This window comes from Dasypus novemcinctus, chromosome X (assembly GCF_030445035.2).
Source record: "Dasypus novemcinctus isolate mDasNov1 chromosome X, mDasNov1.1.hap2, whole genome shotgun sequence".
NCBI classification, from domain to species: domain Eukaryota; kingdom Metazoa; phylum Chordata; class Mammalia; order Cingulata; family Dasypodidae; genus Dasypus; species Dasypus novemcinctus.
In genome coordinates, this window is record NC_080704.1 from 53,910,933 (window position 1) to 54,055,111 (window position 144,179).

General features: G+C 38.3%; 1 protein-coding gene, 1 long non-coding RNA gene, 1 other non-coding gene and 1 pseudogene across 5 annotated transcripts; 1 reads left to right on the forward strand and 3 right to left on the reverse strand.

Annotated features, from left to right (window-relative positions):
* Nucleotides 1-9,355: 9,355 nt before the first annotated feature.
* On the reverse strand, nucleotides 9,356-11,402 carry LOC139438182 (uncharacterized). The gene is made up of 2 exons (XR_011647995.1): nucleotides 11,160-11,402; nucleotides 9,356-10,106 (listed from the first exon to the last, which is right to left on the reverse strand). It is a non-coding gene; the product is annotated as an uncharacterized lncRNA (long non-coding RNA).
* Nucleotides 11,403-15,348: 3,946 nt separating this feature from the next.
* On the reverse strand, nucleotides 15,349-60,850 carry ZNF674 (zinc finger protein 674). 3 transcript variants are annotated; one of them, XM_004483953.4, is made up of 5 exons: nucleotides 60,736-60,844; nucleotides 58,341-58,385; nucleotides 51,022-51,148; nucleotides 50,613-50,705; nucleotides 16,235-18,354 (listed from the first exon to the last, which is right to left on the reverse strand). In XM_004483953.4, exons 2-5 carry the CDS (start codon nucleotides 58,353-58,355, stop codon nucleotides 16,880-16,882), a joined length of 1,710 nt encoding a protein of 569 aa, XP_004484010.2. In that variant the 5' UTR covers nucleotides 58,356-58,385; nucleotides 60,736-60,844; the 3' UTR covers nucleotides 16,235-16,879. The 3 variants fall into 3 exon arrangements, 2 of the variants coding, with proteins under 2 accessions (XP_071069381.1, XP_004484010.2); XM_071213280.1 differs by lacking the exon at nucleotides 51,022-51,148 and having other exon boundaries at nucleotides 15,349-18,354; nucleotides 60,736-60,850; XR_011647988.1 differs by lacking the exons at nucleotides 16,235-18,354; nucleotides 50,613-50,705; nucleotides 51,022-51,148 and adding an exon at nucleotides 57,462-57,592 and having other exon boundaries at nucleotides 60,736-60,824.
* A 68,437-nt stretch (nucleotides 60,851-129,287) lies between these two features.
* On the forward strand, nucleotides 129,288-129,391 carry LOC111762043 (small nucleolar RNA U13). Its single transcript, XR_002795259.2, has one exon. It is a non-coding gene; the product is annotated as a small nucleolar RNA U13 (small nucleolar RNA).
* Nucleotides 129,392-143,891: 14,500 nt separating this feature from the next.
* Nucleotides 143,892-144,179, reverse strand: part of LOC101439929 (cofilin-2-like) — a 538-nt pseudogene continuing 250 nt past the window's right edge.

Here is a 144,179-nt window from a genome sequence, read left to right on the forward strand (position 1 = left end):
ATTGCGTTCGGTTTTTCTTTTGTTTTGCTCTTTTGTTTTTTTTTAGGAGGCACCAGGAACCAAACCTGGGACCTCCTATGAGGAGGGCACTCAACCTCATGAGCCACATCCACTCTAACAGTCTTTTTTTTTTTTACAGAGCAACATCTTTTGTATTAGACACAAAATTCCTCAACACAACTATATATATCAAATTGATTTAGCTACACACACACACACACACACACACACATATAAAGAGTTAATACATCTAAATCGAAGAGGTGGCTAGAAGGCTGATTCAACATTAGAAAAGTAGTCAATGTAATACAATGATGACATAGTCTTTTGATGTACAAAAGTTTTTAATTTGGGGATGATGTCATTTATCTCTTTTTGTTGTTGTTGCTTGCGCTTTGTTGTAAAGTACAAGAAACTATTACCTAACACAAGATCCTGAAGATGCTTCCCTATATTTTCTTGTGGGGATTTTATAGTCCTGTTTTTTATATTTAGGTCTTTGATCAATTTTAATTTTTGTATATGGTGTGAGATATTGGTCCTCTTTCAATCTTTTGCATATGGATATCCAAATGGATATGCACCATTTTTTGAAGATACTGTTTTTCCCAATTAAGTGGACTTGGCAGCCTTGTACAAAATCAACTGGCCATACATGTAAGGGTCTATTTCTGAACTCTTAATTCTATTCCTTTGCTCAATATGTCTATACCTGGGCCAACACCATGCTCTTTTGACCACTATATCTATGTAATATGCTTTAAAGTCAGGAAGTGTGAGTCCTCCACGTCATTCTTCTTTTTCAAGATGTTTTTGCCTATTCAAGGCCTCTATCTTTCCATATAAGTTTGACAACTGTTTTTTCCATTTATGAAAAGAAGGCTTTTGGAATTTTGACTGGGATTGGGTTGAATCTATAAATCATTTTGGGTAGAATTGACATCTTAAGAATATTTTGTCTTCCAATCCAGGAACATGAAATGGCCTTCTATTTATTCATTGATCCTTTTAGCAATGTTTTGTAGTTTCCTGTGTACAAGTCCTCTAAATCTTTGGTTAAATTTATCACTATAATATTTTATTCTTTTGATTGTTATTGTAAGAATTTTTTAAATTTTCCTCCTCAGATTGCTCATTATTAGTGTATGGAAATACTACTGATTTTTATTATTGATCTTGTACCCTACCACTCTGTTGAATTTGTTCATTAGCTCTAGTAGCTTTGTTGCTTTTTTTTTTTTTTTTTTAGCTTTCGTTATATAGGATCACATCATCTGCAAATAGTGAATGTTTTACCTCTTCCTTTCCAATCTGGATACTGTTTATTTCTTTTTCTTGTCTAACTGTTCTGACTAGAACTTCCAATACAATGTTGAATAACAGTGGTGACTGTGGGCATCCCTGTCTTGTTCCAGATATTACAGGGAAAACTTTCAGTCTTCCAACAAGCTTTTTGTTAGCTGTGGGTTTTTCATGTATGCCCTTTATGATGTTGATTAAGTTTCCCTCCATTCCTTTTCTAAATGTTTATTAACAAGAAAGGATACTGGATTTTGTCAATTGCCTGTTCTGCACCAATGGAGATGATCATGCAGTTTTTCCCCCCTTTGTTTTGTTAATGTGGTATATTACATTAATTGATTTTCTTATGTTGAACCTCCCTTGCATACCTCATATAAAACCCACTTTATCATGGTATATAATTCTTTTAATGTACTATTGGATTCAATTTGCAAGTATTTTGTTTGAGGATTTTTGCAACTATATTCATATGGGAAATTGATCTGTAATTTTCTTTTCTTGTAATATCTTTACCTGTTTTGGGGATTAGGGTGATGTTAGCCTCATAGAATGAGTTGGATAGTGTTCCCTCCTACACTTTGAAGGGAGAAATTCAGCAATAAAATTAGGGAATTACAATACCCTACTGTCAAAGTTGATAGAACACTAGGTTGAAAATCAATAAGGATAAAGAAGACTTAAAAAAAATACTATAAAACAAGACCTAACAAACATCAATAGAACACTCTAGCCAACAATAGCAGAATACATATTCTTTTCAAGTACACATGAAAGTAGACCATATCCTAAGCCATGAAACAGCCTTTTTAGATTTAGAAGGCTTTAAATCATACAAAGTATTATCTATGACCACAGCAGAATAAAATTAGAGATGGAAAACAAAGAAACTTGAAAATTCACAAACATGTAGAAATTATAGAAAATACTACTAAATAACCAAATGGGTTAAATATGAACTCGCAAAGGAAATTAGAAACCCTTCTTGAGCTGCACGAGAATCTTGTCATAACTTATAGAACTGTGTGGGAGAGAGTGTAAACTACAATGTAAGAGGTGATCCACACTTAGTGGCAATGCTCCAAAATGTGTTTACCAATTGTAACAAATGTACCACACTAATGAAGGATATTGTTAATGTGGGAAAATGTGGGAGGGGCTGGGAGCAGGGCATATGGGAATCCCCTATACTATTTATGTAATATTTATGTAATGTAAATATCTTTTTAAAAAATTAAAAACCATATTAAAAAATACAAGATACTTACATATGAGATGCAAATAAAGCAATGTTTAATGGAAATTCATAGCTATAAACTCCTGTATTTTTTTAAAAAATATCTCAAATTAAAAATCTAGCTTTTTACCTTAGGAAACTAGAAAAATAAGCACAAACTAAACCTAAAGCAAGAAGAAGGAAGTAAATAATACATTTTAGAGAAAAATTAATGAAATAGATAATATGAAAGAATAGAGAAATCATCGAAATCAATATTGCTTCTTTGAAAAAGAACAACAATGTTGACAAACCTTTATTCAAATTGACAAAAAAAGAGAAATAAGTCTCAAATTACTAATATCAGGAATGAAAGTGGGGTGATTTCTACAGACCTTACAGAAAGTAAAAAAATTATAAGAGAATACTAGGAACAATTATAAACCAAAAAATTAGATAACCTAGATGAAAGATGAAAGGGAAAATCCCTAGAAACATACAACCTACCAAAACTACCTCAAAAGAAATAGAAAATCTGAATATACATATCTGAATATAACCAATAAAGGGATTGAAACAGTAAATCACAAACCTTCCAACAAAGCAAAGCCTAGGACCAGGTGGCTTCACTGGTGAATTCTAGTAAATGCTTAAAAAATTACCACCAATCTTACACAAATTCTTACAAAACACAGAAGAGGGAAAATTTCCTAATGCACTCCATGGGCCAGCATTACCAAAGACAAAGGCATCACAAGGAAAGAAAACTGCAGACTGATATCCCTTATGAATATATATGTGCAAAAATCCTCAGCAAAATACTAGTGATTCAAATCTAGCAACATTTAAAAAGGATTGTACACCATGGTCAAGTGGGATTTATCCCAGGAATGCATGGATAGTTCCATATAAGAAAATCAATCAATTCAATATATCATATTAATAGAATAATGGACCAAAACCACATGACAATCTTAATAGATGCAGAAAAAATATTTGACAAAATTCAAAACCCTTTCATAATTAAAACACTCAACAACTAGGAAGAGAAGGGAACTTTCTCAAAGGTATCTTTACAAAACCACAGCTAACACCATACTAAATAGTGAAAGACTGAAAGCTTTTCCCCTATAATTAGTAATGAAGAGAAGGATGTCTACTCTCACCACTTCAAGTGGTACTGGAAGTTCTAGGCAGGACAATCAGGCAAGAAAAAGATTTTTAAAAAGGCAAACTGATTGGAAAGGAAGAAGTAAAACTATCTCTATTTGCTGATAAAATTATCTTTTATATAAAAAAGAAACCTTAAAAATCCACAAAAGGACGATTAGAGCTAATAAATGAATTCGGAAAAGTTGTGGGTTCATAATCAACAGACAAAAAACAGTAGTATTTCTCTATCTAGCAAGGAACAATCCAAAAACAAAATTAAATCAAAGAAATATAAGACTTGTACACTGAAAACTACAAAATTTTGAAAGAAATTAAAGATGACCTAAGCAAACAAGAAGACATCCCACGATCGTGAATTGGAAGACTTAATATTAAGATGGCAATACCCCCTACACTGATCTACAGATTCAATACAATCCTTATCAAAATCCCAACTGCTGGTTTTTGTTTTGTTTTGTTTTTCTTTGCAAATATGAACTAGCTGATACTAAAATTCATATGGAAATATAAGGAACCTGAAGAGCCAAACCAATCTTGCAAAATATTTGCAAAAACAAAGTTGGTGGACTCACCTGCTTCATTTCAAAGTTGCTACAAAGCTGCAGTAATCAAAACAGCATGATGCTGGCATAAGGATAAACATATAGATCAATGGAATAGAACTGAGATTCCAGAAATAAACCCATACAACTATCGTCAATTGATTTTTGACAAGGATGCTAAGGCCGTTTAATGGGGGAAAGAATAGCCTTTTCAACAAATGGTACTGGGATAATTGGATATTCACATACAAATAAATTAATTTGGACCCTTACCTCACATCATATATAAAATGGATTAATTAAAAATGGAGTAAACACCTAAATATAAGAGCTAAAATTACAAAACTCATTGAAGAAAACAGAGGTGGAAGTCTTCATGACCTTATATCAGGCACTGGTCACTTAAATATGACACCAAAAACAAGCAACAAAAGAAGAGAAAAATATGACTTCATTTAAATTAAAAGCTTTTGTGTGTCAAAGGCACTATTAAGAATTTGAAGACAATCCCTAGATTGGAAGAAAATATTTGCAAATCATATATCTGATAAGAGTAGTGTCCAGAATATGTAAAGGTAGAAGGAAAATGATACCAGATGGAAATTTAGATCAACCAAAGGAATGCAGTGAGCCATAAATTGTATATATGTAGATAAATATTAAAGACTTTTGTTAACTCATTTTTAAAAGGTATTGTTGGTCTAAAGCAAATTCAATAACAATGAATTGTGGTGCTTTTAAAATTTAAAGAATAAAGGATGACAAAAATAGTGCAAAGGGTGGGAAAGTGAAAGTATTGTTTCAAGGTTCTTATATGTAAAGTGATAAAATATTCTGTGAAGTTAGACTTGATAAGCTAAAGATGTATATTTTAAACTGTATCTACCACTTAAAAAGTAAAACAAAGAGGTAAAGCTAATGAGCCAATAATGAATATGAAATTAAAGTCTGAAAACACTCAGTGCAAAAGAAGGCAGGAAAAGTGGGGAAAAGCCACGAAACTATTTGGAACAAATGAAAAACAAAGAGCAAGGTGGTAGGTCTAAATCCAACTTATATTGATAATTACACTAATATTTAAATGGTCCAAATACTCCAATTAAAAGGCAGCAATAATCAGACTGGCATGAAAAAGAATTATATGCTGTCCACAAGAAATGCACTTTATATACAAAGACACAGCTTAAAATTAAAGGATGATAAAAAGTTATACAATGGAAGCAATAATCACGAAAAACTTGAATGACTATGTCCACATTAGACAAATAGTTCAGAAAAAAAATGATTACCAGAGATAGAGGGGCATTTCATAATGATAAAGGGATAAGTTCAGTAAGACTGAAAAATCCCATACATGTATGCTCCCAGGAATAGAACTTGAACATAGATGAAGAAATCTGACAGAACTGAAAGAATTTAGACAAGTCCTCTTAGAGATTTCAACTCTCATCTCTCACTAACTGAAGAGGGTTAGGGTCCTCTTCCTCTACCCACAAAGACCCCATAACTGCTTTAGCCACTATCACAGCTGCAGCCTGAGTGCCAGTCACATAATGGCTGGTTGTCTCCATGCCCGCTTGTTCCTCCCAACTAATTTTTGAGGTCAGCATTTCCCTGATACCAAAATAAGACCAAGAAATTACAAGAAAACTACAGGCTAATGGCCCTCATGAATATTGATGTAAACACTCTTTTAAAAAATATTTTTTATTTATTTCTGCCCCCTTCCCTTGTTGTTTGCACTTACTGTCTACTCTCTGTTCATTGTGTGCTTTCTGCGTCTGCTCATTCTCCTTTTTTAGGAGGCACTGGGAACTGAACCCAGGACTTCCTATGTGGGCAGGAGGTGCCCAATTGCTTGAGCCACATCCGCTTCCTACTTGCTGTGTCTCTCACTGTGTCTCCTTGTTGTGTTTCATTGTTGTATCATCTTGTTGCATCAGCTTGCTGTCTTGCTTCTCTTTAGGAGGCGCCAAGAACTGAACCCAGGACCTCCTGTGTGGTAGGTAGGCACTCAACTGCCTGAGCCATATCCGCTTCCCAGAGTAAACACTCTTAACACAGTATTAGTAAATTGAGTCCAGTAATATATGAAAATAAATGCAAGGTAGATTTAACATGCAGAACTTAATTTAACTAAATACATTACAGATAAAAGAGAAAAAAACATATGATCACCTCAATGGTTGCAGGAAAATCATTTGGCAAAATTCAATAAACATTCATGAAAATAACAATAAAGCCTCAGTAAATTAGAAATAGAAGGGAACTTCCTTAGTCTGATAAAGGATATCTAACCAAAAGCCATAGCTAACATCATATGAAATGGTGAAAGCCTAAACATTTTACTACAAAATCACTAAATCTTTCCCAGGCTGTTCTGAGTCTGCTGATGAGCCTAGCAATCATAGGAGTTAAACTGACGGGCAGTCAAAAAGTGTGCATTACAATTTTTAAAAAGGCAAGAATGAAAGAACAGGGGTCTGGAGGCAATTGCTCCAGTAAAAAGTAAGGATCCCTTGCTTAGTTCCCGGACTTGAGCCAATTTTCAGATCCAGAATCCATTGACTGAAGAGACACCCATGTCCCTCAAAGCAAGGACTCTACAACATTGTAGTTAGCACGTTATAATATTTATCCTAGTCCTTTCCTAAAGAAGCTTAGGGCCATTTTTTCAGGTGACTGTACACTAGGAAAAGGGGAATACCCAGATATTTTTAAGACTATTGGACATAGCTTTCTGAGTTAAAATCGATATCCAGATACCCAAAGCTCCATCATGACCCTCCTGTCAGAGTAGGGGCTTACTGGATCCAGGTAAAAGAGTCCTTGCTAAAATCTGGTTCACAGTGGCCCATTGCATCTGCAGACCTATCCAGTGGTCATTTCCCCAGCCTACATAACTAGAACTAACATCCATCCACATTGTGTCCTTGGCCTATGTAGTATGAGCTTTCATAGTGGGGAAAGCCAAATGGAAACCTCTGTCTTCCCCCATTGACCAAGATGGTAAATTAAAAACAATATTGCATCACAAGACAATGGTAGAGATTAGTGCCACCGTTAAAGGCATAAAGAATGCAGGTAGTTGTGGTACCTACCATATTTCTGTTTAAATAATTATTCAGGCCCCTGCAGAAACCAGTTCGTTCCTGGAGAATTCCTGTAGACTACCACAAGTTCGACCACATGAAGCTTAATCTCACAAAGGAGAAAGTACAGCAACTTGTGGGTCTTTGTGGAATCTAAAAATACTGCTCTGGCCCATATCCCAGATGAAACAGAAGGCTGCCAGCTTTGAGTGGAACCTAGAGCAGGAAAAGCTCTGTAGCAAGTCTAGGCTGTAGTGCAAGCTGTCTTGTTGCTCAGACCATATGATCTGGGTAGGCCTGTGGTGTTGTCAGTGTCAGTGGTGGAAGAAAATGCAGAATGAGAATCAGGTCCCTGGAATTTTGGAGCAAGGCCATGGGATCTGCAATAGAGAATCACAATACTCTTGAGAAACTGCTCCTAGCATGCTAATGGATCATGAAAGGCCCCATAAACCTCATTTTGTCAAGCTGCTTAAGTCCATTTACTGAACTACAAAACTGCCAATTTTTAGTGTGGCCCAAAGCAAGAATACACTTTGAAATAGGTCTGGTTTGCCACACACACTCTCTCGGACCATATGACCTAGCACATCACATGTTGCTTGAAGTGTCTTTGGCAGGTAAGAATGATGTATGGAGCCTTTGGAAGGTCCCCATATGTGAATCAGAGCACAGCCCATTAAGGTTTCGGAACAATAAATATCATCTTCTGAAGATATCTTTCCTTTGGAGAAAAAGTTTCTAGCTTGCTGTTGACCCTATTTCAGTCTCCTGGCTTTGTCCTTTCCCTTTGAGTACTAGCCCTCAAAGATAATAACTACCCAGAATTCTAACAACAGAGAAAAGGGGGATAGATTAGATATTATGTTTAAAACTCTAGAAAAACAATCAAAAGGGGAAAATGGCAATTAGAAATTCCAGGGAAATAAAAATTAACCAAAAAGAAATTATTGGAAATGATTCACATTTTATTATTTTCTTCATTTTATCATATAATTCCTTGACCATATTATTCACAAAGCCCATGATTTATAATTCCTTATCTGTGGGCCTTCTTCTACTGTCCACATTTTTCTTAGTTCTGACTCTGGATATGCCTGGCAATGATTGATTGAATGCCACTAGGTATGAGAAACTCTAGAACATCTAGATGAGTTTTAGTTTCTCACAGGCAATTATAGAAGGAACAGATTACCTTAATCCAGTTAGCTAGCAAGCTAATTCCAGATGGAGTATCAATCATTTTAAGACCTGGTCTATTTTTACTTCCCGTTAATTCCTAGGTAAAGTCCTTCAGAGATTCCAACTGAAAGCCTGTGGTATTTACCAGGGCCCATTGCTGCTGGTGGGATCTGAACTCCAAGTCTGATCTCTGGCATATAATTCTGCTGAAAGCTCTGCCTAGTACCTCAGATATTTGGCTGCTATATCTCTCCAAATTTATCCCATGCCATGTACCAAATCAATGAACTCCTTGAGAGGAAAAGCAGCTCAGATCTTTGGGATTATTTTGCTTTACCTTTCTTGTCTCCAGGATCTTGCCACTCAAGTCCTGGCTACCTTAGCTGCTCAGGGATACCTCAGGTCCTAGAAGCTACCTACAGTTCCTTGCCACACAGAGATTCCTCAACATGGCTGTTTACTCATCAGACCAGCAAGGAAAATCTCTCTCCAACCTGCTAAAGTGGAGTCTTATATAATGTAACATAGTCATGGGAGTGAAATCCCATCACTTTTGTTATGATCTACTGGCTAGAAGTCACAGGTTCTACCTGCATTTGAGGGTATTATAAGAGGCACAAATCATTGGGGGTTATCTTAGAGTGTATACGCCACATCTGATGATAACAAGAGAGTAATAAGAGAGGGAATGAGAGCATTCAGTAACACAAATATCATAGTGAAGAGTTTTCTATTTGGTGTCAGAAGTCAGTTTTGTCTCTTGTGGTACCTTTGACCATTCACCTCATTTCTCCTTATCTGTAAAATGTGTTAGCTGCTAATTTATGTCACAGGATTTGGTGATGATAGAGTAAAAAGTATGGAGATACTTTTATTTTTTATCAGAAAATCACATACAGATATTATTGAAATCACAGGATATCCATTCTCAAAGATGCAAAATATATAATCACCATAACAACCACATGGAAAAGTAATAAGGAATATGTATATATATGTGAAAATGGGGTCATCTTTAACAAGAGGATAATGTGATATATTAAAGACAAGGCTGAATGGGAACACAGATGAGAAGACAGAATCATCAAAGTATGTAAAAGTTTACTTTAAATAATACATATTTTATTGGTAGTTCCTGGACACTACATTCAAAAATGAATTTAAAAATAATCAACAATTCCAACACCCAAAATGTTAATATACTTAACTTGGTATATTTCCTTCCTAGCTTTTTGCTCTATGTGTCAATCTACACATACACATACACACACATGCCTAAATCACATACAACTATAATATAAATATGTATACATATTTTTTACTAATCATAATATTGCCTATATTCCCACCACCTCAAGTCACTGTTATCATGTCATATCAAAATCATATCCTTCCTCTACCTTTTATAATGCAAATCAGTCTGTTTTAGTGTTTTTTACTTAACAGCTTACCATGAACATTATAGAAAAGAGAATTCTTAGTTGATGCATATTATTCCATCTTATTGATAGCTCAATTTTAAATCAATCACCTACCATTGGCTATTCAATTTTCTTCTAATGTTTCCAGTATTTTAAGTATACTGCTGTTATGGGCGATATTCTGGAAATTGAAAAAAAAACCAACTCATTGTCTTACCATGTAATGATTACTCTTTCTTATCTTAAAAGACAGAACAGTAAGTTATAACCGTTGTTCCTAAGCAAGGCATGTTGAAGTGGCTTTTCTGTAAGAAGTTTTCATTTTTGCACTGAAGATGGGTAAATAGTACATATAAGCTCACCTGTTTGAGCTCCTTTGCTTCAGGGAGGCTGCTGTTTCATCTTCTGCCACCCTATTTTTTTTTTCCCTATTCACATCATATTTACTTAACGTAATGTACAGAGTCTGAGACAATAGCTTTCAAACAAGGTGACATTTGTGCTTACATTGTGGTGCATACTTTAGGATACACAGTTTTTTACATTCTTAGTTATCCTATGTTTTACATTATGGTTTACATTATCAGTCTGTCATCTCCTATATGTTATGCTGTAATATTACATGTTTTATATCCATCCTTGTGTATTCTCACGAAACTCCTCTCTTACCCCCCATTTACCTTGGTTACACACATTTAACGTCCATTTTCCCTTCCACCTTGGTGCCCACAGTGACAGCCAGCCTCCGTTTCCCGAGGAGCCACTTCCAGATATAGATGGAATAGTGTTCAGGGTCTAACTTGCTCAACTGCCCCAATGCCCTGGGAGCCACCCTTTCTTTCGAGGGATACAGTTCCCTCTATTTGATGGCATTAGTCCTCCCCAGGATGTGGGTCCACCCCCACTCTCACTACTTGGGTTTCTACCCCATGGTGTCACCCACTCTGGCAGAATGAGCATTTAGACATTCCCCAGGAGCCCGTCCTGCATCAGACCCTCCCCTCCGGGTGTTCTAAACAGGTAACCCTCTTTATTATATTTTGATATGATTTTCTCGGCATTTTACTCTCCACCAACACCTGACCCTCTCCTGTGTTCGTATGCTACCCCTCCCTCCCCCCACTTTTGGGCAAAGTTACCCATCCGCCCATCCCCAGCCTCCCTCAAACCCACAAAGCCCCAACCAAAGGCAACCCCTGCCCCCCTTTTATCTCTTCTTTGTGTTCATACTTACCACCATCTCGTCTTAAATTCCACCCCTGTAGACATCGGCTCACATCCTTCCTCCACCCTCTGATTTCCTGTAAGCCTATCGTTCAGTCTCTTGCTATCTAGGGCAGCTTGGTTATTTCAAATCATTGAGGTCATGTAGTATTTGTCCTTTAATGTCTGGGTTGCTTCACTCAACATAAGGTTCTCAAGATTCATCCATGTTATCACATGTGTTTGTAGTGTGTTTGTTCTTACAGCCGAGTAGTATTCCATTGTGTGTATATACCACATTTTATTGATCCACTCATCTGTTGATGGGCATTTGGGTTGATTCCAACTTTTGGCAATAGTGAACAATGCTGCTATGAACATTGGTGTACATATATCGGTTTGCATCCTTGTTTTCAGTTCTGCTGGGTATATACCCAGCAGTGGTATTGCTGGGTCATATGGCAAATCTATGGCTAGTTTTTTGAGAAACCGCCATACTGTCCTCCAGAATGGTTGGATCCTTCTGCATTCCCACCAGCAGTGGATGAGTGTTCCCCTTTCTTCACATCCTCTCCAGCACTTGTATTCTTCTGTTTTTTTCATAGCTGCCAATCTTATGGGTGTAAGATGGTATCTCATTGTGGTTTTGATTTGCATTTCCCTGATAGCTAGAGATTTGGAACATTTTTTCATGTGCTTTTTTGCCATTTGTATTTCTTCTTTGGAGAAGTGTCTGTTTAAGTCTTTTTCCCATTTTTTAAATGGGTTGTTTATCTTTTTATTTTCAAGATATAGGAGTTCTTTATATATGCAAGTTATAAGTTTCTTATCAAATATATGGTTGCCAAATATTTTCTCCCACTGTGTGGGCTCCCTTTTTACTTTCTTGACAAACTCCTTTGAGGTGCAGAAGGCTTTAATTTTGAGGAGGTCCCATTTATCTATTAGTTCTTTTGCTGCTCGTGCTTTTGGTGAGATATTCATAAATCCATTTCCTATTACAAGGTCCTGGAGATGTTTCCCTACACTGCTTTCTAAGGTTTTTATGGTCTTGGCTCTTATATTTAGGTCTTTGATCCATCTTGAGTTGATCTTTGTATAAGGTGTGAGATGGTAATCCTCTTTCATTCTTCTACATATGGCTATCCAGTTCTCCAGACACCATTTGTTGAATAGGCCACTCTCTCCCAGTTGAGAGGGTTTGGTGGCTTTATCGAATATTATGTGGCTATATATGTGAGGTTCTATATCAGAGCTTTCAATTTGATTCCATTGGTCTATGTGTCTCTCCTTATGCCAATACCATGCTGTTTTCACCACCGTAGCTTTGTAGTATGTTTTGAAGTCAGGTAGTGTGATTCCTCCAATTTCGTTTTTCTTTTTCAGTATGTCTTTGGCTATTCGGGGTCTCTTTCCTTTCCAAATAAATTTCATAGTTAGTTTTTCTAGTTCCTTAAAGAAGGCTGTGTTGATTTTTATTGGGATTGCATTGAATGTGTAGATCAGTTTTGGTAAGATAGACATCTTAATAATGTTCAGTCTTCCTATCCATGAACAAGGAATAGTCTTCCATTTATTTAGGTCTTCTTTGATTTCCTTGAACAATCTTGTATAGTTCTTGGTGTATAAGTTCTTTACTTCTTTAGTTAAATTTATTCCTAAGTATTTGATTTTTTTATTTACTATTGTGAATGGTATTTGTTTCTTGATTTCCTCCTGATCTTGCTCATTATTGGTGTACAGAAATGCTACTGATTTTTGCGCATTGATCTTATAACCTGCAACTTTACTAAACTCATTTATGAGTTCTAGAATCTTTGTTGTAGATCTCTCAGGGTTTTCTATGTATAGGATCATGTCATCTGCAAATAATGACATTTTGACTTCTTCCTTTCCAATTTGAATGCCTTTTATTTCTGGCTCTTGCCTCAGTGCTCGAGCAAGTACTTCTAAGACAATGTTAAATAGGAGTGGAGACAGTGGGCATCCTTGTCTTGTTCCTGAGTTTAGACGGAAGGAGTCTAGAATTTCTCCATTGTACACAATATTGGCTTTAGGTTTTTCATATATACTCTTTATCATGTTCAAAAAATTTCCTTGTATTCCAATCTTTTGGAGTGTTTTTATCAAGAAAGGGTGCTGTATTTTGTCAAATGCTTTTTCTGCATCAATAGATATAATCATGTGATTTTTTTCCTTCAATCTGTTTATATGGTGTATTACGTTGATTGATTTTCTTATGTTGAACCATCCTTGCATACCTGGGATGAATCCCGCTTGGTCGTGGTGTATAATTCGTTTAATGTGTTGTTGAATACGATTAGCAAGTATTTTGTTAAGTATTTTTGTGTCTAGGTTCATTAGAGAAATTGGTCTGTAATTTTCCTTTCTTGTGATGTCTTTGTTTGGCTTTGGTACTAGGGTAATGTTGGCATCATAGAAGGAGTTGGGTAATGTTCTTTCTGTTTCGATTTTTTGGAATAGCTTCAGCAGGATTGGTGTCAGTTCTTTCCGGAATGTTTTGTAGAATTCACCTGTGAAGCCATCTGGCCCTGGGCTCTTCTTAGTTGGGAGATTTTTAATAACTGATTCTATCTCTCTGCTTGTGATTGGTTTGTTAAGATCATCAATTTCTTCTTTTGTCAATATGGGCTGCTTATGTGTTTCTAGGAATTTGTCCATTTCCTCTAGATTGTCATTTTTGTTGGAATATAGTTTTTCAAAATATCCTCTTATGATAGTCTTTATTTCTGTGGGGTCAGTGGTGATATCGCCTTTCTCATTTCTTATTTTGTGTATTTGCATCTTCTCTCTTTTTTTCTTTGTTAGTGTCACTAAAGGTTTGTCAATTTTGTTAATCTTCTCAAAAAACCAGCTCTTGGTCTTGTTTATCTGTTCAAGTGCTTTCTTATTTTCTATTTCATTTAGTTCTGCTCTTATCTTTGTTATTTCCTTCCTTCTTCTTCCTGTTGGGTTACTTTGTTGTTGTTTTTCTAATTCCTTCAAATGTGCTGTTTGTTCTTCACTTTTTGCTTTCTTCTTTTTTGATATATGAATTTATGGCTATAAACTTCCCTCTCAGTACTGCTTTTGCTGCATCCCATAAATTTTGGTATGTTGTTATCATTATCATTTGTTTCAAGGTAGTCATTGATTTCTTTTGAGATTTCCTCTTTGACCCACTGTTTTTCTAAGAGTGTGCTGTTTAATTTCCAAATCGTGGTGTGAAATCTGGGCTTCTGTCCCTTGCAAATCTCCAGCTTGACTCCACTGTGGTCAGAGATAATGTTTTGTATGATTTCAATCTTTCTGAATTCGTTCAGCCTTTCTTTGTGGCCTAGCATATGATCTACCTTGGAGAATGATCCATGTGCGCTTGAGAAAAATGTATATCCTGCTGTGTTTGGGTGTAGCGATCTATATATGTCTATTAGATCCAGCTCCTCTAATATACTGTTCAGATGTTTTGTTTCTTTGGTGATTCTCTTTTGAGATGTTCTGTCCAGAGTTGATAGTGGTGTATTAAAATCCCCCACTATAATTGTAGATGTATCTATTGTTTCACTTAGTTTTTCCAGCGTTTGCCTGACATATTTAGAGGCACCCTTGTTAGGGGCATAAATATTTATGATTGTTCGATCTTCTTGACAGATTTTCCCTTTCACTAAAATGTAGTATCCTTCTTTGTCTCTCACAATTGTTTCACATTTAAAGTCTATTTTGTCTGATATTAATATAGCTACTCCTGCCTTTTTTTGGTTATTATTAGCTTGTATGATTGTTTTCCAGCCATTCACTTTCAATCTCCATGCGTCTCTGGGTCTAAGATGTGTCTCTTGTAGACAGCATACGGATGGGTCATATTTCCTTATCCAATGTCCCAGTCTGAATCTTTTGATAGGTGAGTTTAATCCGTTGACATTCAGTGTTATTACTATCAAGGAATTATTTGTGTTAGCCATATTTTGATTGGATTGGTGTTTGTCATATTTTGTTTGTATATATTTTTTTTGTCTTTTTTGTTGTTGTTGTTGGTCTTATACTCTCCTCCAACTGTGCCTTTCCTGTTTTTTCCTTTCTTCCTGCAGAACTCCCTTTAGAATTTCTTGAAGGGGAGGTTTCTTGTTGGTATACTCTTTCAGTTTCTGTTTGCGAATATTTTGAACTCTCCATCATGTTTGAATGCTAGTTTAGCTGGATAGAGTATTCTTGGTTGGAAATTTTTTTCCTTTAGTACCTTGACTATATCATACCACTGCCTTCTTGCCTCCATGGTTTCAGATGAGAAATCAGCACTTAATCTAATTGAGCTTCCCTTGTATGTGATGGTTTTCTTTTCTCTTGCTGCTTTTAGGATTTTCTCTTTGTCTTGAGCATTGGATAATTTGACCAGTATATGTCTTGGGGTGGGCCTGTTGGGGTTTATGACTTGTGGAGTGCGCTGTGCTTCTTGGATATGTACATCTGTCTCTTTCAGTAGATTTGGGAAGTTTTCATTCATTATTTCCTGCAACACTCCTTCTGACCCCTTTCCCTTCTCTTCACCTTCTGGAATGCCTATAATACGTATGTTTGAGCATTTTGCATTGTCATTCAGGTCCCTAAGTCCTAATTGGATTTTTTCTATCTTCTTATTGACCCCTTCTACTATCTGTTTGATTTCTGATGTACTATCTTCCACATCACTAATTCTCTGCTCTGTCTCTTCTAGTCTGCTGATATTTGCTGCAAGTGTATTTTTGATTTCTTGAACTGTGGTGTTCATTCCCATCATATCTGTTATGTTTTTTCGTATGTCTGCAATTTCCCCTCCAAGTGATGTCTTCATGTTGTTAACCTCTTTCATTACTTCGTCAAATTTGTCAGTGATAAATGTTCTGAGATCTTTCATTGCTTGTGCCAAGTTTTGCTCCCCTTCGTGATTATTGGTTTGTTGATTGGATTCAGCCATGTTTTCCTGATTACTGGTTTGTTTTGTAGATTTTTGTTGCTTTCTGGTCATCTCTTTATCTTGACGGATTTAATCAGTTCCTTAGCTTCTTTGTCTGCTCTTGGAGGTTAATTAGCTGTTATTTTTGCATAGGTATTATATCTTCTCTTTGTCACTTTTTTCTTCTTATTCTAGTTTCTTGTTGTTGGTTAAGTTCACGCAAAGGCAAGTTCACTCAGCGACCATCTTGCCTCCTCCCCTCTGCCACCCTATTTAAGGAAGCATTTTTTCTATTTAAGGAATAATGTGGGAGTTTGCCCCAGCAAGGATTGATATATTTTGCATATACTGTTCTCCTTTCAAAAACTTCACTCTCCTTGAGTGACAATACCTTAACTTTATAATTGAGTGCTTGTTCACATTTTTCTGCAGCCTTTTCCACAAAACATTTGGTATAGAATCTGGAACATGATTCCCCTCATAATTTCTAACATGGTTTTATTAACTCATTAAATTTTTCATCAGCATACTTTTTTAGACGTCATTTAAATTCTTTCTAACAGCATTCCCACATCTGTACACCTAACAGTTTTGTCCCTTTGGGAATTCTTTGATATACAATTCTTTACTCATGGGTGAAGAATTTATATTTATTGAATGCTTCAGGAATTACACTTTGTGCCTTTTATGATGTTAAATAAAATTAAACAAACACATGAAGCATTTCTGACATTCTTTAGATTCACAGGTTACTTAATACAATGAGGTATAACTACTGGTGAAATTATTCCACTCTCAAGTATCAAGTATATTCACAGATTTTATCTTCTGCATAATTTCTCTTGATGTTTAATAAGAGTTGACTTTCCACTGAAGGCTTTCCCACATTCCCTGCATTCATAAGGTTTTTCTCCTGTATGAGTTCTGTGATGTACAATGAGAGTTGATTTCACACTGAAGGCTTTTCCACATTCACTGCATTCATAGGGTTTTTCCCCTGTATGAATCCTCTGATGTTTAATGAGGGTTGACTTCCTACTGAAGGCTTTCCCACAGTCACTACATTCATAGGGTCTCTCTCCTGTATGAATTCTCTGATGTTTAATCAGTGGTGACTTCTCACTGAAGGCTTTCCCACATTCATTGCATTTGTAGGGTTTCTCTCCTGTGTGAGTTCTTTGATGTACAATAAGCGTTGACTTCTCACCAAAAGCTTTCCCACATCTTCTGCATTCATAGGGCTTCTCTCCTGTGTGAGTTCTATAATGTACAGAGAGATGTGATTTTCCACTGAAAGTCTTCCCACATATGTTACATTCATAAGGTTTCTCTCCTGTGTGAATTCTCTGATGCAAAGAGAGGTGTGATTTTCCTCTGAAACATTTCCCACATATACTGCACTCATAAGATTTCTCTTTTGTATGAATTCTCTGATGTTTAATAGGGGTGGGCTTCTCACCAATGACTTTCCCATGTTTATTGCACTCAGGTTTCTCACCTGTACGAGTCCTTTGATATATAAGACTGGGCTTACCACATTTGGAACCTTTATAAAATGCTTTTCTAATGTGTATTTTTTCATGTCGAATAAGGTGATATGAACTCTTAAAGGCTTTTGCACATTCACTGCATTCAAATGGTTTCTCTCCTGTATGAGTTCGCCAATGTTTAATTAGAGTTGATTTCTGGATAAAGGTTTTCCCACAATCACTGCATTCATAGGGCTTCTCCCCTGTGTGAGTTCTCTGGTGTGCAATGAGGGTTGACTTCTGAGTGAAGGCTTTTGCACATTGACAGCATTCATAAGGTCTCTCGCCAGTGTGAGTTCTCTGATGTACAACAAGGTTTGCTTTCTGGATAAACACTTTTCCACATTCAGTACATTCAAAGAGTTTCTCCACAGTTTGAATTTGCTGACTTTTATTAAGGGTTTGCTTATGGTGGAGGGCTTTTCCATGTTGATTGGGTTCAAATAATTGTTCTCCAGACTGAGCTTTATCAAGATTAGAATGGAAGTACAATTTCCAATGTGTCTCATGTTCATCAGCTTTCTTTCTTACACAGCTTCTCTTCTGACTAAGAAAGTTTAAATTATGTTTTGAACACCTTCCCCATGAATGATATTTAGGGAGTCTTTGTCCTATAGAAACAAAGTCTGTGCTCAGATAAATGAATTTTCTGTATTCTTGACCACTTTCATCCTTCAGTGTTTTCCTGTCCATGGATGCAACTTGCCGCAGAGGATTGCCTTGGCTGCCCTTGTAGTTATCTATTTGATCATCAGCTTGCCAGAATTCTAGAAAAAATACAATAAATCATCATAGTCATAAAAATGTCCACTATAATGTTATGGGATAAAATGAATTCATAAATGTCTTGCTTTGAGCTCCTAACAATATGACTGGGCTGATATGGATGGACCTTCCCCATGTCCTACCACTGCCATCTCCCCTGACTGCAAATACAGAGAAATGCTGGCCCAAATTTAACAAAAAATAATTTAATATGCACCCAAGCTCAAAACTGGGAGAAGAAATTTATCAGTTGTCAAAAATGAAATGGGAATTTACAATGATGGGCTGAAGAGAAACTAAAGTTATGAGGCTTTGCAGGCAGAATCCAGACCACAAGGTATTAAATGTTCAGGAAACTGGAATTTAATTTATGCCTAAAGCTAGAATCAAAAGGGGCTTCTATGGACTGGACAGACTCCCTGTTGGTCAAGGAAATTGGCAAGAAGGATGTTATATATAAGAAATCAAAAGCCTAGTCCTATATCTCAATCCAAACGATTACAACCGTAGTACAGAGCCCACATGCTGAAAAATTAACACAAAATTCATGTAAAAATTGGTTGTGTTTCATAGGTTCTTAGCAGTGGCAAACTTTCCAAACAGCTATATTGTGATGTTTTTATAGCTCAGGGCACAAAGAACTTCTTTGGAAAACCAGCTCTCTCTGGAGATGAGTTCACAGTAAAAAATGATAAATCTCACAAGGAAATGAAAGAGAATCAGCACATACATTTAAAGATACTCTCCTTCCTAACTGTAGCTAATAGAAAAATGTGGATTTTATACAAAATAAACACAAGAATAAAAAAGCTATAAATAAGGGGTTGAACATTAGATGAGTCACAGACGAAGACAGATTCAATGAGTTAGATGACAGATTTTGGAAAATCACTCAGAACATAGCATAGAGATATAAAGAAGCACAAATATAAGACAAATACAGATAAAATCAAAGTTCTAATGTAGAGTTTATTGAAAGAAGAGAAAAAAAAAGCAGCTGAGCACTGTGCTAAGAAAATGGTTAATATAGAATCTCTGACACTGCTACAATGACAATGGCATGCTTGCAAGGTTGGCCTTTGGCTAATATTTGGGAATTTGGATTTTGGGAGGGTTCCCACCATTCTCTAACTGATAAGGGTGGTTTATTGTGCCTAGATTGCTTGTACAAACAATGTGATATATGCTGAACACCTGCTTTCCTTCTGGGAGGTATAGAGTTTTGGTACATGCAAAGCAGAGGTTGCCTATATGACTAGCCTCCAATAAAAACCTTGGGCTCTGAATCTCTAATGGGGCTTCCCTGGGCAGAAACATCACATACATGTTGCTGCATTTTTGTTGGCAGAAAGAGTGCTCTGAGTGACCCTTCCCTAGAGGGAGTGAGCATGAGGAAATGTGCACATGGATTCCTCCAGATTCCACCTATGTCTTTTTCCCTTATGCTCAGGTTGTTGTATCCTTACTACATCATTGTAACAAATCATAGCTATGAAAATAACTATATGCTGAATCCCATGAGTTCTAGCAAATCTCCAAAGGTGGGGGTGATCTCGGGGACCCCTGACCTAGGCAATATGTGAAGACAATCACTGAGAGTTTTCTATAAATGAAGAAAGGGATGCATCCCACCATTGAATGGCCAGAGTCCTGACTGGTAAATAAAATAAAATGTGTCCCCAGACAGAGTTCAGTGAAACCACAATACGTTAAAATCAGAAAGAAAATCTTGCAAGCTACCATGGAAAAGATTAGAAAATAGTATCTTCAAAGTCCTGAGAGCAGTTGTGATCTTAGAATTCTATTCCAGATAAATTATGGTAAAGAAAGAAGACAACATATAGACATTTTTGGACAAGAAAGAGATTTTACCACACACAAGGCCTGGCTAAGAATAATGCTTGGTACTTGAATTATTCAGAAGGCTAATGACCAAAGGGGAAAAGGTGGGAATAAAGAAAATTTTCAGATAAATGCAGGAAAAAGGTAAAAGGAAGTAATGAAAAAGTAGGATATATAGAAAATACAATAAAGGAAAAAAATACAAATACATTAATAGTCACAATAAGTAGATATTAACCCCTTTAATTAAAGGCCAAATCCTATTAAATTGCATTTTAAAAAACGAGCTCTTTGGTTTACAAAAGAATAATCAGAGCAAAATGAGAGAGAAATGTTGGAAATAAAATTATGGAAAGAGATATACCTTGCAATTAACAGTCAAAAGATAAATTGGTAAAACAATGCTTATATTATACAAAACCAAATGATTTTGATGACAAATGCAAATAAGGACAGAATATGAGAATATTATAAGGCAATTTCACTTACATAGATGCAAAACTCCTAAATAGATGAGACAAAATGACTTCATTTGTGAGGGATAAAAGGTAACACATCTAGTAATGTTCAAAATGTGCATATCCTACTAACTATTCCACTTAAAGTTATAGCATAGAGAATTCTGGCAAATGAGAACCAGGGTACATGCACAAGAATGGCGACAAAATATTAGAAAAAAACAAATGCCCACCAGTAGAAGTATGGATAAATGAACTATGATACTCACATGTTAGAATGCTATATAGCAGTTTAAATGAATGAACTACATCTAATGTAATAGCATAGGTAAAGCTCAAAGACAATGTGGCTATTCTATCCAAAGTATAGAAGCTATGTACAGTGGAGGAAGCATAAACAGATGGAGAGGTATGGAATTTTATTTCTTTGTTTATTATTATTAATATTGAAATAATGAAAATGCTCTAATAATGATTGAAGTGATGAATGCACAACTATGTGATTATAGCAAATACCATTGCTTGTACACCTTGGAGGAATTGTATGCTTTATTAATATGCATCAATAAAATTGATTTTTAAAAAAGATAATGTGAATAAAGAAAGCAGATGCTGAAAAACTCCTATAATTAGAGAGCATCAATTGGGTAATTTTACAAAAAGAATATTATACTGATTATAGATACAATTATATATAGTAAATGTATAAAAATATGCATTAGAAGGACACTCACCAAATTCATGCTCTTCTTTGCCTGGGGAGGAAATAAAGGGAACAAGACTCAGGAGGGGGAAGGGGGAGTTCAAAGTATTTGTAAACCTCTATTTCTTTTATAAAAAACAACAACCAAATGAGAAAATGTCAACATTTGCTAATTCTAAGAGGTAAGTACAAAGGTACTTGTTATATGATTATGATTCTCTATACTTTCCTGCAGTTTTAAAAGAAATGTATTGAGGTGGAACTTCTGGAATGGGAATGAGGATACCTGTAAATCTTCTCCCCCAATAAAAAAGCAAAATTATCAAAATCATTCAGGACTTTGTAAATTAAACAAAGGCATACAACAAATTAAAATCAAGACAAATCACTGAATCACAGAAAGAAAAGCCATTAAGAACAACTTGGTGCTATTCACATCCTGCTCCACCTGTCGCACAAGAGCTGTGAAAACTGGCAACCTCACAGCCACCAGAGGGGGGCGAACCTGTCATGGAGCGCCACCCAAACCTTATCCCCAGAGCACTGTCACTATTTGACCTAACTTGGAACTCAGTAACAAGAAAAGAAAGGACTCTACGTGGTAACTTAACTCCACACAAATAAATAAAGAATACCAGTAAAGGTAATGTTCACCAGAGTTATCATAGCAAGCCTGCAGCTGTTAGCTTTAGAAGGGCTTGGTTGCAGGGTTGGCTCCCGGCTGAAAGTCTGGGAACTTCGCTTTTGGAATGTTTCTCATGTTGGTAAGACTATTTTGCCTGCTGGAGCACTAACCACCTGTTTTCCTTTTGGAAGTCTATATGCCTGGCCCACAGAGGTTGTTAATAGATTTTCTGGCTTCATATGTCTATTCTGAGTGGGGGTCAATTTGGAATCTCTAACTGACAAGGTGAAAAGGGCTTTTAAAAAAAAGCCTTGCTTGCCACATGAACTTGAAATGCAGCTGCCTATTCCTGCAGCATCTTGGCTTTGCAAGAGAAGGGGAAAACTGCTGGAGTTTATATCCTACCAAGTGTTCAGCAATACTGGTGAAAAAATCCATATCAAGGCCCATGGAGAAATGTCAGAGGACATGAGATAGTGAAAAAATCTTACAAGTTTACAAAGAGAAAAAAACTCAGGTTGCAGATAAAGTATCAATAATCAGAATAGCTTCAGAGTTCTCAAAATGAACACTGGTAATCAGAATAAAATGTAGTGGCAGTTATGCTTAAAAGTCTAAGGGAAAGACATCTCCATCCTAGAACTAGAACTCTACCCCATACCAAACTCTCCACCTAGGATGAAAATATAAGAGATACTTTTAGACATCAAAAATTTCAAAAAAGTTAGCTCCCATGGACCTGCATCCTTTCTTAAGAAAGTATTGAAGAACATGTTCTAATGAAATGAGGAAGAAAAGATGGTATAAAGAAAACAGGGAATCCATTAATGAAGAAAGTAAAGGGAATCCCCAGAATGACAGCAAAAGGAGATATCAGGATAACAACTGTACAAGAAGGAACAAGGAGAATCCACCCAGATGGGGACAGGCCAGAAGACTTCAGACCAACTCAGGGATATGAAATTGACTTGGCCCAATGGATGGGGCGTCTGCCTACCACATGGGAGGTACGCAGTTCAAACCCCAGGCCTCCTTGACCCGTGTGGAGCTGGCCCATGCGCAGTGCTGATGTGCACAAGGAGTGCCGTGCCACACAGGGGTGTCCCCCGCGTAGGGGAGCCCCACGCGCAAGGAGTGCGCCCCATAAGGAGAGCCGCCCGCGCGAAAGAAAGTGCAGCCTGCCCAAGAATGGCGCCACAAACACGGAGAGCTGCCACAAGATGATGCAACAAAAAGAAACACAGATTCCCAGTGCCGCTGATAAGGATAGAAGCGGTCACAGAAGAATGCACAGTGAATGGACACAGAGAGCAGACACCTGGGGGGGGGGGAAGGGGAGAGAAATAAATAAAAATAAAAAATAAAATAAAATAAAATTTAAAAAGCTGAACTGGTGGCAAGAATATAAAGAAATAATCAAATAAAAGAAACCAAATAATTATTAACCAAAGAAAACAAAAATTATATAGGAAAGGTAAATTAATCATAGATTACTACATGGTACGGTTGTGTACAGTGTTTATATAATTATTATATTTTAACCAATAGAACTAAAGGAAGCCAAATTTATGGTATAATCATATTGGACATATGGAGTAACAAGAAGTCTCTGTATATGTGTGTGCGTGGCATGGGTGGGGGGTGGCAGTGAAGTGAGCTAAATCCTAATCTTCCATAACAGGAAATTTTAAATAATTTTTATAAGAAATATGGAAGTTACAGAGAATAGTGATATAAAAATACACCCGTGTTTCCAACGCTCATTAAAAAGCAAATTACACATGGTGGCTGATGGGTATGGGGAAAGGCAGGAAGAGATGAGAGGTGGAGGCGTCTTTGGGACATGGAGCTGCCCTGGATGGTGCCTCAGAGGTAATCACCGGACATTGTAAATCCTCACAGGGCCCACTGGATGGAATGGAGGAGAGTATGGGCCATGATGTGGACCATTGACTATGAGGTGCAGAGGTGCCCAAAGATGTACTTACCAAATCCAATGGATGTGTCATGATGATGGGAATGAGTGTTGCTGGGGGGTGGGGGGGTGGGGTTGAATGGGACCTCACATATATATTTTTAATGTAATATTATTACAAAGTCAATTAAAAAAAAAAGAAAAAAAAAAAAAGAAAATTACTGTTACCACTGAATCTCTTCATTTACCCATTTCATTCCCTTTCTTCTCAGGTAATCACTATCGTGAATTTCGTGTTTATCATGCCTTTGACTTTCTTTATAATTTTATCATGTTTTTTTTTTTTTTTTTACTCTTTAAACCTCAAACATGATTTACTTTGACAAAAATCAAATCAATTTTTTAAATCAAAAGGAAATACTGGCTTAGGTCAGTAAATCTGAAATCTCAGATGAAATATAACTATCTGAAAAAATGATGATTGATAAATTAAGAAAAAAAACATGAATAAGCCAATAATTATTTTAAAAATTGACTCCAAAGTCAAAAGTCTTGCCCTGAAAAAAAAAGAGCACCATATCCAGATGGTTTTGCAGGTGATTGTTATCAAACTCTCAAGAAAAGGTAAACTTCATTCAATATAGTTTTAGAAACTGGGAAAAGAAGTAAAGGTATCCTGTCTATCTATGCCGTGAGTACAACCTTGCACACCAGAATAAGAGGACAGTACAAGAAAAGAAAATCAAAGCTCTATCTCACTTCTGAACACTAATGCAAAACTCTTAACGACTAGTAAAAGGAACTCAATTAATTCGAAACAATAAAATGCTTCACAACTAAGTACAGTTTAGCACAGGACCACAAGAACAGCCCAACCTAAGAAAATCTATTAATATAATTTACCATGTTAATAGACTAAAGGAGAAAAAAATATTTTCTCAATAGATGCAGAAGTACTTGAGAAAATTCAACATTCACTCATGATTTTAAAAAGTCTTAGCACTGATATGACCTAAGCATATTGAACAGACCTACAGAGCTAGAGTCTGTAAGACAGGTTATCTGGAGACAGAAAGGGAGTAGAGGGTGGTGAGCCGATGCACAATTATGGGCAAAACCCATAGTAAGGTGCAAGGAGATAGCTTGGCATTGGAGGGGGGTGATGGTACAGGGGTGTGAGTGGGGTCAATGGTGCTAGAATGTGAGGGTGAGCAGGGTGGGGGAGTTGGGTTGAACTATCCATGGAACCAGAGGGAGGGCTAGAGAAGGAACAGGTGAACTCTGGGGATTTGTAGGTCTGTGGTTTGAAACTACGATGGTAAGAATGTTCTTTTGGCAAATATGGCAGGGAAGGGTCACAGGTGCAGGGCATCTGTGGTGGGGGGAAATGTGGGAAAAGGTGCACCTGGGGCATGCTTCTGTGGAATAAGAACGTGTTCATCTTGTCACAGGGTATCATCTCAGTGGGTGGAGACCCACAAAATAAATAAAAATATATTAAACCCCCCTCCTGGGGAGTCCTGCTACATTCTCAAATAGAGGGGCAAGAATCTCTCTAGTACATAGGTAGGTGCCTAATAAAAGAAAGCAGACCAGTATGCCAAACCCTTAGAATTAATGCATGTAACTATTAACTTTATTCTTCAAAACTTGAAACTTAGTGGTTGACATAGGTTCTGAGGAAAGGGAGAGGGAAGGACGGGTAGAACATAGGGCATGTTGGGGGCACTGGAATTGCCCTGCCTGATCTTGCATTGATAGATACAGGCCATTATACATTTTGTCAGAAACTCTAAAAGTGTACGGTGCAAAATGTAAAACAGAGTGTAAACCATTTACCATGGTTAGAAGCAATGCTTTGATATTTGTTCATCAATTTTAACAAATGTACCATACTCATGTAGGATGTTACTGGTAAGGGAGGATGGGGGGGGGGCGAGAATATGGGAATCCCCTACATTTTCTATGGGACTTTTCTCTAACCTAAAGCCTCTTGGAAAATAAAGTGAAAAAAAAAAAAAAAGACCCTGCGGGAACTTACAGAAGAAATTGTTGTCAATATACATAAAAGATAACATATTTTATGATGATGAAAGTCAAAATGCAAAATTTTTTTAAAAATTATTTTTTACTTTATTATTATTTTTTTGGCTTTGTTTTTGGAGAGGTTTTGGATTGCAGAATGATTGCAACTGTGGCAGGGGAAGATTACAGGTGCAGGGTGTTGGTGGTAGAGGGATGTGTGGGGAGGGCTGCACCTGGGGCATGCCTCTATGGAATATGAATGTGTTTATGTGGTCATGGGGTGTTGTCTTGGTGGGTAAAGACCCACACAATAACTGATGGAGTACTGCATTCCAATCCTGGGGAGTCCTGCTACATTCTTAATAGAGTGGCAAATATCTCTAGAGTACATGGAAAGTGCCTAGTGAGGGAGTATGCGAAAATAGCTTGAATTTGAATGTGGGAACCTAGCTTCAAGTTGAAACTTTTCCATAACGCAGATAAGAAGTGTGGGCTTAGGAACACCGTCTGGTCAGCACGAAAACTGCATGTGGAGACGTTTGAACTTTGTTATGGCCTGCTCCCTAGCATTGCCGGTGCTACAGCTTTAATAACAAACAGCCTTGAAAATAAACATAGGTAAGTACTGCTTTGTAATTTCTAATAAATACGATGTGGAAACTAGAGTCCAGGCTCTCTTTTGTCTTTCTTTCTGTCCTTTTATTTCTTCAGTTCTGCGTCACCTTCCCTTTGTGCAAACCTGTTGCTGAGCTGGTCTCTGCAACTGGTGCCCGAACAGGGACTCGAGGGGAAGAAGGATCGCTCCAGTGAAACTAAAGGTGTTGTCATGGCGCAGAGCCCCGAGTGGTTTAGAAGGCCTTCCAAGTCCTCAGTGAGTAAGGACACTCTCGGGTACTTTAGCAGGGTTATGATGGGAAATGGAGACAGTTCACCCGTATGTCTGTCTCCTAAAACAGCTCCTCAAGGCAAGAGAACCTGAGGCCAGTGAGTCTAGTATTTTAGAAATCTTACAGATTATAGAAAAATATTGCTCATGGTTCCCAGTAATAGGAAGTTTAGAATTAGGAGATTAGGGAAGAGCAGAAAAAAGAGTTAAAAAATTACATGTACAAGGTGTTTTGCTCCCTCTTACTATTTGGCCCACTTGGACTATTATTAAATCTGTTTTGATATTAAATCTAAAGTTTTGCCTTTAGCTCCTTCATTAATTGACTTTATTTTTTTTCCAAAGTCTACTCAATTTATTCATTTTTTAAAAGATATTACATTAAAAAAATATGAGGTCCCCATTCACCCCCACCGCCCCCACCCCACCACTCCTCCCACAGTAACACTCTCCCCCATCATCATGACACATCCATTGTGTCTGATGAGTACTTCTCCAGGCATCGCTGCACCCCATGTCCCGTGTTCCACACCATAGCCCACACTCTCCCACGTTCCATCCAGTGGGCCATGGGAGGACATATAACGTCCGGCAATTGTCCCTAGAGCACCACCCAGGACAACTCCAAGTCCCGAGAATGCCTCCACATCTCATCTCTTCCTCCCATTCCCCGCACCCAGCAGCCACCATGGCCACTTTTTCCACACCAATGCCACATTTTCTCGATTATTAACCACAATAGTTCATGAATAGATTATCATTAAGTCCACTCTAATCCTTACTGTATTCCTCCTTCCTGTGGACCTTGGCTTGGTTGTGTCCATTTCACATCTATGTCAAGAGGGGGTTTAGATTCCACATGGGTTCATTAATTGACTTTAGAACGTCACTTTCCCCTCCGCTGACTCCTCCTCCCTCTCCCATACCCAGAGAAACTCAGCCAAAGTTGTCAGCTTTATAACAGGGCATCTTGCAGGCTAGAATAGAGGGAAATAACGTGGAGCTGCTTGTGTAAGGAAAGGTTAACTCACAAATACGATGTCCCGTACAGGCAAAATTGCTAAATAAGGCCCTGGTTAGTGAAATCATGCTTGTAAGAAAATTCTCTGTTAAAGCGTTGACTAAGATAGGAAGCGGACTTGGCCCAGTGGTTAGGGCATCCGTCTACCACATGGGAGGTCCGCAGTTCAAACCCCGGGGCCTCCTTGACCCGTGTGCAGCTGGCCCATGTGCAGGGCTGATGCACGCAAGGAGTGCTGTGCCACGCAGGGGTGTCCCCCGCATAGGGGAGCCCCACGCGTGAGGAATGCACCCCATGAGAGCCGCCCAGCGTGAAAGTGCAGCCTGCCCAGGAATGGTGCTGCTCACATGGAGAGCTGACACAGCAAGATGATGCAACAAAAAGAAACACAGATTCCCGTGCGACTGACGACAACAGAAGCAGACAAAGAAGAACACATAGCAAATAGACACAGAGAACAGACAACCGGGGCAGGGGGTGGGGGAGGGAATAAATAAATTAATAAATCTTTTTTAAAAAAAGTTGTTGACTAAGATAAAGAAAATATTCTGACAGCAACTGTGCAAACCCCCTGCTGCCTACATGATAATGTGGCTGTGGGCTAGTGGGGGCTAATAGAAATTAAACCTCTGGAAGAGGAGGAAAATATGGCAACATTGGCATTCTGTTTTGTTTCCATGCTCATTCTGATGGGGCTTATTTAGCCAAATTAATAAAATTAGTACAAAATTTTTATTAAGTTGTTAAAAGGAATTTTCGGTTTTGAATCAATAGCTTATCCCTGAACTTCATGTCTCAGTGTAGTCTTCAAGAGTAGTAACCCAAAAAAATGTGTGTTAACTGTCTGTCTAAACTTTTAAATAAGAGCTTAACTGTATTTATGCTGCTCAAGTTATCCTAACTGGTTGCTGATTATTAATAAAAGTGTTTCCAAGAACAAGCTTGCATGTTACAGGTAACATAGATTCCAAAAGAAATCTTAAGAGCAGTAAAATCTAAGATGTGAAGTGATGGAGAACTTAAAAACAGCTATACCAGAAAAGTAACAATTATGAGTCACATTGTAAACTTTATGTTTCTGTTGGTGTGTTGTAATTGTTTTATGTTTGTCTATTTGTTCAATGTCAGTGTATATTTTGATATCTCCAGATGGTGATATAAATTAATAAATAAAAATGTCTAAAAGAGCTCTATTCAAATGGTCAGAAATTAAATAAGCACTTATATTAATACATAAGTTTAAATGTTAATAAGAGCTCTAAAAATTGTAAATCTTGATTAACAAAATTACTATAAATCTCTTCATAAATTGAAATGAATAGTTTCCTTTTCTTCACAGGATAAAATGAAGGATGTAAAACTTAAATGAATATTAAAGAAGGTAAAATGTGAGAGTGAAATTTAATGTTTGTTCAAAAAAATGTGTTCTATCCTAAAATAAGATGGCTAGTTTTCATAAAATCAAAATGGAAATATGCAGGACGGACTTGAATACATGTGGCAAGTTGTAGAAGGTATTGTGGTAACTTTAAGTAAGGGAATGTGTTCTCTGAAGATGAAATTTGTCTTAAAATAATATAATTATAATCTATATGGTTATAAATAATTAGAAGAAGTTTATGGAAGCATTATTTGAATTAAACTGTTTACATGGCTAATTCCAAGAAGCCATTATTAAACAGAAACTGAACTGATAATAACAAAAAGTAATTTTATAACAGGAAAAGCTGTTGACAGCTAGCCTCCCCTGCCAACTTGTTTCTAAAGACTTCCTAGTATTGCATGCTAGTAGGTATTTAAAATAAAGTTATTTTTGCATATAACCAAACTAAATTATTATTTTAAAAAGTTTGTTTAGTATTAGTGGTAATTGTATGTTGTAAGAAGTTTGCTTGGAGACAGTTTCCAAAATCATTTTGGTAACTTATGTATGTAGGATGTATAGAATGTGTTTTTATTATTAAAGAAACAGAAAATAATTTTGTCCTAAGATAAAATGATTAATTATTTAAAAGGAGTAAAATGTGGAACAAACCTGAATGAATACTGAAAGTGCAGGTTTGTGGAAAAGGAATTTTTATGGTTAAAGTTGAGTAAGATTTGATGGGTCTATCAAGTTTTAAAAGCTTTAGTATCAAATAGTATACTGATGCAAAGTTAAAATTTTGTTCTTTTTCTGTTAGTGTGACAAAATGTCTCAAGTCTTTGGTCTGTTTTAGTAAAAATTTATAAAAAGTTTTCCTCCTGAATAATCAGTATACAAAAAAAAGTCTGTTTTATCAAAATAGCTTCTTGTACTTTAACCTTATCGTTTCCTTGTTTTTTTAAGAAGTCTCATCACTTTTAAAGGAACATAATGTTCAAACCTGCTTTCTCAAAGTCAGATCCTGAAAAGTATCTTTTTATTTCAAACTATTGCAAAAATTTGTTCTTTTACCTTGAAAGAATTAAAGTAATAAAATAGTTAAGTTCCTTTAATATGAATGCAAAGTGTTTACAAGTGTTATAAAAGTAAAAGGATTCTTTAACTATCTATTAATTAAAGTTGTATGAATGAAAAGTTCATATGAATACTTAAAGGGTGTATAAAATTCCTGGATATTTACCAATGTTTCAGCATAATATTAGACAAAAATACAATGTTGTTAATCATGGTTGTAATTATTTAATAGTATGTATCACAGAAACAATCTCTTACCGTAAATTAAAGTAACACCATTGTAGTATGCAGCAGTCCAAAATATTGCTAGTTTGTTGCAAGAAATTCATATCCAACTGTGTCACTATCACTTTGTTTTAAAACTTGCTAAGACTTTCTTTAGTATTTCTTTAGGCAAGTCAAACCAGCCTGCATTCCCCAACCAGTAGAACTCAACAATGGACTTTTGCAGTGCTTCCCCAAAGCTGTGAGCATAGCCCAACCATCTGCCCTAGCCTGAAGGCAAAAAATCTGGCTGCATAGAAGACATCTGTGGCTGAAACCCTACTGATGACATTATGTTAACCAGTAATCCTTTTTTCAGAATTAAAAAAAAATCAGAGACAACAGTATCTTATCTTAAAAGCCTGAAATAAGCAAACAATTGGAACAGGCTGCAAGGTCCCAGCTGCTCTATCAAATTCTTAAATGTTGTTTGGTTGGGTAAGACAAAACTATACCCTCTGCTGTAATTGATAAAGTACAATGTTTTCTCATGTTAATGTAGTTTGTAATATTGTTGGAATAGTAAAAATCTTTCAGCCCTCACTTAGCTCAAATATTAAAACCATTATATGTGTTAACTGGGAAAGGTCCTTCCTGGGAGTAAGAAGACCTCCAGCAGGCTGCTTTAAAAAATTTTTAAAAAGGAGGGAGAAGGTGGACATTGACTTAGCCTGTGGATTGGATGTGGCCAGCACCCATATAGGTTTTGGGTGGGGTTTGTGGCAAAGGCAGCATTCTAAACAAGTACCCCTTGGGCTTTAGTCTTAATTCTGGGAAGGGGCCAAAAGTACAATATAAAAAAGCCATTGTGTGCAGCACAGGAAGCCCTGCTGAAAGTGAAAGGCTTAACCCAATAGTGTCTGGTCACTCTGAAGACTGCCATCCCTATCTAGGGGTGGACTGCAAATACTAAAAACAAGACAGAAATGATGGACTATTGTGACTCACCCTCTTGGGGGAGAGATCTGTGGAAGAACATCTGGGAAGCCTGCCAGCAGTGACAGGTAACTGTCTGACATGTCCCTGCCCACTCCTCTAACACCCCTTTCAGGACTGTTGAGGCAGATGCCTTCGTGAACATCCAGAGCCATACCGTTGAGACCTGAGAAGAAGGAGAGTGGCTCCACCAGAAAGGTGAACGTCTTGAGTACCAAACCCTGCGGTGCCTAGCCCAGCAGTTCCAGCTGCCTGTTACTTGCCAACAGCTCATGAACTTCACGCATGAGTGTCCTTCATGCTCACTCCAGTGACTGTGACATCAGACCCCTCCTGCTCTTGCAAGGGGCAAGGTATGCTTTCACTGCTACAGACACTGCATCGGGACTCTTATAACAAGACAGCTACTATTTTCTGATTATAAAATGAATCCTCACAACAATGGACTAAAGTTTAAATTCAACACTGAATTGTGGCTCCAGGTCCAGCGAAGATGCTAAGAGCAGGAACAATGAAAGCACTGACATTATGAGATAAACTTCTAGTTGCCCCACAGCCCAAAATGGGGGAGTAACAATAATTTGTCACTGCCTATGCCTCAAACTATACAAAATGGGGAAAATAGAGGTCATTTTTTATCAAGTACTGGCCTATATTGATGTGGGCTATGGGTAAGAGGCTCTTCACCTCTTTGTAGATAACCTAAGCTGTCTGTGACTTGTTGGTGTGGGACGGTAAGAGGCTGTAGTCCTGCCCTTGGTGACCATGGCAACGACTCCAGTCTCAGGAAACAGTTGAGCAATGCAAACTCTATAAACTGTAAATATTCAAGGAAAATGCAAACCAAATGTGCTAAAAGCTTATCTAGAATGTATAAGGTCCATGCTAAAAGCTTACCTAGGATGTGGATGATATATGTTAATTCAAGCCTATTGAGCACTGAAACAAAGAACAATTTGACCCTTCCTCTCTGTATAAAAGGAACTCAAAATTCTTGTTCAGGGCTCTGGTTTGAAACAGAAAGCTCCAGAGTCCGGCCGGCCATCAATAAATCATTTTTCCTTCTCAAAATCATTCCTGAGTCCTGGCCTTTCTATATGCAAATAATTGAACCTCTCTCAACTTCTACAAAAATATAGCCTTGCTGGTTGGGAATCTTAAGCCCACGAGAAATGAAAATCTATTCATTAAATGTCTGCTAGTTGGAAGTCTTATTGTTTGTTGTTGTATAATCTACTGCCATTAATAGATTACGTATAAAATGCAGTTTTGAGCTTGACAGAAGAATTACAAACTACAAATATATGCTTATGCCTACAATGTGATTGGAATATATCTAGTTTTTGTGTGACCCCCTATGTATACAATAGCAATGATATTCCTTAGAAATCAGTGAAACATCATTTGCGTGGTCATAAAAACAATTTAAGCTTAGATATTTCTCAATTACAAGCCCAAATAACAAGCATTCAACATGCTCATTTGCAATTGCTTCCTGCCTCACAAACTATGACAGGAATTGTGGGTGAATTAAGATCCTTCAACCATATGATATGGATAAAGAGTTGGGAAGAGGGTCTTCTAAAAGGTATATTAATTATCTGTTCCTGTCTGTTTTGTATATATTTAGTCCTCAGATGCACGCTAAAAACCCTCCAGGATATGAAGCAGCAAGAAATCGCCAAATCTGCCTTCAAAGCTTTGCAAAAACAAAAAAGGGGGAGATGTGGGAAAATAGTTTGAATTTGAATGTGGGAACCTGGCTTCAAGTTGAAACTTTTCCATAACGCAGATAAGAAGCGTGGGCTTAGGAACACTGGCCTTGACTAGACGGAACACTGTCTGATCAGCACGATAATTGTTTGCATGTGGAGACGTTTGAACTTTGTTATGGCCTGCTCCCTAGCATTACCGGTGCTACAGCTTTAATAACAAACAGCCTTGAAAATAAACATAGATAAGTACTGCTTTGCAATTTCTAATAAATACAATGTGGAAACTAGAGTCCAGGCTCTCAGTTCCAGAAGCTGTTGAGTCCCCTGATCCCATCTTTATTTTCTCTCTTGTGTCTTTCTTTCTGTCCTTTAATTTCTTCAGTTCTGCGTCACCTTCCCTTCATGCAAACCTATTGCTGAGCTGATCTCAGCAAGGGAGGACAGACCAATATGCCAGGCCCTTGATAATGATGTACTTATGAACTTGTTCTTGTGAAACTGAAATTTAACCTAGTATTATATAGCCTAAGAGTTTCCTCTTGAAAGTCTCCTTGTTGCTCAAATGTGGCCTCTAAGCCAAATTCATCACATAAACTCTTGACCTTCTCCCCATAGTGAGACATGACTCACAGATATGAGCCTCTCTGGCACCAAGCGATTATTACCAAGCACCAAATAGTGATGCATTTCAAAAAAGACCTAGACCAAAAGGGGGAAATATTAAATATAAATGAATTTTTATGGCTAAGAGATTTCAATGTGAGTCGAGAAGTCATTCCAGAGGTTATGCTTATGCATGTCTTAGCAGGATCTCACTCACAGTGCCTTAGGGAGGGGTGCTCCTGAGGGTTCTAGAGTCATCTAGACACTATAGGCAGGGCAAAGGACCCCAGGAAATTGACCCCCCATTGGTGGCCCTTACCGTGAAATATAATGATAACCTATCTACCCAATGTATCAGAATTATACTCATTTATAATTTTCTTCCACATGGTTTTTCTGCCCCTTTTATTTGAACCCATAATTAGCACTATGTTCATTAAATATATAGAGACTTAAATCTTCTGGCTGTTCATGTGCCAGTTGAGCCCTGAATCTCAGCAGAATTGCAGTCAACACGTACTCTCCAGTTCATCGGACTCACCCAGGACAACTAACAAAGGGATGATGATGGACAACACCCATGCAAAAAACCCAGAGAATACTTACAACTGCAAGCAAGACAATTCCATCCATCTGCCCCATGGAATCTAAGCCCCTCTCAATTGGAAGCAGAGTGGGTATCATCATCCCCAAATTCTCAAGACTGAAGAATGAACAAACATAAGGTGGGAATGCAACTATGGACTAAAGTAGACTTATTATTATAACATTGATAAAAAGACACTGGTCATCAGAGGATCTGAGGGGAGGGAGAGGGAAGAATAAGCGTAACATGGGGCATTTCTGTGATCACTGCATGATATTGCAATGACAGATACAAACCATTATATATTTTGTCAAAACTTATAAAATTGTGCGGTGCAAAGTGTAAACCATAATGTAAACGACAGACCATGCTTAGTAGCAGTGCTTCAGTAGGTGTTCATCATTTTTAACAAATGTACCACACTAACTGTAGCAGTTTGAGAATTTTTGTGAATTCCCAAAAAGAAAGATTATGTTTGCAAACTGGTCTGTTCCTTTGGGTGTGATATCCTTTGTTTGTATTAAATTCAAAGGTTTTACATTTACTTAATAAAATCAATTTAGGGCCTTTGCTTTGACCATGACAGTAGGGTATGACTCAGGGTTGAGTCCCCATCCCTCTGGTGGGCTGATAGAAACAGACAGTCACTCAAAAAGACACAGGAAGAGAGAGCTCCACAGACACAGATGAGGAAAGAACTTGGTCATTTCAGTCCTGCCATGTGACAGAAAGGAGAAGGCTCAAACAGCTAAAGTCCCAGGAAGAGAGATGAGCCATTTACCTGATAGCCCAAAGCTGAGATTGGGAAGAAGCTGGGCTCACGGACCCTCAAGAGGAAGAGGAAGCCCTGAGAGACAAGCCCTATGCCAGCCTGCAGCTAAGGGAAAGGAAGCCCAAAGGGGAAGGCTGAATCCTTGCAGAGATCGCCTACCATCTTGCTTCAACACGTGGCAACTGACTTCAGTGGGAAAGCAGCCTTGAGTTGGATTCTTTAGGGCCTTGTAACTGTAAGCTTTACCCTAAATAAATATCCTTTATAAAAGCCAACTGATTTCTGGTACTTTGTATCAGCACCCCTTTTAATGCACTAATGAAAGATGTTGTTAATGGCGAAAGTGTGGGAGGGGGAGGAGATGAGGTATATGGGAATCCCCTATATTTTTGATATAATATTTATATAATCTAAAGTTTCTTTAAACATGAAGAAAAAAATGTAAAAAAAAGTCTTAGCAAACTAGGAATACAAATGGAGCTTTTGATGAAATGTATCTTACTACAGTAAATATCATACTTAATGGTAAACCTTTTAGTAGTTATTGCACTTCTCTGTGCCTCAATTTTCTTATCTGTAAAATGGGGATAACACTATAGTCTACTTTATAGATCTGATGGAAGGATTAAACTATTTAAAATATGCAAAGTATAAAAGAAGAGTGGATTTGTGGCACAGAGCAAGCACTCAAATATTACCTATCGTTATGTTACTATCATCACCCTCATATTTCCACTAAACTCAGGAACAAACAAGCAACTCACTGTCACTGCACTTGTTAAAAATTGTACTACAGGTCCTGTCTCATACAATGAGAGAAGACAAAGAAATAAAATGTATAATTGGCAAGGAAAGGACAAAATTATCTTTATGAAGATAACTGTTTACATAGAAAACCAGAAACCAAGAGAATCCAAAAATTGTTAGTTACATAAAAGCATTCAGAAATGTTCCTGTACATAAGATGAATACATAAATATCACTAGCATTCTCATACACTACTATTCACTATTTTGGAAGTGTAATATGAAAAAAGACTCCAATTGTGATTAGTAAGGGAAGAAACTGTAGTAGTGATGTGGAGAGGGTGGCCACGGTGGCTGATGCTGGTTGGGAGAGGGAAGAAGAGATATGGTGTGGGGGCATTTTCAGGATTTGGAGTTGTCCTAGGTGGTGCTGCAGGGACGGATGCTGGACGTTGTGTGTCCTGTCGTGGCCTGCCGGGTGGACTGGGGGAGAGTGTGGACTACAATGTGGACCACTGTCCATGTGCTACAGCAGTGCTCCAGAATGTATTCACCGGGTGCAGTGGATGTGCCACAATGATGGAAGAGTTTGTTGATGTGGGAGGGGTGGCGTGGGTGGAGTGGAGGATATATGGGGACCTCATATTTTTTGAATGTAATATTTAAAAGAAAATAAAGAAGAGGGAAAAAACTATAACTGTCCAGAGCCTACACCCACGATTTTACAAATAAAATCCAGAACTGTCTAGAAAAGGAAACTTGATTCCAACTAAAGTAACACTTGGAGTTTCCAAGCTTGCATTCACCAAAGAAACTCCACCTGTTCCACTCAGGCTAGACAACTGTGTCTTAACATCCTCCCTGTTCAGAATTCAGATATCCTTTCTGCCAAAGCCCTAACTCTTGCTTTTGAAAAAGCATTTTCCAAATTTTCCACACCATTTAAAGTTCCGTTGTTCTCCAAAACTTCTAAATCTGCTCTCTTCATTACAGTAGCCACTAACCACATGTGGCTATTTAAATTAAAATTAAGTAAAATTAAATAATTTTAAAAGTTCAGTTTCTCTGTTGCACCAAGCTCATTTCAAGTGTTCAAGGGTAATCGGACATCTTTCAAAGTTCTGAAAGAAAAAAAGTAAACTCAGAAAACTCTATCCAGTGAAAATATATTTTAAAAATGAAGAAGTGAAGGAAAACTAAGAGATTTTGTGGCCAGCAGGCTTGTTCTAAAAGAAATGCTGTAGGTATTTCTTCAGGGTGAAGGGAAACAGTATCAGAAGGAAACACAGAACTTCAGGAATAAATAAAGTAACAAATGGCAAAATATCTGAGTAAATATAATAGGTTTTCTCCTTTTGAATTCTTTAAAATATATATGAGAGTTGTAAACAAAAATTCTAACATTGTCTGGGGGGGAGGTTATTATAGATGCAACATTACTATAATATAAAGGAGTGAAGGTAAAGGGACCTGTATGGCTATAAACCTTCAATATATTACTTGAAGTGTTAAAATATAACTCTAAGTAGTGTGAAAGATTAAGTATGTTTATTGTAATCCCTAGAGAAACTATTAAATTAAAAAAATAGGAAATACTAAAAGTAAATAGATAAGTTGAACTGGAATATTTAAATTGCAATTGCACTCCTAGAAACTTATACCAAAGAAAATTTATGTTCACATAAAAACCTGTACATAAATATCTATAGCATCTTTATCCATAGTGGCAAAAACTGAACACAACCTAGATGTCCTTCAACATGTGAATGTTTAAATAAACTATGGTACATTCATACCATGAATATTACTTAGGAATAAAAAGAAACAAACTATTGACACACCCGGATGCATTTCCAGAGAATGGTGAATGAGAAGAACCAATCATAGAAGGTTATATACTATATAATCCCATTTATATAACATCCTTCAAATGACAAAAATATTGAAATGCAAACAAACTGCACAGTTGCCAGGGGCTAAGAAAGGGGTGAGGATGGGAGAAAGGAGGGTAGATTTTAAAAAGGGCAATATGAGGGATCATTGTGGGGATGAAAATGGTCTGTATCTTGACTGCATCCATATCAACATCCTGGTTGTGATGATTTTATAAGATGTTACCATTGGGGGAAACTGAGGAAAGGATATACAAGATCACTCCATATTATTTCTTACAAGTGCATGTGAATTTACAATTAACTCAAAATTAAAAATTTGATTAAAAAAATGTCAGTACTCCAAAGTGGAATGGGTGAGCAGAACAGCAACCAAAAAGAGAGAGAGAGAGAGGGAGAGAGAAACAGAAAACAAATAAATGGTACAAAAACAATAATCAACAATTATTAAAATCAACAGTATCAATAAGTATCAAGTATAAATGGCCTAAACACACCAATTAAAAGAAATATTGTCAGATAAGAGTAAAAATACAAGACCCAACTCTATGGCTGTCTAGAAGAAAACCATGTTGAATATAAAGAATCTCTATTTAGCAAGCGACACAAGAAAGACAGTAAAAAGACAATCTGATACCGGGACACAATACTTGCAATAAACCTTTAGTGTATACACTATTTAAATACTGTTATGAATAAAAGGAAAGCAAATACCACAAAAGAAAATGGGTAGAAGACTTAAATAGGCTTTCAGAAAATGAGACACAAATTCTCTATAAAGACATGAAATGATGATCAACTTCATTACTAATCATAGAAATAAGTTTCAATCACAAAAAGATACTATCACCCACCTGCCAAAATGGCAAGAAATAAATAAGCATGACAACACTAAATGAAGGGAAAGGAGCAAAGGAAAGTCTAAACCATTGTTGGTGGAACTGTAAATTGGTTCAAAAACTTTACAAACCGACAACCACCACAAAACTGAGCTACCACAACCTAGTTATATGCACTAGAAAAGCTCTTGCAGAAAACATTTCCAGCAAGTATATAAAATAATGGTAAATTAACAATGTCTATAATAGCCTTAAACTGGAAAACAAAATCCATCAAGAAAAGAACAGATTGGCTTTAACCATGGAATATTCATAGAATAGAATATCATCCCGCAATGAAAGTGAACAAATTACATCTACAAATTTCAACACGGCTGAATCTCACAACTCTAATATTGAAAAAAAGAAACACATCACAAAATACTAAATACAGAATGATTCAATTTTTATAAAGTTCCAATAATACATTGCTTGGGGATACATATATAGATGGCAAAGCTGTAACAAAATCATAGAAATAATTATCCCCAAATTCAGGATGAAGGTTAAATCCAGGAGAGAGGTAGGAGGATGCAATCTGAGAGGAGCACAGTTCTTTTTCTCAACCTGAGTGGTGATTACTCTGATGTTAGCTATATAATTTTTTTTTAAAACTGTATGCATAGGGAAGCAGATGTGACTTAATCAATTGGGTTCCTGTCTAAAATATGAGAGGCCCTGGGTTCGCTACCCAAGTCCTCCTTGTGAAGGCAGGCTCACCTGCACCTGCAGAGAGCTGACGGTCCTCACCCACAGAGACCTGGCACAGCAAGATGACACAACAAAGGGAGATGAGCAGACAAAGAAGAATGCACAGCAAATGGACACAGAGAGCAGACAGCAAGTAAGTGGCAAGGGGGGAGGATAAATAAATAAAATAAATCTTAAAAAAAAAGTACGTATATGTTCTAAATGCTCTTCTGTCTGTACTATAATTTTGATATGGAATACAAATAATAAAAATACCCCCAAAACATCAAAGAAATAGAAAAAAAAATAGGAGAAAAGCAAAGTAATTTTTTGAAAAGGTTTTTTTGAAAAACTCAATAAAAGTGATTAATCTCTAGAAGACTGATCAAGAAAAGAGAGCTGTCACACATTATCAATACCAGGAATACAATAGAGAATACTACAGATCCTACTAACATTAAAAGGATAATAAGGAAATATTATGAAACAACTTTATGTCAAAAGTTGGATAGTATCAATGAAAAAGATAAATTTCTGCAAAGCCACAAACTGCCAAAGCTCACTTAGGAAGAAATGAGTCATCTAAATATCCAGAGAACTATTAAAAATTGAATTCATGGTTCAAAACCTACTCACCAAGAAAACTCTAAGGCAAGACGGTCTCATTGGTATAGTTTACAAAACACTTAAGAAAGAAACAATGCTATTCTTATGCAAATGTTGTCAGACAAAAGGAGAGGGGGAAATGTGCCCTAACTCATTTTATGAGGCCAGGATAATACTGATGCCAAAAACATACAAAAATAGCATGAAAAAAGAAAGCTACAGATGATTATGCCACATAAACGTAGATGCAAAAAAATTTAACATATAAGCAATATGAATATTAGGGATCTAGCAATATACAAAAAGAAGCAGTAAATGATGATCAAATAGGGTTTATCCTAGAAATAAAAGGCTGGTTCAGTATGAGCAAATCAATGTAATCTATCATATTAACAGTCTAAAGGAGGAAACAGTCACACCAAATTAATGCAGAGAAAGCATTTGCCACATCGGATATCCATTAATGATCAAACTCTAAGAAAACCAGGAATAGAAGGAAACCTCCTAAATTCATCAAGCCATAGATTAAAAACACTAAAGGTAACATTACACTTAATGGTGAGAGAATAAATACTTAACTCCTAAAATCAGGAACAAGATAAGGGTGTATGCTCTCACCACTCCTATTCAAACATTTTACAGAATATCCTAACCAGTACAAAAAGGCAGGAGAAAGAAGTAAAAGGTACCTGGTTTAGAAAGGAAGATATAATACTGTCCTTATCATAAGTACATGATGATTTACATAGAAAACCCCAAGCTCCTAGAACTAATAAGTGAGCCCAGAAAGTCGGGAATGTCCCAGGATACCAGGTCAATATAAAAAATCAATTACACTTCTATGAACTACCAATGACCCATGGGAAATCAAAACACAAAAAATACCATTTACAATATCTTACAAGAACATAAAACAGGGATAAATTAAGTATGTATATGAATGGTGCTTTCAAAATGACAAACTATTACTGACAAATTTTAAAAGACTAAAATAAACGGAGAGATATATTATGCTCATGAATCAGAAGGCTCAAATTGTTAATACATCAATGATCCACAGAATCAATGTAATCCCTAACAAAATCCCTGCAAGCATTTTTGTGGAAACCGATAAGCTGATCCAAACATGTATGTGAATATACAAAGAACCTAGAATAGCCAAAACAAAAAGGAAGCAAAAAGCTGGAAGATACACACTGCCTCTTTTAACACTTAATATAAGGCTATAGTAACTTAAAAAGTGTAGTAGTCACATACTGACCAACACATACATGTTCAAGTGATTTTCAACAAGAATGCCAAGGCAAATTCACTGGAGAAAGGATACTTTTCTAAAATGTGGCTTTTCTAAATATTGTTGGAACAAATAGATAGGCTGTGTTAAAAAAAAAAAAACAGTTGACCCTTACTTACACCAGATACAAATATTATACATATATAATATGCTATAGACCTAAATATAAGAGCTTAAATCACAAATCTTCTGGAAGAAAATACAGGAGGAAATCTTTTTGTTATCCTGGATTAGATAGAGATTGGTTTGATAGGATACAAAACGCATGAATCATTTTTTAAAAAACTGATAAATTAGCCTTTATAAAAAAAAAAAATCTGTTCCTAAAAAGACAGGGAGGTGAAGAAGGTCAACCACCACACCAGGGAGCCAAGAGTGCCTACAGCTGCAAGCAGGAGAATTGCATCCATTATCCACGTAGAATCTAAGCCCCCTATTTATGCAGAGGGGGACTGGACATAACCATCCCAGGGTCCACAGGATGGAGGAATAGAGTATGGATTAGAGTGGACTTACTGGTGTTCTGCTGGGGAACTATTGTGATTAGTAAGGGAAGAAATTGTAGTAGTGATGTGGAGAGGGTGGCCGCAGTGGCTGCTGATGGTAGGGAAACAGAAGAGATATGGTGTGGGGGCACTTTCAGGATTTGTAGTTGTCCTGGGTGGTATTGCAGGGACGGATGCTGGACATTGTGTGTCCTGCCGTGGTCCACTGGGTGGACTGGGGGAGAGTGTGGACTACAATGTGAACCACTGTCCATGTGCTGCAGCGGTTCTCCAGAATGTATTCGCCAGGTGCAGTGGATGTGCCGCGATGATGGAAAGGGTTGTTGATGTGGGAGGGGTGGGGTGGGTGGGGTGAGGGGTATGTGGGGACCTCATATTTTTTTAATGTAACATGAAAAGAAAATAAAGAAAAAAAATATTAACAACAACAACAAAAAAGACACTGTTAAGAAAAATCAAGCCACAGATGAGTAAATACCTGAAAAACACATATCTAATAAAGGACTTGCTCTAGCCTAGACTATCTAAAGAACTCTTATCATTTAATAATAAGCAAAAAAGGCAAAATATTACAACAGAAACCTCACCAAAGAAGATATACAGATGACAAATAAGCACATGAAAAAATGCTCAACACCATTAATCATTAGAGAAATGCAATTTAAAAGTTACAGTGAGATACCACTAGGCACATACTAGAAAGAAAAGCAATTCCAAGTACCGGTAAGATTGGAAAATACCTGTGACTCTCATACATTGTTGGATGGAAACCAAAGTGGCTCAGCCACATTGGAAAACACTTTGGCAGGATCTTAAAAAATTAAGCATACATTTAATATATGATTAAGTGGAGGATTGTGGGAAGATGGCATCAGACGAACAGGCAGAGCTGAATGCTCTCAAAAAAAACAGTGGAGAAAGAGCCAAAAGCTGTCTGAGGGACTTGCTTTGGGGGTCAGCAGACCAGGATTGTGCTACACAACTCCCAGGAGGGTGAGGGACAGAGAGACAAAGAAGCCTAAATGACAAACGAGAGTTACTAAGCCCCTGCAGTGGCAGAGATGGGCTTCCCTCCCCCACCCACAAGAATTTAAGCAGCAGTAAAACAACTGGCTCACTGCAGCCAAGTGAGAGGGGAACAGACATCTTCCTCCCTGTCAGCTGTTTCAAGGGGAAAGGGAGGGAAAGTTGGGGGCTTTTCTTCAGTGAATTTGGCCAGCAGAGCCCACTTTGAATCTCCTCTCTGGCGATCCAACACAGTAACACAGGAAAGCCAAAACTGAAATACCTCTGTAGTAAGATGTGCAGACAAGCACCATCTCCTCTCCAGGTTGGGAAATTGTTTATGGTATTCACTATATCCTACACCTGGGAGAAAATTGGTGCACCATTAGTGAGTCCCTGGCCTGATTTTGATAACTTAAGCCAGGCAATTTTAAAGACTTAGAATAAATTGAACCAAATATGCACCCTAAACAGAATAAATCTGAACAGACCTACCCTGAGATACCTAATATTCAGAATGACAAATATCAGAAATAAAGAGAGGATTCTGAAAGCAGCAAGAGAAAAAAAAAGCATCATATACAAGGGGCAATTAAAAAATTAAGCGCCAACCACTCATCAGAAACCATGGAGGTGAGAAATAGGTGGTATGATGTATTTAGGTACTGAAAGAGAAAATTGCCAGCCAAGAATTCTATATCTAGCAAACTGTCCTTCAAAAATGAGGGTGACTTCAAAGTCTTCAGAGACAAACAAAACCTGATGGAATATGTTACCAAAAGACCAGAATTACAAGAGCTACTAAATGGAGTACTGTAGCCTGAAAGGAAAAAACAAGGGCAAGAGATTTGGAGAAGAGTTTAGAAATGAAGATTATTAGGAAGGGTAAACTAAAGGGTAAGAAGACAGACAACAGAACGATATGACAACAGAGAGCCAAAGGACAAAAGAATGAAGTATTTAATTTACGTATTACATATTACTTTACAGTAATAAATATATTAACTTAAAAGTAATAATATTAAATATTAATGGGCTGACTTCTCCAATCAAAAGTCATGGACTGATAGAATGGATTTTAAAAAATGAGCCATTTATGTTATCTACAAGAGAGCCACCTCAGACATAAGGACACAATCAGGCTAAAATTGAAAGGTTAAAAAAAGGTAATCCATGCAAATAACCAAAAAGGAGCTGGAGTAGCAATACTAATATTGGACAAAATATATTTCAAATGCAAAACTGTTATAAGGGATAAAGAAGGTCATTACATATTAATAAAAGGGGCAATTCACCAAGAAGAAATAATTATACTAAATATTTATGCACCTGACCTGAGTGCCCCAATATACACAGGGCACACATTGGCAAACTGAAGGGAGAAATTGATATCTCCACAATAATGGTTGGGGACTTCAAAACACCACTCTCATTATTAGACAAAAAGTCTGGGCAGAGGATAAAGGAACAAAGAACTTGAATAATGTGATACATGAACCAGACCTAACAGACATCAATAGAGAATTGCACCCCAAAAGAGCAGGATATACATTCTTTTCAAGTACTCATGGATCCTTTTCCAAGATAAACCATATGTTGGGTCACAAGATAAGTCTCAAAAATGTTAAAAAGACTGAAATTATACAAAACACTTACTCTGATCATAAATGAAGCTGGAAATCAATAATGGATGGAAAAGGGAAAATTCATAAAAATATTGAGATTATAAAACATATTCTTAAACAATGAGTGGGTCAAAGAAAAAATTGCAAGAGAATTCAGCAAATATCTTGAGATGAATGAAAATGAAAACACAACATGTCAAAACCACAAGAAAATGAGAACACAACATATCAAAACTTGCAAAGGCAGTGCTGTGAGATAAATTTATAGCCCTCAATGCTTACATTAAAAAAGAAGAAAGAGTTAAAAGTGAAGAGTTAATTGCACACCTGGACGAACTAGAAAGAGAACAGCAAACTAATCCCAAACCAAGCCAAAGGAAAGAAATAGTAAAGATCACAGCATAAATAAATAAAATCGAGAACAAAAAAAAACAATAAAGAGAATTAACAAAACCAAAAGTTGGTTCTTTGAGAAGATCAACAAAATTGACAAACCCTTAGCTAGACTGAAAAAAAAAGGAGAAAACACAAATAAATAAAATCAGAAATGAGAGGGAGGACATTACCACTGACACCACAGAAATAAGAGAGATCATAAGAGGATTCCCTGAACTGTATGCCAAAAAATTAGACAATGTAGAGGAGATGGACAAATTCCTAGAAACACACAAACCACCTACACTGACCCTAGAAGAAAGAGAAGACCTCAACAAACCAATCACAAGTGAAGAGATTGGAACAGTCATCAAAAACTTCCCAAAGATGAAAAGCTCAAGACCAGATGGCTTCACAGGTGAATTCTACCCATCATTCAAAGACGATCTAATACCAACCTTGCTTAAGCTCTTCCAAAAATTTAACAGGTAAGAATGCTACCAAACACATTCTATGAGACCAGCATCACCCTAATACCAAAACCAGACAGAGGATACTACAAAAAAAGAAAATTACAGACCAATAACTCTAATGAATATAGATGCAAAAATCCTCAATAAGATACTTGCAAACTGAATCCAAAACCAAATAGACCTACTACTTGCTTTTTGTGGTAATGAACTACATTCTACTATAGACTTACTGTGACTCTAGCAACATAAGAACTTGGAGGCAGTGGCCACTGGAGGTTCTGAGGGCAGGGAGAGGGAGGCATTTTCAGGACTTGGGAATTATCCTGAATGACATCGCAATGACAGCTACAGGCCATTATATATTTTGCCATAACCTACAAAATTATGTGGCAGAGGATGTAAACTACACTGTAAACTATAATCCGTGCTTAGTGGCAATGCTCCAAAATGTGTTCATCAGCTGTAACAAATGTACCACACTAATGAAGGATGTTGTTAATGGGGGAAAGTGTGGGAGGTGTATGGAGTGGGACATATGGGAATACCCTATATTTTTTATGTGACATTCATGTAATCTAAGTATCTTTTTAAAAAAGTAATAATAAATATATTTTTAAAATTCCCTAGTGAAAAAGAAAATTATACACCACAATCAAATGGGTTTTATCCCAGGTCTGCAAGGGTGGTTCAACATAAGAAAATCAATTAGTATAATAAGCCACATTGATAAATTGAAGAACAATCACATGATCCTCTCAATTGATACAGAAAAGGCATTTGACAAAATACAGGACCCTTTCTTGCTAAAACACTCCAAAATTTAAGAATAGAAGGAAGCTTTCTAAATATGGTAAAGTGCATATATGAAAAACCTACAGCTAGCATTGTACTCAGCGGTGAAAGACTGAAATCTTTCCTGCTGAGATCAGACACAAGACAAGGATGTCCACTGTCACCATTGTTATTCAATATCATGATAGAGTTATAGCTAGAGGAATTAGGCTAAATAGAGAAGTAAAAGGCACCCAAATAGGAAAGGAAGAAGTAAATTCTTCACTAGTCACTGATGATATGATCCTATATCTAGACTCTCCTGAAAAATCCACAACAAAGCTACTAGAACTAATAGATGAGTTCAGCGAAGTGGCAGGATACAAGGCTGATACACAAAAATCAATAGCATTTCTATACACTACTGATGTGCAATCTAAGGAGAAAATCAGGAAAAAAAATTTCACTTATAATAGCAACTAAAACAATCAAATATTTAAGTATAAACTTCTCCAAGGACATAAAGGACCTTTATTCAGAAAACTACAAAACGCTGCTAAAAGAAACCAAAGAAGGCTTAAATAAATAGAAGGACATTCCATGGACTGGAAGACTAAATATCGTTAAGATGTCAATTCTACCCAAACGATTTACAGATTCAATGCAATTCCAATAAAAATTCCAATAGCCTTTTTTTTGCAGAAGTGGAAAAACAAATTGTCAAATTTATTTGGAAGGGTAAGGAGCCCCAAATAGCCAAAAAGAGCTTAAAAAAGAAGAACGAATTTGGAGGACTCTTACTTCCAGACTTTAAAGCATATTACTCAGCTACAGTGGTTAAAAACAGCATGGTACTGGTATAAAGACAGACACATTGACCAATGGAACTAAATCAAGAACTCAAAAATAAACCCTCATATCTACAGTCAAGTGATTTTTGACAAGGCTGTCAAGCTATCCAAGCTGGGCCAAAAGAGTCTATTCAACAAATGATGCTGGGAGAACTGGATATCCATATCCAAAAGAAAGAAGACCTGTATCTCATGCCTTATACAAAAATTAATTCAAAATGGGTCAAGGACCTAAATATAAAAGAAATAACCATAAAACTCCTAGAAGAAAATGTAGCCTCTTAAAAATTCAACACTTTTGCACCTCAAAGGACTTTGTCAAAAGGGTAAAAGGCATCCAACTCAATGAGAGAAAATATTTGGCAATCACATATCCGGTAAAGGTTTAATATCCATGATATACAAAGAGATCATACAACTCGACAATAAAAAGACAAACTACCCAATTAATAATGGGCAAAAGACTTGAAAAGATAATTATCCAAAGAAGAAATACAAATGGTGAAGAAATACATGAAAAAATGTTCACATGTTCAGAAGCAATTAGGGAAATGCAAATCAAAACTACAAGATATCATTTCACACCTATTAGACTGGCCACCATTCAAAAGTTGGAAAACTGTAAATGTTGGAGAGGATGTGGAAATAGGAATGCTTATTCACTGTTGGTGGGAATGTAGAATGGTACAGCCACTGTGGAGGACTGTTTGGCAATTCCTAAGGAAGTTGAATATAGACTTGCCATGTGACCCAGCAATACCATTACTAGGTGTGTACCCAGAAGAACTGAGAGCAGAGACACGAACAAACATCTGCACACCAATGGTCAGAGCAGTATTATTCATGGTTGCCAAAAGTTGGAAACAGCCAGGGTATCCATCAACTGACAAATGGATAAACAAATTGTGGTGTATACACATGATGGAATATTATGCAATATTAAGAAGAAATGAAGTCCTAAAGTATATCACGATATGGATGAACCTGGAGGACATTATATTAAGTGAAGCAAGCCAGACATAAAAGGATAAATACTGTATGACTGTGCTATTATGAACTAAACATATTGTGCAAACTCATGGTCTTAATAATTAAAATACAGACCACCAGAAAATAGAAGTAGGGTAGAGAATGGAAAGCTAAGGGTTAATCTGTGCAGAATTGGTATAGAGGCTATTTGTAAATCTTCGGAAATGAATAGAAATGGCTAAGCATATCATGGTGTTTGTAACTAGCAGTTCTATTGTATAGGTATGACAGTTGTTGAAAGGGAAATTCTAATGTCATCATGTATATTACTAGAAGAAAAGCTAAAAGCTGTAACATGGGACTCTAAGATAGTAAAACCTCATGTAAAACATGGATATGGGTGGTAATGCACATATAAAAGTGTTTTACAAAATATAAATACAAATATACTAGAGAGAATGATAAAGAACAGCAGCTAAGTATGGCAGTGGAAGTATAGAGATTTTAAGAGGTGATGAGTTTTTGTTTGTTTTTTATTTATTATTATTATTACTGGAATAATGAAAGTGCTCTAAGACTGACAGAAGTGATGAATGCACAAATACGTGATTATCCCGAATACCAATGATCTATGGATAAACTGATAAACATACTGGAAAACTACTCACCTATAGAAAGAAACAAACTACTGAGACATGCCAGAAAATGGATGAACCTAAAAGTGAAAGAAGCCAGACACATGTCATTTATATGACATTCTAGAAAAGGCAAAACTAGAAAAACAAAAAAAAGTGATCAGGTCTAAGGAGTAGTTTAATTGTAAAAGGGCACAGAAGGAAAGTCAAGAGAGGCCACCATGGGCATTGCCATGTGAGAGAAAAGCCAAGGACCAAAGTTTACTGGCAACTAGCCCCAGAATGCCACAGTATCCTGGGGGAAAGCATGGCCTTGGTGATGCCTTGATTTGGACTTATGGCCTCAAAACCATGAGTCAATCAATTCCCATTGTTTAAGCCAATCTACTGCATGCTATTTATTTTAACAGCCAGGAAACTAAAACAGAAGATAAAATTGAAAATTCAAGAAACACAGGTCTAAAGTTGTTACCTAGTACACATGGAGGTGCTCACCAGAAGAATTAAAGACAGAAACATTCAGAAGAGGTTGCCCTTAAGAGTATGACTGGGAATGCCACTAAGATCACTTTTTAAAAAATATATTCTATTCTTCACTCTTTGACGGAATGTGTGCAGGTATTAATTTTAATAAAATGAAATTTTTAATATAAAAGACTTCTGACTCAAGAGGGTAGTCTGTGCCCCTGGGTTCGCTCTTCTTCCCTTCCGGGAGACCACTGAAATCATTGTAAAGAATCAATGACACACATCCATTACCATTCCAAGGTATCATTGGAAATGAGGAAGCATGCTACCAGCAGACCAGGAATCCTGACAAATTTCAACAAGGCAGCAGATACAGGGCTGCACTGATCAATAAGGAGGAAATTAAAATTCAAAACATTCCTGGGAGAGGCCACAGCATGGTGGGAGCCCTACAAGCCAGCACACGGAGCTCTAAAGCAGGGAGTGGGCTTGTCTGCTGAGGAGCAGTGGGCCCTGGGAAAACCATCTGGGGAGTCACCTGCAGAACAGCAGAGCCAGTGACTCACTGTAGGTGGAGGTCTGAAACTCAGCTCCACAAAGCAGGGCTTCTCAAACTTGAGTGTACAACAGGCCCCTGGGGATCACGTTCAAATATAGTTTTGATTCTAAATCAGGGGATTTGGGTGGGGCTGAGATTTTGCATTAATAATGAGAGCTCAGGGGAGGTGATACCCATGTGCCTGGTCCACAGACCACACTCACACTCTGAGGAGTAACAGCACTCCAAAAGGACTTGGTAATGGACCACTTCAGCACCTGAAGTTTCCGGGATCTCCGTAAGTGCCCAGATCGAGGAAAAAAAAACAAGGGAAAAAGCAGATCCACTCAGGATTGAAATACTGCCTACTAAGGCATTCCATCAGAGAAGTTAAGTCCTCTCAACTCATTTATTTTTTAAAACAAAAAAATATATATATACATATATAGTTGAGTGGGAAGAACTGAAAACAGGTAGAATCTTATAAGAGGTAAAGTCAAGTCAGATTTTTGAGAAGAAATAAAAAGAGAAAAGAGAAAAATGTGCCAAGGTTTATACTGTTTAGCCACAAAGTGAAAGCAAAGTGAAAGCAGACAAGAACCTGGTAGGTATCTGATATGGTAAAATTAAAGGTCAATATCAAAGTTTTTTGTCCATATCCAACCCCAATAAATCACATAAGAAAATTTCCTTGACATGAAAAAGAAGACTTACAATTCCAGACTGAAATAGCCCACAGTATGCCAAACAAAGAGAAAACATGGATACCTACACCTAGTCCAGATGAAAATGCAAAAGCCCAAAAAGGAGGTGAAAAATACTAATGCCCCCCCAGAGAAGAGGGTGGAGAAAGGTATGCAAATGGGATTGGCACTTCTCACTAGCAATCCTGGATGCTGGAAGGTAGCAATGGAATCTAAATAGTGGTCACACACTGTTTAACCCCAAGCCAAGAAAATGGAGACTGCAAGAGGTGGCAGGGGGAGGCCCCATTTGGCTGTTATAATAGTTCATTTCCTTATACCCAAGTCATTTCCAAAGGTCTGAGGGTCCTGAGAAGAGCTCCTGAGCACATGCAAGAGGCTAACCTCTCACAGACCAACAAAGTCCTCTTCTTCCTAGCTTAACTTGCCAGGTAAGGGCTCACCTTGACTGCTCCATAATGGGCTTTCTCTGCCTGTCATCCAGGCCTCTTCTTGTCCCAATCTGAAGATCACATCTCGTTTGGCAACCAGATATCCTGTTCAGGGGAAATGACACAGGACTTTGTTATCAATGATGGAAACATTCCAGAACCGAGCTCCTCCTTGCAGGCTGATATGGTACAGCCTCAACATGTGCCAAGGAAAACAGCTATTGGGCCTTCAGTCCAGAACATTCACATGGAAGGCGAGGGCATAAACATCCTGTCTCTTGTCCAAAGGGATTATAAACTCTTGACAGTGAGCCTTAAGCCCACACGCATGAAGGGTTTCAGAAGACCCTAAGCTCACAGCAGCTAGAGAGGAAGACACTACTGGGTGCATTCTAAGTCACACTAAGGAGTGGTCCCTCACCCACTGAGACCAGGTGGCTGTAGATCTCAAGCATGACATCTCTGTAGAGAGTCTTCTGAGCAGAGTCCAGTTGCTGCCACTCCTCCAGGGTGAAGTCCACAAACACGTCCTTGAAGGTCAATGACTCCTGTAACAGCACATTCTTTTTAAGCCTAAAGTGTTTAGTATAAGGGACTGGGACGTAATATCTCATGTACGTGAAGTGGTTTACTATGTGCCCTGCACTTATTTCCATGTATTAAAGATTTCAATCATTACAACCACCCTAGGAGATACATGGCAGATAAGAAAAGCAAGGCCCATCGAGTGAAAACTAACTTACCTGGGGTTACACAGCTAGTCAATAGGGAATAAAACCCACCTGGCCTGATTTCACAGTCCATATTTTTAAATACTATACTGTATGGCCTTTCTGTGTAAACTTGTTTTTATCTTGCTCCCCATTCAGAAGTTGACATAGTATTTTATAGAGTGCTTATGTTACTGAAATTATTTGAAACTTTATAGTACAAAGAGTTAGGGTGTTATAAGTATCTTACCCTGGATATTCATTCATTCAACACATATTCATTGACGAGAGACCAAGCTGATAAGTCCTGAGAAGGTAAAGATTAATAAAATCCACCTCCAGAACTCAAGGAGGTTCAGTCTAGTAGAGTGAAAAAAGACAACCAATCAAAAATTTCAAACATATATATGAAAGGGAGGGAGGGAGGGAGGGACAAAGACCTGCCTCACACGGTCAATGAGAGTTGTATGACTGGGTACAGGTAGTGCAACATTCTAGAAGTTGTTGGTTCTGCTTGGGACTGACAGAGAAGGCTTTACAAGAGATATGGAGGTAGAACAAACAATTCTAATCTTAATTAATCATGAGACCAAGAATGGAAGTTGGTGGGTCTGTGCTTGGCCTGGTCAGGAGATTGAGGCAAAAGGTGAACAATCTGTGTTGGTCCTTGTCACCAGCAAACAAGGACTCACTTCTGTAAGTGCCCTAATTCCTATCAAAGACCAATAACCCATCTCGTTATACTCTGGATCTTATCCTGTCTTCCTCACATTTGGTAGTCTTAAATTCAAAGAGACATTTTGTACTCAAAGACCTAAACAGGCTATCGCTGGCTGGCACCAGTTTGCTCTGCTTTGAAGAATACAAGACAGGAAATATAGTGTGCCAGAAGGGCAGTGCTGGAGATGTTTCTCCCGCAGGCGTTCTCTGAGCAATCCAGTAGCTATTAGCAGCCTAATCCACTGCCATCTGACCTCCTTCCCCCCCACACACACATACACAAGTGATAGCTTAAGGGTCAGTACAGAGAGCTGCCTGGCTCAGAAGCCCTAAACTGCTCCATACACTAATCTCTTGTGACAGTCCCACAGACATGGCTTCCAGGATCCCGGGAAAGGACACACCTAGTAACAACAGTTACAATGTACTCGGAAACCCAAATCAGTGCTTCCCACCAGCTATTTATAGTTTATTCAAGTCCTCTCCGTCCAGATGCAGTTTGTTTACTGCCAAATAGGGGTAATTTTTACTGTAAGTAAAGTTGCCCGGTAATACAGCTGTCATTCCATCATCATCAAGTTTCCAGAAACACAAAACTGAAAGCAAGAAAATTCGAGGACATTTTTCCAGAAGGAAGGAGGAAGTGTCAACCCCATACTCAATGTTAAACATCAATAATGATGACGATGACGGTGAAAGGTAGAAACTGCTAACAGAGCCTACATTATCCAGTGTCAAAAATAAATCAAAGAAGAGAGCACATGTGGCTCAAGTGGTTGAGCACCCACCTCATACACAGGAGGTCCTGGGTTCAGTTCCCAGTGCCTCCTGAAAAATAAAAACAAAAAACAAGCAAAACAAATGAAAAAAACAACTCAGGGAAGCCGATGTGGTTCAGTGGTTGAGTGCTGGCTTCCCACATACAAGGTCCCAGGTTCAATCCCTGGCCCCTAGTACCTCAAAAAACAAACAAACAAACAAACATATGAGAATTTAATTCATAACAAAAGTATCATCTCATATCACTGCAGAAAAGATACAATTCCAGAAATATGGCTCAGCATTTAAGAGAAAAAACCCAACCACTTTAAAACTGGATTTCCTATCTCACTCTGAATGCCCAAATAAATTACAGATGGATAAGAGATTTAAATGTGTAAAGTAAATCATAAAATACATAAGTAAAATATTTTTATAACCTTGAGGTGGTGAAAGCATTTTTAAGGCATTCCCAAATTCAGAAGATGTACAGCTAAAGACTTATAATCATGACTACCTAAATATCAGTATTTTCTATAAATGGCAAAAAGAAAACCATAGAAAAATTATTAAACAGCAATAGCAAAGTGGGGGGAAAATTGTAATGTAAATAACAATGGTCTAACTTCCTTCATGCACTAAAATTCTAACAGATCATTGAGAAAAAGGCCACAACCTAATAACTGAAGGAACATGAAATAAATGTATAAGAGCATCCCATTTATCATCCTTCAGATTTTTAAACATTAAAAAGGTTGATAATATCCACTGCAGCCAAGTATGTAGAAAAACACCAAGGAAGCTATAAACCATTAACAGCCTCTTGGGGGAAGAAGTTGGTTAATAGACATCAAAATTTACATGAAAATACCCTTTAACACAGCAATGCTCTTCCTTGAATTTTACTCTATACCTCAATAAGACAACCAAAGAGAAGGGAGACAGATTCATAGCAATAGAAATATACTTTGCTAATAAACATATGAAAAAGATTCTAAACCTTACTAAAATTCAAATTAAACAATAAGATACTCTTTTACCTATGAGATTAATAAACATTCAAAAGATAGATAAGAGCCAGTATTCAGGAGGGTATTGGAAAATGATCTCTCTCATAGGCGGTTGGTAGACAGGTAACCTAGCAGTACCTATGCATTTTTTTCTCATATCTTAACCAGCAGTTACACTTCTAAGGCTGTATTCTATTGAAATGTTTATATGCACATAAGGAATGCCCAATGTAGCATTATTTGTCTTAGCAAAAAATAGGGGCATTATTCTAGTAATGGGAGAACTTGTAACACTGATATAAAAGACAGTGGTCACCAGAGGTTCTGAGGGGAGGGAGAGGGACGAATAGGTATAACATGGGGCATTTTGGGGACATTGGAATCGTTCTGCATATTACAATGATGGATATAGGCCATTATACATTTAGTCAAACTTATAAAATTGTACAGTGCAAAGTGTAAAACATAATGTAAACTATAGACCATGGTTGGTGGCAATGCTTCAATATGATCAATTGTAACAAATGTACCACACTAATGAAAGATGTTGTTAATGGGGGAAAGTGTGAGAGAGGGAGGGGGTGGGGTATATGGGAATTCCCTATATTTTCAATGAAACTTTTACATAATCTAAAATTTCTTTAAAAATAAAGAAAAAAAGATAAAGCAAGAGAAAAATAGGAGAGACAGTCTTAAATATCCATCAATAGCAAACTGGTTCACTTGTTATACCTATGGTATGGAATTACAACTGCCGTTTTTAAAAAATATTGACTGGCACAAAAGGATGTTTGTGATATTTTTGTCAAATAAAACAAAAAAAGCAAAATTTAGAATATGCATAGTATGTTCCTATTTTTGTTAAAAAACAACCCATGCACAAGTTTGGTTTTTTAGTATATATATATTTAGAAAGTCAGTAGGAAAGACAAACTGTAGAACAGAGATTGGTTTCATTTATTGGAATGCAACAGAAAAAGAGGAATAAAAATGAGCCCAGTTTCCTGACCTGAAACCTGGGGAGGGCAAACATCTTTTCACATGGCATGGCCCCTTCTTTCCTATAACTTACCTGTCGTGTTTCGTCTCTATTTTTCTACTGCTTATAGGTCTTTTTACTTATCACCATTTTGTTTTCTCTATATAAATCCTGTGTATCATATTCATTGCATGTATGTTCTCTTAGCCTCAAATGTCTGTCAACTGTACAGAGTTTAACACTTTAACACAGTCTAATTCAATGACCTTTATAGCTTCTTGGTTTCCCATCTTATTTTTAAATGTTTCTTATGCAGAGAAAGGTTATCCAAATATCCCCCTAAATTCTTAAATCTATTTTTTAAAATATATATTTTGCTCTTTAATCCATCTAGAATTTACTTTCATATAACGTACTGGGGTTTAACTTTGTTTCCATCCAGGAGACTCAACTGTGCCACCATCATTCCTAACTGACATTTACTCACATAACTGAAAACTCATTTTTATCATCTTGACTCTCAGAAGCCTCTCTTTTTAAATTTTATTTCTTGTTGTCTTTTGTTAAAGATACATAGATCACACAAAATGTTACATTAAAAAATATAAGAGGTCCCCATGTACCCCACTCCCTACCCGCCCCACTCCTCCCACATCAACCACCTCTTCCATCAGTGTCCCAGAAGCCTTTTAAGCAATACACAAAAATTTTAAAAGCCACAAGAAATTGTTAAATTCAAACATATTAAAACAATTTAGGTATCTACTTCTCAAGTTACATAATAAGCCAACTCAAAACAAATAACAAACTATGAAATAATACATGACAGAGGTCTAATTTACTTAAGTTAACATAAAGAGCTGCAGTCCAGCAATCAAAGTAATGCCACATCCAAGAAAAAATGGTCAAGCAACTAGAATGTTTGGGAAAAAAAAGTACAAATGGCTTTTAAAACAATGAAAAGATTCTTTACTCAATTCAAGAAATGTAAATTAATTTGTATTACTATTTTCTCCCCACATTGGCAAAAATTTTAAAGTTGGATAAATAGTGTGATTATCTTTTTAGGTGGAAAGCATTATACTGTGGCTAGGAGTGCAAACTTGGAGGGCAATTTAATAACCTTGAATCAAAATTCCAGACACACATAACCTTTGATCTAGAAATCCCACTTCTAGAAAGTCATTCTCAGTTATTTTCACACCTATACAACCTGGAATGTACATGATATTCACTACTACATTGTTTATGGTAGCAAAAAACTAGAAATATCCTAAATGTTTACAACTGGGAGAAAGGTAAATAAAAAATGGTATTTCCACCCAATGGGGTGTAAAGCAGCCATTTTTGTGAATGGGTAGACCGGTGGTTTTCAGTCTTTTGCACTTTTGTTCCCAGGAGATATATGGCAATGTCTGAAGATATTTTTGTTTGTCATGACTGGGGGTGAGGAGGTGTTGGGGGTGGGGCGCAACTGGCATCTAGAGGGTAGAGGCCAGGGAAGCGACTAAACATCCTGAAACGTACAGGAGAGCACCCCCAACAAGTAATTAACTGGCCCAAAATGTCAATAATGCTACAGTTGAGTAAATCTTGGGTAGTATGCAGTGAACTAGGATGACTGTTAAGAAAAGGAAAAGACCAGAATGTGCTCAAATTTGTTTTTTTTAAAGAGAAAACAGATTTGTTTTTCTAGATAGATAGATAAATAGATACGCAGACATTATCTAAGGAAGAATGAATAGGAAATTAAAGGAGGAAACTCAGGGATAGATGAGAGGAAGAATTATTTTTCTCCTTTTGTTGAACAAACCTTTTCTCTTTTTTATTATGCATACATATTATTTTAAAATGTGTGCACTTCAATTTATTAATGTCCTAGTGAGAATGTTTTACAATTTTGGCATCTGTATTTCAAAGTGAAACTGGTCTATAGTTTTCTTTTTCATAGTATCTTTATCAAATATAAGTTTAAGTCATTTTGTAAAATAAACTGGGTACCTTTACATCTTTCAAAAGTCTGGAAAATTTGAATAGAGAAATTACCTGGTCTTGCAAATTTGTGAAGGTATTAATTAGTGCAGGATTTAGGAGGGCAAATTTAATGTGTGAATATCTTTTATTCAAAAATCCAGCTCTGGGCTTATCCTCTATAAATACTATTCAACAAATATATACACAGAAAACTTCATGAGGCAAACTTACTGTTTGTAAGAGTATTAAATATCCATCAAAGGATAACTAAATGAAACAATCTTATTAAGAAATAGGAACTGAAATAATAGTGATGTATTGACAAGGAATACCATCCAGAATATAATCAGGTGGAAAAGGGATGGTATGGGAATATGATGGCATTTGTGAAAAAACAAACATACAGTACATATGTAAGTGTTTTTCATTAATTATATTGTTGCAAATGCATCTATACCAGCTATACCAAAACTGTTAACAGTGGGCATCTCTGAGGAAGAACAGGATCCTGGGAGAAGAAATAGGGATCTTTTGACTTCTGTTTTATTTGTATGCATATTAAAACATTACGTATGGAAAGTGGATGTGGCTCAAACAATTGGGCGCTTGCCTACCACATGGGAGGTCCCAGGTTCAGTTTCTGGTGCCTCCTAAAGAAGATGAGAAAGCCAGCGAGCTGACACAATGGGCTGGTACAGCGAGCAGACATGAGATGATGCAACAAGATGACGCAATGAGGAAATACAATAAAAGACACAACGAGCAGGGAGTAGAGGTTGTTCAAGTGATTGGGCACGTCCCTTCTACATGGGAGGTCCTGGGTTGGGTTTCTGATGCCTCCTAAAAAGAAGATAAGCAGACACAGAGAGCAGACGAGTACAAACAATGAGGAGGGAGGATAAATAAATCTTTAAAAAAATATATGAATTTACTTTTACTATTTTAAACATAATAAAAAACAATATGAACTGGAATTGAAGAAAAGATAAGGTGCAGTTCCCAGAGAAAGAAGCAGATGAAAGAGAGTATTATACATCTTTCTCCTCTCTAGCTTTTTCTTTCTGTCTTCCTTTTTTTCTCTTTCAGTTTTTCTGCCAGTCTTCGTATGTTTCTGTCTTTCTCTCTTCCTTTCTTCCTTCCCTCCTTTCTTTCTATCTTCCTTTCTCTTTCTTTCTGTTGGTGTTTCTTTCATCTTTCTGCCTTTCTTCATGTCTCTCTTATGTCTCTGTCTTCCTATCATCTTTTTTTTAACGAATCAATTTTATTGATACATATTGATAAAGCATAAATCCACCCAAAGTGTGCAATAAATGACATTTGGAACAATCATAGTTGTGCACCGATTCTGTCATCTATCTTTCTCTCCCTTTCTTTCTCCCTCTCTTTCACTCCTCCCTTTTCCCCATTCCCCCCCTTTTATTTTGTGTGGAGAGGTATAAGACTGGAGAAACGTGACAATTATAGGTTGAAAAGAAAGCAGCCAGAACAGAGGGGACTATAGTTTTTTTTTTTAGGTCTATAATACAGATTCCTTAAAGCTGCCCCAAGTTCATTCGGAAAAAAGTTGGGGGGTAAATTAGGAACTCACCTGGGACGTGGCCATTGTGTCCTGCTCTGGAGAAAGGATGAAGATCTACAAAGGCAGAATTAGGAGAGTTGAGATCACTGAGTAAGCCATGAGACCACAATCACCAGTCTAGAAAACTCCTTGCACCCAGGGGACAATGATCTGGAACATGGTCTCAAAGCTCCAGCTTGTTCCCTTGGGACTGTGCTAAGACCATATGAATGTTGAACATGGAGTTTTTCTTTTTCTCTTACTGGACAGATGTATGATGTATTAAAAGACATCTACTGCAAAAGCCTTTAACAACATGATACCTCCTTTATCTCAAGAATTCTATTCCTAGAAAATTATCATAATAAAACTATTATAAATGTCACAAAGCTGAAAGGTTGCTAACTGTAGTTGTTCCAAGATTCAAAAATTTGAAGACAAACTAAATGTTCAGCAAAGGGAATTTCATTAAATAAAAAACAGGAACACTGCCAGGCTTTAAAAATGCTTTGGAATTTTGTTTTTCATATCTATGTTTAAAAAGCAGATACAAAAAAATCAAATGCCATGTGATCCCATTTTTTTTGTGAGGCAAAATGTATGTACGTGATATCCAGAAGAGCATTTATTAATATGTTGGTATTAATTACCTTTGAGCACTGATATCACTTTCTTCTGTTTACTTACATTTCTTTTTTTTTAAGATTTATTTTATTTATTTATTCCCACCTCCCCCCCACACCCATTCTTTTATGCTCCCTATCTGCTGTTTGTTGCGTGCTCCTCTTCTTTTCTGGGGGGAGGCACTGGGAACTGAACCTGGGGCCTCCCATGTGGGAGGGAGGCATCCAATGGCTTGAGCCACCTCCGCTCCCTACATTTCATTTTTGACAATGAACATTAATTACTAGTCAAAAATTGAAACATATTACAAATCACCTATGTCTACCACATTGAGCCCTAGGTGTCCTCAGCAAAGTCAGGAGGAAAAGGATCGCTTGGGATGATTTGATGGGAGGAGAACAAACCAGAGCTCAGAACACTGAAGTAAGGGAAGGGAGAGAGCAGGGGAGGGCAGTTAACAGTCCAGTTACATTTAGAGCTGAAAACTACTATACTTTCCCACATGCTCCCTCCACAATTCACTGGCCCCATCACCATCCTCCTCCTGCTCCCATCACTACCTTCTTTTGCATGATTTTAAATTTGGTTCAGGCTCTTCCTGGTTTGGCAGTTTTTCCCCAAAAGAAGTTTTAGAAAGGAGTGTTTCTGCAGAATAACCATTTTATACTGCAGCAATCACTGTGGCAGCATCCTGATAACAGGATTCAGTAATGGATAGATAAACAAGTCATCTTCTCAAGGCCAGTTTTATTAACCATCTAAATGAGGCAGCAGAACTAGATGACAGCACACCTAGAGACCACTCTGAACTAAAAATTTAAAAATATTTTCATGCACTTCAGTCAGGACGGAGGGAGATTCAGCATTTCCCCTAGAGGCAGGTAGGATGTTGATGCTTTAGAACTAAGCCCAGAAATAACCAATGAGAAAAGAAGGGAGCATAATGGCGTCCCCAGTGGCTGGTAGTGATCCTTCCCAGCCTGATCCTACCCTTGCAGGCATGACACTAGGGCACCTTCCCCAGTGGAGGTGACCCACCATCCTTCTGATACTAACTCCACAGTGAGATTCAGTTAGCAACCATTTATGCTACCTTCCAGGGAGAGAAGGTGAGTAAAACGCAACTGTTTTACTTGAGGCACAGGGCTTCATTCTAGTTTAAGATTTAACATTTATTAAGAGCTCAGTTATCTCAAGGCAGTGTGCTAAGCACTGTGTTACTTCGTAAGAGTCTGGGCTCTGGAATCAACCAGAGTACCTGCTCCGCCGCTTTTATTCATTCAACAAATAAGTACTGAGTAACCACTATGAACCTGTTCTAAAGTTCTAGTATTTGAAATGCATCCGTGAACAAAATCTCATGATTCCCCGCGCATGCTTAGCTTATATTCTAGCAGGCAAGACAAACGGTAAACATGAAAATAAACTATAGGGTAAGTTACAAAGTGACAAGTTCTACGGAAAGAAAAATACAAGCTATGTGACTTTGGGCAGGTTACTTAGGTCCCGGGACCTGTTTCGCCCTATAAAATGAAGTTAACCCTAATACCTATATCAAGGGTCATTATGAAAAGTTGGACGGTGCCTGGCATTTACTAGGCACTTAGTAAATATTCGCTGAATGAATAAACGAATGAATGAATCTCTGACCCCGCAGCCCCGCCCACCAACACTCACCCGCCCCCCACGCCTCTGTCACTCAACTCCCGCAAGGGCGCTAAGCAATTACCCCAACCCCTTCCAATGCTCCACATTCAAACCCATCATCAACGGTCCCCCTCCACGCGTCCTCCGCCCTTACTTGGCTACCAAGAACCCGAAATCTGAGGACCGGATAACAACCGGCAGCCTGAACTTGAACCACCTTCCCGGGGCCTTAAAGCACGTCTGCTTCCGGTCCCGAAAGCCAGAGTTCCAGGTTGTGCGCACGCGCAGTAGAAGTTTGGAGGCCCAGCGTTGCCAATAGCCAGCGTCGCACCATTCAAGGACAATGATTCCGACCGGGTTTGCCCTGAGACAAGATGGCCGTGTCCAAGGAGAAAAGAAAGGGAAAAAAAGAAACGCGCTTGCGACCATAATATGCGACGAGTCATACGAAAGACCAGAGGACCTGGTGAGACGTCTCTGGGCTGCGAGAAGCGAGCGGGCTTAGAGCGGAATATTGCAGCGGTCCTGCTTCCCGCGCCCTCACGTTTTCCTCTTCCTTTAGGTCCTTGGAATAAGAAGAAAAATAGCCGCTCCTGGTGCCTCGATAGCTGCACAACGGGCGCGGCCATCTTGGCGGCGTTGGGTTCCGTACAGAGCTGGACTCTGGTTTCAGGCTCAGAACCTGCTGAGAGCTGGGGTCCCGCTGAGTTTCGGAAACGTCTTGGAAGAGGGTCTGCGGAGCTGGGTAGAAGGGCCAGCAACCTCAGAAATGAGGGGAGAAGCCCCAATGCTTGATTGTCATATAAGAATTTGAGGATCTCCGGCTTCTAGGACCTCATAAGCCCAGGGAGAATCTGATTTTTGCTTTTTTGAAAATAAAAGATGGTAGCAGACAGCTGTTCTGAGAATGCTAGCCAGTGGTAGCATAGCCTGCTAAAAAGATGTTTCCTGTCAGAGTCTGGGGTGGCGGAGAAGAGGCCAAGTGTGTGCTCTGGACTTGCTTCTCCTGCCTGGTCACCAAGCAGGTCCCCATAGACCGGTCGTGACAGGGTCTTACCTATATACCTCCTGCGCAGGAGCCAACACGTGTCAGGCACTCTTCATAGGCTCAAGGTCAAAGACAGTCATGGAATCCTACGCACATTTAATCTTTCATTTGAATACATGTTGGTATTCCTTCTCTCCCTTTCTCCTCTGCAGGTAAACTCGCATTTCCCCAGGTGGTCTGGCTGAGTCACAGACCAAACCTGCCACCTAAGGCCAGAGTTGTTCTGGCAAGTGACGCTTTGCTAGCCGTGTCCATAAGTATCAGGAAAAGAACCTCTTTTCTTTTGGACATGTGAATGGTCACCCACTGTGAATGTTAGGTGCATGTGAAAATGATGGTCAGCTTTGAAAATACGCACCTATTCTTTTGTAGAGTAGATTTGACCTAATAACCTTTTCAGAGATCACTTTCACAAGACAGGAAAGGGTTAACAGAGATAGTGTGACTCAGTCTCCTGAGGACAGTATAAAAATATCTGGTTTATGGTCCTGGCCAGACTTCCCATATCCTGATTCTACAAGAATAGGTACTTACACAAAATGAGAAGGGGCTGATGCTTTGGCTGAGCAAAGCCTGGGGAAAGGGCATGCTGTTCCTCATGCAATGCCAGCATTTCCTAGTCATGACATTGGCCTTCAGGAACCAAGACATGCTGAGGGGTTTTCCCAAACCACATTCTGCCTAGGCTGTTGGGATCTTCCAATCCATAAGAGAGAAAGCTTGTATTCCAGCTCCACCACTTGCCTCTTGGACCTCAGTTCCCTCTGCTGTACCGTAGCTGCAGAACCTCTTGCCCTAAATGGCTGCTGTGAATGTTAAAGGCAACATTTATAGAAACCCAAGACTTGACCCATGGCAGGTGCCTGGTAAATGGTGGCGTTTTCCATTTTTCTCTTCCACACACTGGAATATGCTGATGCCTTTGGCATACTTTCCTATACTTTGCCATCTCCTTGCACAATTGCACCAGTGCCTGGCACCAACCTTGCCCAGAACCATTACTCATATCCAGCTGAAAATGTTTTTTAAAGCACAAATTAGGCTCCATATCAAATTGAAATTCATCTATTTTATCCCTTACTCTGCAGTGAAAGGTTAACTCAGTAGGCTTAGCTTTCCATGTCCCGTATATTACAAAGAATGTCCTGTGTTCAGGAGAACCCACGTGGCAGTTTGACATTGTTTATGAATTCCAAAAATAGATACTGGATTATGTTTGTAAACTAGTCTGTTCCTCTGGGCATATTGGATTGAATTGGATTCAGAGGTTTCACTTTTACTTGATTAAATCATGGTTAAGACTTTGATTGGGCCACATCAGTGGGACTCAGAAAAACCACACTGCAGAGAAGGGAGTTTTGAGCTTTGAGCTGGAGTCCAGGAAGTAAGCACACAGAGGAGCAGATCAGCTGAGCCTGAAGAGAATTGAGTCCCCAGGAGAGAGACAGAGTCAGTCGACTGATAGTCTACAGCTGGCCTTATGGATAGAGCAGGGCAGCTGAGCTCAGAGAGAAACAAGCCCCAGGAAGAGAGAAATCCAGGAAGTCTGAACTCTTGGCCGATGTAGGCAGCCATCTTGCTCCAACACATGGCAACAGACTTTGGTGAGGGAAGTAACTTATATTTTATGGACTGGTAACTGTAAGCTTCTATCCCAAATAAATACCCTTTATAAAAGCCAACAGATTTCTGGTATTTTGCATCAGTACCACTTTGGCTGACTAATAATACTGCCCCTTGGTTGGTACCTGGGAAATTCCCTCTAACTCTTGGAATATCCTGCCTTGTAGGAGTATTTTCTTTCTCAGATTTATTCTATTTATTTCTTTCTCCCCACCCCCTTGTTGTTTTGCACTTGCTGTGTCTGTTCATCCTTCTTGTTTCTTTGGGAGCCACCGGGAATCAAACCCCAGACCTCTGATGTGGGAGGGAGGCGCCTAATCACTTGAGCCACCTCTGTTCCCTACTTTGTTGTGTCTCTCATTATGTTTCCCTCCGTGTGTCTCTTGTTGCATCATCTTGTTGTGTCAGCTTGCTGTGCCTGTCCATCATTCCAGCTTGCCATCTTCTTTAGGAGGCACCAGGAACTGAACCAGGGGCCTTCCATGTGGTAGGTGGAAGCTTAATCGCTTGAGCCACATCTGCTTCCCAGGTAGGAGTATTTTTGTATTCCTGTGGTCTTGGACCATGCTGTACCAATTTAACTAGGTAGTTTATACTAATGATATTCCTTACAGCATGTGCCTGTTTTTGTATGCCTGAGGCCCTGGGCCAATGCTGCATCAGTGTGGCTTCAGGGGGACTGGAACTTGAGTAGCTAACATCAGTCTTGCAGGTGCTTCATGATTACTTGACTGACCTCCAAGAAAAACCCTGGATGCCAAGGCATTTTTAACATATGTTTTCACACATAGTTTCTGTGAGAATTAAGCACATCTATGCAACTCCACTGGGAAAAGATAATTGGAATCTTGCACCTGGTTTCTCCTGGATTTCGCCCATGTGCATTTTCCCTTTCCTGATTTTAATCTGTATCCTTCATTTTAATAAACCATTACCATGAATATAACAACTTTTCTGAGTCCTGTGAGTCCTTCTAGCAAATCACTGAGCCTGGTGGTAGTCTTGAGACACTGACATGACAATATTATTTTAGATCTGTACACAATCTACATTTTCTTTCAACTTTTCCAGTGGAGTGGACCTTCTGAAATCCAGTTTGACTCTGCCCTCAGTAACCTCTTGTTGGATGTTTGACAGAAATTTCCAGACTTGAGCAGCAGATACAAGGACTCTGATGACCATGGTGACAGGCTTGTCAGACAATGCCTTGATGATGTTCTACTCTTTGAACTGTATGAGTTCATGTAAGGAAGGGAAGGTCAGTTGCACATGTTCATCTTCTGACTAAACTACATTGTTATGCTCTGAGGCTGCCGCTGCAGATTTCTACAGGGAGGAGAGTATCCAAAGTTTAGTGGAGCTAATATTGTCAGAAATGAAGGCTTTTACCTCACTTTGAGCCAGTCTCTTCATTACAGTTCTAGTAATAAAGACCTAGGTTGAAGTCACTGTCTCATTGGTATCAACCATTGTTTTTGCCAGATGTCTTTTCAAAAATTAACTTTTGTTATGATGTTGATTAATGAAATAAAAATATTGCCTATGACCAAATATATTTTTACACTTATAAACCCATATTATAATATTTATTAGCTTCTTCACTGCTCAGAATTTAGCTCTATGAATTTCATATTGGTTAGTAATGTGTGAACCACAAAAGAAAATTCTTAATATTTGTCTCCAGTGTGAATTATCACATTAAGCTACAGATAATCAGTAAGTTATACTTATTTTATTGGCTATGCTTTAGTTTCCTTGGCTGATCAAGCAAATACCATGCAATGGTCTGGCTTAAACAATGGGGAAGTCCAAATCAAGGCATCATCAAGGCAATGCTTTATCCCTGAAGATTGTGATGTTTGGGGCTGGTTGCTGGTGATCCTTGGTCCTGGGTTCCTCTATCATGTGGCAATGCACATGGCAGCTTCTCCTGGCCTCACCCTTCTCTTCTGGTTTCCACTGAATTTAACTTCTGGCTGTTCCCTCTGTGACTTTCTCTCCATCTGTCACTATTTCATTCTGCTTAAAAAGGACTCCACTAGTAGGATTAACACCCATCCTGATTGAGGTGGGCCACACCTTAACTGAAATAACCTCATCAAAAGGTCCTACTTACAGTGGGTTCACAGCCCACAGGAATAAATTAAGTTCAATAACATGTTTTTTGGGGGTACATACAGCTCCAAACCACCAAAGCCTGCAATAAATTATCTGATGTTGAATAAAGTATGAGTTATAGTTAGAAACACATATATTAGATTTGTATTATTTTTCTTTTACATGAATTATCTGATGGTGAATAAGGAAAAAACACATTTCTTCCTATCCACATTCACCACACTCATAGATTTTTTTCCCCTCCAGTATTACTTTTCTCATGCTTGGCAAAGGTTCAATCCATGTCTGAAAGATTTCCCAAATCGAATACATCTGTAAGGTTCTCTCCAGCATGAATTATATCATATTGGCAAAGGTAGAGTCATGTCTAAAGGCATTTCCTCATTCAGATCATTCACAGAATTTTGTTTCAATATGAATACTATTGTGCTGAGTAATATATGAGTATGGCTTAATTCAACATATTTATCAGATTTCTCTCCCATACAAATTCTCTAATATTGAATAAAGTGTGAGTATTTACTAAGGCCTTTCCAAGCATTTCCCTTTCTTTAATAAGATACAAACTAGGGGATTTATAGAATCTGAATTAGCTGTCATGTATATATAAATGATAACAAGTAAAATATATAGTAGGAAAAATTATGCACATAAAAAGTAAAAATGCAACTATGAATAAACCTAAGAGTATTGCTCATAAAATCTATACAAAGAAAAAATAAACTATATTCCTGAATGAAGACTCAACACTGTAAAAATCCAATTTCCCTAAAACTGCTCCATGAACTTAAGGCAATTTGAATCAATATCCTAAATGCAATCAAGCGCCTATAGTACACCCACTGAAGGTACTGGCGGAGAGTGTAAACTACAATGTAAACTATAATCTCTGCGGTACAGCAGTGCTCCAAAATGTATTCACCAAATGCAATAAATGTGCCACAATGATGAAAGAGGTTGTTGATGTGGGAGGAGTGGGGGGTGGGATGTGAGGTATGTGGGAACCTCTTATATTTTTTAACATAACATTTTATGTGATCTATGTATCTTCAAAAAAATACAATAAAAAAATTTTAAAGGGTCTATAGTACAATTATTCTTCATTTTATTTGACAGAATTATATAAGAAAAACCAAATTATTTTGATGATAGCAGTAATAAGGGAAGACTTGTCTTACTAGGTATTATATTGCATTTTACAGTAAATAAAATAATGTGTCATACAACAGAATTAAAAAGACCACTGGATCAGAATTTCAAAGTCCAAAATCAGAGTCAAGTCTGACTAAATGCCTGAATTTAAGGAAAGTATGAAAATTTTATATTTTGCTGTATAATATAAAAAATGTATTATAAATTCACTTAATGCCAGGTTATAATGGTTGACAAACAAGGCAATAGGAGAAAGAGTTCCAAGCATTTTTGTATATATGTGGAAAAGAATAAATGACAAAGGTATTGCTTCAAGTTTGGGGAAAATAAAAGCATTGGTATGATATTAATCTATTCATAAGAAAAGAGAAAATCTGGACTCCCTACATCATATCTTATAAAATGACAAACTCCAGATCGATTACACTTTAAATATTATATATTAAAATATAACAATGAAATGTAATAATAAAATATTGGAGAATATTTTATATTTGTGAAGGAGGAGAAGCAAAAAGGACAACTCAGAAGCCATGAAGTGAATCCTAGCCCTGAATAAAAATTTTTGATTCACAAGAGAATATATGCCTTGAAAGACAAAAGACAAGCTATAGATTAGGAAGAATATTTGCAACACTTATGACAGGGAAAGGGTTTATATCCCTAACAAACAATTTCTCCACAAAATGCTATGTAAAACCAAACATACAAATAGAAACATGGATGAATATTATGAAGAAGCAAGGCACAGAACAATAAAAAATTGTAATACTTTGGAAATTAGTTTTGCTTTTCTTTTGAAGGTATCACATCCAGGGGATATTGTTTCAAAGGTAGAAGAAAAAAGTCCATATTTATTTGCAAGAAGTGCATTGATCTCATAACCACATATCCACGCCTGACTTTTGTTTTTTTGAGTTCTAATCCCACATTTCTAACTCCCTACTACATTTTAATCATGTCAAAAAGCAGCCTGACAAGCACTGAAAGGGGCAGAACAAGATTTCTGTTCATTCAAAGCACCATTTCCAGACAACTGTCTTTAACTGAACTTCCTGATGTTTCCCTGGAAGACCACCTCATAAAGGTGGCTTTATTTCCTGTGATTCAGAGTTGCCCCTTGCAAAAAGCCTTTTCCCGCAGGAGCATTTGTCAAAAACAATGAGAGCAATTGTTGAACATCATGGCTTCCTGATGCAGTGGATAACACCTGGAGGCAAACAATTGGCTATCCAAAAAGCTTAAAAGGGCCTTAGTCTACTAGGGAGGGGCAAGATGGCATCCGTTTAAGTTCACACTCACCATCTCTGTAGCAAAAAATGGCTGAATGGGGGCAAGATCCTGCCTGAGTGAGCTGTTCTGGGAACCCACAGAGCAGGAGGCTTCAGGGCATCAAATCTGGAGAGAGCAGGACAAAGAGATAAATTACTCAAGGTAAAACTGTGAGTTTCTTGCCCTTCAGGCTGGAAACTGCAGGTCGGCTAAGACCCACCTTCAAGACAAAAAACAGGGACCAGCCCTGACTCCTGCCTGCCACCCAGCCGGAGTTAGTGTTCTCTGAGAGTGGGAGGGTTCTGGCAAAGGGTGGAGAGGGGTTTCCTTCCTGTGGGGTTGGTTGCCTGGACCCCCTTTGAGCTTTGAGAAGCATACCAGCTGGCTTGAGGTGGCACCAGGAAGAGGGAGAAGTAAATCTGCTAAGGCAGCCTGATTTACCTAACTGCCCTTGGAGAGAGAAACTTGGCCTGGGAGAAGATGGACTCAGGCAATTGACTAGTCCGGTGCTGAAAACAATCAAAATTTCAAATCCCCTAAAGGAGGTGGGCAGTAGGAAGCACTTAATAAGCTTCCAAGAGCCAATTTAGGGTCCCCTGGGAGGAGGGGGTAGCCTGAAGGGGGGTTGAGAGTCAGTTTTTCTGACTTAAGTCACCAGGATCTCATTTGTATTTCAAAAGGGACTCTCACACAGGCTATTGTGTCCTGCTGCCCTGGGAGACAAAGCAATAAGAATAGAAAGGGCACAGGGACAGACTGCTAATCAACTGGAGTCTATCCAATGGCAAAGAGTCAATCTGCCTGAGGGAAAGTGACTAGACAACATTCTGAAAAGCTAACTGACCCAACAAGAAAGTTTAGCTCAGTGGAGGAGTCTCCACCTTGAATATATGAAGTCCCTAATTTGATTCCCAGCTCCTCTTAGAGTGGTGATCCACTGGGTTATCAAACTTCCAGCTGATCCTTTAGGACAGGGAAAACGTAGACTTTATTTTTGTATTAGCGTCTCTTGGGTCTCTTTTTTTTCCTAAAAAAAAAGGTCATTTTTGTTTTAAAATTTAACTTAGTTTACTCACTACAACCCACTTCAAAACCTGCAGAGGGCAGGCTGCAAGGTAATTGACTGATGAACACTGGCAACCTGAGAAGTTCCACAGGGACCTAAGAAGGAAGGCTATGCTTCCTTAGTTTTGGTTTGACTGCTTGCTTGTGTTTGTTTGTTTGTATTATTTTCTTGTTTTTCTTCCTCTTTCTCCCCACTCCCCTTTTTTTCTTTTTCTTTTCAATTTGTTCCTGCTGGCTTGTTTCTTCTTTGCTGTATTTCCTCTTCCTTGATTTCCCTTTTTCTGCGTATATTGATTTTTGTCTACCAACACTATCTCTTTTCCTTCCTTCATCTTTTGATTTTCTGCTCTCTGTAATTGTTTTTTCTAAGATTTATTTTTTTTATTTCTCTCCCCTTCCCGCCCCCCCCCCCACCAAGTTGTCTGCTCTCTGTGTCCATTCACTGTGCGCTCTTCCGTAACCGCTTCTATCCTTATCAGCTGCACCAGGAATGTTTTCTTTTTTGTTGCGTCATCTTACTGTGTCAGGTCTCCACGTGTGCAGTGCCATTCTTGGGCAGGCTGCACTTTCTTTCATGCTGGGCGGATCTCCTTATGGAGAGCATTCCTTGCGCATGGGGCTCCCCTACGTGGGGGACACCCCTGCATGGCAGGGCACTCCTTGCACACATCAGCACTGCACATGGGCCAGCTCCACATGGGTCAAGGAGGCCCGGGGTTTGAACCATGGACCTCCCATGTGGTAGGTGGACACCCTATTCATTGGGCCAAGTCCGCTTCCCTCTGTAGTTGTTTTTACATTCCACCTCTCTTTGTTTAGTCCTCAATTTTTCTGGTTTTTATTTCTATCTCATCTATTCTGTTTTCTTTCTTTTATCTATTTTTTGTATGTGTCCTTTTTTTCTCTTTCCCTCTCTCCTCATCATTCTGGCCTTTTAATTCATTATATATATTTTTCTCTATTCGGTTTCCCATTTCATTGTAGGTATTCCACTTTTTTATTCCTATTACTCTACACTGCTTACATGAGTTAAATATTCTTTTTCCTAGGTCTTATATGGTTGTACTTATAAATTTTATTATTATTACTATTATCCTTTTTCTTTTCTTACTTCTATCACTTTCTCTGGCCCTGTTCTTTTTCCTTCAAGGGAATATAGGAAACAGCAAGGAAATAGAACAAGAAGAACAAAGTGTCAAAGAGAAAACTTATCACACACATACAAAACAGCAGCTAAATAAAGCCCTAGAGTAGAGAGAAGCTAGTCAAATGAATAAACCCATAAAGATAAAAAGATGACCAAAGAGCAACATCAAATCACAAACCATACCGAGAAACACCAAGACATGGCCCAGTCCAATGAACGAACTAAAAGCCAGGAAGAGATGCAGAACATTGGACAACTAATCAAAGTTGTCCATCAAATAACATGGACAGACTTAATGAAGCAAAGGAAGAGATTAAGGATATTAAGAAGACACTGGGAAAACATACTGAAGAAATTGTAAGCATACATAAAAAGATAACAGATATGATGGTGAAGAATGGCACAATCAAAGAAATAAATACACTAGAAGCACATAACAGCAATTTCAACAGGAAGAGGAAAGAATTAGCAATATGGAAAACCGTACATCTGAAATCAAACTGATGGTAGAACAGACAGATAAAAAAGTAGAAACAAATCCAGCAGGGACTTCGGGATTTGAACAACACAAAATGCACAAACATATACATTATAGGCATCTGAGAGAGAGAAGAGAAGAGAAAGGGGACAGGAGGAGTTTTGGAGGAAATAATGGCTGAAAAGTTCCCAACCCTATTGAGGGAGATGAATATACATGTCCAGGATGCACAGTGCACCTGAAACAGGATAAATCCCAACAGGCCTACTCCAAGATATATAATTGTCAAACTCTCCAGTGCTCAAGACAAAGAGAAAATACTGAAGGCAGCAAGAGAAAAGAGAACCATCACATACAAGGGAAATTAATTAAGAGTAAGTGTTGATTTCTTATCTGAAACCATGGAAGCAAGAAGGCAGTGGTATGACATAGTTAAGGTAGTAAAAGAAAAAAACTTTCAGCCAAGAATTCTCTATCCAGCAAAGCTGGCTCAAAAATGATGGCAAATTCAAAATATTCACAGTTAAACAGAAATTAAGAGAGTATGCCAATGAGAAACATGCCCTTCAAGAAATACTAAAGAAGGAAGCAGATTTGGCCAATGGATAAGGCGTCTGCCTACCACATGGGAGGTCTGCAGTTCAAACCCTGGGCCTCCTTGACCCATGTGGAGCAGGCCCATGCACAGTGCTGATGCACACAAGGAGTGTTGTGCCACACAGGGGTGTCCCCCGCATAGGGGAGCCCCATGCGCGAGGAATGCTCCCCATAAGGAGAGCCGCCCAGCATGAAAGAAAGTACAGCCTGCCCAAGAATGGTGCCGTACACATGGAGAACTGACACAGCAAGATGATGCAACAAAAAGAAATACAGATTCCTGGTGCCCCTGATAAGGATAGAAGTGGTCACAGAAGAACACCCAGTGAATGGACACAGAGAGCATACAACTGGGGGGAAAGGGGAGAGAAATAAATTTTAAAAAAAGAAAATACTAAAGGAAGTTTTGCAGGTTGAAAGGAAAAACAGGAGAGAGAGAGAGAAATGAAGGAGAGTATAAGAACAACTACAAAGACAAAAAGAGAAATAAAAACGTGACATACATGAACCCAAAGAAAATATGGCTAATGTAAGTAATTCCTTGAAAGTAATAACACTGAATGTTAATGAATTAAACTCACAAGTCAAGAGACACAGATTGGCAGAATGGATAAGGAAATATGACTCATCTAATTGCTGTCTACAAGAAGCCCACCTTAGACCCAGGGATTCAAGGAGGCTGAAAGTGAATGGCTAGAAAACAATCTTACAAGTAAACCATAACCAAAAAAGGGTGGGAGTAGCTATACTAATATCAGAGAAAATAGACTTTAAATCCAAAATTATTGTAAGAGACAAAGATGGACACTAGATATTAGTAAAAGAGGTCATCTTTCAAGTAGAAAGAACAATCATAAACCTTTATGAACCTAACCAGGTCACCTCAAAATACATGAGGGAAACCCTGGGAAAATTAAGTGGAGAAATAAATGCCCCTGCAATTATAGTGGGAGACTTTAATGCATCGTTATCACCATTAGACAGAACATCTCAACAGAGAATCAATAAAGAAACAAAGACTTTGAATAATACACTAGAGGATCTGGATCTAACAGACATATAGAGAACACTACACCCAAATACAATGGGATATACTTCTGAAATGCACATGGATCATTCTCCAAGATAAACCACAGAAAAATTCTCAGTGAACTCAGAAAGATCAAAATCATAAAAAGTAATTCTCTGACCATAATGGAATGAAGCTGGAAATCAGTAAGGGCCAGAGAACCAGATTAGGCACAAAGATATGGAAGTTAAACAACACACTCTTAGACAAATGGTGTGTCAAGGAGAAATTTCAAAAGAAAACAGTAACTACCTTGAACTGAATGAAAATGACAACATAAGATATCAAAACCTACAGGATGCAGCAAAAGGTGTACCAAGAGGGAAATTCATAGCCATAAATGCATTTATCAAAAAAAATTTCTAAAAATTGAAGACCTAAATGCACACCTGGAGGTATTAGAAAAAAGAACAGCAAAATAACCCTAAAGGAAGAAGAAAGAAGGAAATATCAAAGATTGCAACAAAACTAATTAAATGAAACAGAAAATAAGAAAGCACTAGAAAAAATAAACAAAATCAAAAGCTGGTTCTTCCAGAAGATCAATAAAATTGACAAACACTTAGCTAGACAAACAAAGAAAAAAAGAGAGAAGATGCAAATACACAAAATAGACATGAGGAAGGGAATATCACCACTGACACACAGAAATAAAGAGTATCATAAGATGATACTTTGAAAAATTATATGCCAACAGGAAGGACAATTTAGAGGAAATTGACAAATTCCTAGAAAGACACAAGCACAGGAAAGAATGAATTGATGAACTCAACAGACCAATCACAAGTAAAGAGATAGAATCAGTCACTACAACCCTCCCAACTAAGAAGAGCCCAGGACCAGACAGCTTCACAGGTGAATTCTACCAAGCATTCTGGAAAGAACTAACACCAATCCTGCTGAAACTCTTCCAAAAAATCGAAACAGAAGGAACATTATCTAACTCATTTTATGACGCCAACATTACCCTAATACCATAGTCAAAGACACCACAAGAAAGGAAAATTATAGACCAATCTCTCTAATGAAACTAGATGCTAAAATCCTCAACAAAATACTTGCTAATCATATTCAACAACACATCAAATGAATTATACACCATGACCAAGTGGGTTTCATCCCTGGTATGCAAGGATGTTTCAACATAAGAAAATCAATCAATGCAATACACCACATAAACAGATCAAAAGAAAAAATCACATGATCATCTCTATAGATGCAGAAATAACATTCAACAAAATACAGCACCCTTTCCTGATAAAAACACAGCAAAAGATAGGAATAGGGAAGCAGACTTGGCCCAGTGGTTAGGGCATCCGTCTACCACATGGGAGGTTTGCGGTTCAAACCCCAGGCCTCCTTGACCCATGTGGTGCTGGCCCATGCGCAGTGCTGATGTGTGCAAGGAGTGCCATGCCACACAGGGGTGTCCCCGCGTAGGGGAGCCCCATGCACAAGTAGTGCACCCCATAAGGAGAGCCACCCAGCATGAAAGAAAGTGCAGCCTGCCTAAGAATGGCACTGACCACACGGAGAGCTGACACAACAAAAAGAAACACAGATTCCCATGCTGCTGACAACAACAGAAGCAGACAAAGAAGGAGATGCAGAAAATAGACACAGAAAACAGACAACCAGGGCCAGGGTGGGGGGAAGGGGAGAGAAATAAATAAAAATAAATAAATCTTAAACAACAACAAAAAAATACAGGAATAGAAGGCAATTTCCTCAATGTGATAAAGGGTATATATGAAAAACCCACAGTTAACATTATATGCAATGGTGAAATTCTAAAAGCTTTCTTTCAAAGATCAGGAACAAGACAAGGATGTCCATTATCACTGCTCCTATTTAACATTGTGTTAGAAGTACTTTCTCAAGCACTGAGGCAAGAAAAAGATATAAAAGGAATCCAAATTGGAAAGGAAGGAGCAAATATTTCACTATTTGCAGATGACATGATCCTATACTTAGAAATCCCTGAGAAATCTACCAAAAAAAGCTTCTAGAACTTATAAATGAGTTCAGTAAAGTCACAGGTTATAAGATCAATGAGCAAAAATTGGTAGCATTTCTGTACACCAATAATGAGCAATCAGAGGAGGAAATCAAGAAAAAAATACCATTCACAATATTAACTTAAAAATATATATCTAGGAATAAATTTAACTAAAGATGTAAATAACATACACAGACAAATACACAGCACTGTTAAAGGAAATCACAGAAGACTTAAATAAATGGAAGAAGATTCCCTGTTCATGGATTGGAATACTAAACATCATTAAGATGTCAATCCTACCCAAACTAATCTACAGATTTAATGCAATCCCAATAAAAATTAACCCAGCTTTCATTTTTACAGAATTGGAAAAACTACGTATGAAATTTTTTTGGAAGGGCAAGAGGCCCCAAATAGTCAAAGACATATTGGGGAAAAAAAAGAATTTGGAGAAATCACACTACCTGTTGTTAAAACATATTACAAAGCTACAATAGGCAAAAATGCATGGTATTGGCACAAGGAGAGACATACTGACCAATGGAACTGAATTGGAAGTTCTGATATAGATCCTCATATATACAATTATCTGATATTTGACAAAGCCACCAAGCCCAATCAAGTGGGAGAGAATGGCCTCTTCAACAAATGGTGCTTGGAGAACTGGATATCCATACGCAAAAGAATGAGAGAGGAACACCAGCTCACACCTTATACAAAAATCAAAGATCTAAATATGAGAGTCAAGACCATAAAGACCTTGGAAGGTAATGTAGGAAAGCATCTACAGGACCTTGTAATAGGAAATGACTTCATGAACTTCACACCCAAGGCATGAGCTGTGAAAGAAAAAACAGATAAATGGGACCTCTTGAAAATTAAAACCTTTTGCTCCTCAAAGGAGTTTGTCAAGAAAATGAAAAGACAGCCTACACAATGGGAGAAAATATGTGATAACCATATATGTCTGATATGAGCCTAATATCCAATATATAAAAAGAAATCCTATATCTCGAAAATAAAAAAACAACCCATTTTAAAAATGGGCAAATGGAGTGGAGAAACCAAGATGGTGGCAGAGTAAGGAGCTCATGGATATAGGGCAGTTAGTGGTCACCCAGAGCTACCTAATGCACCTGTTTGGAAGACCCAGGAGACCAGAGGAGTACCCTGCAACATCCTTGAGAGTGTGGAAGAAGGAGACTGCCCATCTGCACAGAGGATTCATGAGTAGAGCCCTCCATACCATGGAGGTCAGTGCCTGTGGCACGCAAGCCGCCTCGGAAGCTATTCCATAGCTGGAGTTGGAAGCTCCATTTCCTTCAAAAAAGGGGGAAGGAAGACACAGTGTGGCACCAACTTCAGCTATTGATTAGTGGATTCAGCGGGCTGAAGCAGAATCCTAGGAACAACTAAACTTTGAGCCTGTCCAGGTCAGAGGGAAGCTGGTGGCCGTGATTTTGACTCCACCCCAGGCATGAGGGGAAGTGGGGCTGACTGAAAATAACAGTGCTGGTAAGGACTGGCTTCTTTTTTTTTTTTTTTTTTTTTTTTTTAATTTTTTTATTTTTTATTGACTTTGTAATAATATTACATTAAAAATATATATGTGAGGTCCCATTCAACCCCACCCCCCCACCCCCCCTCTCCCCCCCCCCCAACAACACTCGTTCCCATCATCATGACACATCCATTGGATTTGGTAAGTACATCTTTGGGCACCTCTGCACCTCATATACATTGGTTCACATCATGGCCCATACTCTCCTCTATTCCATCAAGTAGGCCCTGTGAGGATTTACAATGTCCGGTGATTACCTCTGAAGCACCATCCAGGGCAGCTCCATGTCCCGAAGACGCCTCCACCTCTCATCTCTTCCTGCCTTTCCCCATACCCTTTGTCCATTATGTCCACTTTTCCCAATCCAATGCCACCTCTTCTATGTGGACACTGGATTGGTTGTGTCCATTGCACCTTTATGTCAAGAGGAGGCTCAGATTCCACCTGGATGCTGGATGCAATCCTCCCATTTTCAGTTGTAATCACTCTAGGCTCCATGGTGTGGTGGTTGTCCTTCTTCACCTCCATCTTAGCTGAGTGTGGTAAGTCCAATAAATCAGATTGTAGGTGCTGGAGTCTGTTGAGGCTCAGGATCTGGCTATCACATTGTCAGGACTGGCTTCTTTCCATCCAGGTTGGATTGCAGGTCTAGCCTAAACCCCAGTCCCACCTCTGTCAGGGAGGAAGCTGGGAGGACCTGCACCACCTCTCTGGGAAGCTGCAAGACATGCTGCAGAGGCCGGTACCCATCCTACTCTAGGGGCACAAGCCACCTCAGGAGCTGTTCTGTGGCTGGAGTTAGAAGCTCCATTTCCCATAAACAGTGGAGGAAGAGACAGTTGTCCACTGACCTCAGCTATTGATTAGTGGACTCAACTGGCTAAAGCATAATCCTAGAGACAGCTAGGGTCTGAGCCTGTCCAAGTGGGAAAGAGTCTGGTAGTTGCCATGTTGACTCCACCCCCCAGCAAGAGTGGAAGCCGGGCTGACTGAAATCCAGTGAAGTTAGGGACTGGCTTCTTTCCAACAAGATCTGACTGCAGCCCTAGTCTAGTCTCCAGCCCCATCTCCAGCAGAGAGGTACCTGGCAGGTTGTACACAGGCTCTCCAGGCAACTGCAAGTGCTCTCTGCTGACACAGGATGAATAGTCAGACACCTGGGGCTACATCCCCGCACCCCAAGTGAATAGGAGAGGAGCTGGGTATCCTTGGCCTCTCAGGGCAATGGCAGGAGTTTTCAGCTCACACAAACAGATTAGTTGAGTGCCTTTGAGCCCATCTCCACCTCTGTCCCCCACAGGATAGGAGGGGGCTGGTGTTCCCTCAGCCTCTCAGGGCAACTTCAGGAAGTTTTGGCCTGCACAAGCCTGACTGTTGGGTACCTGTGGCTCCACCTCCATCCCCAATAGGACAAGAAATGGACTGTGTTTGCCCAGCCTCTCTGGGTAACTACAGGTGCTTTTGCCCCACACAGCCTGGACTGGAAGGTACTTGTGGACCCACCATCACCTCCCAAAAGGAAAGAAGGGCATTGGTATTTCCACAGCCTTTTGGGGCAATGGCAGACCTTTGGCTTGTATGGACTGGCCTATTGGATGCCTATGAATCCACTCCTACCCCCAATAGGATAAGAGGGTCTGATGTCTCCACAGCCTCTCTGGACAATGGTGGGTACTTTTGGCCAACAGAGACTGAACTGTTGGTGCCTTGGATCCAATCCCACACTTTAAGAGGATAGAAGAGGGCTGATGTTTCCTCAGCATTTCCAGGCAATGGCAGGTATTCTCAGCCTAAAGGGACTGAGCTGTTGAGTGCCCATAAAACCACCCCTACCACCCAATAGGATAGGAGGGGGCTGGTGCTTCCTCAGCCTCTGAGGAATATCCGCAATGGCGGGTATTTTCAGCCTACAGGACTGAACTGTTGAGATTTTGTGGTTCTGTTCCCACCCTCTAAAGGGCAGAAAGAACAGTACTGCCTCGGCCTCTCAGGGCAACCGCAGGCGTATTTGGCCCACTGAGATTAGATTGTTGGGCACTCCAAAGAGTCCATTCCCACCCCCAGGAGGGAGAGGGTCTGATGCTACATCAGTTTACCTGAGCAACTGATCATTTTGGACACACACAGCACAGATTTCTGACCACAACTATAGCTCCATCACTGCCTAAGGTAGGGGAGGAAGGGATGTGAAGCTTCATCAATGTCTCCAGGTGTATTAGCCAGCCAAAGGGGTGCTGATGCAGAATACCAGAAATTGGTTGGTTTTTATAAAGGGTATTTATTTGGATAGGAGTTTACAGATACCAGGCCATACACATAAGTTACTCCCCTCACCAAAGTCTATTTCCATGTGTTGGAGTAGGATGGCTGCCAATGACTGCAAGGGTTCAGGCTTCCTGGCTTCCTCCTTTCCAGGGTCCTACTTCTTTTTGGGTTCAAGGTTCCTTTCTTCCCAGGGCTTGCTTCTTCCTGGGTTCAGGGTTCCTTTCTCCCTGGCGCTCGCTTCTCTTTTCTCTGTGAGCTTACTTTCTGGGGCTCCAGCTTAAGGCTTCAGCATCAAACTCCAACATTAGGAACCCTTCAACTCTGTCCTTTGCCATGCCTTTTATCTGTGAGTCCCCACCCACCAAGGGGCAGGAAATCAATGCCCTAATGACATAGCCCAATCAAAGCCCTAATCATAACTTGACCATGCCCAGGAACAGACTGGATTGCAAACATGATCCAGTATCTATTTTTGGAATTCATAACCATATCAAACTGTTACACCAGGCAACTACAGTCAGTCTAGTTGTGCCCAACTTGGATTATTATACACAGTTGCAGTGCTGTCCCTACCCCTGACATAGGAGGTAGGTGGGAGAAGATTCATCAATTCCTGGGGCAATGTGGGCAACTTCAACCTCCATAGCTTACAGCACCAGCTACATCCTTGGTTCCTACTAAACAACCAACAAGGGAGACAAGAAGAAATCTCTGAACTAAAGGAAGAAAATGCACCCAGAATAAATACATCTAACAAGGCAGGTGCAGAAACACCAACAAAAAATGACAATCCGGGAAACGGACTTGGCCCATTGGTTAGGGTGTCCGTCTACCACATGGGAGGTCTGCGGTTCAAACCCTGGGCCTCCTTGACCCGTGTGGAGCTGGCCCATGTGCAGTGCTGATGTGTGAAAGGAGTGCCCGGCCACGCAGGGGTGCCCCCGCATAGGGGAGCCCCACGCGCAAGCAGAGCGCCCATAAGGAGAGCCGCTCAGCGCGAAAGAAAGTGCAGCCTGCCCAGGAATGGCACCGTCCACACTTCCTGTGCCACTGACGACAGCAGAAACAAAGAAACAAGACGCAGCAAATAGACACAGAGAACAGACAGCTGGGGGGGGGGGGGGATTAAATAAATAAATAAATCTTAAAAAAAGAAATGACAATCCATACCATGAAACAGAAAGAAATTGCCCAGTTAAAGGAACAAGATAAGCCTGCAGACGACATAAAGGAGTTGAGACAACTAATCATAGATGTTCAAACAAATCTCCTTAATAAATTCAATGAGATGGCTAAAGAGATTAAGGATATTAAGAAGACACCAGAAGAGCACAAAGAAGAATTTGAAAGCATACATAGAAAAATAGCAGATCTTATGGGAATGACATAAGACATGGCCTCTGAAAGTAAAAATACAAAAGAACAGATGAAGAAAAGAATGGAAAAAATTGAACAGGGTCTCAGGGAACTAAATGACAGCAAGAGACATGCAAATATATGTGTCATGGGTGTCTCAGAAGGAGAAGAGAAAGGAAAAGGGGCAGAAGGAATATTTGAAAAAATAATGGTGGAAAATTTCCCAACCCTATTGAAGGACATAGATATCCATGTCCAAGAAGCATAACATACTCCCATCCTAAAAAATCCAAATAGACCAACTCCAAGACACATACTAATCATAATGTTAAATGCCAAAGACAAAGAGACAATTCTGAGAGCAGGAGAAAAGCAGTGCATTACATATAAGAGATACCCAATAAGATTAAGTGTTGATTTCTCACCATAAACCATGAAGGCAAGAATACAGTAGTCTGATATATTTAAGATACTGCAGGAGAAAAACTGCCAGGTGAGAATTTTACACCCAGCAAGATTATATTTTAAAAATGAGAGTGAGATTAAAATATTCACAGATAAACAGAAACTCAGAGAGTTTATAACAAAACAGCAGCTTTGCAGGGAATAATAAAGGGAGTGTACAGCCTGAAAAGAAAATACAGTAGAGAGAGGCCTGGAAGAGAGTCTATAAATGATGACTGTATCAGTAATAATAACGAAAACTGTCAAAAATAAAATGAGAGATAAAATGCAAACATCAAAATGGATAAAATAAGAACTGCCTTTATAGTAAGAACATTGAATGTTAATGGATTAAACTCCCCAATCAAAAGACACAGACTGGCAGTATGGATAAGAAAATATAAGCCATCTATACATTGTCTGCAAGAGACTTAACTTAGACCCAAGGATACCAATAAATTGAAAGTGAAAGGTTGGATAAAGATACTCCATGCATGCAGTAAACAAAGAAAAGCTAGGGTAGCTATATTTATATCAGATAATATAGACTTTAAAAACAAAACTGTTATTAGAGACAAGGAATGACATTACATATTTAATAAAAGGGGTGATTCACCAGGAAGAAATAATAATCATAAATATATATGCACCTAACTAGGATTCCCCCAAGATATATGAGGCAAACACTGGCAAAACTGAAGGGAGAAATAGACATCTATACAATAATATTTGGAGAGTTCAATACACCACTCTCAGCATTGGACAGAACATCTGGGCAGAAGATCAATAAAGAAACAGGAGCTTGAATAATATGATAAATGGACTAAACCTAATAGACATATACACAACATTGCACCCCAAAACAACAGGGTATACATTCTTTTCAAGTGCTCATGGATCTTTCTCCAGGATAGACCGTATGTTGGGTCACAAAGCAGATCTCAATAAATTCAACAAAATCAAAATTATACAAAGCACTTTCTCTGATCATAATGGAATAAGTTGGAAATCAACAAGTGGCAAAAGAAGGGAAAATTCACATATGTGTGGAAATTAAGCAACACACTCTTAAAATATCAGTGGGTCAAAGAAGAAATTTCAGGAGAAATCAATAAATATCTCAAGCCAAATGACCATGAGAATACAACATATCAGAACTTCTAGGATGCTGCAAAGACAGTGTTGAGAGGAAAATATATAGCCCTCAATGCTTAAATTTAAAAAGAAGAAAGAGCTAAAATCAATGACCTAGCTACACAGCTGGAGGAACTAGAAAAAGAACAGTAAACTAATCCCAAAGCAAGTAGAAGGAACAAAATAACAAAGATCAGAGCAGAAATAAATGAAATTTAGAACAAAAAAAAAGAATTAACAAAACCAAAAGTTGGTTCTTCAAGGTTAACAAAATTGACAAGCCCTTAGCTAGACTGAGTAAGAAAAAACGAGAGAAAATTCAAATAAATGAAATAAAAAATGAAAAGGGAAACATTACTACTGACCCCACAGAAATAAGCGAGATCAAAAGAGGGTATATAAAACAACTTTAAGCTAAAAAACTAGACAATGTAGATGAAAAGGAAAAATTCCTAGGAACGTACAAACAACACACTCTGATGTTAGAAGAAATAGAAGACCTCAACAAACCAATCACAAGTAAAGAGATTGAAACAGTCATCAAACAGCTCCCCAAATGAAAAGCCCAGGACCAGATGGTTTCACAGGTGAGTTCTTTTTTTTTTTTTTTTGTCTTTATTTTTTTAATATTACATTAAAAAAATATAAGGTCTCCATATACCCCCCAACGCCCTCACCCCACTTCTCCCCCCATAACAACAATCTCTTCCATCATCATGAGACATTCATTGCATTTGGTGAATACATCTCTGAGCACCGCTGCACTTCATGGTCAATGGTCCACGTCATAGCCCACACTCTCCCACGTTCCACCCAGTGGGCCATGGGAAGACATACAATGTCTGGTAACTGTCCCTGCAGCATCATCCAGGACAACTCCAAGTCCCGAAAATGCCTCCACATCTCATCTCTTCTTCCCATTCCCTACCCCCAGCAGCCACCATGGCCACTTTCTCCACACCAATGCCACATTTTCTCCAATTACTAATCACAATAGTTCATGAATAGAATATCAATAAGTCCACTCTAATCCATACTCTATTCCTCCATCCTGTGGACCTTAGAGGGTTGTGTCCACTCCACATCTATATCAAGAGGGGGCTTAGATTCCACATGGATGCTGGATGCAATCCTCCTGCTTTCAGTTTGTAGGCACTTTTGGCTCCATGGTGTCGTGGTTGACCTTCTTCAACTCCATGTTAGCTGAGTGGGGTAAGTCCAATAAATCAGAGTGTAGGAGCTGAAGTCTGTTGTTCAGCTCTTCTTTGGACAGACAACATCTCCCAGAACTCATCAAGAATTTTCACTGGACTTTCATTGGAGCTCCTGGTTGCAGCCTACCTGTGGAACCTGGACTTGTGCATCCCCAGTCTATGATGATAGACTCTGATAAATCTCTTACTATTGACAGATATCCCTTGTTGATTCTCACAGGTGAGTTCTACCAAGCATTCAAGATGATTTAATACCAACCTTACTCAAGCTTTTCCAAAAAATTGAACAAGAAGGAATGCTACCAAACTAATTCTATGAAGCCAATATCTCCCTAATACCAAAGCCAGATAAAATTATTACAAAAAACAGAAAATTACAGACCATATCTCTAATGAATACAGATGCAAAAATCCTCAATAATACACTTGCTAACTGAATCCAACAACACATTAAAAGAATTATCCATCATGATCAAGTGGGATTTATACCAGGCATGCAAGGTTGGTTCAACACAGGAAAATAAATCAGCATAATACACCACATTAACAAATCAAAGAAGAAAAATCACATGATCTTATCAATTTACACAGAAAAGGCATTTGACAAAATACAGCATCCTTTCTTGATAAAAATAAAAAAAAAATAGGAATTGAAGCAAATTTTTTCAGCATGATAAAGGCCATATATGAAAAACTCACAGCTAATATTGTACTCAATGGTGAAAGACTGAAAGCTTTCCTGTTGAGATCAGGAACAAGACAAGGGTGCCCACTGTCACCACTGTTGTTCAATATAGTGCTAGATGTTCTAGCTAGAACAATCAGGCAAGAAAAAGAAATAAAAGGCATCCAAACTGCAAAGGAAGAAGTAAAACTTTCACTATTCACAGATGATATGATTGTATATCTAGAAAGTCCTGAAAAGTCTACAACAAAGCCACCAGAGCTAATAAATGATTTCAGTAGTCAGGATACAAGATCAATATGCAAAAATCAGTGGTATTTCTATACACTAATAATGCGCAGTCTGAGGAGGAAGTCAGGGGGAAAAATCCACTTATAATAGCAACTAAAAGAATCAAATATTTAGGAATAAACTTAACAAAGGATGCATAGCACTTGTATTCAGAAAACTATAATGCATTGCTAAAAGAAATTTTAAAAGACCTAAATAATTGGAAGAATATTCCATGCTCATGAATTGGAAGACTAAATATCATTAAGATATCAATTCTACCCAAATCAATATACAAGTTCAAAGCAACCCCAATAAAAATTTCACCAGCATTTTTTAAGCAATTGGAAAACACAATTATCAAATTTATCTGGAGGGTAAGGGGCCCTGAATAGCCAGAAACATCTTAAAAAGGAAAAGTGAGGTTGAAGGACTCTCACTTCCAGACTTTAAATCATATTATGTAGCTACAGTGGTAAAAACAGCATGGTATTGGCATGAAGATAGCCACATAGACCAATGGAACTGAATTGATGGTTCAGAAACAGACCCTCACATCTGTGGCCAAATGATTTTTGACAATCCTGTTAAGCCCACCCAGTTGGGGCAGAACAGTTTATTCAACAGATGGTGTTGGGAGAACTGAATATCCATAGCCAAAAGAAAGAAAGAAGACCCCATCTCCCACCTTATACAAAAATTAACTCAAAATGGATCAAAGACCTAAATATAAAAGGAAGTACAATAAAGTTCCTAGAAAAAAATATAGGGATACATCCTCAAGACCTGGTGGTAGGTGGTGAATTCTTAAACCTTACACCAAAAGCATGAGCAACAAAAGAAAATATGGATAAATGGGACTTCCTCAAACTTAAACACTTCTGTGATTTATAGGACTTCATCAAGAAAGTGAAAAGGCAGTGCAGTCAATGGGAGAAAATATTTGGAAACCACTTATGTGATAAGGGTTTGATTTTCAGTCTATATAAAGAGATCATACAACTCAACAATAGAAGAGCAAGCAATCCAATTAAAAAATGGGCAAAAGACTTAAATAGACATTTCTCAAAGGGGAAATACAAATGGCCAAAAAGCACATGAAAAAGTGTTCCATATCACTAGCTATTAGGGAAATGCAAATTAAAACAACATGAGCTATCATCTAACACCACATAGAATGGCCATTATTTAAAAAAACAGACAAAATAAGTGCTGGAGAGAATGTGGATAAATAGGAACTCTCCTCCACTGCTGGTGGGAGTGTAAAATGGTGCAGCCTCTGTGGAAGACAGTTTGGCAGTTCCTCAGGAAGCTACATATAGAACTGCCATATGATCCAGCAATTCCTCTATTAGGAATATATCCAGAAGAACTAAAAACTATGACACAAATAAACATCTGCACACCAATGTTCATAGTGGCATTATTCACAATTGCCAAAAGATGGAAACAACCCAAGTGTCCATCCACCAATGAATGGATAAACAAGATGTGGTATATACATATAATGGAATACTACGTCGCAGTAAGAAGAAATGAAATTGGGACACATGTGATAACATGGATGAGTCTTGAAGACATTATACTAAGCCAAGTAAGCCAGACACAAGAGGACAAATATTGCATGGTCTCATTAATATGAACTCAATATGAATAATAAACCTAGAGTATAGGTTATTAGGAGGTAAGAGGAGTATTGAGAAGAGCTACTGATGCTTAATATATGTTGAAGTTTTATTTAACTTGACTGTAAAAGTGTGGAAATGGATAGAGTTAATGGTAACACATTATAGTGAGTAGCAACTGGTTTATAAATGGGATTGTGGCTGAAAAGGTAGTGTGGGTAAGTAAATGTCAATTGAAAGAAAGCTAAAGAATAATCTAGGGACTGAATAACACAGTGAACCCAGAGGTGGATGAGAATAGTGGTTAAGGGTAAAAGTGCAAGCGAGTCCTTCTGTGAGCTAGAGCAGATGTACATCACTATTGCAGGGTGATGGGAATGTGGAGAAGTATGGGGAAACTACAATTGGTGTGACCTATAGACTGTGGTTAACAGCAATATTCTTGCATCAGTGCCAAAGCTGTGGTTGATATTGGAGGTGTATGGAAACAGTGTGCCAATTGTATGTCATGGACCATGATTGGTGATAATGTCTAATGATATTGTCTCTTAATCTGTAACAAATGTTCCACCACGATGTAGTGTTGCATGGGAAATCTACAGATCTGTATGATTGTTTTGCAAATTCACAACATCTGTAACAAAACTATATTTTTCAAAAAAAATAGTGTGGGTTGGGGGAAAATACACCAAATGTAAGATAGGGACCATAGTTGGTAGTAATATATTTTTAAAAATTTATTTATTTATTTATTTTTTAATGTTACATGCAAAAAATATAAGGTCCCTATATACCCCCACCCCCCTCACACCACTCCTCCCACATCAGCAACCTTTTTCATCATCATGGGACATTCACTGCATTTGGTGAATACATTTTGGAGCACTGCTGCACCACAAGGATAATGGTTTACATTGTAGTTTACACTCTCCCCCAGACCACCCAGTGGACCACATACAATGTCCAGCATCTGTCCCTGCAGTACCACCCAGAACAACTCCAAGTCCTGAAAATGCCCCCACATCATATCTCTTCTTCCCTCTCCATACCGTCAGCAACTACCATGGCCACTTTCTCCATATCAATGCTACAATTTCTTCCATTACTAATCACAATAGTTCCATAGTAGAATATCATTAAGTCCACTCTAATCCATACTCTATTCCTCCATCCTCTAGACCCTGGGATGGTTATGTCCACTCCACCTCTATATCAAGTGAGGGCTTAGATTCCACATGGATGATGAATGCGATTCTCCTACTTGGAGTTGTAGGCACTCTTGGCTCCCTGGTGGTGGTTGACTTTCTTCACCTCCCTGCTCGCTGGCCAGGGTAAGCCCAGTAGTAATATTTTAATGATGCTCTTGCATAGTTTGTAACAAATGTTTCACAAAAATGCAAAGTGTTGGCGGCGGGGTGAAGTATGAGATCCCTGAGTGATGTTCTGTATGTTTATTTTTTATGTTCACAATCTTTACACTTATTGTCTATGTATGTTCATGTAGAAATGATATACTTCAATTTTTAAAAACTGGGCAAGTGATTTGAACAGATACTTCTCCAAAGAAGAAATACAAATGGCTAAAAAGCACTTGAAAATATACTCAGCATTACTGGTTATTAGGGAAAGGCAAATCAAAACCAAAATGAGATACCATCTTATACCCATTAGATTGGTGGCCATTAAAGAGACAGTGGACTACAAGAGTTGGACAGGATGTGGAGGAGTGGGAACCCTCATCCACTGCTGGTATGAATGTTGAATAATCCAGCCATTGTGGAGGACAGTTTGGTTGTTCCTCAAAAAACTAATGATAGATCTGCCATATGTCCCAGCAATTTCACTGTTGGCTATATATCCAGAAGAACTGAAAGCAAGGACATAAAGAGATATATGCACACCAATGTTCAAAGCAGCATTATTTACTATTGCCAAAAGTTGGAATCAACCCAAATGCCCATCAATAGATGAATGGATAAACAAAATATGGTATATACATACAATGGAATATTACTCAGCAATAAGAAGGAATACAGTACTAACAAAGGGATAACATGGATGAATCTTGAGTACCTTATGTTGAGTGAAGCAAGCCAGGCATTGAAGGACAAATATTACATGACCTCTCTGATATGAATTAAGCAAATTGAGCAGGTTCAGAGAGCTGGAGTCTGTAAGATAAGTTTACAGGAAATAGAAAAGGAGAAGATTGTGAGCCAATGCCCTCATGAATGAAATCTATGATAAGGTGGAAGTGAGTAGTTGTGCAGTGAAGGGATATGACAGGGGTGTAGGGATACTATTTGGTTAGTTGGGGCAAGCTTGATGGGGGCTAGGGTGGTGAGGATGGGTTGAATAGTCCATGGAACTGGGGGAAGGATAGGGAAAGGGAGCAGGTGAATACTGGGGATGGGCAGGTAAGTGGTTGAAACTACAATATTGAGAAACCTCTTTTGGCAATATGACGAGGAAGGGTTACTGGTTTAGGGTGTTGGATGGGGGAGCATTTGGGTCAGGGCACACCTTGGGCATTCTTCTAGAGAATGTATGAGTGATCATTTTGTCATAGTGTGTTGTATCAGTGGGGTGAAACCCATATAATGAATGGGCAGGAGTTGGACTCCCATACTGGGGAGGCCCGAAATATTGTCAAGCAGAGGGGATTGTGTCTCTCGAGAGTATGAGCAGTTCCTAATAGGGGAGGACAGACTAGTTTGTCAAGCCCTCAGCATTGTTGCAAGTATCTTTGAATCTTGTCCTTCAAGGAATGAAGCCTGGTGGTCGTAGTGGGCCCAAGGGGAGGGGGAAGGAGAAATAGAATAGATGGAAGAGGGAGTAATTAAGGGGCAATGGAAATGTTCCACATGATCTTGCAATGATGGATACAGGCCATGTTAAATTTCATCAAAATTTTATAGAAGTGTATGGTCTAAAATGTAAACCATAATGTGAACTACTAACCATGCTTAGTAGCTATGTTTCAATATTTGTACATCAGTTGTAACAGATGTACCATCCATATGTAAAAAGGAGGAGGATGTTGTTATATGGGAATCCCCTATATTCTCTATGTGACTTTACTGTAACCTAAAACTTCATTGAAGACAAAATGAAGAAAAGTAAGACACGGGGGTAGAATTGGAAGAGAATGCCACTGAATATACAAGACAACAGTTGTTACAGTGATGAAAGGCAAAACATTAAAACATTTTAAAAATATTTTTCTTTTTTTAAATACCCGAAGTTTTTTACTTTATTTTAGTTTTTGGTTTTCTAAATTATTATGTATTTTATTTACTCATTACTATCTCATTTTCCTACTAATTGAATTTGGCAATATTCTTGGCTTCATTTTTTAAGAAGTTTTTGATCACAGAAGTGTTACAAATGTGGCAGGGGAGGATCACTGGTGTAGGGTGTCAGTGATGGGGGATACATTGGAGGAAGTTCACCTGGGTATACAAATAAGGTATATAAATGTGTTCAAATATTCATTGGGCATTGCCACAGTGGGTAGAGATTCACACAACTGAAAGAATACTGAAAACCCATCTGGGGGAGCTCTTCCATGCTCTCTAAAGGAACAGTAATAATCCCCCAAGTACAGGGGCAATGTCTAGTGAAGAAGGATGGTCCATTGATGGGCCCTTGATACTGATGACTATGCTTATGAACATTTTGTTCTTGAAACTTTAACTTAGCCTAGTGTTGTAGGGTGCCTAAGAGTTATCTCCTGAGAGCCTCTGTGTTGCTCAAATGTGTCTACTCTCTAAGCCAAATTCAGCATATAAATGCATTATATTCCCCCCAGTGTGGGATATGACTCTTGGGGATGAGCCTCCCTGGCATGAAAGGATTATTACCAATCATGTCTTGTAATGCCACTGGGAAAAGATCTTGAATAAAAGGGGGGAAAGATAAAGACAAATGTGTTTATATGGCTAAGAGACTTCAAAGTGAGCCAAGCAGTCACCAGAGAGGTCATGCTTATGCATGTCTCAGCAGGATCTCACAGAATGCAAAGTAGATACTACCCCAAATAGTGGGGCTCCTGAGGGCTCTGGAGACACCCAGGTCCTATGGTCATGGCAGATAGCTCCACAGTCTGATACCCTGACAGTGGACCCTACTTTGGAGTAACAAGTGTGACAGAGTTGGAGTCAGATGTGACTTCTCTACACATGCTTCTTCCGTCTCTTTTATTTGAACCTCCATTTGGCACTGGATTTGTTAGGTGTATTTCCAAGAGACTTGAATCACTCCATGTGCCAGCTGGGTGCTGAGCCTCAGTGGATTTGCAACATCTACTCTCCAGTTCATTGGACTCACACCCAGGACAACTAACAAGGAGGTGAGGATGGACAACCACCATATCAAGGAATCAGGAGAGTCTATAACTGCAAGCAAGAGAATCCCATCCATCAGCCATATGGGATTGAAGCCCCCTCTCAGTTAAAGGTGGAATGGGCATCACCATCTATAGCAGTTTGAGATGGTTATGAATTCCAAAAATAGATTTTGGATTAAGTTTGTAATCAGATCTGTACCTGGGTCTGATTGAGTTATGATTAGGGCTTTATTTGGGCCATGTCATTAGGGCATTGAGTGCCCGCCCCTTGGTGGGTGGGGATTCACAGATGAAAGGCATGGCAAAAGGGCAGAGTTGTGGGTTTTCTGATATTGGAGTTTGATGCTGAAGCCTTAAGCTGGAACTCTGGGGAAAGAGACAGAGCCATTCACCTGATAGCCTACAGCTGACCTTGTGGAGGAAACAGAGGAGCTGAGCCCAGAAGAATCCAGAAAGCCTGAACCCTCACAGACATCAGCAGTCTTCTTGCTCCAACACATGGAAATAGACTTTGGTGAGGGAAGTAACTTATGCTTTATGGCCTGGTATCTGTAAGCTCCTACCCCAAATAAACATCCTTTAAAAAAACCAACCAACTTCTGGTATTTTGCTTCAACACTCCTTTGGCTGACTAATATAGAATTTGGTACTGAGGAGAATGGTTTTATAAATGGGTAGGGGGTATTTTTTTGAGGATTTGTGAGATGCTTGATAGAAAAGGCCGAGATTGCTTTGCAGAGACTGTTGGTAGGGATATGGATGCTAAAGAGACTTTTTATGATGCCTTAGAAGTAAATGGTGAAACTATTATTTGAAACTGGAGGAAAGGTGATCCATGTTTTAAGGTGGCAGAGAATTTAGCAAGATTACCTCCTGGTGTTTTATGGAAGGCAGAATTTGAAGATGGCGAGCCTGGGCATTTAGCTGAAGAAATTTCCAAAGTCAACCTGGAGAATGCAGCTTGGCTTCTGCTAGCAGCTTATAGCAAAATGTTAGATGACAGAGATATACTGAGGACTGAACTGTCAGGCACAAAGAAAACAAACTGATTCTGGAAATTCCAAGCCTCTGGAAATCAAGCTCCCACATAAAAGTGCCCCATTGGAGGACTTAACTAAACTTGGAACTTGCAAATCAGGATTGAAGATGCAGTTATGTCAGAAAGATTTTTGGAAAGCCTTATTGTCTGATGGCTTGGACCCCTGTTTCTTGCATGCTAAACCAACAGACTTTTTGAGAGAGCTGTGCGAACAAAACCACTGTTAGCTTGGACTAAAAAGGACATGGAAAGGAGAGACTGAAGTAGAAACAGCTTTAAGAGGAAAACCATGGAAGCTGAGATCTGGAATTAAGAAGTCACCTTGGGCCAAGAGAGGACACCCACCCATGTGTACAGAGATGGTGAGTTTGCCCCAGCAGTTGAAGAGGGTGACGTTCCTGTCTGATGTTCTGGGAGTTTTGCCACCCCAGGGTACAGAGAAGGTGGAGTTCATTCCCCAAGGATTAGGACAGTTAAGGTCAGCACACCACAGGTCTGAGAGGGGTGGACCTGTCCCCCATGGATTACGGAAGGCCAGGTGGCCAACTCATTGCTCTGAGAGGGTTGAGCCTTTATGCCAAAGATTAGGGAAGACCAGGTGGTCAACTCGTTGCTCTGAGAGGGTTGAGCCTGTATGCTAAAGGTTAGAGGGAATGTTGTCTTTATGTCACTGTACTAGGGGGTTAAGACTCTAACCTAAAGTTTGGGTAAACTGTGGCAATCATTCCAACACTCTTGGAGGGTGAGGTCTGGAGCTTGGTCAAAACTCAGATGCTTGATGAGGGTGGAACCAAGAAAATGACTGTTGGGCAAGCCTGTGGAAAGGGTGGCTTCTCATAATGCTCCAAGGAGAAAAAACCATCTTCTTAAGAATGACTCTCAGACTTTGAAATTGAACAGAGGATTCCCTGCAAGTCTACTGAACTGTAGAGAAACTATGACTCATGTTTCCCTCCCAATTTCTCCTTATTGTAATGAAAATGTTCATCGTTTTTCTTTCCATTTGTGTATTGGAAGCAGATAAATTGTTTTGTAATTTCAGAGGTCTACCTCAAGGTGGGATTTTGCCCCAAGACAAACTATTACTTTAAATTTATTGTGATATGATTTAGTACTTGCATTGTTACTGATTAAAGGTTTTTTTTGAATACTGTAATGTCTTTTTAGAATTCAGAGGGTGGAGTGTAGCAGTTTGATATTATTGATGAATTACAAAAAGAAATATTGGATTATGTTTGTAAAATGGTCTTCTTTTCCTCTGAGTATATTCAATTATATTGGATTCAGAGGTTTACTTGATTATTTAATCAAGTAATGCCAGTAGGGCATTGAGTCCCAGCCCCTTGGTAGGTTTGGACTCACAGATAAAAGATATGGCAAAGGACAGAATGGAGGGTTTTTAATGTTGGAGTTTTGATGTTGGAGTTTGATGATGAAGACTTAAGCTGGAGCCCCAGGAAGTAAGCACATAGAGGAAAGAGAAGCAAGCCCCAGGAAGATTGGAACCCTGAGCCCAGAAAGAAGCAAGACCCTGGAAGAGAGGAACACAGGAAGCCTGAACCCTCACAGATGTTGGCAGCCATCTTGCTCCAACACGTGGAAATAAACTTTGGTGAGGGAAATAACTTATGCTTTATGACCTGGTCTTTGTAAACTCCTACCCCAAATAAACACCCTTTATAAATACCAATCAATTTCTGGTATTTTGCATCAGCACCCTTTTGGGTGACTAATACAAATAGTTACCAAAATAATAAAATATCTAGGAATAAATTTAATCAAGAATGTAAAGAACTTGTGCACAGGAAACTACAATACATTGCTAATGAAATCAAAGAAGACCTAAATAAATGGAAGGACATTATGTTTTCATGGATTGGAAGACTACATATCCTTAAGATGTCAATTCTCCCCAATGTGATTCACAGATTCATAATAATTCCAGTCAAAATTCCAATGACATTTGGAGAAATGGAAAAACCAATTGTCAAATTTATTTGGAAGGGTAGTTGGCCCTGAATAGCCAAAAACTTCTTGAAAAAGAAGAATGAAGTCAGAGGACTCACATGGTCTGACCTTAAAGCATATTGCAAAGCTACAATGACCAGAAGAGTATGCTATCATCACAAGGGTAGACATATTGACCAATGGAATTGAATACAGAGTTCAGAAATAAACCCTCATATCTATGGTCAATTGCTTTTTTAAAAGGCTGCCATACCCACTGAATTGGGAAAGAATAATCTTTTCAACAAATGGTCCCGTTAGAATTGGATCTCCATATGCAGAAGAATGAAAGAGGTCCTTACTTTACAATATACATAAAATTTAACTCAAAATGGATCAAAGACATAAATATAAGAGCCAGGACTATAAAACTCTTCAAAGAAAATGTAGGGAAGCATCTTCAGGATCTTCTGTTAGGAAATGGCTTCTTAGACTAAATACCTAAAGCACAAGCAACAAAAGAAAACACAGATAATTGAGACCTCTTCAAATTAAAGACTTTTGTGTATCAAAAGATTTTTCCACAAAAGTTAAAAGACAACCTCCTCAATGGGAGAAAATATTTGGAAACCACATATCCAATAAGGGCTTAATATCCAGACTGTATAAAAGAAATCCTTACAACTCAATTCAAAAATGGGCAAAATACTTCAATAGACTTTTCTTCAAAAAGGATATATATATGGCTACGATTTGCAGGAAAAGAGGTTCAGCATCACTAGCTATAGGGAAATGCAAATGAAAACTACAATGGAATATAATTTCATACCCATTAGAGTGGCTAATATTAAAAAAAACAAACAGAAAACTACAAATGTTGGAGAGGATGCAGGAAAATAGGGACACTCATTCATTGCAGGTGGGAATGTAAAATGGTGAAGCCACTGTGGAAGACAGTTAGGCAGATCCTCAGAAAGAAGGGTATAGAACTACCATACGACCTGCCAATCCTGCTGCTAGGTATATACCCCAAAGAATTGAAAGCAGGGTATCAAACAGATATTTGCACACAGATGTTCATAGTGGCATTATTCACAATTGCCAAAGGATGGAAGCAATCCAAGTGTCCATTAAGAGATGAATGGATGGAAAAAATGTGGTGTATACATGCAATAGAATATTATTTGGCCATAAAAAAGAATGAAGTCCTGATGCATGTGACAACATGGATCATCCTTGAAGACACCATGCTGAGTGAAATGAGTCAGACACAAAAAGGATAAATATTGTGTGATCTCACTGATATGAACTAGTTTTAATTAACAAACTCATAGTGTTAGAATCTAGAATATGGATTACCAGGGGATAGATTGGGGTTAGAGAATGGGGAGTTAATGTTTAATTTGTACAGAATTTCTGTTTAGTGTGATTTTAAAAGTTTGGAAATGAATGGTGGGGAAAGTAGCACCTTACTGTGAGTGTAATTAACAGCATTGAATTATATAGGTGAATACAGTTAAAGAGGGAAATTAAGGTCATATATGGCACTGGTATAAAAATTAAAAGATAGCATAGGACTGTATAACACAGTGAATCCTATTGTTCACATAGACTGTGGACTAAGATTTATAGTACAAGTATAAGAATGCTCTTTCTTGAATTATAACATATATGCAACACTAATACAAGGTGTTAATAGGATTGTATATGGAAAAGTACAGTTACTGTAAACTATGGGCAATAGTTAATAGTATTATAAAGGCAACTACTGTTAAAAATAGTATAATTTTTAAAAAGTGCTGTCATCAATTGTAACAAATGTTCCACATCAGTGCAAGGTGTTTGTGGTGAGGTGGTGTACAGGGGTTTTGTATTTTATGCATGATTGGTCTATAAACACACAACTTCTCTAATAAAAAATAAAAAACAAGAATAAATAAAAATTATCAGAACCTAAGTGACCCGTGGGACACCATCAAATATATCAATGTATAATAGGAATCTCAGAAGGACAGGAGAGAGATAAAGGCAGAAAGAACATATGAATAAATAATGGCTAGAAACTTCCCAAATTTATACACCCAAGAAATTCAACAAACTCCAAGTAGGATAAATAAAAGAGATTAACATGTAGACACATCATAATTGAGCTATAAAAAACCATGGGCAAAGTAAATCATGAATGCAGCAAGAGACAAGTGCCTTATATGTGCAAGGTAGTCTCAACGAAATTATGATATCTAACCAGATACCACAATAGCTAAAAGACAATGGGATGTCATATTCACAATGCTTGGGGGGAAAAAAGAACGTCTACCCAGAATTCTATTTTCTTCAATTCTATCCTTCAAAAATGAAGGAGAAATTAAGAAATCACCAGATAAACCAAAACAGAGAATTTGTTGCTAACAGAACTGCATACAGGAGAAACTGAAGAGAGTCCTTCAGGCTGAAATAAAGGACACTAGAATTAATTCAAATCCACATGAATTGATAAAGAGCACAAGTACAGGTAACTACATTGATAAATATAAAAGACATTGTAAATTTTTTTGTAACTCCTTTTTTCACCTATCTGATTTTAAAGACAACAGCATAAAGCAACAATTATAAATCTGTGCTGATGAGCATACAATACATAAAGATGTAACTTGCATGAAAATAATAGCACAATATGGAGGGAAGTATCAGAGCTATATAGCACCATGGTTTTTGCATTCTATTGTGTTATGGACTGAAATAATATCTTTGAAGATGTTATTAGCTAATGTCAGGCCAAAATGAATCAGGATGGGTTTTCATCCAATAAGACTAGAGTTCTTATAAACAGAAAATTTGGAGACAGCAGTAGGAGACAGAAGGCATAGACAGCCATGTGACAGAGGCAGAGATTGAGTTATGGATTGCTGGTAAGTCACCAGTAGAATGCTGCAGACTTCAGGGAAAGAATGATATTTTGTGATTTTGAACTTCTAGCCTCCAGAACTCTGGGGAAATAAATTCCTGTTGTTAAGGCAACCAGTCTGTAATATTTGTTACAGCCGCCCTTGCAAACTAAGCCATATTGTAATTAAGAGTATTAATCTGAACTAGATTTTTTAAATTAAGATGTTAATTGGGAGCAGATGTGACTCAAGCAGTTGAACACCTGCTTCCCACATGGGAAGTCCCAGGTTCAGTTTCCAGTGCCTCCTAAAATCCTAAAAACAAAAAACAAGTAACAAGCAAACAAATGAATAAACCAACTCATGGGAGCCAATGTGGCTCAGAGGTTGAGCACGAGCTTCCCATATATGAGGTCCTGGGTTCAGTAGCTGATACTTCAACAACAACCAAAAAAGCTGTTAATTATAATCCCCAAAGCAATATTAGGGGGAAAAAAAAACAAAATAAAGTAAAAAATGGCAAAGGAAGTAAAATGGTACACAGAAAATAGATAACAAAATGGAAGAAGCAAATCCTATCTTATCTATAAGTGCATGAAGTATAAATGGATTAAACTATTCAATTAAAGGATAATGATTAGCAGAATGGATGAAAAAAACATGATCCAACTATACGCTATATACAACAGACACACTTTAGAGTAAAGAAAAAAACAGATTGAAAGTAAAAGTATGGAAAAAATTAATATTGTGCAAAAAGTAACCAAAAGAGAGATAGTGTGGCTATATTAAAATTAGATTAAAAAGAATTTTAGTCAAAATTGTTGCTAGAGATAAAGAACGTCATTTTATAATGATCTATGCTCAATTGTCCAATCCATCAAGAAGATTAAACTATTCTAAACATATATGCACCTAACAACAGAGCTCCAAATACATGAAGCACAATCTGAAAGTACTGAAAGGAAAAATAGACAATTCAGCATTAATGATTGGACACTTCAGTACCCTACTTTCAATAATGGATAAAACAACTAGACAAAAAACAATAAGGATATCAAAGATAGGAACACTGTAAACCAACTAGACCTAACAGATATCCACAAGACATTCTACTCAAAAACAGCAAAATGTACATGGGACATTCTCCAGGATAGCCCATATCTTAGAACATTAAAAACTATCAATAAATTTATAAGGATTGAAATCATACAAACTATGTTCTCAAATGACAACAGAATGAAATTAAAAATCAATTCTTCAGGAAATTTGGGAAATACACAAATATGTGGAAATTAGATGACAAACTCATATAATAATACCAATGGGTCAAAGAAGAAATTTCAAAGGAAATTTAGGAAACACTTTTGGGATAAATGAAAAGGAAAACACAATATCCTGAAACCTATGGGATACAGATAAAACTATGCCTAAAGGAAAATTCTGGGCTTATTTCACTTAGCATAATTATTTTTGAGATTCATCTATGTTGTATGTATTAATAAGTAATTTTTTTAAATTTCTGAGTAGTATTAGATTGTATGATTATGGCACAATTTGTTTACACATTTAATTGATAGACATTTGGGATATTTCCAGATTTTGCTATTACAAATAAAGCTCCTATAAACATTCATGTACAAGTTTTATATGGATATATGCTTTATTTTCTCTTGGATTAACACTTGGAAGTGAAATGGTTGGATAACATTGTAGGTGTTGACTATGAACTAGAAATTATACTGTTCTTGGGAATTTAAAACGGTACATCCACTTCGGAAAACAGTTGAGAAGTTTCTTTTTAAAAAGTCTCTATTCTCTTCCATTGATTCAATGAACTGTCTTGATTACTGTAGCTTTATGATAAAGCTTTCTAGAAACTGATGACCAATGTTTACAAAAAAAGTCTGCTGGGATTTTTATTGGGATTATAGTGAATAAGACCTATTAGGGAAGAATTGACATTTTATCGGTATATAATCTTTCAATCTCTGGACACAGGTATCTCTCCATTATTTAGGTCTTCATTAATTTCTCTCAACAATATTTTGTTGTTTTCAGTGTACAAGTCTTGCAGATTTTGTCAGGTTTATACATAACTGTTTCATATTATTTATGATATTGTAAATGGTTCCCTTATTTTCTGAGAGTTTTTGTCAGAAATGTGTGTTAAATTTTAATGAATGTTTTTTATGTATCTATTGAGATTATAATGTTATTTTTAGTTTGTTAATATGGTGGATTACATTGATTTTCTAATGTTTAACCAACCTTACATTCTTAGGATAAACCTCACTTGGCCATGTTGTATAATCCTTTTAATATATTGATGACTTCAATTTGCTAAAATTTTGAGAGGAGATTTTGAATCTATGTTCATGAGGGATACTGGTCTATAGTTTTCTTTTCTTGTAATGTCTTTAATGTAAGAGAATTGTTGGCCTCTTTGAATTAGTTTGGAAATATTGTATCTTATTCAATTTTCTGGATCGGTTTCTGTTGAACTGGTATTATTTATTTCTTAAATGTTTGGTAGAATTCACCAGTGAAGCCATATTGGCCTGGAGTTTTCTTTGTAGAAGGTTTTAACTACTAATTCAATATCTTTAACAGATTCAAGTTTATTCCGGTTATCTCTTTCTCCTTGAGTGAGTTTTTGTAGTTTGTGTCTTTCAAAGAATTTATCTATTTCATCTAATTTTTCAAATTTAATGGCATAAAATTGTCTGAAGTATTATTGTATGATCTTTTTAATATCTATAGAATCTATAGTGATGTCATGTCTCTCATTCTTGATATTGTTAATTTGTCCTTTCCTTTTTGCCTGATCAGACTGGATAGAGGTTTACCAATTGTGGACCCTCTCAAAGAGCCAGCTATTGGTTTGATTGATTTTATTGTTTTCTGTTTTCTATTTTCTTGATACCCACTATAAGTTTTATTATTATTTCCTTTCTTCTGTTTTCTTTGATTTCATTTTGTCTTTTTTTTCTATTTTCTTTAGGTGGATGCTTGGATCATTGATTTGGAACCATTTTTCCAGTATTATAAACTTCCCTGTAAGTACTGCTTTACCAGCAGCCCACATATTTTGATATGGTATCTTTGTATTTTCATTCAGTTCAAAATAGTTTTTAATTTCCATTTTGATTTATTCTTAGATATATGGATTATTTAGAAGTGTGTTATTTTCCAAATATTTGGGGGATTTTCCAGAGGTCTTTGTTATTGATTTCTAATGTAATTCCACCATAGCCAGAGAGTGTACTGTGGTAGGCTGAGAAATGGCTCCACAAAAGATATATATACCCCAAGGCTTAACACCTTGGAACTTTATATGGCAAAATCCTGGAATTATCTGGCTCTAAGTGTAGTCACTTATATCCTTATAAAAGAGACAGAGGAAAATTTCACCCACACAGGAGAGTAGGCAATATGAAGACAGAACAGAGAAAGATTTGAAGATGCTGGCTTTGAAAACTGGAGTGATGTGGCACAAGCCAAGGACTGCCAGCAGCCACCAGAAGCTGGAAGAGGCAGGAAACAGATTCTTGCCCAGAGCCTCTGGAAGGAGGGCAGCTACTCTTGACACCTTCATTTTGACTTAGTGATACTGATTTCAGACTTCAGAACTGCGAGAGAATAAACTTCTGTACACAGTTGTATGCTTTCCATGCTTTTTAATTGGTAGTGGGGAAAAGTATTTTATGGCTCAGAATGTGTTATTCTTGGTAAATATTTCATGTGCACTTGGAAAGGACATATATTCTGTTTTTGTTCAGTGGAGTGTTCTATGAATGCCAACTGATTGTGTTGTTTAAGTCTTCTATATCTTCCTGTCTACTTCTATCAGTGATTGAGAGAGAGGTCTTGAAATCTCTGACTATAGTTGGGACTTATCTATTTATCCTTCTAGCTTTATCTGATTTTGCATAGTATATTTTAAATCCCTGTTGATAGGTTCATAAATGTTTAGATTTGTCATATAATCCCAATGAATGGATACCTTTTTAATTGTGAAATGGCTCTATTTATCTCTGCTAATATTATCTGCTCTGAAAATTAGTTGTTAGATATTAATATAACCATTTCAGCTTTCTTTACATCAGTGTTAGCATGACATAACATTTCCCATTCTTTCACTTTTAACCTATTGATGTCTTTATATTTATTTATTTATTTGATTTTGAGAAGGAAAAATGATTTATTGACATCCGCTGGACTCGGGAGCTTTCTGCTTCAATCCCGAGCCTATATATATATATATATATGTATTTTTTTTTTGAGGTACCATGGCTGGCGATTGAACCCAGGACCTTGTATATGAGAAGCCAGCACTCAACCACTGAGCTATACTGGCTCCCCCTTTATATTTAAAGTACATTTCTTATAGGGAGCATATAGTTTGATTTTGGATTTTAAAAACTCCAATCTGACAATCTCTGTCTTTTAATTGGAGTGTTTAGATCATTTAAATGTAATGATATTATTGCCATGGTTAGGTTTAAATCTATCACCTATTATTTGTTTTCTATCTATCCCTCTTTCTATGCCTTCTTTTGATTTGAGTATTCTTTTAAAGAATTCACTTAAACTTCTGTTGGAGAAAAACAGCATTCCTTGGGACATGGAGACTGATTGACCACAATCAGAAAATATATTTTTTGAGAAGCTCTCTCAACAGAGGGGGTCTGAAGAACAGACTTCACAAACTTCAGCCCCCCCACCAGCATGGTGGGGGTCTGAAGAGAGACTTCATCCTACTCGTGGAAGGTGCAGATGTGAATTTATACAGTACATCAATAGGCAGGGAAATGTTAGTTCATGGGGAGAGGGTTAGGGTCCAGTGTACAGCCTTGGATCAATAAAGGACTATAAAAGTGAATTCTCTTTGTGTATGGCTTGGGGGTGGTGGGCTAGGAAGTCAGGTTTTCTTAGACTACAGGAGGGTTTGATGGTCCGGAAGAGATGAGGGTCCTTATCTGCTCCATTCCCACAGTGATATGGCTCATTCTTGGGGGGAGAGACACTGTCTTCCACATGTAGGCAGCTTGCTCAGTCGATTGGAATGGAGCCACAGCCTTATGACCTGGTAATCATTGCAAACCTCTAACATCTCCCTTGTTGGCTTATTGGCTATCTCTCTTTTAGTGGTTGGTTTAGGTGTGGGTTTTTTTTTCTCTTTATTATTTTTTTTAATGTTACATTAAAAAAATATGAGGTCCCCATATACCGCCCACCCCCTCACCCCACTCCTCCCCTAACAACAACCTCCTCCATCATCATGGGACATTCATTGCACTTGGTGAATACATATCTGAGCACTGCTGCACCACAAGGTCAATGGTCCACACTGTAGTTTACACTCTCCCCCAGTCCACCCAGTGGGCCATGGGAGGACATAACTGTCCCTGCAGTACCACCCAGGACAATTCCAAGTCCTGAAAATGTCCCCACATCACATCTCTTCTTCCTACTCCCTAGCCTCAGCAGCTCCCATGGCCACTTTCTCCACATCAATGCTACATTTTCTTCGATTACTAATAACAATAATTCATGGAAAGAATATCAGTAAGTCCATTCTAATCCATACTCTATTCCTCCATCCTGTGGACCCTGGGATGGTTATGTCCACTCCACCTCTATATCAAGAGGGGGCTTACATTCTACATGAATGATGGATGCAATTCTCCTGCTTGCAGTTGTAGGCACTCTTGGCTCCCTGGTGTGGTGGTTGACCTTCTTCACCTCCATTTTCGCTGAGTGGGGTAAGTCCAATAAACCAGAGTATAGGAGTTGCAAGTCTGTTGAGGCTCAGGGCCTGACTATCACATGGACAGTTCAGAGATTCAGGTCCCCTGAATATACACTAAACCCCAGAGCCAACCACAGGTCCAGTATAAGTAACAGGAGAGGCTTGTGAACAAAGATCACATCTGAGTCCAACTCCATCACACTCAGGAACCCAAACTCCAAAGTAGGGCCAAATGACATGGCACTGGACTCCATCTGCCATGACCATAGAACCTGTGGGTCTCTGTAGCCCTCAGAAGAACCAATACCTGGGGTTGTATCTACTTTACCTTCTCTGGGTCTCTGCTAAGGTGTGCATAAGGGCAAACCTTCTGATGACCTCCCAGCTCTTTTTTTGGAGACTCATAGCCATATAAACTCATTTGCCCTTTCCATTTCCCCCTTTTATTCAAGGTCAAAAAGCATTTTTAACTCCTGATATTACATGTAGGCTGAGATAGTCTGCTGGTCTGAGTTGACCCTTTTATTGAAGGTGATTTTCTAGTGACATCATCAGCTGGTACTTGGTAGTAATCCCTCAGCACCAGGGAAGCTCATCCCCAGGAGTCATGTCCCACACTGGGGGGAAGGCAATGCATTTACATGCTGAGTTTGGCTTTGAGACTGGCCACATTTGAGCAACACAGAGGCTCTCAGGAGGTAACTCTTAGGCACCCTGCAGCTTTAGGCCTAGTTCTTATTTCAGATGCACAGGCTCACAAGCATAGTTGATTTAGGTTTTATAGTATATATGTTTAACTTATCACAGTCTACCTTTAAGTGATACTACACATTTTCACATAAGATTCACAAAATTCACAGTAGTCTACTTCCATTTCTCCCCTCCTGAACTTTGTGCTATTGACATCATACATTTTACTTTTACATATATTATAATACCCACACTACATTATTATTATTTTTGTTTAAATTTTCAAAACTCTTTTAAAGAGATTTAGATAATTTTTGAAAACCTTATATATGGTCAGTCCTCACTTAGCACAGTAATGGAACCCGTGCAAATGATCACATGATCTGAAGACATCTTAATAATCAATTGTAAGAGATGGGGATCAGTTTAGTTTTCACATAAAGGAAGAAAATATTAATTAATGTTACCTGGCAGCCTACTACCTCAGTCTTCCACTCTCAGGTGTGCCCCTCTTGCAAGATTGAGAATAAATTCTTTTCTTCTCCACAATCAGGTAAACCTTATTTTCTTCCAGAAGGAGATTTCTTTTTCACACCAATGGGAGAAATTTCAATTGTTCCATGACCTTTAAAAGTTTTTGTCAAAACTTTAAAACTCTCTTACAGGCTGTTACAAATGTATAGAGAAATGGAAAAAAATAGTAAAATTAAATTTTTTTTAGTATGCTGCAATTTAAAATGTTACAAACCTTGAGAATTAAAAGATCAAGATGATGAAAATGAGAAGCATCAGGGCTCCATCCATCACAGAAGCTTTGAAAACCAGCAAGAACTTCTCAAAGCTCCAGAACATAGTTAAAAGCTTGCAGAAACAGGGTGAGTACTGAATCAAGAAAAAGGCATGGAACCCTAGTGAGTTCCTCCTCCATCCTCTCGCTAACCAGGAAAAGCACCAGCCTGAACTCCCAATCTGGGTCCCTGGTCCTGGTTCCAGAGGGAGCACAGTAACCCTCATGCATATACTGAAAACATTGTATGTCTGGAATAATTTAACTGGTGGCAGGCTGAGGGACTGAACAGAATACTTGTCACAATATCGTTGTCCCAGAGCTTGCCCTGCATCTAGAAAGCAGCTCACAGAATCCTCCTAAAGAACACTGTGGAGTGCAGACAAGTCATGGCTGCCTGGGGCAAGGCGTTGGTATCGGTATGGTATAAAGTGTAGAGCCCAGGACATGAGGAAGTTTCCCGCTTTCCTAAGGATGAGGGAACATTTGTGTCTATGTAAATGGGGAAATTCCTAGGTCCACACACCATGCCCAAGACAGTACACAAGTTCAGAAAGGATCAGGGAGACCCCTACACTTTGGCCTAGAGCTATTCTCATACAACTCCTTGTATGTATAAATCCTAAAGGAGAGGACTCACACAGGTCAATCTGTAAAGACTGGGAAAAGTGTTTTTTCTTTTTTTCTTTTTTGGTTAGCTCCTGGGAATTCAAGGATCCCTCTCTGTCATAACACTAGCTGGATGCAAGCTTAAAGAATAGATGCCTCCTGTGGGTTTTGAACACATTTGTAAATGGGACCCTTGAAGATGTTATTATCACTTAAGTTATGGATTCAATTGTGAATAGGATCTCCAAAGATACTATTTAGATGAAGTTAAATCAAATCAAGATGGGCCTTAATCCATATGACTGGACTCCTTATTAGGCAGAAGAAATTCAAATGCACTCAAAGTCACAGGAGGAAACCCAGGAGGCAGGTCACCATGTGACAGAAGCAGAGATGCAAGCCAAGGAACTCCAAGGATTTCAGCAAGCCAGCACCAGAATGCTACAGATTCCAGGAGAAAACATGGCTTGTCAAGACCTTGATTTTGGACTTCTAGCCTCCAAAACCATGAGACAATAAATTCTTGTTTTTCAAGACAAGCCATTGTATGGTATTTTTCATAGCAGCCATAGCAAACTAAGATATGGAAAATAGTTATAATAACTATTTAATGTCCTTGTGTGCTAATTCTATAATCTGTGTAAGTTCTCCTCATTATGGATCATATTTTCCTGCTTCTTTGTGTGCCTGTTAATTTTTTGATGGACTGTCATACATTGTGAATTTCACCTTGTAGGAATCTGGATAGTTTTGTATTCCTATTCTTGAACTTCATTCTGGTAGGCCAGACTGTGTAGTTAGACTGAGGCTTCATGCTCATGCACATGATCAGATGACCTTAAGCAAGTTATTTAACTTCCTGTACCTATGTTTTCTCATCTATAAATTATGCATGATAGTAATACCTCCATTATAGGGCTGTTATAAGTATTAAATGTGTAAATATTTATAGAGAATTTAGAAGACATCTAGTACATAAAAGGCACTATATAAATGTTTGTTAAATACACAAAACTCCTTAAGAAAAATTATGCCAGAACTTACAGAAATGTTCTCTTATCAGTGATGATCAAAGGACAGGTCTGAAATCTGGGAGTGGATCATTGTGGGCTGGATGCTTTTCCTTTCCCATAGCAAGGACCCTATACTTCTAAGTCACATGTGACCTTCATCTCTTTTTTTGGAGCTAGGCATGAACCCCCGGATAGGGATAAGAGAAAGTTGGAAAGTATACCATGGGTCTTAGTTTCTCAGCTGCAAAAACAAATACCATAAAATGAGAATGTATTGGTTTTGAGGTCAGAAGTAGTCCGAAATCGAGGTATCAGCAAGGTGATGCTTTCTTCTCAATGCCTTTGGCATTCTGGAGCTGGCTGCCAATGACCCATGGCTTTTCTGTCACATGGCAATGCACCTGGTGATGTCTTTTCCTTTATCTTCTGGCTTCCATTGACTTCTGGCCTCTTCTTGTGGCTTTCTCTCTCTGTGTCCAATTTCCTTTACTTTTAGGGAACTCAGCCATATCGGATTAAGGCCCACCCTCACTCAGTTTGGTTACATCTTAAGTAATAACATCTTCAAAGGTCCTATTTACAAATGGGTTCACACCCATAGGACCAGGGGCTGAGACATGAACCTGCCTTTTGTTGGGGACATGATTCAATCACCAACACCATGCAAAAGTGATTGAAAGAATGGGGCCAGTGAAAGCAGTCAAAGGTAAAAAAAAAACTTCCCAGCTAGTCAGAGAGAATGCTGAGCCTTTTAAAGCCTAGTTGAAAGTGTCTCAAATGACCCAGATTGCTAGTGCTGCCTGCTGGATTTCACTTTTACCAAATAAAAGTGATAGTAACCCAAATATTACTCTCCCTGTTCTCTTTCATCTACACTTCCCCCATACTGAGAGAGAGTACCTGTTCTTTCCCATCTCTGATATCCTTTATTCTTATTATCTGGATCTTGTTCCTGCCTGATTCCTTTTCCTCTTTGGATTTAGATACACACCAGTTGTTTTTCCATCCAAAAAACTACCTTTTCATGGCACTCTGATCTTTTAAATTACCCTATTTTCACACCCTTCCTTCTTTGTCAAAATGCCTTGAGATTCATTTTACCATTCATTCATTTTACCATATTTATCGTTGGGCTAGACATTCTACTAGTTGCCAAAGAATAACATAAAGGAATTATGAAGGAATTTATACTCTTATCAGAGAATAACACATATCTTTAAAATGCACAGAGTAAGAAGTCAGAAAAGCCAATTAAATAGGGTAGTCTCATGTTGATGATAACTTAGTTCCTGTTGCTATTTCAAATCTGAGTGAGAGTAAGTTGAGTTTATTCATAGAAATTCAGGAACAAGAAGTGAGAGGATGATGATGATGATTTTGGTTTGAGACATATTTGTTATGAGCTTTGAATTAGATTTCCAACTGTACTGTAGCCGAAATTTGGAAATACAGTAGTGAAGCAGGCTTATAAGATAGGGAATTAACAGATGGATCTGAAACCTAACAAGCAGTCCACGTGGACATCAGAAACTCCCAAGATGACTGCTGGAGGAATCCCACCCCCGGGATTCTGCTACCTAGTACAAAGACTTCTTCCTGGGAACAAGGAAAAGTCCCGGATGTTCTCTAGGAACTTTACCATTGGGTCCTCACTGAGGAATTGATGGATGGGGTAATTAATCAAAACAGCAAGCTGCTGAAACCCCCTCCCCTGCCATTAACAAAGGGGTGGATTAATTAGCAATTTAAAAGCAAACCAGGTGGCTTGAGTGAGCTTTTCTCTTGCCCTGCTCTCCTGTGTCTGGACCTGTTCCCTCCCCTCTTTGTGCTGCGTTCACCATTTTTCCTCTGCCATGTGGCCATGCAATAAACCTGGGGACTCATAAACTATAATGGGGAAATGTAGCTTGTAAATCAGCCCTCTTCATCCCTTTCACCCCTTTTCTCTCTACCTGGGACCCCTGCTTTGTTATTTTCTGTTATTTTCTCCCATTTCTCTTCCCTCACTACCTGAATAAATTACTGGCCTAACTCACCCGGCGTGCTCTTGAAATTCATTTCTGCGGCATAGTCAAGAACCTAGATAGAATCCGGTAACAGTAGGTCAGAAAATATGAGAGCTGACAGATTGATACGAGGATTACCTATCATCTACACATCACTGAAATAAATCTGCAGCCCTTTTTCTCAACTAGTTGATTATACTTAAAATGTTCCACTCTACTGATGTGGGCTATGGGTGGGAGGCTCTTTGTCTCTTCAGAGATAACCTTAACCTAAACCGTTTGTCCTGACTTGTGGGTGTGGGATGGTGAGAGGCTGCAGTCCTGCCCTTGGTGACCATGGCAACGACTCCAGTCCCAGGAAACAGTTTAGCAATGCAAACTCTATAAACTGTAAATGTTCAAGGAAAATGCAAACCAAATGTGCTAAAAGCTTATCTAGAATGTATAAGGTCCATGCTAAAAGCTTACCTAGGATGTGGAAGATATATGCTAATTAAATCTATTGAGCACTGAAACAAAGAACGATTTAGCCCTTACCCTGTACAAAAAGAACTTGAAAATCTTGTTTGAGGCTCAAGTTTGATATAGAAAGCTCCCGAGTCCAGCCAGCTGTCAATAAACCATTTTTCCTTCTCAAAATCATTCCTGAGTCCTGGCCTTTCTATATGCAAATAATTGAACTTCTTTCAAATTCTACAACACTACAAATCTAATTCCTAACTTATTTGGAAGAATTATATTTATTCTACTTGCTTCTGTATAGCTTTTTCTCGCTTTTCTATTTGAATAAACATGACATTTTATTTATTCATTTGTAATAATGTTATATACTACAGACTTTAACTCTTAGAGTCATAAACTATACCAGAATAAATAGAACACATTCATTCTCAGGGACCACCTAGCACAATATTTGCAGAGCAGGCCATTATTGAAATGTGTAACTATCATATAACTTCAATATAACTATCCATTTTTCATAGTAGTATTTTCCAACATTTTTCAAGTAATAAACATAAAAAATATTTGGTTTCCTGATATTTTTTCAGACTGAAAGTTTAGGTGTATCTTCAAGGAGTTATTTTATATCAGGGCATTTATGAGATATCATTCTATAAGATGATAAAGAAAAAACCTATAAGCCGTAACAATAAAAATTTTCCATTATTTTTCAGGCATTTCCTTTTATTAACATAATTGTTCAGAGATAAACATCTTTATATAGCCATTCATTTTTCACTTCTTTGCATTTGTTAATATACTATCTTCAGTCTCTTTGTTTTACAAACTATTTGCTTTGAAATCCTGTTAAAGGGGATAATTGCCTCCTTAGTCTGTTCTTTTTTTTCCATTATATTTTTAATAAATGGGAATGTGAAGGTCCATTTGAGAGACATATGGGAAGCCAGGTGAGAAGAGTTCAGGCAAATGAGAATTATCCATAACAAAATACCCACTGGAAAAAAAGAAGGCAAGTAGAACAAATATGGTGAAAGCTTACATTTGCCGTGAGTTCTTAGTTCTTTCTTTTTTTATCAATAGTGTAGCAAGATAAGGTTTTATTTTCCAAATTCTATGCTGTGACAAGCAGGTTGCTTTTTACTCAGATGTTCAAAAACTCTGCCTTTATACTGAAAGCATCTGGACTTTAACTAACTCTAATGAAACCATCTAATACTTGGCCAATTGCAATTGAAGCTGGGTGACCATCATCTTAATGACCTAAATCCTCTCATAATGAAAATAAGTAAAACAGTCAAACATTTCACTGCTTTGAGATACGAATCACCAAAGCTGTCAAAGTGTCAAAATAAAAATGATTTATTTCTCTCTTTTATTTATTTTTTCAAACCTCGTATTGCCCTTGAAGCACATGCATGAAAGGAAGTTAGAACCAAAGAAGCAACTTTATGCTACATTCTAGGTCAATGTTAAAATTCACACACTTAATTTTTAGATATACTATTCCCGATTCTGATCCTTAAAGAGAAATAGAATTAACCAACTTTTAAAATATCATGAAATATACATTTTTTATTTTTCATAATCAAATCTTTCAATGATTTATGAGATTGTTTCCACAGAATTATTTCAGGAGGCACATTATACACAAATTCTTCCCATAAGGAAAAGAGCACATCAATAGTATGTACACAATAATAATGTCAAGAAATGCATTCACAATAGACAAAATTGCCTCTGCAAGAATAAACCTTGGAGATATGAGTACTATGCAAATTGTCTTTAATTCTTTTTCTTTTTTTTTATTTTATTTTTTATTGATTTTGTAATAATATTACATTAAAAATATATATATATGAGGTCCCTTTGAACCCTACCACCCCCACCCTTGAATTCTTTTTCTTGAAAGCAGAGATTTTATGCTCAAGAAGAAATCCAATAAATGTAAAGGATGTGGGAAGACTATTCGTCAATTCTCAGAGAACACAGATGGGAGAAAGAAACAATTCAAATGGATTTTTAACTTTATTTAGTTTTGGATCACACCATACTTCATATCTGAGAAATCATGCCTGAGAGAAACTTGATGTATATAATAATTGTGGGAAGGATGTTAGCCATGGATCAAGAAGTATGCAATATCACTGAATTCATGTTTAAGGGAAACTATGAGTTTAATGAAAGTGAGAATGCAATTAGGCCTGGATACATATTAAACAACATCAAAAAATTCACACTGGAGAAGAACTTTATATAGGTAATGAATGTAGGGAAGCCTTTAACCATGACTCTTCTCCCCCAACATTACAGAAATAATAATAGAGGGAAACCTTATGAAAGTAATGAACATAGGAAGGCCTTCCACCAATTCTCACACCTTTCATAACATCAGAGAAGGCATACTAGAAAAAGTTCTATAAGTGAAAAATATGGTAAGGTCCTTAACACAGCCCACACATTCTTCCACTCATAGAATACTGATGGGTGGAAAAGCTTATGATTGTACTGAATATGCAAAGACCTTTAACGTGGTTCCATGGTCAGCCTGCCTCAGAGAGGTCAACTGAAGGAGAAACCATTGAGTGTAATGAACAAGGAAGGTCTTTAACCACAGCTGCCACCTTCTTCCACTCATATAACTCATATCAGAAAACATAATAAAGATGAAAAATACCTAAGTAATAATTCATTCCTTACTTAGCATATGATAAATCACACTGGAGAAAAGTGTTAACAGCTGTGGCAATATCTTTTATCTTGGATCAGACAAGCAGAAAATTCTTACTAGACCAGAACTTCAAGCATGAAAATATCAGTAAATTTTAGAATAAAAGTGTCAACAAAACAGTGATAAGTATGAAAATTAATTTATCTTGTTCGGTTAACAGTAAGTTTATTCTTTGTAAAACCAACTTGCAACATTGTTGAATATCATCTTGAGGGGTTGAAATCAGATGGAGTAATGACTTCAACATAGGCCTTTACTACTAGGCAATAACCATGAGGAGTCTGACCAGTGGGGTTTATTTACAATCTAAATGTACTGAACTCTTAAATGCTTTTTTTCTGTAATAATATACTGTGTTGTGATTTTAAGTGAGGGCTTTCATGTGTGGTAAGTTTTGAATCTTATCCAAATGGTTCTGAAGAAAGAGTGCATGGCCTGCTATTCCAGAATTAGAAGTATCAAGCGAAAGGATACCCATAAATACACAGAGACAGGTTTTTGTCTACCCAAAGTGAAAGGAAGAAGCAAGACAGACTTTGGCAATCTTAATAGTTTTTTTTTTAGATTTATTTTTTATTTATTTCTCTCCCCTCCCCCCCCCCCCCACGCCATTGTCTGCTCTCTGTGTCCATTCACTGTGTGTTCTTCTGTGACCGCTTGTATTCTTGTCAGCAGCACCGGGAATCTGTGTCTCTTTCGTTGCGTCATCTTGCTGCTTCAGCTCTCGGTGTATGCGGTGCCGCTCTTGGGCAGGCTGCACTTTTTTAGCATGGGGCAGCTCTCCTTATGGGGCGCACTCCTTGCACGTGGGCCTCCCCTACATGGGGGACAACCCTGAGTGGCACGGCATTCCTTGCGTGCATCAGCACTGTGCATGGGTAAGCTCATTACATGGGTCAGGAGGCCCTGGGTTTGAACCCTGGACCTCCCATGTGGTAGACGGATACTCTATCCGTTGAACCAAATCCGCTTCCTGTTTTTTTTTAAAGATTTATTTATTCCCTCCCCCCTCCCCTCCTCCTGCTCTGCTGTTTTTACTGTCTATTTTGTCTTTTCTTCTCATTTTCTCTCCTCTAGGATTCACCAGGATTCGATCCTGGAGACCTCTGAAGGTAAGAGAGTTTCCCTGTCAGTTATGCCACTGCAGTTCCTTTAATAATTCTGAAGTCAAAATAGGAATGATTGATGGTGAGTGTAGAAAAGGCGCTCCAATGGGCTATGGTCAAGATGGTGTTCACCATCTTGTCTGAATGACCTTATCATTTTCAAACATAACTTTAGTGAAAACTCAGCCCCAGCCTCAGAACTATATAGAAAACCAGGATGACCCAGAAAGACTGGAAGAGAAGGAACAGGACCCTCATGGAAGATACTGACACTTATATTCAAACCAGGGAGAACATAGGGATTTGGTATTGTTTTATTTGAAATTAAATGAATTTACTATACGTTGTATGAGTAAACATTAATTCTTTTGTATACTACACTAGTGAAGTGTAAAGAAACAGAGTTTATGAAAATACTAAACCCATTTTACTTAGTTTGCTAACATAATTGATAGTAAGAACTTGCTCTGTGTAGCCAACTGTGAACAAGTCTTTTAATTGCTGATCTCAAATCCACAGACAATATTAGGTGAACAAAGGACATTTACCATTGTAGTCCACATTCTCCCTTCTCTCATTTTTCTGCCCTGTCAGGCATCACTGTGGTCTCTGTAAAGCTAAAGTTCCTTCTGTATAAAGACCTTTCTGACTCTAAATCCACTATTTAAATCCTAACAGCTTCATTCATTTTTTTTTTGTAAAGAGACGCATCTACATGCACACTTTTGCAACAACCACAAGAAACACAACCATATTATATAGGTCTTGTGTTACGAGAGCTCAAAAACACCAGAACATCAAGTTTCTTAAAACGTCAACTGAAAGTTCCTGACACTCATTATTCTTCATTAACACTGGCTTTCTTGAAGCGTTTCCAATATGCCAGGCCTGCTCCCATCTCACAGCCTTTGCAATTGCTGTTTCCTCTACCTAGCATACTTCCCACCCGATAGCACCGTACTCTCCCTCACTTCATTCAGAGCTCAAATATCACTTTATATCAGAAAGGCCTGACATGATCAACTTAATTTAAATATCTCACATATCCCATCACTATTCTGTTACTCAGGCTTTATCTTCAGCAAAACACTAATCATCCAATTTCATATTATTTGTTTATTATTAATGCCCTTAACAGCAATGTAAGCTTCTTGTAGAGAGTCATTGCCTTTTTATTCACCACTGTATATCCAGAACCTCGGAAGTCATCTAATGGTACTCAATTCATGTGTGTAGGATGAATGTCATCAACAGGCAGAAGAATAAGGTAAAGTTCCTAGTAGGTTAAATTGGTCGATATGTAATCAAGTAATGGTTACCAAGAATCCTTCCTCATTTGCTTTTGATTGGAACACCAGAGACCTCTTGCCTAGCAGGTCCTGAGGGTCTTTTTCTGACCACTATAACCCAGACAACAGCAGCCAAGAAGACCTGACTAAGACAGGGAGAAAGGCTTACACAATGAATTTATAAACCCAGAAATTAAAATGAATTTCCCAATTATCTCTCAGATTTCCACCGTTCACCCCAAACAACATAAGCATATGCATCAGTAATGTGCAGCTGTCAGTAACAGAAAATATGATACACAGTAATAGAAAATATTAGGGATTACCATGTAGGTGGTAATGCAAAGCCAGTATAGCTGCTGAAGGAAATTATCTAGTACCCTCAGCCCTTCATTTTTCATTCTCTAACCACGTGGCTCTCTTTTGCATGGTTGAGGGTAGCAGTAGCACCTCCAGGAAGAAAAGGAAGAGTAAAGGGTAAAAGCCTTTTCCTCACGGGTTTTAACATTTATATTTGGAGAATAACTCTCTTCCCAAGGATTTACATCTATTGGCTAGATCTATGTGACATGGCCACCCCTGGTTGAAGGGAGGCCAGAAACTCAAGTACTTGACTTTCCAGATTCTAAAGTAAAAATAGAAAGAGAGAAGAGTACTAAAATGGGTGTTGAATAAAATAGCCTGCCATATAACTCAAATCTGTGTGACCCAGGAGGGGTAGGATATTTTATTAAGCCACTTCACTCCTCCCCCCATAACAACAACCTCCTCCATCATCATGAGACATTCATTGCATTTGGTGAATACATCTCTGAGCACCTCTGCACCTCATGGTCAATGGTCCACATCATAGCCCACACTCTCCCACAGTCCACCCAGTGGGCCATGGGAGGACATACAATGTCCAGCAACTGTCCCTGCAGCACCACCCAGGACAACTCCAAGTCCCAAAAGCGCCCCCCATCACATTTGGACTCTATGAGCTGGGAAAGTAAAAAGAAAAATGGAATCTACTTTGTGGTTGTCTTTTTTTCTTTCAGGTCCTTCCTATCTTGAACTCTCTGGCTAAGATCCGGGTAGAGTTTGCAAGTTTATATATTGTAAAATTATCTATAATTTTAGAAATTGTATTTATTGTATAATTTATATAAATTTATGAAATTATATAATTTTAACATTTATTACTGGAGTCTCATGAAAATTAATATCATAGTTTCATGAACTGCAGACATTATGGTAAAACTAGATAAACATTGCTCTGCAGAGAAGCAATGAGAGATTTTAATAGCCTACTTTCAGGCCTCAAGTGTCACGCTTCCTCAAAATTGATTGCACATCTTATTTCCATGTACAATTAAGTCCTTCTGCCTACAATTAAGTCCTTCTGCATACATACTTCTTTCACTTGGGGGGCCATTTGCTTAAGAGCATGTTCTAGTGTAAAGGGTGTTTCAGTTAGACTTTCCTGCAGAACAAACCACTCCAAATTTTAATGGCCAACATAACAATTTGTTAGTGCTTAAAATTCTGTAATTTATTCAGAGAGGATGTGGCTTAAGCAGTTGAGCGCCCACCTCCCACATGGGAGGTCCCAGGTTCAATTCTGGTGCCTTGTAAAGAAAACATACAGACAACAAGCGAAAACAAACAAACAAACAACAATGAGCAGACAATGAGCAAAAACAATGAGCAAATAACGAGCAAAAACAAATGAGCAGGGAGCAGATGTGGCTCAAACAGTTGAGTGCCTGCCTCCCAGATGGCAGGTCAGGGGTTCAGTTCCTGGGGCCTCCTAAAGAAAACAAACAGACAATGAGCAAAAACAATAAGCAGGCAATGAGCAAAAAATACTAAGAAACATTAAATTGTATAATTAAAAATGTGTGAATTATAAGGTTTGTGAACTATATATCAATAAAATTACTTTTTAAATTCTGTTCTTGCCTGGGTTTACTCACATGGCTGCTGTCAGCTGTTTCCTTGGCTGGGTCTGGGCTACTTAAGATGGCATCACTCACATATTTGGGGCCTCGCTGGGATGGCTGGAACAACTGGGACAGCTAGGACTCTTTTCATGTAGTCTTCATCCAGGCTTTTCTATAACATCATGGTTTCATGGCTCTAACAGGATAAGAGTAGAAACTGAAAAGCCTCTTGAGGTCTTTCTTGGAAGATGTGCAGTGTTATTTCCAGCCTATCCTATTGCTCAAAACAAGTCACAGGGTCCACAGATTCAAGGGATGGAGAAATAGATTCTCCATCTTAATGGATAATGCTTCAAATAATATGTAGTCATTTTAATCCAACACAGATAATATACTGGCTAATTCAATATTCACTCTCCAACTTTTTCTCATTGTTACCCTCAACTATAGATGCTTAAAAGACATAAATACTCAGTAGTCCAGTTTCTTTTGCATCTAGATTTGGTAATGTGAAACATTTCTATAAAGTGAGATGCAGGTGAAAATCTTTGCAGAGAGTTCCTAAAGAAAAGTTTAAAGCCTGACAATGGAAAGATTTGTTTCTCTTTGCTCCTCTGTCTTTCCTTCTTCTTCTGTTTGGGATTTGGACATGATGTCTCATGTTGGGGCTAGAATTTTGCATCTATGAGGCAATAAGCATCAGGAAGGACTCTGATGTTTAGAACTCTCCTATAACCCTTCCATCCCATTCCTTGAAGCGGGGAAAACTGGAAACATGGCTCCAGGCTGGGACTCCACTGGTGGTGGTAAGAAATTTAGGGGAAGGAAAGAAAATTTCTCAAGTCTTCAAAATGTCCATTCATGAAGGTGAAAAGAAACCGAGTCATCTGGGCCATGATTTTCCCTTCATCCTCCTCTTCCTTCTCCACTTCCTCCTCCTCTGATGTTATTTTTCTTGGATAAGCTGAATATGTAGCAAAGAATTTTGAAATCTAAGCCTGCTGGAGGATTCTACCAAGACACTCAGCCACTTGATATATGAAAGAACACTTCTTCTCTCTGATGTCACAGGAGAAGTTCAAGGCAAATGAGCAACTATAAGGAGACAGGTAGATGAGTTCCCCTTACCCCAGATCTCAGAATTCTTAGACCCTCTGTAGACACTTGTATTTCCATTTTGCTATTCTAACTCAGCTCCCCCAACAAAGCACAAAAGGTAGTCATTTGTTTTTCTAATGTGTTGCTACATATAAATACTCTTAGTCCCACAATTAATCTGCATTTCAGGAGTTCCCCCAGCTCTACAGGTCACTAATGGTGCTGGTTAGGCATATGCCTGCCGTATGGCTGGAGATGTTTTGGTGGGAGCAGTCAGTGATGACAGGGATAAGGAGGTGGGGCATTGGAAGGGGATTGAAGTTTTACATCTTGCATATTTCTTTAAAAATCATTATTTTAATTTACAGTATTTGGTAACTCCACTACAAGTTGGAACATTTGTGTTCCAACTTGTCTATTTTAAAGATATTTTAAAAAGACAATACTAAATACAAACAGAAACTTTAAAAACATAATTTGGTAGTTTCAGTGCAAAAATAACAATTATTCAGTATTTAGAAACCTATTTTTGTCCATAAAATTGAATGCTGATGTTTCTATTTCAAAGATAATTAAAATTTTCTTCATCATAGGAAGTGGATGTGGCTCAACCAGTTGGGCACCCACCTACTACATAGGGAGGTCCCGGGTTTGGGTCCCAGTGCCTCCTAAAAGAAGACAAGCAGACGCCACCCCACCACAATGAGCCACAAGCCAGCAGACGCCACAGGCCGAGGGGAGCAGATGTGGTTCAGGCCACTGGACACTCACCTCTCATGTGGGAGGTCCCATGCCTGCTGGAGAAGGCGAGCAAATAATGAGCAGACAGACAAGAGAACCATTTGGGGGAGGTGGAGGAATAAATAAAGAAAAAATAAAGTAAATTTTAAAAAATTCCTTCATCTATAAAATGTAATTAGACTAATTCTAAATGAATATCTACACCTTACTTCCTCTTAATTTCATAAGGGGATATTCAATGTGTAGAATCTCAGATAATGCTTTAGGGTTTTAGTCTTTAAGGGACTGTGATGGGTTGAATTGTGGACCCCAATTTGGACATGTTCTTGGTCTTGGTTCACATTCTGGTCCATGTGGACCCATTGTAAATAAGATCTATTCAAGATGTTTACTACAGTTAAGGTGTGGCATAACTGAACCAGTTTGGGCTTTAATCTGGATTACTGGAGTCCTTTATAAGCAAAGAGAAAGTCAGATGGAGACAGAAGCAACAGGAAGCAGCCAGAAACTGGAAGTCAATAGAACCTAGGAGAAGAAATTGTCATGTGCATTGCCATGTGAAGGAAAATCCAAGTAACCCCGAAGACTGCCAGCCAGCCAGAATATACTGACCCCAGCAGGAAGCAAACCTTCTAGCCTCTGAGACTGTGAGCCAATAAATTCCTGTTGTTAAGCCAATACATTGTATGGTATTGTTTTAGCAGTTAGGAACCTGAAGCAATTTTTGGTACCAGAAAGTGGATGCTGCTATTGCAAATACCCAAAAGTGTGGAAATGGCTTTGGAATTGGGTAATGGGTAGAGGCTGGAAGAACTGTGCGGTGCTCAATAGAAAAAGCCTCAATTGTTTTGAAAAGACTGTTGGTAGAAATACATACATTAAAGGTACTTTCAATGAGGACTTAGAAGGAAATGATGAATGCTTTATTGATAATTGGAGGAAAGGCGATCCTTGTTATAAAGTGGCAGAGAACTTGGCGAAATTGTGTTCTGATGTTGGAAGGAAGATTTGCAAAATTAAGCCCAAGGATATCTATTCGGTCCAGACCTTTGCTTCCATGGTTCTGGCATTGAAATAATTTTTCCTTTTAATCTGTCCATTCTCTGTCTCTTTCAGTCAAGGCTAGCAGTGATTCTAGCTACAGATTTTGCAAAAACCTTGTTGGTTTTGCAAAAGTTAAGCAAGATTTATACATTACCAAATTTTATTTCTTAATAACTATACAGAAAATTAATTGCATGTATACTTCATATGATGTGTACTGTCATATGTATATTTTTAAATGGGAAAGATATATGAAAGTGTTTCTAATGGAATGTCAAGGTTTTCATTCAACATAAAAATACCTGAAACTGAGTGATGTCAGGAAAAATAGCAGGGAAAGGTACTCCAAAATTCTGTAACTACATAAAGGCAATGAAAAAAATTGGTAAAAACTGTCAGAATCAACTTTTTTTGGAACTCTAGGAACCAACAAAGTCTTGCAGCTATACAAGGAGTAGTTAATTTACAAAAAAACCCTGCCAAATCTTGGTAAGAGCAGCAAGCTTTGTGGCATTTTAACTTACTCTTGTCCCGTCATCTACTCCCCAGCTCAGCAGTGGCCTTTAAAATAACAATTTGCATTTCTGGTAACAGAGGCTTCACTTGCAAAGAATTTTTTTCAATCTGTCTGGTAGCTCCTTGAAAGGTGCATTCAAAGGCTTGTCTTTATTTACCCTGTCATAATGCACCCAATGCTAAAGCTGCTACCTGGGGGGGTGTTTTCTAAACGTTTTAGTTACTGCTGCATGAGGCAATGGATAAAAGTTGGAGCAAGCAATAGATAACCAAAAGCCTTGGGAGGAAAAGCTGTGGAATGAGATGACATGAGGACTTTGAAAATCTCTGAAATAGTCCTGGGAATCTACATGCATGCCCAGGGCTACAGGAATGCTCAGGAAAGACCTGAGGAAGCCCTAATCTTTCACCTATGACTGACCTTGAGACTCTGTTACCAGGAAGTTAAAACTAAGGCAGAGTTATAAACACACCTGGCTAAATGTTGAAGATGTGCTACAACAAGCATACAAAGCCCCTCAACAATGTGGGGGAATTATCCATCTCAAGTATTTAAGGAAATCTCTGTCCAGTCATTAGCTGACCACTAAGCTAATGGAATAGACACTTTAGTGGCCACATATGATAAAGAATACAGACTTTACAATTCAGAAAAATTGCTAAGCAAAAGACAATGACTACAACAAGCAACAATAACAGCAAACCCTGGGGAGGGGGAAGATCTGTTTTCCAGAATTGTCACACTGTAATATTAAAAATGTCCAAGTTTTAACAGAAAATTATGAGGCATTCAAAGAAACAATAACCATGGCCTACAAAGAGGGGAAAATAATCAATTGAAACTCAGGAGTTCCTGAAGAACCCCAGATATTGGACTTATTAGACAAAAATTTGAATCAGAGATTTTAAATATGTTCAAAGAACTAAAGGGAACTATGTCTAAAGAGCTAAAGGAAAGGATAAGAATGATGACTAGCCAAATACAGAATATCAATAAAAATAGAAATTATAAAGGAGAGCCAAATAGAGATTCTGGAGTTCAAAAGTATAATAACTGAACTGAAAAATTCACTAGAGGGGTTTGGCAGTAGAACTGAGTGGACACAAGAAAGAATCAGGGAAGCAGATGTGGCTCTGACAGTTGGGTGCCTGCCTACCACATGGAAGGTCCAGGGTTTGGTTCCCAGTGCCTCCTAAAGAAGGTGAGCAAGACAGCAAGCTGACATGATGGGCTGGTGTGGCAAGTCAAAGCAACAAGATGATGCAATGAAGAGCAACCATGAGGAAACACAATGAGAGACACAACAAGCAGGACTTAAGGTGGCTCAAGCCATTGGGCCCCTCCCTCCCATATGGGAGGTCCCAGGTTCAGTTCCCACTGCCTCCTAAAAAAAAAGGAAGATGAGCACACAATGAACAGACACAGAGAGCAGAGAGCAAGCACAAACAATGGGGGGTGTGTGTAAATTAATAAAATAAACCTTAAAAAAAAAAAGAGTCAGCAAGCTTGAAAATAGGTTCATTGAGATTATCCATTCTGTAAAACAGAAAAAATAATGAAGAAAAATGATCATTGTTTAAGAGACCTGTGGGACACCACAGAACATAACAATATATGCATTATGGAGTCCCCAAAAGAGAGGAGAAAAGGAAAGGGACACAAAAGAATATTTGGAGAAATAATGGCCAATAGCTTTCCAGATTTGAGGAAAGACATGAATTTACATATCCAAGAAGCCCAATAAATTGTAAGTAGTATAAACACAGAGATCCACACTGAGACACATAATAATCAAACTGTCAAAAACTAAGATAGGGAGAATATTGAAAGCAGCAAGAGAGAACAGACTCATCACATACAGGGTTTCAATATGATTAATGGACAAGTTCCCATCAGAAACCATGGGGACCAGAAAGCAGTAGGATGACATATTCAAAGTCAAAATGGTGAAAGAAAAAGACTTTCAACCAAGATTCTATATTTGGCAAAATGCTCCTTCAAAAATGAAAGAGAAATCAAAACATTCCAAGATAAACAAAAACTGAAGGAGTTTGTCACTAGTGTACCTGCTAAATGCTAAAGAGAGTCCTTCAGGCTGAAATAAAATGGCACTAGGCAGTAATTCAAATCCACATGAAGAAATAAAAAACCCTGGTAAATTTAACAGCATAGATCAATATAAAAGATAGTATACATGTAGTTTCTGTTTATAATTCCTTTTATTTCCCTATCTGATTTAACAGACTATTGCCATAAAACAATAATTATAAACCTACATTGGTGGGAACAAATTTTTTAAAGATGTAATTGGGACAATAACAGCATAAAGAGGGTGGGGGAAACAGAGCTATGTAGGGTGAAAGTCTTTGTGTACACTTGAAGTTAAGTTAATATTAAGCAGAAATGTAGTTATAAAGTAAGATGTTGGTTGTAATTCTCAGGGCAACTACAAGAAAAATAAATCTAAAATATAAAGTAAAAGAAATGACATGGAAATCAACAAGGTGCACTAGAAAATATCATTTAGCACAAAAGAGAATAGTAATAGAAAAAAACTGAAGACCAAAAAGACACATCATATAGAAAACAAGTAGAAAAATGCTAAAAGAAACTCCTTCCTTATCATCTATATTAAATATAAATGGATTAAACTCTTCAATTAAAACCAGAGATTAGCAGAATGAATAAACGACATGATCCAACTCCATGCTGTCTAAAAGAGACTAACTTCTGATTCAAAGACTCAAATACATTAATGTTAAGAGAATGAAAATTGATATTTGATATGAACAGTAACCAAAAGCAAGCTAGATTGGCTATACTATATCAGATAAAATAGACTTTAAGACAAAAATTTTTACTAGGACAAAGGACATTTTGTAATGTTCAAAGGGTCAATCCATCAAGAAGATATAAAAATTATAAACATATAGGCACTTAACAATGGAGCCCCAAAACACATGAAGCAAAACATAAATGAAGGGAGAAATACACAGTTCAGCAATAATTGAAGTCTCCACTACCCTACATTCAATATTTAAATGAATAGAACAACTAGATAGAAGATCAACAAGGAAATAGAAGACTTGACCAACACTATAAACCAACTAGACTTAAAAGATACATATGGGAACTCCACCTAATAACAGCAAAATATACATTTTTCTCAAGTGCACATGGAACATTCATCAGGATAGACCATATGTTAAGTCATAAAAGAAGTCTCAATACATTTCACTCTCCCCCAAGATTGCTCCCTTGTCTGTTTTTGCTCACCATTCGTGCTCATTGTCTGCCTGTTGTTTTTGCTCATTGTCCATTTGTTTTTTCTTTAGGAGGCACTGGGAACTGAACCTCCCACGTGGGAAGCAGGCACTCAACTGCTTGAACCACATCCATTTCCCTCAATGTATTTTTTAAAAATTTAAACCATACAAAGTATATTCCCTGACTAGTATGGAACAAAATTAGAAATAAATAACCAAAGGAAATTGGAAAAATCACATTATGTGGAAATTAAGTAACACATTCTTGGCTAAGCAACATGTTCATCTAATGGGTGAAAGAAAAAAATCATGAGTGAAATTAAAAATACTTTGCAACTAATGAAAATGAAAACAAAACACACCAAAACTGATGGGGTGCAGAAAGAGAACTGCTTAGTGGAAAATTTATAGCTGGAAATGCCCACTTTAATAATGTAGAAAGATCTCAAATCATTCCTAATGTGTACATTTAAGAAGAAGTAAGGGTATTTTTAAATGATTTTTTCTTTTGGTGACTGACTACCAACATTTGATGATCTTGACACCTTATCCCTGATTTAAGAACACTTAGTACTTTAATCCAGAAGAGAAACTGACCAGGTTGGGCTTGGAGCCAGCTTTAGCTCCTCCCCACCCCGCCCCCCAGCCCTTGAAAATATGTGGGACAAACCAGTACCTTAATAGTTGTTTCATTTACACTTTTTAAGTGAAAATAAGAAGAAAGTAGTAGAACCCATCACTCCTGAAAAATTGTCTCTCAGATGGACTTCTTGACCATCTCCCATGTTTCTGTTGTTAATCCTTGCCTTTGACTTTTCAGTTTCTTAACTGCTTTCCTGCCTTTCATGTAGCTTCTCTGGATGAAGCCAGAGGGCTAGGGATTTTGGTGTATGCAGAGGCTAACCTCTTTTTTTTTTTTTAAAGATGTTTATTTATTTATTTTCTCCTCTCCCTTCTCCTACTCTGCTGTTTTCGCTGTCTGTGTTGACTTCTCTTCACATTTTCTCTCCTCTAGAATTCACAGGGATTCAATCCTGGAGACTTCTGATGGGGAGAGAGGTTCTCTGTCAATTGCACCACCTCAGTTCCTGGTTTCTGCTGTGTTTCACCCTTTTTATATTTTAAAGATTCATTTTTTATTTATTTATCCCCGCCCCCCCCTCCCAGTTGTCTGCTCTCTGTGTCCTTTTGCTGTGTGTTCTTCTGTGACCACTTCTATCCTTCTCAGTGGCACCTGGAATCTGTGTTTCTTTTTGTTGTGTCATCTTGTTGTGTCAGTTCTCCATGTGTGCAGTGCCATTCTTGGGCAGGCTGCACTTTCTTTCCCACTGGGCAGCTCTCCTTACAGGGCACACTCCTTGCACGTGGGGCTCCCCTACGCGGGGGACACCCCTGCATGGCATGGCACTCCTTGTGCACATCAGCACTGCGCATGGGCCAGCTCCACACGGGTCGAGGAGGCCCAGGGTTTGAACCTTGGACCTCCCATGTGGTAGGCGGACACCCTATCCATTGGGCCAAGTCTGCTTCCCTGCACTTCACCTTGACTCTCCACTTGTCTCTCTTTTGATGTGTCATCATCTTGCTATATGACTCACTTGCATGGGGCACTGGCTCACCAAATGGACACTTGTACGGGCATTCATATAGGCATTGGCTCACCACGCAGGCACTCGCATGGGCACTGGTTTGCCATACAGGCATGCTTTTCTCTTCTTTTTCACCAGGAGGCCCCAGGGAGCAAACCCAGGTCCTCCCGTATGGTAGGCAGATCCATCACTTGAGCCACGTCTGCTTCCCAAGAGACTAGCCTCTTAAGGCAACAAAAAGTAGAGCAGAGAAGGGTAGAGAGTGGCTATGAAGGGGATGAAAAGGGGATTATCCAGCACAGATATTGTTGATTGTGTTGTTGATTTCTTCTGTAATTTTGCTGATTTTCTGTCCCTAGTGGTTCTATCAACTACTGAGAGGGGAGTGTTGAAGTCCTCATCTATAAACGTAGGTTTGTGTTTCTCTTTTCAATTATGTCAGCATTTGCCTTGTGTATTTTAAAGTTCTGTTGCTTGGTGTACACACATTCAGGATTGTTATGTCTTCTTGATGAATTGACCCTTTTACTATTTTGTGATACCTTTCTTAAACTCTGGTAATTTCATTTGCTTTGTAGTCTCCTTTGTCTGCTATTAATATAGCCATGTAGACTTTCTTTTGAATCATGTTTACATGGTATATCTATTTCTTTCTTTTCACTTTTAATCTGACAATGTCATATTTAATGTGAGTTTCTTTAAGACAGTATATAGTTGTTATGTTTTTGTATTCATTCTGATAATGTTTCTTTTAATTGGTATAAACCACTTACATTTAATGTAATTATTGAAATGTTATAATTTGTCTGCTATTATCTTTTCTGTTTTTTCCCTCTTATTTTTGTTCCTCTGTTTCCACTCCCTTCCTGCAGATGAATAACCTTAGTATTCCATTTTAATTACCTATAATGGTTTCTTTTATACCTTTTTAAAATTGAAGTTTATCATTCATACATGAATATCCATAAACAATAACTGTATGGTGTAAATTGTGAACTTACAAAACAAACATGCATATCATCATCAGGGCTCCAATATGTTACCCCACCACCAATGCCTTGTATTGTTAGTGCTTATTGTGGAAATTCAATATATATAACTTACCCATCTATTAGTATCAATCTTTTAACACTTGAATGCCCTTTACCTTACCCCCTTTATGATACAGTTATCTTAAATATTACCTCTACTTTCTTTGATAAGCATATCAGACTATGTTATAATTATTGCTTTGTACCATCAAACATAATTTTAAAAACTGAAAAAGGATAGTCTATTATAGTTACTCAGATATTTACTACTTCCCTAGCTCTTTCTTCATTCCTGATACCCCAAGTTTCCTTCTCTTAATTCCTTTCTGTCTGAAGATCTTTCTTTTATAGCAAATCTATTGATAACACATTCTCTTAGTTTTCTTTCATCTAAAAGTATCTTTATCTCACTTTCATTAATGAAAGATATTTTTATAGAATATAGAATTCTAGGTCGACAGTTACTTTCTTTCAGCATTTCAGCATTTCATGGTTTCTGAGAAGTCCACTGTCACTCAAATCATTGTTCCCCTATAAGTAATGTGTTGTTTCTCCCTGGCTACTTCAAATATTTTTCCCTTTGTATTTAATTTACACATTTCTTTGAGTTTATTATGTTTGGAGTTTCCTCAGCTTTTTAGACCTATAGGTTTATGTCTTTTGCCAAATTTGGGAAGTGTTCACCCATTATTTCTTCAAGTATTTTCTCAGCCCCACATTCTTTCTCCTCTCCTTTTGGAACCCTGGCGGCATATATGTTAGACCTTTTTTTATTGTTCCTTAGGTTCTTGAAGCTCTGTTCATTTCCTTTAGGCTTATTTTTTCAAACTGAGTAAAGATTATTGATCTGTTTTCAAGTGCTCTGATTCTTTTTTTATTTTGAAATAATTATAGAATGACAAGAAGTTACCATAATAGTGTATTAGTCAGCCAAAGGGGTGCTGATGTAAAATATCAAAAATTGGTTGGTTTTTATGAAGGGTATTTATTTGGGATAGGAGCTTACAGATACCAGGCCATAAGCATAAGTTGCTTCCCTCACCAGTCTATTTTCACATGTTGGAGCTAGATGGTGCTGATGTCTGCAAGGATTTAGGCTTCCTGGCTTCCTCTCTTTCAGGGTCTTGCTTCTCTCTGGGTTCAGGGTTCCTTTCTTCCTGGGACTTGCTTCTGTTTCCTCTGCGAGCTTACTTCCCAGAGCTCCAGCTTAAGGCTGCAGCATCAAACTCCAACATCAAAACCCCTCAACTCTGTCCTTTTCCATGTCTTCATCTGTGAGTCCCCACCCACTAAGGAGTGGGGAGTCAATGTCCTAATGACGTGGCCCAATCAAAGCCATAATCATAACTTAATCATGCCCAGTAATAGACCAGATTACAAACATAATCCAATATCTATTTTTGGAATTCATAGCCATATCAAACTGCTATAAATAGTAAACAGAGGTCCCATATACTCTTTATTCAGCACCCCCAATGGTAACATTTTACATATACTACAAAATTAAAACCGGGAAACTGACATCAGTACAATCCACAGACCTTAATCAGATTTCACCAGTTTTACTGTATTAATGTGTGTATGTATGGTCTTCGTTTGCCAAAGGATGTAGATGCAAAGTACCAGAAATGGACTGGATTTTTAAATGGGAATTTTATTAGGGGAAAAGCTTACAGTTCCAAGACCATGAAATGTCCAGATCAAAGCACCATTAGAGATGCTTTCTCACCAAAGGCAGCTACTAGTCATCCTGATGTTTCTGCTATGTGGTGAAATAAGAGATGGAGGCCTATCTCTGCTGAGGTCTCTACCTTCCCCTTCAGAATCTACCATGTCCAGGAGCTCAGCTGTGGTAACCAGGCATAGGGCTTGAATCTTTCCTGGCCTCCTCTCTCAGTCTCCACTGCTCCACTTTTGCCCTGAGTTCAGCAGTGGGCTATCAGGCATATGGTTCATCTCTTCAGCCTTGAGCAGCTCCATGGGTCCAATACTTTGGAGATCTCTTTCCATGCCTCTATGCTTTGCTGATTCCAAGTTCTGGGACTTCTCTTAGCCTCTTGGGGCTTCCCTGTTTACCTGCAGTCCTATCTCATATTTGTTCTCACATGACAGGATCAAAATAGTGGCTTCCTTTCTCTGTGTGTGTGCCTCTCTCTCTGTCTCCGTTAATACAAGACCCATCAAGAGGGCAGAAACCCAACCTGAGGCATGCCTCACTAACATAGTCCAATCAAAAGAAATCTAATCAAGTGATCTAAAATGAATCTAATGCAAAGGGTACCACACCCCATAGGAATAGATGAGTTTTAGAACATAATCTTTCGTGATTCAAAAAAGAACTTCAAACTGTTGGTGTCTGTGTATGCAACTTTACCACAATGTAGACTTGTGTAACCACCACCATAAACAAGACACAGAGATATTCCATCACATCAAGATCCCTTGCACTATCCCTTAATAGTCACACGCATTTCTCTTCTCTTCCCCTCTACCCTATCTCTAACTCTTGCCAACTGCTAATCTGTTCTCCATCTCTATAACTGTGTCATTGCAAGATATTCTGTTAGTTTTTCTTCATCTTAGAATGTATTGATTTCACCTTCATTCCTTAAGGATATTTTTTTCTGGATATAGGATTCTGGATTGGCAGTTCTTTTCTTTCAGCACTTGAAAATTGTTGTGCCACTTCCTTCTGGCCTCCATGGTTTCTAATGAGGAATCCACTACCATTCAAATTGTTTTTCCTCTATAAGTAATGTGTTCTTTCTCTCTAGCTGCTTACAAGATTGTTTCTTCACTTCTGGTTATCTGAAGTTTGATTATGATGTGTCTTAGCATGGAGATCTTTGGGTTTATCTTGTTTGGGGTTTACTCAGTATCTTAAATCTGTAGGTTTTGTCTTTCATCAAATTTAGGAAATTTCTACCCATTATTTATTCTATTCAAATACTTTTCCAGCCCCACACTCTTTCCCCTCACCTTCTGGGACTCCAATGATACAATGTGTAATCTTTTGTTATTGTACCACAAGTTTCTGAGGCTACATTCATTTCTTTTACATTTATTTTTTTCCTGCTGTTAGACTGGGTAATTTCCATTATTCTATCTTCAAGTACACTCATTTGCTCTCTCATATTCTTCTATGGAGCTATTCAGTAAATTTTTCATGTAAACTGTATTTTTTTAGTTCTAAAATTTCCATTGGGGTTTTCTTTATATCTTCTATTGCTTTGAGATTTTCTATTTTTCTTAAGTGTGTTTTTAATTGCTCATTGACACATGTTTATGATGGCTGCTTTAAAATATTTGTCTGACAGGGAAGTAAATGTGGCTCAAGCGATTGGGCTCCCATCTACCATATGGGAAGCCCTGGGTTCGATTCCTGGGGCCTCCTGGGGAAGGCAAGCTGGCCCACACTGCAGAGAGTTGACACAGCAAAATGATGCAACAAAGGGAGATGCAGAGAAGAGGCAGCGAGAGATGCAGCAGACTGAGGAGATAAGGTGGCTTGAGCAATTGAGTGCCTCTCTCCCTTACCAAAGCTCCCAGGATCAGTTCCTGGTGCCTCCTAAAAGAAAAAGACAGGAAGAAAAGACAAGCAAACATGGAAGAACACACAGCACATGGACACAGGGAGCAGATAGTGAGTGCAAACAACAAGGGTGGGGGGGGGTAATAAACCTAAAAAAAAACCACTTAAAAAATCTTTGATAATGACAACATCTTTTTCATCTCTGTGTTGACATTTTGTTGTCTTTTCTCATTCAAATTGAGATTTTCTTGGTTCTTTATATGATTATTTATTTTATATTGTATCCTAGTCATTTTGGGCACTATTTAATCTCTTTCTTTTTTGCAAGCAGTTACCCTTTTAGGTATATATAGCATGAAGGTCCAGATGATGGTGCATGTTCATCTCTGTGCTGGTCATCACTGATACTTGGGGGTGGAGAAGGGGAAGAAGAGTGCCTATTAGTACTGCTTCACATCACCTAGTTCCACCTTGTTGTCAGGTGGGGATGAAAATTAAGCTCTTAACTCAGCTCTGCTGACATCACTCCTGCAAAAATGTCGTGTGTGGGCAGAATTTCAGTACCCTATTGGGTTCTAGTGACACTACTCATCGAGGGAAAGAATGGTGTCCACAAACATCTCCTTGTATCACCTCATTCTGTATCTTTGCTGCCCATTTAGGGTGGAGGTTTGGCTCCTTACTTGTCCCTGCTGACACTGTCAGGAGAGGGGGAGTTTATTCTTTAGTGTTTGGTTGGATTCGTCTCGGTATTATCAAAAAATATTTTCTGTTCTGTTGGCCCATCTTTTTCCTGGTCCTTTTGCTAGTGCGATCAAACTTTTATTAGGACTTATTTCCTGTGTCTGTTGGTGGTTCCAGATTATAGGCTTCTCCAGCACTCTATCTAGGATATTTGGCAAGTACAAAGAAAACCCAGGGAAATCACCATCATGATGTTCAAGTCCCATAGTCCCTAGCCACTATGCCTTCTTCTACCTTTCAAAGTGGCACTAAGTTTGTTTGTTATATTATATTATATCCAGGGTTTTTTAGGTGTAAGAGGAAAAACTAGTGAGGAATGGGGCTATGCCAACTTGGCTGGGACTAGAAGTTCAAGTGCACTGATTCATTCTTCTGTCTTCTCCATTTTGCTATTGTGCCAAGCTGATGAGTTTTTAAAATGTTTACTGTATTTTTCATTTCTAAAAAATTTTTTCTGTACATCTTCTTTTTCTTTGTTGAGACTTCCTATCTTTCCATCTGTTTAATAGTGTTTGCAATTGCTTGGAGCATTTTTCTGAAAGCTATTTTCAGTGTTGGTATCTGTTGATATTCTTTTCTCATTTGAGTTGATATTTGCCAGGTTCTTGGTATTATGAGTAATAATGAGTAATTTTGGATTGTATCCTGGACATTTTGGGTATTATGTTATAAGACTCTGGTTCATATTTAAATCTTCTACTTAAGCAGGCAACTTGTTTTGGTTTTGAACACATGTGCTGGCTTACTTTTATTGCTGTGATTCAAATGGCAATTAAGTTTTCAAATCTTTGTAGTGCTATTCTAATCTGCTCTCCATCCCCCATCCTACAGAGGCCAATTTGAAATCTGATAGCATTCCACAGCATAATTCAGTTCTCAAGCCTTCTGCTCTGTTTATTCTGGTTAGTTTTACACATGGGCTGCTTTGCTGTGTGCCCAAGGACTTCATGGACAGATTTTCAAAATCTCTTTCTCTAGTACTCTCTTCTCTGTAATACCCCCACTCCAGTTGGAAGAGGATAGGGTGCCACCTTTTTACTGGCATGAGCTTAGTGCAGAGCAGGAATTTTTAATATGGCTCTGCCTCAAGGTCTCAACAGTACCCACTGAGGAAGGGGAAGGCCATCACCTCTGCTTGCATTTAGTGCAGGGCAGTGACAGTAGACAGGGCTTTGACCCATATTCTCTGAAGCACCTTGTAGTGAGATGAGAGGTACGTCCACATTAGTGCATGGTTGGAGTCGTCTACAGTCTTCGCAGCACCACTGAGGATAGAAAGGGTTGCTGCCTCTCCTGGCATTAGTACAGGGTGGAGATGGTAGACAGGGCTCCACCCCAGAGTCCCAAGTGTAAGGTAGGGATGGGAAGGGGTGCCACTTCATCAGTTCAGGGAAGCAATGGTCAGCAAAGTTCCACCCAACAGACTATAGCACCGAGCAGGGTAGGAAGAGAGAGGCTTCTTTCATGAGGTTCTCCTGGAATAGGGACAATATAGCCAAAAGTGTCCCATCCAGCAGAGTAACCCTCTTCCTGGTCCTTTGTGTAGAGAGAACAGACTTTTCTTGTAGCTTTTCTTGTGTATACCCGCAGGAATATCTGGGTGGCAGGCTAATCTAATTTTTGAACTTAGATATATAGCAGGCAAAATCCAAAATAAACAAAAACAAAAAACACAGAACTCACTGCAAGGTCATCCCTCAAGTCTCAAAGTCTCTAGCTAGTGGGTTTTCCTTTTTCTTCCTTTCAGAGTCTTCTGATAGTTGTGCTCTGCATTTTTCCAAGGCTTTTAGTTGTAAATAATGGGAACAATGGGGTGAAGTGTGCTTATGCAATCTTGTCCCCAACCAGAAGTTTTCAATTGTCCCTTCCTTTAAAAAAAATGACTTTATCATTCTATAGAAGCAAAAGCTGACATTTTACCCTACTTTCAAAATGAATAACTATTTTGCATGCCACATTAAGGGGCACACAAGAACAGTAACATTTTGTACCTGGCAATAAATTTTTTTAAAAAGTCACTCTGAGTGGTTCTGATCTTCAAAATAATAAAATCTTAAATATTTACTTTAAAACAAGTGCCTCAACAAAAATATTGTATCCCTGATTTTTGCTGTGATGACTTCTGAAGATATGTCTTTGTAAGTATGTAATCAAATGAAAAAGGTGCTATTTTTTCCATGAATAAACTGATATAAACTTGATAACTATAGTAATGTTTTAGTATTTTTCTTCTAATAATTGTTATATTTTGCATTTGGTGAGCTAGTTTTTCTGAAGTCTCACATCCTTGCACTCTTTACAAGTAAAATCTTTTTCCTTCTCCAACATCTTCTACTTCTAAGTCTTTCTCTAACTTGCTTATAAAAATGATACAAGTTCAGTATGGAAAAAAAGCATACTCCAGGAAACTGAAAACAAGGAAATAATATGATCCTTTTGTGGTTCATAAGCGTGATGAACGGGTGTTCACGCATTTGTGTGAGATGTGCCTCCCTCAAACCTTGTTATCACATCAGCACATTACTCGTCTGATGTGGAAAAAAAAAGTAACAAACTCGAATCCCACCATCACACTTTATACAACCTCCCCCACACCCCATCCTCTTCACCATCCCCAACTCCTGACAACCACTAATCTGTTCATCTCTATAATTTTGTCTTTTTGAGAATGTTATATAAATGGAATTACATAGTATGTGACCTATTCAGATTGACTTTTTTCACTCAGGATAATGCCCTTGAGATTTGTCCAATTTGTCGTATGTATCAATATGTTGTTTCTTTTTATTGCAAAATAGTTGTCCAGGGCATGTATGTACCACGATTTGCTTAAACATTCACCTATTGTGACAGTTAGGCTGATTCCAGGTTTTGACTATTAGAAATAAAACTGCTACGAACAAATGCATCCAGTTTTTTTGTGTATGTGGACATAACTTCTGATTTCTATAGAATAAACGACCAGGAGTGCAATGGTGTGTAGTTAATATTTTAATATATATTTTTATTAGAGAAGTTGTGAGATTACAAAACAATCATGCATAATGTGCAGATTTCCCATATATCACCCCTCCACCAACACCTTACATTGTTGTGGAACATTTGTTACAGGTTATGAAAGATCATCAGACTATTACTACCAACTTTGGTGCACAGCTTACACTGGTGTGTTTTTTCCATACACAGCCTATTATGAACACCATGTATTAGTATTGTACATTTGTTATATTCATGAGAGAACACTCTCATGTATGTACCCTAAACCACAGTCCATCTTCTACTACATGGTTCACTATGATATACAGTACCATACCTTGCACATTCTATCCAAAGTGAGCACTCAGTCACTCTCACTTTCATCCAGAGTTGTGCAGTCATGAACTCAGTAAATTTTTAAACATTTTTCTTAGTCCAAAAGAAAAACTCCCATACACCCCTATTATTACCCCTTAGCAGGATTAGTATCTTCTTTGACATTGATGCGAGAATATTACAGTATTGCTTTTAACTATAACCCATAAATTGCATTGTGTTTTTCTCATGCACCACTGTATTCTTACCACCTTGTAATAATGATGTACATATGTTCTAGTTCATAGTATTGGTACTATTAACCATAATCCTCATCCACCTCCAGGTTCACTATGATATTCAGTCCCTAAATTATTCTCTAGCTTTTTTCAATTGACATTTATGTCCCTACACTACCTCTTTTAGCCAGCTGTGTTAGTTATACTCACCATAATGTGTTACCATCAACTCTCTCCATTTCCACATTTTTACAGTCAAGCTAATTAAAAACTCTACGTACATTAAATATCAGTACCCCTTCTCAGTCCTCCTCTTATCTCCTAGTAACCTATAGCCTAGGTTATTTTATTTTATTTTATTTTATTTTATTTTATTTTGCGTTTCTTAATCAACCAGTGCTATGCACTGGTTTTCTTTCTTTTTTAAAAAAATATTTATTTATTTATTTATTTATTTATTTATTTATTTATTTATTTATTTCTCTCCCCTTCCTCCCCCCACCCCAGTTGTCTGTTCTCTGTGTCTATTTGCTGCATCTTCTTTGCCCACTTCTGTTGTTGTCAGCAGCATGGGAATCTGTGTTTCTTTTTGTTGTGTCATCTTGTGTCAGTTCCCCATGTGGGCAGCACCATTCCTGGGCAGGCTGCACTTCCTTTTGCGCTGGGTGGCTCTCCTTACGGGGCGCACTCCTTGTGCGTGGGGCTCCCCTACATGGGGGACACCCCTGGGTGGCATGGCACTCCTTGTGCACATAAGCACTGTGCATGGGCCAGCTCCACACGGGTCAAGGAGGCCCGGGGTTTCAACCGCAGACCTCCCATATGGTAGACGGACGCCCTAACCACTGCCTTCCTTCTTTATTATTATTTTTTTAATGTTACATTAAAAAAATATGAGGTCCCCGTATACCCCCCACCTCCCTCACCCCACTCGTCCCACATTAACAACCTTTTTCATAATCGTGGCACATTCATTGCATTTGGTGAATACATTTTGGAGCACTGCTGCACCACAAGGATAATGGTTTACACTCTCCCCCAGTCCACCCAGTGGGCCATGGCAGGACATACAAAGTCCAGCATCTGTCCCTGCAGTACCACCCAGGACAGCTCCAAGTCCTGAAAATGCCCCCACATCACATCTCTTCTTCCCACTCCATGGCCACTTTCTCCAAATCAATGCTACATTTTCTTCGATTACTAATCACAATAGTTCATGTATAGAATATCAGTAAGTCCTCTCTAATCCATACTCTATTCCTCCACCCTGTGGACCCTGGGATGGTGATGTCCACTCCCCCTCTATATCAAGAGGGGGCTTAGATTTATAGCCTAGGTTTTAACTTCATGCATTTATTCTTCATATTTAGTTCATATTAGTGAGACCACACAACATTTCTCTTTGTGTGTCTGGATTATTTCACTCAGCACAACGTCCTCAAGATTCGTCCATATTGTCATTTGCGTCCCAATTTCATTTCTTCTTACAGCGGCGTAATAGTCCTTTGTACGTATATACCACACTTTGTTTATCCACTCATTGGTTGATAGGCATGTGGGTTGTTTCCATCTTTTGGCAATTGTGAATAAGGTCGCTATGAATATTGGTGTACGAATGTCTTCTTGCATCACACTTTTCAGTTCTTCTGGATATATTCCTAGTAGGAGGATTGTCAGATCATATAGCAGTTCCATATTTAGTTTTCTGAGGAACCGCCATACTTTCTTACACAGAAGCTGCACCATTTTGCAATCCAACCAGCAATGAAGGTGTGTTCCTATTTCTTCACATCCTCTCCAACACATATTTTTTTTCTGATTTTTAAATAATGGCCATTCTATGAGTTGTGAGATGATATCTCATTATAGTTTTGATTTGCATTTCCCTAATAACGAGGGATATTGAACTTTTTTTAATGTGCTTTTTCACCATTTGTATTTCCTCTTTGGAGAAATGTCTATTTAAGTCTTTTGCCCATTTTCAAATTGGAATGTTTGCCCTTTTATTGTTGAGTTGTATGATCTCTTTTTATAACATAGAAATCAAACCCTTATTGGATATGTGGTTTCCAAATATTCTTTCCATTCAGTGAGGTGCCTTTTACCCTTCTGACAAAGTCCTTTGAAGCAGAAAAGTGTTTAGGTTTGAGGAGGTCCTATTTATGCATTTTTAACTTTGCTATTCACAGATGTAATGATCCTATACCTAGAAAGTCATGAAAAAATCTACAACAAATCTTCCAGAGCTAATAAAAGAGTTCATCAGAGTGGTAGGACTCAAGATTAATACACAAAAATCAGTAGTGTTTCTATACACAAGTAATGAGCAATCTGAGGAGGAAGTCTGGAAAAATTCTATTTACAATAGTGACTAAAAGAATCAAATATTAAGGAATAAACTTAACGAACAACATAAGCACTTGTATTCAGAAAACCACAAAGCATTGCTAAAAGAAATCATAGAAGACATAAATAAATGGATGAACATTCTGTATCCATATCCAAAAGAAATAAAGAGGATCCCCATCTCACACATTATACAAAAATTAACTCAAAATGGATCAAAGACCTAAATTTAAAAGGTAGAGCCATAAAATTCCTAGAAGAAAATGTAGGGGGACATTTTCAAGACCTGGTGGTAGGTGATGGTGTCTTAAACTTCACACCAAAAACACAAACAGCAAGATTTTAAAAATGCAGAACACAGAACGTTCATTGATTATGATGAATAATTCTTGTAACGTGTTGTTGGATTCAATTAGCAAGTATTTCATTGAGGATTTTTGCATCTGTATTCATTAGAGAAATGGGTTTCTAATTTTTTACCATAATATCTTTATCTGGCTATGGTATTAGGGTGATATTGGCTTCATAGAATGATTTGGTAACATTCCTTCCTGTTCAATTTTAAGAAGACTTTGTGTAATATTTGTATTATTGTATAGTTGTTGAATGCTTGGTATAATAGAATTCACCTGTGAAACCATCTGGTCCTGGGCTTTTCATTTTGGGGAGTTGTTTCATTACTGTTTCAATCTCTTTACTTGAGATTGGTTTGTTGAAGTCTTCTATTTCTTCTAGGTTCAGTATAGGTTGTATGTTCCTGGGAATTTTTCCATTTCATGTACACTGTCTAGTTTGTTGGCATACAGTTGTTCATAATATCTTCTTATGATATCTTTTATTTCTGTGGGGTAAGTAGTAATGTCCCCATTTTCATTTCTAATTTTATTTATTTGCACCTTCTCTCTTTTTTTCTTTGTCAGTCTAGGTAAGTGCTTGTCAATATTGTTAATCTTCTCAAAGAGTAAACTTTGGTTTTTTAAATTCTCTCTATTGTTTTTTGTTGTTGTTGTTCTCAGTTTCATTTATATCTTCTCTGATCTTTGTTATTTCATTCCTTCTACTTGCTTTGGGATTAGTTTGCTGCTCTTTTTCTAACTCCTTTAGCTGTGTAGTTAGGTCTTTGATTGTAGCTCTTCTAATATAAGCATTGAGGGCTATAAATTTCTTTCTCTGCACTGCTTTCACTGCATCCCACAGGTTCTGATGTGCTGTGTTCTCATGTTCATTTGTCTTGAGATATTTATTGATTTTTCCATAGCACTTGAGAAGAATGTGTATTCTGCTGTTTTGGGTACAATGTTCTATATATGTCTATTTGGTTTAGTTCATTCATCATATTATTCAAGCTCTTTGTTTTTTTATTGATCCTCTGCCCAGATGTTCTTTCCAATGATTAGAGTGTTGTACTGAAGTTTCCAGCTATTATTGTAGAGATATTTATTTCTCCCTTCAGTTTTGTCAGTGTTTGCCTCATGTAATGTGGGGCATCCTGTTTTGGTGCATATGCCCTTATGATAGTTATTTCTTCCTGTGAATTGCCCTTTTATTAATATACAATGCCCTTCCTTATCCCTAATAACAGCTTTGCTTTTTTTTTTTTAAAGATTTATTTATTTATTTAATCCCCCCCCCCCCCCCCCCGTTGTCTGTTCTCTGTGTCTATTTGCTGCGTCTTGTTTCTTTGTCCGCTTCTGTTGTCGTCAGCAGCACGGGAAGTGTGGGCAGCGTCATTCCTGGGCAGGCTGCACTTTCTTTCACGCTGGGCGGCTCTCCTTGTGGGGTGCACTCCTTGCGCGTGGGGCTTCCCTACACGGGGGACCCCCCTGCATGGCACGGCACTCCTTGCGTGCATCAGCACTGAGCATGGGCCAACTTCACATGGGTCAAGGAGGCCCGGGGTTTGAACCATGGACCTCCCATGTGGTAGACAGATGCCCTAACCACTGATCCAAGTCCGTTTCCCCAGCTTTGCTTTTAAAGTCTATTTTATCTAATATAAGAATAGCTACTCCAGCTTTTTTGTTTGTTTTTTTGTTACTATATGTGTGAAATATCTTTTTATGGCCTTTCACTTTCAATCTATTTGTATCCTTAGGTCTAAGGTGATCTCTTGTAGACAGCATATAGATGGCTCATATTTTCTTATCCATTCCACCAATCTGTGTATTTTGATTTGGGAATTTAATCCATTAACGTTCAATGCTATTACTGTACAGGCTGTTCTTACTTCACCCATTTTGACCTCTGGGTTTTATCTGTCATATTTTATTTTCACCACTCTTTTTACATGTTTAGTTACTTTTACTGATATAATCTTCCTTTCTGTCTCTATTCCAATGCTCTCTCTCTCCAGTCTTTTCTTTTCAGGCTGTCACCCTCCCTTTACTATTTCCTGCAAAGTCAGTCCCTTGGTTACAAACTCTTTTGGTTTCTGGTTATCTGTGAATACTCTAAATTCACCCTCATTTTTGAAAGACAATTTTGCCAGATAAAAGATTCTTGGCTGGCAGTTTTTCTCTTGCGGTATCTTAAATATATCATGTCACTGCCTTCTTCCCTCCATGGTTTCTGATGAGAAATCAGCACTTAATCTTATTAAGCATCACTTGTATGAGATGCATCACTTTTCTCTCATTGCTCTCAGGATTCTCTCTTTCTTTGGCATTTGACATTCTGATCAGAATGTGTCTCGTAGTTGTTCTATTCAGATTCATTAGGATGGGAGTATTTTTGCTTATTGTACATGGATATCTATGCCCTTCAATATGGTTGGGGAATTTTCTACCATTATTTCCTCAAATATTCCTTTTGCCCCTTTTCCCTTCTTTTCTCCTTCTGGGACCCCATGACATGTATGTTTGCATGTCTCTTGACATCATTTATTTCCCTGAGACCCTGTTCAATTTTTTCATTCTTTTCTTCATCTATTATTTTTTATGTTCACTTTCAGAGGTCCCATCTTCAAGCTCACTGAGCCTTTCTTCTGCCTCTTCAAATCTGCAGTTATATGACTCCAGTATATTTTAATTTCATCTATTGTGCCTTTCATTCCTATTATATCTGCTATTTTTCTATGTATGTTTTAACATTCTTTGTGCTCACCCAGTGTCTTAACATCCTTAATCTCTTTAGTCATCTCTTTGAATTTATTAAGTAGATTCCTTTGAACATCTATGATTGGTTCTTCAAATTTTTCATGTCATCTGGAGGCTTATCTTGTTCCTTTAGCTGGGCCATATCTTCCTGTTTCTTGGCATGGATTGTAATTTTTTGTTGGTGTCTCAGCATCTGATTTACTAGATGCATTTATTCTTGCCTCAGTTTCTCTCTTTAGCCTAGGGATTTCTATTTGTTTGGCTTTATGCTACAGTTCTCTTTGATACTTGGTTCAACTTAATTTGGACCATTTTAGTTGCTCATCTCTACCCAATCTGAGGTTTTTTTTCCAGCTTTTTTCACTTGTTTCTTGCTCTTTTTTCCTTACTTATTGCAAAATAGGAGCTGAGGATGTGATTGGTACTGTAAGCCATAGAGACTGAAGCTTCCCACATTGCCCCAGGAATCAATGATGCTTTTTCCACCTTTCTCCCTTGTCAGGGGATGGGGTGGAGCCACAGTTGCATACATTAATCCAAGCCATGTAGATCAAGACCATCTGTAGTTGCCCAGAGAGTAACTGATGATGAAGCTACATGCCCCTTCCTCCCCTGCCTGGGGGGCAATAGAGTTGTAATGTGGGCAGCAAACTAAGCCATGTTGGTCAAAACTGACTTTTGTCAAGACAGACTGATGAAGCACTGTCAAACCTCCTCTCCTGCTAGGGTAGGGGATCTTGACAAGAGGTCCATGAGTTTTAACTGAAATTCAAAAAAAATGTTATTCTTGAGGGGATGTGTTGGCGAAGATGTGATATATTTATTAAATAATACATAGTATAGTGTGGACTTAGTAAGGTGTCTATGGTTTTAGCTTGACTGGTAAGGGGGTCTATGGAACAAAAAAAGGTTAAGAATCCCTGTGCTAGGGGCAGAGAATGAGCCATGGGTGTGAGCAACAATCTTGTTCATGCAGGTGGTAAATTACCACAGTTACCTGGAGAGGCTGAGCAATCACTGCCCCTCCACCTATCTGTCAGGGGTGGTGATGGAGCCACAAGTTTGCCCAACAATCTAGTCTGTGCAGGTCAAAAGCAGCTGTGGGTGCTCAGAGAGGCTGAGGGAATACTGTCTCTAATTCCGTCAGGGGCAGGGATGGAGCCACAGGAGTGCCCAACGATTTTGTTTGTGCAGTTTGAAAGCAGTTGCAGTTGTCTGGAGATACTGAGGAAACACCATCCCTCCCTCCTGTCCTATTGGATTAAGCCACAGGTTTTCCCAACAATCTGGTCTGTGCAGGCCAAAAGCAACTGCAGTTACCTGGAGAGATGGAGGGAGCACTATCCCTCCTCCTCCCTGTCCAGGGTGGGGATAAAGCCATAGATGTGTACAAAAGTCTAGTCCATGCAGATTGAAAGCAACTGCAGTTGCCTGGAGAGGCTAAAAGAACACTGCCCCTCCTCCTGCCCTGTCAGTGCTGGGGTTGAGCCACACCAGTGTCCCAACAGTCTAGTCTGTGCAGGCCAAAAGAGGCTGCAGCTGCCTGGAGAGCCTGAGGAAACACCCCCCTCCCTCCTGTTCTATTGAGGGCAAGGATGGAGCTACAAGAGCCCAACAATCTAGTCTGTGTGGGCTGAAAGCAACTACAGTTGCCTGGAGAGGCTGGGGCAGGTACCCCCAGTTTACTCCCTGCTGGAGATGGGGCTGGAGGCTAGGTTAGGGCAGCAACCTGACCTGGGTGAAAAAAAGAAGCCAGTCCCTACTCTCACTGTGATTTTCAATCAGCCCCACTTCCCCTCATGCTGGCGCTGCTGTTAAAATGGAGGTTACCAGCCTTTTTCCAACCTGGACATGTGTAAACTTTATCTGTTCTAAGGATTGGAGTTTAGTCAACCAGATTTACTACTCAGTAGCTGAAGTCAGTGCCTGACCATCTCTTCCTCCCCCACTTTTGGGAAATGGAGCTTCCAACTCCAGCCACAGAATAGATCCTCAGGTGGCTTTCACCACCAGTGGAAGATGGGCACTGGTCTCTGTGGCATGGTGTACTCTACTCTGGAATCTTCACTGCAGATGGGCAGTCTCCTCCCATGCTTCCAAGGATGTTGCAGGATGTTCTTCTGGTCTCCTGGGCCCCTGAAACAGATTATTTATGTCACTCTGGGTCATTACTAGCTGCACTGTAGGAACAAGCTGACTCTTGGAGATTCTTACTCTACCACCATCTTGCCCTGCCTCCCTGTGGTTAGTTTTTAAAGAAATTGACAAATTATTTTCTAGATTGGCTGTATCATTTTACATTCTCACAAACTATATATGAGAGATCCAGTTTCTATGCATTCTCTTCACAATTTGGTCTTATCAGAATTTTTTATTCTAGATCTTCTAATAGATGTGTAGTAATACTTCAATGTGGCTTTAATTTATGGTTTTCTAAGGGCTAATGACAGTGAACATCTTTTCATGTGCTTATTTGCTATCTGCATACTCTTTGCTAAAATGTTTCATGCCTTCTGCCCATTTTCTAATTCAATTATTTTGTTTTGTTTTCATATATTTTCTTTTTAAACACAATTATTTTGCAAGTTATGAATAAAATATTGTCCTCAATATTTTATTAATTAGCACTGTATACCTTTTTTTAAATTATTTATTTATTTTTAAAAATTACATTAAAAAAATATGAGGTCCCATTCAACCCCATCGCCCCCACCCCCCACTCCCCCCACAGCAACACTCTCTCCCATCATCATGACACATCCATTGCACCTGGTAAGTACATCTCTGAGTATCACTGCACCCCTAGTCAATGGTCCACATCATAGCCCACACTCTCCCACGTTCCATCCAGTGGGCCCTGGGGGGATCTATAATGTCCCATAATTGTCCATGAAGCACCACCCAGGACATCTCCTCGTCCTGAAAAAGCCTCCACATCTCATCTCTTCCTCCTATTCCCCAAACCCAGCAGCCACTATGGCTACCCTTCCCACACCCATTCCACATTTTCTCTGTGGACACTGGATTGGTTGTGTCCATTGCACATCTATGTCAAGTGGGGGCTTAGATTCCACATGGATACTGGATGCACTCCTCCTGCTTTCAGTTGTAGACACTCTAGGCTCCATGGTGTGGTGGTTGACCTTCTTCAACTCGATGTTAGCTGAGTGGGGTAAGTCCAATAAATCAAAGTGTAGGAGCTGAAGTCTGTTGAGGCTCTGGGCCTGGGTGTCATATTATCAGTCCAGAGATTCAAATCCCCTAAATATATCTAAAACCCCAGCACCAACTACAATTCCATTAAAGTAGCATGCAAGTCTTGTGAAAAGAGATCCCCTCTGAGTCCAATTCCATCATGCAGAAACACCAGCTCCAGAGAAGGGCCATCTGCCATGGCAGTGAACCCCATCTGCCATGATCATAGAACCCGTGGGTCTCTTTATTCCTCAAAAGAACCAATACCTGGGGTTGTATCTACTTTATCTGTCTCTCAGACTCTGCTCATTTGTGCATAAGGGCATTCCTTCTGACAACCTCCAGACTCTTTTTTAGAGACTCATAGCCTTATATTCTCATTTCTCCTTTCCATTTCCCCCTTACATTAGGTCAAACAGCATTTTGAAGTCATGTTATTATATGTAGACAGGGATATTCTGCTGATCCGTGTTGAACCTTTAATTCAAGGTCCTTTTCTAGTTGCATCTTCAGCTGATATGTGGTAGTGATCCCTCAGTGCCAGGGAGGCTCATCCCCAGGTGTCATGTCCCACGCTGGGGGACTGCACTGCATTTACATGCTGAGTTTGGCTGTGAGAGTGGCCACATTTGAGTAACATGAAGGCTGTCAGGAGGAAACTACCAGGCACAGTGCTACTCTAGGCCTTATTCTTATTGGAGGTGTATAGGCTCAAAAGCATAGCCATAAGTATCAGGAGCCCACTGTTGGGCCCTCCTTCCTTCCTGGTTCTTGCCGTTGCACCTGGGGAGCTGCCGCTGCTCCCCCAGGGTCCACAACAGTGACCCCCCGGCCAGGGGCCCAGTACCCCCCCCCAGCTATTGTTTTTAATTGTTTCCACTATGAGTATATCTAGACATTACTATATACCCTGGGCATATGCCCTGTATAACTCCCTGTCAACCATATATATCCTGTCAATAACATCCTATATCAGTATTCCTCCGCTGCCATTGTTGAACCACTCTGTGATCCAAAACTTCTTGTAAAGTCAATCCCAGCATAATGTCAGCTTCACAAGAGTCTTAGATCACCGAAATTCATATATACAATATACAGTACTTCCCCAGATTCACCATAAAACCTTTTCTCTTCCACAGCAATAATCTCTTAACTTGTTCATATCATATTTCCTGAAACTGATGTACAGATTCTGAGACAATAGCTTTCAGACAAGATGACATCTGTGCTTACTATGTGGTCCATACTTTAGGTTGTACAGTTTTCTAAATTTTTTGGTTATCCTATGTTTTGCCTTATGGTTTACATTATTAGTCTGCCATCCCCTATATGTTTTTGGAGTAATATTACATGTTTTATATTCATCTTCATGTATTCTCACAAAACTCCTCTCTTGCCCCCATATTTACCTTGTTTCCATCCATTCCACATCCATTTTCCCCTCCCCTTGGGGCCCACAACGCCAGCCAATCTCCCTTTCCCGAGAAGCCATGTCCAGAGATACTTGCAGCAGTATTCAGGGCCTGACTTTCTCAACTGCCCTAATGCCCTGGGAACCATCCTTTCTCACTAGAGATACAGTTCTCTATATTTGATGGCATTAGTCCTCCCCAGGATGTGGGTCTGTATACCTTTTAAAGTTAGCTGGACCATTGTTTCATGGTAAATGATTATAAAATAAAATAATCATTTCAAATGTTAAATTAGACCCAAATGGAATTAACTTTTATAATTCATTTTTATGCACAAAGATGTATTTCAAATATGAATTTTACTATATAAGTTTTAATTGGTCAATCTAACAAATCAAAGTATCATAGTTTAAAGCAATATTTAATCTGAATTGAAGAGGTGTGTCAGAAAGTTGTGAAATCAGATATATACAAAGGATACTACATAACTAATTCACAGTCCCTTATTTTTTAAAAGAATGAGGAAATACCTCAATGAAAAATTCTATGGTGCAAGTATCAGTTACATATATGGTTTAGTATTTGTTGACGTTCTCATATTTTGCTTATTATAGTTAAGTTTTACCAAAAAAGCCATTGAAATGTTCAGGATAATTCATAGGGAAGCCTGAAATAAAATTGCTCAATGAAAAAGATCTCAAGTCATTTATGTAATTTAAAATGAAAGCCTAGATATTTAACCCCTATCTTGCATCTGAAAAAATATTTCAAAAATATGAAAAAAAATTGAATTATACTCAAGTTACTTCCACACATTAAACAAAATTTAAAGGACTTTTTTTTTCCTTGTTTCCTGATAAAAGCATTCTTCAGAAACACAGGGTTAAGTTCTAAGCTACAACTGACTGTTTACTAGCATGCCTGTTTTGCATTCCAGTAGAATCAAGTCCAGTGTTGTCATTGTAGATAACTGTGACAAGATTCAAAAGCATGTGTTTACCATAAATAGCTCTGGCTAAGAGCAAACTGTTCACAAGGAGCAGATCAAGTTCTCTAAAAGGAGAGCAGTTTTTGGACAACAGCCAAATTCTACTCCTAATGTTTAAGGCTGCTGTATCAATTCTTTTTTCCATTTCAACTTCCAAAATACATTAAGAAATAGTAGCTGGAATGAAAGTTCCTTAACCTCAGAAGTATTATTAAACTCTTGAAGGACATTTTAAGAATTATTTTCATTGACCAAATCATCAATAAGAGTTTCCTGCTTCTACTACTCAAAAAGTTTAAAATGGAAATTTGAATTAAAAAATAACTACCCTATTTTACCTAGAGAACAAATCAGATATTGAAAACTATTATGTTGAAGTGGAAAAAATATTTCTGATCTCCATATTAAAACATAAGGAAATAAATGTTTTATAAAAGTACCATTCTATAACAATAGTATTTTACAATAGTTGGCTTTAGAACACAATATTTTTTAAACCAAATAAATTCAGCGATTCAGAAAATATCATGTATGAATATTGTTCAAAAATAATTCTCAAACAACCAGTACACAGATTAATAATAGCTGTTGATCCAGAAGTTGTTTCCTGTAACATTTTTCAAAATGTCCAAGGAAAACAAGGCAACACTTTGTGATATGTCCCAACTTTTATTGCAACATGGCTGTTTTTTGTGAGAATAGGGAATTTGATCTCAAAAACAATGTTCCATTTAAGGCTCTTTTACATAGAAATTGCCATTATGACTGATACTCGAAATATCTTTAGTGTTGCAAGACTCACACAGTAGACATAAAATTCCTATACTTACTCAGTAGTGTACACTCAGTGGAAAACAAGAAGGCATTAACAACAGCTATTTCCTTTAAGGAGATATGCAGGTAACAGGAATGAACACTGAGGTACTACGATTAAGTTGATGACACAGTTAACACAACAACTTAATTGGCATATCTTTTTGTGTTGGGGGTTAAACTCATAAAAAATGTGCTGCCATGTCACAAAGATAGGCTTGCCAAGGCAGGTGAGGTGTATGAATGCCTGGAGCCTCACATAACTGCAATAAAATGCAACTTTAAGTAATTCTTTTAAAAGTTTACCATCTGTCCAGTGTTTACTTTCAAGGCATTCAATTATCTTACCTTTTGCAGTAAGTCTTCTAAATTATTCATGTTGACACATTCGTTGTATTGCATGACGGGAAGTTATTCCTTGGGTTTTACATAAAAGTAACAGTATTAAACAGTCTAATGGCAATCACTGATAGACTGCTTACATAAATGGTATCTCCTTTATTCACTGTGTTGCAAGGGCCCAACACAGTAGGGATGGAGAGAAAAAAAAATACTCTTTCAATTGACTGAGCAGGAGAAATGGAAGTTCCTTAAGATCTGGAAAGGACAAATGAGTTTATGTGGCTATGAGTCTCCAAAAAAGAGGTCGATAGGTCATCAGGGGGGTCGCGCTTACGCACACCTCAGCAGGGTCCCAGAGACAGCCAAAGTAGATAGAAGCCCAGGTACTGGTTCTCCTGAGGGCAACAGAGACCTGCAGGTTCTATGGTCATGGCAAATGGCTCTGGAGTTCAGTGCCATGTCAGTTGGCCCTACTTTGGAGTTTGTGTTCCTGAGTGTGATGGAGTAGGACTCAGATGTGACCTTTCTACACATGCCTCTTCCGTTACTTTTACCGGACCTGTGGTTGGCGCTGGGGTTGGTGTATACTCAGGAGACCTGAATCTCTGGACTGTCCATGTGACAGCCAGGCCCTGAGCCTCAGCAGACTTGCAACTCCTACCCTCTGGTTTATTGGACTTACCCCAGCCAGCTAACAGGGAGGTGAGGATCAACCACCACACCAGGGAGCCAAGAGTGCCTACAACTGCAAGCAGGATAATTGCATCCATCATCCATGTGGAATCTAAGCCCCCTCTTGATATAGAGGTGGAGTGGACATCACCATCCCAGGGTCCATAGGATGGAGGAATAGAGTATGGATTAGAGTGGACTTACTGATATTCTACTATGGAACTATTGTGATTAGTAATGGAAGAAATTGTAGCATTGATGTGGAGAAAGTGGTCACGGTAGCTACTGAGCGTAGGGAGAGGAAGAAGATCTATGATGTGGGGGCATTTTCAGGACTTGGAGTTGTCCTGGGTGGTACTGAAGGGATAGAAGCTGGGCATTGTATGTCCTGACATGGCCCACTGAGTGGACTGGGGGAGAGTGTAAACTACAGTGTAAACTACTACCCATGTGGTGCAGCAGTGCTCCAAAACGTATTCACCAAATGCAATGAATGCCCCACGATGATGAAAGAGGTTGTTGATGTGGGAGAAGTGGGGTGAGGGAGGTGGGGGTATATGGGGACCTCATATTTTTTGAATGTAACATTTTCTTAAAAATAGAGAGAGAAAAAAAGATCCAATTGGTACTTGACTCTTATTTTATAAGGGATTTCCTTCAAGTAAAACTACCACATTGCCTCCCAATTTCTCTCCAAGTGTTGAGCGGTCCCTAATATCCAAGCCTTTTACTTGCCATTCATGTTTAATACCTGGACATTTCTCTTTTGTTGTTTTCTTTTATTTTTTGGTGTAAATGTCTTTTTAATGGCATCTTCAGAGCTAGCATACATCATCTTGCTTTTTTAAGGTGCACTTTCAGAAGCCCAGAATATAAATACTGGGTCTTCTTGCTTAGACTCTTTCATTTCATATCTGGCATCATATAAA

Coding starts and splice junctions, on each gene's coding strand:
- ZNF674 (XM_004483953.4), bottom strand. Junction 50,706..51,021: donor CAGCCACCTGGTCTCAGTGG/GTGAGGGACCAC, acceptor TCCCCTGAACAG/GATATCTGGTTGCCAAACGA. Junction 18,355..50,612: donor CCCATTATGGAGCAGTCAAG/GTGAGCCCTTAC, acceptor TATTTTTTCTAG/AATTCTGGCAAGCTGATGAT.